Source organism: Aquarana catesbeiana, linkage group LG04 (genome assembly GCF_042186555.1).
Source record: "Aquarana catesbeiana isolate 2022-GZ linkage group LG04, ASM4218655v1, whole genome shotgun sequence".
Lineage (NCBI taxonomy): Eukaryota > Metazoa > Chordata > Amphibia > Anura > Ranidae > Aquarana > Aquarana catesbeiana.
In genome coordinates this window covers 1049935-1164144 of record NC_133327.1, presented here as the reverse complement: position 1 = coordinate 1164144, position 114210 = coordinate 1049935, and the positions used below count along the sequence as shown (strand labels likewise).

The 114210-nt window shown below is 44.5% G+C and overlaps 1 protein-coding gene across 3 annotated transcripts; it reads right to left on the bottom strand.

The window, feature by feature from the left end:
* Positions 1-8142: 8142 nt before the first annotated feature.
* Positions 8143-97936, bottom strand: FNDC4 (fibronectin type III domain containing 4). 3 transcript variants are annotated; one of them, XM_073624711.1, is made up of 7 exons: positions 97814-97936; positions 39787-40091; positions 35484-35599; positions 19698-19902; positions 18284-18376; positions 14734-14864; positions 8143-14539 (listed from the first exon to the last, which is right to left on the bottom strand). In XM_073624711.1, the coding sequence occupies exons 2-7, from the start codon at positions 39926-39928 to the stop codon at positions 14504-14506; spliced, it is 723 nt and encodes a 240-aa protein (XP_073480812.1). In that variant the 5' UTR covers positions 39929-40091; positions 97814-97936; the 3' UTR covers positions 8143-14503. The 3 variants fall into 3 exon arrangements, with proteins under 3 accessions (XP_073480812.1, XP_073480811.1, XP_073480814.1); XM_073624710.1 differs by lacking the exon at positions 97814-97936 and adding an exon at positions 57749-58023; XM_073624713.1 differs by lacking the exon at positions 97814-97936 and adding an exon at positions 57749-58022 and having other exon boundaries at positions 18284-18373.
* Positions 97937-114210: the final 16274 nt, after the last annotated feature.

Below are 114210 nucleotides of genomic sequence, written 5' to 3'. Positions count from 1 at the left end.
CTTAAAGGTATTTCAGGGGTTCTTCTATATTAAAAAAGTTGAGAAAGGCTGCCCTAGATTAAATGAGCATTGAACCTATAGGGAGAGGGGGGCATCCCAATGTTACTTTTATAAGATGACTGGAGTTACTATACTTTCTGGATCTCCAGTCTTTCCTCCATAGACTCATTGATCCAGTGATCCTGCACCATTCCTCTTCATCATTCCAGCTACTTCCTGTGAACCCAGGATGTCATGGCTCCACTCCCACTCTAGACTCACCGGAGGACGCTACAGAAAACGGTACCACATTAATAAGGGCCAGCTCATACCTTTACAGTTTAGGTGCATTTTACAGGCATTACTATTGAGGGTTGCCCCTCTTTGCAGTATTTAGGATCCCTCCACCACCGGAGGAGGAAAACACCTGTGACATCACCGAACCAAAGACATCTAAAAGAAAACTATGTCTAGAGTATGTCTAGAGTAGGTCTTCAAAATAGACCTTTACTAAGTAGAATGTAATTGACTTACTGTGTACAACTTTTGTAGCACCCATGTGGGCCTCTTTGGGGAGTAGACAGCCACCCATATTCCACCACTGCTTGGAACCTGATTTGGCAATGGGCATACATTCAGAGGGTAAGTCACACAACACAGATTTAGGAAGTTGTGCCAGATTTCACGACCTAATAATACACTTAGCTTGAATAAGAAGTATGAACTTTTAACTTGCATCTTTCTTCTCCCAGGTCTATCACTCACTAGCTAGTGAGAAATGATGGGAGTGAAGGCTCTGGAACTGCACCTTTAAAAAGTCAGCACTGGCATGTTTCAAGGTTGACCTAGTGAACGGTTGGCTTTAGCATGCCTGCAGTGCTTCTGAATTTCACACTGAACAATGGCTTTGTTTTTAAAACCTTTCTATGTGTACGCCATTCATCCATTCACCAAGTTACACCATTCTCCTCTACACACCAGCTGATATTCAATGTGGACTACAGCATGGTAGGGGTGAAAGCAGGCTACTATGCATGGGAAGGTGGAACCCTGAAGCTGGAGCTATGGACAATGGGAAGGTTGAAGCCTAGCATGGAACTATGGATGGTCATCCATAGTTCCATACTAAACTTCCATGTTCCCATCATCACTAGTTCCATATTAAGCCTTCAAATTCCCATCATCAATAGTTCCATACTAAGCTTCCAACTTCCCATCATCCAAAGTTTCATACCAAGCTTCCACCTTCCTATCCCCCTTAGTTTCGGGCTAAGCTTCCAGCTTCCCATTAGACATGTACACAGCCAAAAAATTTGTTCATTTTCGTTTTCGTTTCATTAGTTTATTGTTTTTTCCGTTTTTCAGGTCATTCGTTATGATCGCAATTCGTAAATTCGTACATTCGAAAATTTGTTCATTCGTACATTTGTAAATTCGTTCATTCCTACATTCGTGAATTCGTACATTCTTACATTCATACATTTGTAAATTTGTAAAATCGTACATTTGTAAATTAGAAAATTCGGAAATTTGTAAATTCGAAATTTGAAAATCCAAAAACCTGAAAATTCGAAAATCTGAAATAGTAACTAACCATTAAATTGTAGGTATTGTAATTTCCTTTCAAATTTCACTGTCAGTGAACGTAACAAATACGAATTCTTCCGAAGTTACGAATTATCCAAAATGAATGCTGCATCTAAACAAATGGAACGGAACAAATTAATAATAAATAATAATAATAAAACGTTTTTATTACTATTATTGTTATTTATTATTATTACTTCATTACGTTCCACTCGTTTGGATACGGCATTCGTTATTTTGGATCATTCAAAAACTTCGGATAAATTTGTATGTGTTACGTTCACTAATAGCCAAATTTGAAAGGAAATTACAATACCTATAATTTAATAGTTACTAGTAAAAGTTAAATTATTATTAGTCAATTATTATTTCAGATTTCCAAATTTACAAATTTACAAATTCACTAATTTACTAATGTATGAATGTACATAGTTACATAGTTACATAGTAGGTGAGGTTGAAAAAAGACACAAGTCCATCAAGTCCAACCTATGTGTGTGATTATGTGTCAGTATTACATTGTATATCCCTGTATGTTGCGGTCATTCAGGTGATTATCTAATAGTTTCTTGAAGCTATCAATGCTCCCCGCTGAGACCACCGCCTGTGGAAGGGAATTCCACACCCTTGCCGCTCTTACAGTAAAGAACACTCTACGTAGTTTAAGGTTAAACCTCTTTTCTTCTAATTTTAATGAGCGGCCGCGAGTCTTGTTAAACTCTCTTCTGCGAAAAAGCTTTATTTCTATTGTGGGGTCACCAGTACGGTATTTGTATAATGAAATCCTATCCCCTCAAAAGCGTCTCTTCTCCAGAGAGAATAAGTTCAGTGCTCGCAACCTTTCCTCATAACTAAGATCCTCCAGACCCTTTATTTGCTTTGTTGCCCTTCTTTGTACTCGCTCCATTTCCAGTACATCCTTCCTGAGGACTGGTGCCCAGAACTGGACAGCATACTCCAGGTGCGGCCGGACCAGAGTCTTGTAGAGCGGGAGAATTATCGTTTTATCTCTGGAGTTGATCCCCTTTTTAATGCATGCCAATATTCTGTTTGCTTTGTTAGCAGCAGCTTGGAATTGCATGCCATTGCTGAGCCTATCATCTACTAGGACCCCCAGGTCCTTTTCCATCCTAGATACCCCCCGAGGTTCTCCCCCCAGTGTATAGATTGCATTCATATTTTTGCCAACCAAATGCATTATTTTACATTTTTCTACATTGAACCTCATTTGCCATGTAGTTGCCCACCCCATTAATTTGTTCAGATCTTTTTGCAAGGTTTCCACATCCTGCGGAGAAGTTATTGCCCTGCTTAGCTTAGTATCATCTGCAAATAAAGAGATTGAACTGTTTATCCCATCCTCCAGGTCGTTTATGAACAAATTAAATAGGATTGGTCCCAGCACAGAACCCTGGGGAACCCCACTACCCACCCCTGACCATTCCGAGTACTCCCCATTTATCACCACCCTCTGAACTTGCCCTTGTAGCCAGTTTTCAATCCATGTACTCACCCTATGGTCCATGCCAACGGACCTTATTTTGTACAGTAAACGTTTATTGGGAACTGTGTCAAATGCTTTTGCAAAATCCAGATACACCATGTCTACGGGCCTTCCTTTATCTAGATGGCAACTCACCTCCTCATAGAAGGTTAATAGCTTGGTTTGGCAAGAGCGATTCTTCATGAATCCATGCCGATTACTGCTAATGATACCGTTCTTATTACTAAAATCTTGTATATAGTCCTTTATCATCCCCTCCAAGAGTTTACATACTATTGATGTTAGGCTAACTGGTCTGTAATTCCTAGGGATGTATTTTGGGCCCTTTTTAAATATTGGTGCTACATTGGCTTTTCTCCAATCAGCTGGTACCATTCCAGTCAGTAGACTATCTGTAAAAATTAGGAACAACGATCTGGCAATCACTTGACTGAGATCCCTAAGTACCCTCGGATGCAAGCCATCTGGTCCCGGTGATTTATTAATGTTAAGTTTCTCAAGTCTAATTTTAATTCCGTCCTCTGTTAACCATGGAGGTGCTTCCTGTGTTGTGTCATGAGGATAAACACTGCAGTTTTGGCTACTGAAGCCCCCCGATTCACTCGTGAAGACTGAGGAGAAGAATAAATTCAATACCTTCGCCATCTCCCCATCCTTTGTAACCAGATGTCCTTCCTCATTCGTTATGGGGCCAATATGGTCTGTCCTCCCTTTTTTACTGTTTACATACTTTCTTGGGATTTTTTTTGTTCTCCGCTATGTGTCTTCCGCTATGTGTCTTTTATGTTCTATCTTAGCTGTCCTAATTGCACCCTTACATTTCTTGTTGCATTCTATATAAAGTCTGAATGCTGAGGATGATCCCTCAACCTTGTATTTTTTGAAGGCCTTCTCCTTTGCTTTTATATGCATTTTTACATTGGAGTTAAGCCATCCAGGACTTTTGTTCGCTCTTTTAAATTTATTACCCAATGGGATACATTGGCTAATGCCCTTATTTAATATGCTCTTAAAGCAAACCCATCTCTCCTCTGTATTCTTTGTTCCTAATATTTTATCCCAATTTATGCCTTTTAGCAAGGTTTGTAGTTTCGGGAAGTTGGCTCTTTTGAAATTCGGTGTCTTTGTATTCCCTTTATGTTTCCTATTTGTGTGATTTATACTGAAACTAATTGACCTGTGATCGCTGTTACCTAAATTGCCCCGTATTTCCACATCCGTGATCAGGTCTGTATTGTTGGTAATCAGTAGATCCAGTAATGTTTTATTTCTAGTTGGTGCGTCTACCATCTGACCCATAAAATTGTCCTGCAAGACATTAAGGAACTGGCGAGCCTTAAATGAATACGCAGTACCCTCCGCCCAGTCTATGTCTGGATAATTAAAATCCCCCATTATGATAACACTTCCCATCCTTGCTGCTAATCCAAATTGTGATAGGAGATCTGTCTCCACTTCCTCCCTCAGGTTAGGGGGCCTATAGCATACTCCCAGTATTATTTTCCCCTTAGCTTCATCCCTTTGGAGCTCTACCCATAAGCATTCCACCTCCTCTCTAGCTCCCTCAGTGATGTCATCTCTCACATTCACTTGTACATTATTCTTGAAATATAGGCATACCCCTCCCCCTTTTTTGACCCTCTCTATCCTTGCGGTATAGGGTATACCCTTGAATGTTTGCCAGCCAATCATGAGAGCTGTTGAACCAGGTCTCTGAAATTCCCACAAAATCCAAATCCTCCTCGTACAACAGTATCTCTAGTTCACCCATCTTGTCCGCCATGCTCCTGGCATTGGTGAACATGCCACATAGTTTAGACCGGTCGCATATTGTCCTCGTATTGGGTGTTTTGAGATTGCAACTAGGACTTGCTACTATACTCACCTTGTGTTTTTGTGCTTTGGTTAACCTACCACTAATGCCCCCAATACTACCCTCTGGAATATCTTCCGCGCTGGACCCCCCCCCATTGCCTAGTTTAAAAAACCCTCTAACTTTTTGGCCATCTTCATTCCCAGCAGATCTGCACCCTCCTCATTTAGGTGCAGTCTGTCCCTTCTATAGTACCGGTTACCGACTGAGAAGTCGGCCCAGTCCTCCAGGAACCCAAACCCCTCCTTACTACACCAGCTCTTCAGCCACTTGTTTACTTCCCTAATCTCCCTCTGCCTTTCTGGTGTGGCTCGATATACCGGTAGTATTCCTGAGAATATTACCTTGGAGGTCCTTTTCCTCAATTTAGCTCCTAAATCCCTAAAATCGTTCTTTAGGACACTCCATCTGCCTCTGACTTTGTCATTGGTGCCAACGTGCACCATGACAGCCGGGTCTTCCCCAGCCCCTCCCAGTAATCTGTCCACAAGATCCGTGATGTGCCGAACCCGAGCGCCCGGTAGACAACATACTGTTCGGCGCTTCAGGTCTTGGTTACAGATTGTCCTCTCTGTCCTTCTAAGAATTGAGTCCCCTACCACCAGAATCTGTCTTTCCTTTCCCTTCGCTTCCCCCCCACTCTCACTGGAGGAGTTCTTCCCCCGGCAGCTAGGAGAGTCCTTCAGCTCCAGCAGTGCTGGTCCGTGACTGGTTTCACCAATGTCACTCAATGGAGTGTACTCATTGGGATGCTCCAGTCCTGGATCGGCCTCTCTGGCACTTTCCCCTCTACCCTTCCTGACTGTCACCCATCTACTCTTTGCTAGTGCCTGCACCTCTTTGTCTCCACCCGCATCTGTGCCGACCCCTGCCGGCACCTGCCGTGTACGTTCCTGGCTCTCCTTCAGTATGGAGGGACTTCTCAGTGCTGACAGTTGCTTCCCCAGATTCAGAACCTGGGCTTCCAGGGAAACAATGTGCTTACATTTTGCACAGCAGTATTCGCCCTCGATCAGATGATCAAGGAACGCATACATGCAGATGTACAAAGAGTCGCCTCTCCACACCCGCCGGGCATCGTACCTATTAAATTTAGTGAGGATTGGGGATTTTACCCTGTCCAAATTACCTAACAGCTAGCTTCCTGGCACTAATACTCAAGACAAATACACAGGTACACAAGTACACAAAAAGACAATACACAGGTACTCGCAGACCTACGTGCACTCGCAATACTCAAGTATACAGTACACAATACACAAGTACTAACGATCCACACACACTACTCAGACAACACTCAGGTACTCACACTACACAGGTACTATGACCCCTGTTATAACCTCCTGTTTTAAACTCTGGTTTTAACTCACCACTTAGACCAGTTCCACTTGGACTAAGTTCCAACAGCCTCACAATGAGCAGGCTCAGGATGAGTCCTACACAAAGTTATATAGGTCCCAAGCACCTGTGAGCAATTAACCACTCCCCTAAATTACGAATGTACAAATTTACGAATGTATGAATTTACGAATGTACAAATTTTTTGAATTTACGAATATTAGTTAAAAATTAGTTAAACGGGTTTTCGTTAATTCGGATATTTCCGAATTAATAAATTTGTCGAAATTCGTTAAAAAACAAATTCAGAACTAAACGAATTGCACATGCCTTCTTCCCATCATACATAGTTTCATACCAAGCTTCCACCTTCCCCTCCATAGTATCATTCCAAGCTTTCACCTTCCCATCATCCATAGTTTCAAACCAAGCTTCCACCTTCCCATCATCAATAGTTTCATACCAAGTTTCCACCTTCTCATTATCCGCAGTTCCATACCAAGCTCCTATCTGTGACATTTCAGTTCCTCCTGGTTCTATAAAGGTTTGGTGTGTCGGCACATTGTTCTCCTTTCATGGACCAACAAGATTCCAGGACAGTGCTGATATTGCACTTTAATGTTGGAGGACAGCCAGCACCTCCTACAGGTGTGATGAAGAGACCCTGAAATAACTGCTGCCTTATCCTAACATCCAGTAACAGTAATAGTTCCCAGACAGCCATACCTGTGTTACACTGCAGAGATGGGCTCTGTCCTGGACCTCTTCCTGGAGTCAGCCGCCAGTGCTAGGTGGAAGCCCTGACTACATGTAATGGCTTTTCTGACAAGTACCCTTTAAAGCCTTCTGACATATCAGGCTGAGTGGGTGTGTCTGGTGGAATGACAGAGGAGGAGGAAAAAAAGAGTGATACAGACCCCTACCTTTAGCTGTAACAGCAACATATTTCATGAACTGGGTGTCACAAGAAGGGTAGCAATTCTAGTGGCAGTGTTGTGACTTGCAGAAAAAGAAGTACAAATTCAGAAAATGGAAGTCTCATATATCAGTGCACAGAAGGAGAAAGCTGGTTAGAGGCATGGAGGTATTGCCATAACTGTTTAATATTTTATTGTAATGTTTTTCTAAAGTGAACCTGTCTCTAGGAAGTGTTGTATAAATGAGCAATTGTAGGCTAACAGCTGGATCTGCATTGTGATGGCACACCCCTTTGTTCTGCGGAAACTCCATCATGAGGAGACACCTTGGCTTGGTATGCAAATACTGACTTGCTTCCATGCAACCCACAATGCAGTGCAGATCCCTCAACCACAAATTCAGAGGCACCCTTGTTGCTTTTGGGCCACGCCAATGTGGAACATCCATTCAATAGAATCTTATGATGCTTCTTTATACAACATTGTCTAATGACAGATCCACTTTAATGTGATTTTTGTTGTTAAAAACCAGATCTCCCAGCAATCAGCCAGTTTTTGGTTCTGGAAGATATGGTGGTTGAACAGTAAACAGCATGTGTGGTCATCACAAGGTTCCTTTTATGTCCCCATGATGTGGTCTATCTGGTGTGGTCAATTCTTCTGTGAACACTCTCACAGAACCATTCTTTGGTGTGTGTGTAATGGCATTTATTCATACTCTTGCTTCGTTATGCCAAAATAAGGCATAATGGTCGCTTAAGATAAGATTACAGCCAACCTGTTGTGTGGAACATGGCATCCCTGGACACATCATTCAGTTCACTGCACTAGGAGTTCCAGCTATAGTGAGACATGTGGAGGGAAGCCAGGAGGGTGCAGTGTTTAGAAGCAATGTGTGTGTGACTAGTGTATGACAGGACAACAAATTCTACACACAAGCTATGTAAAATGTTGTTCGATTTATAAGACAACAGTCTGACATTATTGTATCATAGAGCATAACAAAGAGGCAAAAGTAACACAGAAAAGGGCAAAGTTTCAACATCGGACATTTGGCCGTTCCATTAAAAACATAAAGGCAGAAGAACAGACACAAAGAAAGCGACTGAAGATGGCATGAACAGAATGGAGACAAAAAATAAAGAACAATCAGAATAAACTGACAAGGAAGAAATAGATGAATAAGACTGAAAAAACAAAAGTTATGTGGCCCATTATAGGATGAATGGGGAGAAAACCAGAGGTAGAATTTATCGACAGGAAGAGTACAGTGGTTGGGATTGAGTTTCAGATTACAATGAGTAACACTGGTATGGATTTAAGGGAGATCAGACAAGGGAAGAAAGCTTGATATGGTGGGACAGATTGGGAGAATATTGAAGTGCAGTATGAACTAAAGATGGTGGAAAGATGGACGTTTAATATGGAACTACACATGATAAGAAGGTGGGAGTTTGGTATTGAACTAAGGATGATGGTAAGGTGAGGTATTAGTATGGAATTACAGATGATGGGACGGTGTGAGCTTGGTAATGAACTAGGTTGAACTGGATGGACTGGTGTCTTTATTCAGCCTTACCAACTATGTAGCTACAAATGATGAGAAAATGAGTGCTTGTTATGAAACTACAGATGATAGGAAGGTGGAAACTTGATATGGAACTACAAATGATGGGAGTTTGGTATGGAACCATTGATGATGGGAACATGAAAACCTGAAATGGAACTATGGATGCTCATGCATAGTTCCATACCAAGTTTCAACCTTTCCATCGTCCCTAGCTCCATTTCAAGTTTCCGCCTTCCCATCATCCGTAGTTTTATACCAAACTATGGATACTTGAAGCTTGGTATGGATCTATGGATGATCATCCATAGTTCCATTTCAGGTTTCCCTGTTCCCATCATCAAAAGTTCCACACCAAGTTCCCATCATTTGTAGTTCTATTGGTGATGGAAAGGCAGAAACTTGGAATGAAACTATAAATGATGAGAAAGTAGAAGTTTGATTGGAAAGTGCAAGCTTTGCATGGGACTACAGATGATGTGAACATTGAACTATGAATGATGGGAGGGTGGAGGTTTGGTGTGAAAGGGAAGGTGGAAGCTTAGAATGCTGCTATAGATGATAGGAAGGTGGAAGCTTGGAGTGGAACTTTGAGTGATTGTGAATCGGAAAGCTTGGTATGGAACCATGGATGATGACAAAATGTAAAGCTTGGTATGGAACTATGGTCAATGGCAACATAAATGCTTGAAGTGGAACTATGGATGATGGGAATGTGCAAGCTTGGTATGGAACTATGAATGGTGGGAATGAGGAGGATTACAGTGGAACTATAAATGGTAGGAATGTGTAAGCTTGAAATTAACCTATGGATTATGGGATTGTTGATGGCTGGTATTGAAATATAGATGATGAGAATCTAGAAGCTTGTGATGGTTCCATTGATACTAGGAACATTGAAGGGTTTAGGTTTAGTCAAACTTATGAATTTAGAAGGATGGCCTGGTACCCTTCGTGATGATGAAGACAATGAATAGATGAAGAAAGTGTATCTACCTAAAGTTTATTTTGGAATTGGAGGGAATGTAGGAGGATTGATTTGGAACAAAACGTTGAGTAAATAAAGACTATAATGAAATTACAGGTGATGGGTCTTTGAAGGTATGTACAGGGTCATTATATCAACACTGAAGAGTGGCAGGGAAGAGCAGATTATTATTTGTATGGATATGTAAAAATAATTCTCTGCATCTCTTTTTGAAACATATAAGGACCTTTTAGAGGCAAAAGAGATGAAAAAAATAACAAAATGACACAACTGCTGATAACAGGATTGCGGTTCTTTGGAATGAAGTGGCATGTAGGTGATGAGATGGCGGAATGGCATGGAAGGACATGACTGATGAATAAAGATGGCAGGGGGAAGGCGGTATTTAAGTAAAAGGTTAAAATGTAGAATATAAACAGAATTTGAGTTCATTAGTTAATGAAAAATGGAGATGGGAACACACTGAAGGTTACAGAGATGTTTGATACATTTCTACATCAAGAAAAAAGTCATAATACAGAACATGGCCAACAAAAACATTCCCAATGCCATACAGACAAAGTGAATAAACAACATACATTAGAACATCTGCATATCTCACTGGAACATGTGACGTTTTCAGCGTCATGCTTAGAGCATGTGTCCGCCATGAAGGGTGTCAGTACAAATGCTCTGTTGCTTCATTACTGGAAGACTTGCGATTGTTATGGTGCAATAATATAGGATTAAATGGCATCTATATACAGTATAATGCACAGCTATACAGCTTTATACAAATCATATACAGGACACAGCAACAACATGCTACTCGTATGTACAGGGACAGGACAAGGAGATGCTGTCAGATGCTGGAACATGCAGTGATGGGTCACAGGCTCTCCCGTATGTCCACTGACATGGCACAGTACACAGGTAAAAGGAAGAGGCTCTCCCCATTCGTTAGATGATAATACTGTTTATTAATGGCAGCCTGGCACAGCATTGTGGACATACACAGGAGCACCAGCTTTACAATGCCCAGGGCCGATTCTGGTCAGTGTGAAGCGCTACACATAACCTGTAAAATCTTCACGACACCCAAATTCCAACAGTTACTAGACTGTGGCCCCCGAAATGCCACTAGGATCCCCTTTCCTGTAAAACCATTTGCTGGGATGTTCTGTGCTGGGTATCCTGGAGGGGCGTCAAAGGAAAGAGGGTAAATGTGGGCATGGAACATGAGAGATTAAACATACTCAGGAGTCTTCCTGTGATTTTAGTCATACATTCTTCATGCATCTCAGTCTGTGAGCGAAACATGCCGTGAATGACATCACTAACTGATGACATTTTTTGTGTGACTTTGTGGACAGTGTGCCTGAAGAAGGTGGAAAAATTTCCCTTGTTTATTTCCCTCATTTTGCACCCCAATGCCTCTGACAGTAACATGTTATCCCTCGTCCTTTCAAGCGGCAGTCACCTCCCCACCAATCAGGTACAGCTGATCCAGCCAGGTGATGGGAAACCTAGGCCCAAGAGTATTCTCTGTACGCCATTTCACTCAAGGCTGGAGCTTCTGTGGCTGGTTGGCAAGGAAGGACCGTTTTGAAGGCACAGACACAACCATTCTAACAAAGGAGCCGTTGGTTACGCTAGTTATTGAGTTAAGGCAATGTAATAACAAAAACATATAAAAATAGATTTTGGTCCTGAAAACAGATCTGACTTGAATTACGAGAAAGTTGCCTACCAGCTCTATGGGACCTTCCATACCGCAGATCCAGGCTCTCCAGTGTTTTGATCTATCACCTTGATCAGGGCTTAAAACTGACCGTGAGTGGGGTCTAATGACCCTTCTAGAGTATCTAGAGCCCTCTCCATCGTGGAGACCCCAGGCAAAGGACCTAGGGGTTCTAGAAGAGAACCAGTTAGTCCATACTGGTAGACCTGAAGAACATCCAGCACAAGATACTGTGGACTTTTAATAAAGGTGCTATTTTGTTGGGAAATGTAAATGGTTTCTACCAGTTTATTAAGAATTTCTGACTCGATTCCTCATTAGTACATTTAAGGAATTGAGATTACCAGTATATTTGTTTTTTATCTGGGAGTGACTGTAGGTCAAGTTTGTGATTGGTGTGAGGATTATCATTGTTCCTGTGAACGTAGTTATTTATAGCTTCTGAAATTTTAAGACCCCCCCCCAAATTCTGGTGTAATCCATTACTGTCAGCAGAGGGCGCTGAATGAATCAACCTCAAATTTTTACTACTTTGTGGCATCCAGCAACTGGTGCCAAATTTGAAACAATTATTTAGTCTTTTAAAATAAAAAAAGTCCTCAGATCTCTTCTGTAGGGTGAAACCAGTTGGGCCAATGCTTCTAAGACTATGGTGGTCAGAAAACTTTAGTAAAGTACTTTAGCGTGTAAATTCCACTCCGGCTACAACCCAGGACTGCATTTTGTGTAAGATGGCAGTGTCATTCAAGTGGATTGCTAGCTCTTTGGGCCAGATGTTAGATGGCAGTGTTTTTCCTATAATTTGAAAACAGCAGAGAGGTCCCTTTATTGGAGATTGCGGCATTGTTTTTACCATCTTTCTTCATGATATATACACAGAGATTAAGTGTACATATTTGCTTCTCTGGTCAATCTTCAGAAGAGAACATTACTGACCTTAAATGAACCACCATACTGAGAGAATGAACTTCTCCCTTCTATGTTCCACAAAGATTATAATAACAGACCATCTCCAACTGGAACTGGATCTCATAGGTGGCAGGACCTGAGCTCGACTGTAAGCACAGATAAACGGCACAGTAAAATTACGATAGGCTGACTGCCGAGGAGCCCCGGGAGATACTGATCAGCCCAGGCTACATCATCCCTACCACCACTGCGTATATCAAATTATCGGTTCCCATCATCTGGTAGAGATCAGACTATCCTGCTGCACATCAAGTCATAGATGTCCAAGACATGCAACACCACCCATCTGTGCTCAGACACAGATTAATGCTATCCCATATTCCTTCCACCCATAATTATCATAATGCTTAGCCTCCATCCAGAAATTAGGTGATTGCTGGAGCAGCCAGCCAACCCAGAGGGATCCAATTTACAAAAGCTGGAACAAAGGTGTAGCTGCTGACCATATCAACCAAGTCTGCGTAATATACAAGGTTAAATCCAACTTGGCTTCTTTGGCGACTGCTGGACCTTCTCTCTCTCTCTTTCTTTGCTCCAACCTGATTGAATTGGCCCCAAACTGGGGGCTTCTGATCCCTCAGGCATATTCTATGTCTGCCCCAGCTCTTCCCCACCTTCTAGGCTCCAGTATCTCCTGTATAGCTCAGTTTAAGGGGAATAATCCAGGATAATACTTTACAGAAAACATATCTTAACTGCACTCAAAGCACATTGAATCATCCCCATCACTGTGTAATCTGTCTCACAAAAACAGTATGAGAACTTAAAAAGGCACTGAAAACGAATTAAGCACTAAAGCGGCAGGTAGCCAGGGGCCCATTGCTAGTCTAACTCTGGCCTTGCTGGCCATTGCAGTGCAGCCCTGTACTGTACAAATAATGAGCACTGGCAGTAAGATAACTAGACTATATGAAGCATCTAGACCTTGTTACGGGTACAAAACGACACCGCTGATGAAAGACAAAGTGCTGCAACACTACTGCCAGTGATCCAACATTAATGCCCAATCAAACCTTCTATTTACTCTAGTGGAAACTCACCCAATATTATATTCTACTGTGGATGAGAATGAATCATTTTTTAAAATTTTTAACCATGTGTGAATTTAACTAAAGTCCTCATTGATAGTAGAGGAAATTAAATTCAACCTCACTTTACAATAAACTGCAGACTGAAGACTTGGCCACCATCCAATCTCATCATAGGCGCTCCTCCCCATTCTTCAGAAAGATGTTAGCCTCATGCTATCAAGGAGGCAACCCATCTAAGAGGAAAGTGGATTCATCCTCATCCAGAGAAAGTAATTCTTAACCTTCCAGGGCCAGGACCCTGACGAAGTCTAGGAGTCTTTTTTGGTCTATGGGTTAGGTTGGACCGGATAACCTGTTCCCTTTGGATAAGTTTACCACCATTACCTAATAAATGCTAATAAAACATGAAAGTACATAAACAATGCAATACTTTTTAGAAAATAACATACAGTAATAATTTCATGATAGTTGAATATTTGGCACTAAGTGTTGTTAAGAATGTGAACAAAGGTGCACCATAAAGATCATGATGTCCCAATGTTTCAGATCAGGACCAACAGGTTAAGAACCGCTATTCCAGCCTAAAAGGTAAAGAGAGAACCAAAGACACTCTCCATTATCTTGAATGTTGGGTGGTAGAATGGCTAAAGATCCGAGAATTATCTCCCCACTCATTGTCTTGTGGTCAGTGAATGAGCTCCAACCATGATGCGTGGTTTCAAATCATGCCATGATAGAGTACATATATGACCAATGCATGTGCCCGCACTGACCATCTGCTGGTACATCCTGTCTGATATGGTGAAGGTGGACATCTCTAGGTCTTTAGGCCAGGGCAGAAATTTGTCCCATGGCTGGTGAGATGATACAGTGGACGAGATGAGCCCTTGAGAATCTCCGCAGGTGCAGAGTTCCAGTGGTATTGCTTAAAAGAAGTCTACAGTCCTTTATCTGGCTTTGTGCATTTCATCCAAAAGGCCCAAGATGCTCTGTGCAGAACCTGGGTCATGGACAGGCCACTGGATGAGCACTATACCTCAATAATGTTGACAGACGGAGCCTTCTTCTAAAAGAAACACATAAACCAGTGTAAATACAGACAAAATGCATTGCAATCAATCTGCTGGTCTAGTAACCAATAATATTCCCAAATTTTTTCTATAATCTGCATTAGACACTTACAAATGAAGAATCTGGTTGCATCAAAGAGACAACGCAGAAAATTCTTCCATTATGTCAACCATACTGTGAAGAACCTACCTTCCGCAGTAACCCTCCCGTCTGCCGCTCAGGGGTGCTCTGCTCCGAGGATGGTTTGGCCTTTTCCTTGTTATTGTTGGAGTCGTTGTCTTTAATGATGTCATACTGGCGGCAGAACAGAGCGATGACCGCTATACAACAAGACAGAGAGTGTTAGGAAAGGTAGCAGACCATGGCCAATAAAGCCTATACTATTCGGAATTAAATAAAATCACAAACTCATGGAGATCTAGAGAAAGGAAAAACCCTTGCTTTAGCAGGAAGAGGATTTTTACTGATACCCAATGATCAATACTCCAAAGCAACATTTCCTTTTGTAATTTATCATTGTGCATACATTTTGTTCTTTGAGGAAAGCCCGAAGGTATGTGCTTTTATTTCACCTGTTAGAAATTGAATGTGGAAGCCTATTTGAGTCTCTTTTCTTCCAGCTGCAAGGGGGTGTCTTTTGTGGTCACCATAAAGTTAATATAGTTCCACCTAATCTTCAGTATGAACCATTTATATTCCCATATATTTCCCATACTGCCTCTTCTCAGAGGTGAATACTGTATATCCAGTACAGTTAGTCATTACTCATCTATGCTCTAATATTTATTTAGTCTCTGCACCATTTTCAGTTCCAAAAAATCATTTCTGTGAATCAGTGCCCAAAACTGAATATTTAAGATGAGGTCATACTAATGGTTTGTATATGTGATATACGTCTTTTAGTTTATGCTTCTTTAATGAAAGAGAGTATCTTGTTGGCTGCAGAATGCGCAGATTGGCACTCAAGCTAGTATTGCGTCTTTGGGCTGCAAGGACACTCAAATCCTCAAATCGTTAATGGGCCCAGTATTAATCCCCTTCTGACTGATACTTTACTAAAAGCCCCGGGATGAACCATTGTAATAGTGAAGGGCTCACCTCTCATTCAGCACAGAATCTGGACTGTGCAGAGACCATGTGATAAGGATCTGACCTGTGAGGTGTAATTTCTACAAGCAAAAAATCCCACATTCAAAAGTCTACAGGCCAAGAATCCAATTTGCTAGAATCTACAGACCAAAAAAAAAAAAAAATCACATATTCATGAGTCTGCATTCCAAAAATTCCACATTCAAGAGTCTACAGATCAAAATTCCCACATTCAGGTGTCTACAGGCCAAAATCCCATATTCAAGTATCTGCAGGCCAAAAATCCTACATTCAAGAGTCTACAAGCCAAAATTCTACATTCAAGAGTCTACAAGCCGAAAATCCAACATTCAAGAGTCTACAGGCCTCAAATCTCATATTCAAGAGTTTACAAGCCAAGGATCCCATGTTCAAAAGTCTACAGGCTCCAAATCCCACATGCAGGAGGCTACAGGTGAAACAAAACCCATATTCATGATTTTATGGGCCAAAAAAAAAACCCATATTCAAGAGTCTACAGGCCAAAAATCCCACATTTAAAGCTGATGTCAAGGAATTCAGCTACTTTGTAAAATGTGCTGGCATGTTATGAGTTAAGTCCATAATGGTGCATGCCACCTCAAGGACCTATCTCTTTTATTTACTTTTGACAGTTTTACTGAGATCTGGGAGTACAGCTATCACTACACTCCCAGAGCTATAGCAGAAGAGATGCTGTCTTTTTTCCTACTCATAGCATCTTTGCTTGCCCCTTCTGTGTTCATTCACAAAAGCCTTTGTATTTTGTGAATGAGTTCACTTAATACAGAGTGCTCTGTGATTGAACAGGAGGAGGGGATCAATGGGCACAGAGGCTGCATGCAACTCAGCAGCCTCAGGAGCTGAAACCAGAGGGCCCAGCTTTGGAGAGCTGTAAGCATAGCAACAATTAAAAATGTAAACTAAATTAAAAAGATAAGTCCATGGGGTGGCATGCACCTTGTTCTGCTTAACCCCTAGTAATCCAGCACATTTTACAAAGTAGCTGAATTTCTGGAGTTCAGTTTCACGTATCTGCGGGCCAAAAATCCCACATTCAAGAGTCTACATGCCAACAAACCCCATATTCACCAGTCTACAAGCCATAATAATCCCATATGAAAACACAAAAAGAGGGCACACCAGCCTCGTACAATACCATAAAACAATTTTAGTCCAAATGTTACGTAAAATATTATATACTCACAATCCTAAGTATAATAAGGCACATCAATATTCCAGCAAACATAATCCAAGTGAGGTAGGCAGGGAGTGCACATACGCATGGAGCACAGCTTTCCTGTTTCCAGGGCAGAACCCTCCTTATCAGCGCTAACAGAGGTACACTAGATTGTACAAATAAATAGCACCCACATTGGCTGGGGCTAGGGACAAAACATAGTAGAATTTCAAACCGAGGGATCAAATGGTAAATTGACAGGGTGACCCAAAATCCTGTTTACTATACAAAAAATCCCACATTCAAAAGAGTTTACAGGTCAAAAATCCCACATTCGAGAGTCTACAGGTCAAAAATCCCACATTCAAGAGTTTACTAGACAAAAATCTCACTTCCAAGAGTCTACAAGCCCCAAATGCTATCCATCATTTCAAGAGTCTACAGGCCCCCAAGTTCCAAGAGTTTCCTAGTTTTACTAGTTTACTATACAAAAATCCCACATTCAAGAGTCTACTAGTCAAAAATCCCACATTCAAGAGTCTACTGGACAAAAATCTCACATTTAAGAGTCTACTAGTCAAAAATCCCACATTCAAGAGTCTACTAGTCAAAAATCCCACATTCAAGAGTCTACTGGACAAAAATCTCACATTTAAGAGTACTAGCAAGAAATCCCACATTCAAGAGTCTACAGGGCAAAAAAAAAAAATCCCACATTTAAGAGTCTACTAGTCCAAAATTTCACATTCAAGACGAGTCTACTAGTCAAAAATCCCACATGCATGAGTCTACTAGACAAAAATCTCACATTTAAGAGTCTACAGGCCCCAAATGTTACGTTCAATGGTCTACAGCTCAAAAATCCATAATTTCAAGAGTCTACAGGCCCCCAAGTTCCAAGAGTTTCCTAAGTTTGGTGCTGTGACCAGAAGTAGTCAGGAGAAGAGGCCATCAAACCTTATATAATCTTTATTGGATTGGGGAAAGACATACTCCCCATGTACTGTAGTTTACAGGTGATACATGGAAGACATAACTAGTACGTATTGTTTGGGTGAATTGGAGATATCACTTATTATGTACAAATAACTAGAGAGGGGAAGGGCCAGCATTTAATTCTTAGAAGATTCTTGGGAAGACATACCCAGTACATAAAATATAGGTGATTATTATAATCTTCAGGTAAATCGGTGGGAATTCATCATATGATCTACAGGTGATGTGATGGTGGGACACAAAAAATAGACTATATAGGTTAGCAGACAAGTGCTTGTCGTGTGTAATCTTGAAGTGATAAAGGGGATACAGAATCAGCATATTGTCTATAGGTGATCCAGAATGCATATGCAATACATAATCTTTATGTGATGTAAGAGGAAACACACTCATCATATCATCCATAGATGATGGGGGACATGTTCAGCATGGTATCTATAGGTAATGGTGGCTCACCTGCCCACATGAGCAGAACGGCCACAATAATGATGATCTCGCCAGTCTCTAGCTGCCGCTCCTTGTCCACTCCTTGCACAGTGATGTCTCCTGCTTGGACACAGATAGACATGTTACACATACAGTGATTATTAGACAAGTCACTGTTCATAGAAGTGAAAATATGTAAACTACAGAATTCTACAGTATATCACTTATTGTACCAAGGTCACCTTTAAAAAAGGCACTTAGAGATACCATTGAAGGTTCCTGGCCAGGTTTGATGGCCAGGAACCTTCATGCATGCTCAGAATAAATTCCGAGGTGAAAGCCTTCCTAAGCTGCTGGAATATCCATGGCAGATTGTGAAGGTGGGCCATGGCAGGGTCAGGGGTCAGTGCTGCATATCCTTTAAAATGGACAGCCCTAGTATTTCACAGCAGACAGAGAACATTCAAACACTCATCCCTCTTGGAGCAGCAAGTAGTGCATATATAGGACCTAATTATGTAACTGAAGAGGCCATAATAAAAATGCAATTATACAGATAAAAGAGGATGTTCCATGAGTAACCTGTGAAGGAGTGAAAGGCACAGGAGGAGATTTCCCAGAGGAAAACACAAGTAACAATTAAGGTGGGGAAGGGGCTCCTGAAGAACAGCAGAATAGTTCTGTTTTCCATCTTCTAAGTGCTTCAACTGCCATAGGTGATAGAAAGGGGGGTGGGCAGTAGGTAGGAGAGGTGATGTGGGAAGGTGGTAGGAGAAGTGGTGTGGACAGTAGGTGATAGAGAGTGGAGGGAAGTAGGTAGAGACGGGTTTGGGCAGTAGATAATAGAGGTGATGTGGGAGGTGCTAGGAGAAGTGGTGTGGACAGTAGGTCATAGAGAGGGGTGTGAGCAGTAGGTAGGAGAGGTGATATGAGCAGGTAGTAGAAGTGGTGTGGGCAGTAGGTAGGGGGAACCAGAATGAAGAATAGATAGGAGAAGTGGTGTGATCAAGTGCAGAGATTGGCAGGAGCAGTAGGCAGGAGAAGTGGTATGTGTGGGAGATGATAGAGAGATGTAGGCTGTAGATAGGAGAAGCGGTATAGGCAGTAGGTAGGTGAAGTGGTGTGAGCAGGAGGTTAAAGAAATGGTGTTACTAGGGGGTAGAAATGGACATGGCCAAGACGTGATAGAGATGTGGGCAGCAGATAGTAGAAGCAGTACAGGGCAGTACATACAGTAGGTGAAGTAGTGTAGGCAGGAAGGTAGAGTAGGCCATGTGGCCCCCCTAAGAAAATATGATACAGCAGCCATTCTCAGCCGGGTTTTCATGGAACCCAAGGGAATTCCTCTGGGGTAAAAAAGGTTTGGAAAGGCTGTAATATATTAATGAGGCCGATATAACAGTAATAAGTTAAGTTAGTCCAGTAGAAAAAGACCTTCACATACCTTGGTTAGAGCTGTTTGATGGCAGTCGATCTGTTTCTTTCAGGGTTCGGAAATGAACTCGCTTACTGGCTTGGCTCTCACTGTACAAACCGATGGACTGCACCTGGATTATATAATCTGTGTCTTCCTCCAGGTCCCACAAGACACAGGCCCGATTTGTTGTGTTCACTTCTCTTATAAACCGGTGGATTTGGCCATCCTGCCTCTGGGGAGAAGGACAGCATTGTGTAGTTATAGATAAAATTAGCATCGGCGAATGGCTAACACTACAGACTCAAAGAATGGGAAATTTAGTGTTGGCAGTTGTGGTTTTGGTGTTGATGGTGATGGGACTGTTGATGGCAATGCTGGGTTTGATATTGGTGCTGGGTATGATGTTGTTGCTAGGTTTGGGGTAGTCCGTGGGGAGTTTGGTGTTGGCAGTGCTGGAATTAGTGTTGATGGTGGGTTTGGTGTCAGCAGTGGTGGGTTTGATGATGGTGGTGGGTTTGATGTTGGCAGTGGTGAGTTTGGTGTAGTCAGTGCTGGGTTTAATGTTGGTTGTGGTGGGTTTGGTGTAGTCAGTAGTGAGTTTGCTGTTGGCAGGGGTGAGTATGATAATGGTGTGGAGTTTGATTTTTTTGGTTGGTTTGGTCTCGTCAGTGGTGGGTTTGGTATTGGCGATGATGGGTTTGGTGTAGTCACTGCTGTGTTTAATGTTGGCGGTGGTAAGTTTGCTGTTGGCAGGGGTGCGTATGATGATGGTGGTAGTTTTTTTTTTTGTTGTTATTTGGTTTGGTCTCATCAGTGGTGGGTTTGGTGTTGGTGATGATGGGTTTGGTGTAGTCAGTGCTGGGTTTACTGTTGGCAGTGGTGGGTTTGGCGTTGGCAATGGTGGGTTTGATTATGGTGGTGGGTTTGTTGTTATTGGGTTTGGTGTTGGCAATGGTGGGTCTAGTGTTGGCAGTGATGGGTTTGATGTTGGTGGTGGAGGGTTTGATGTTGTTGGATTTGGTGTTGGTGATGGTGGGTTTGGTGATAGTAGTGGTGGATTGATGGATAGTTTGGTTTGAAGTTGTTGGTTTTGGTATATTCTATGGGGAGTTAGGTGTCGACAGTGGTGAGTTTGTTGTTGGTAGTGGTGGGTTTGGTGTTGGCAGTGGTGGATTTTAAGATGGTGGTGGATTTGATATTGGCACTGATGGATTTGGTTTTGTTGGTTTCGGTATTGGCAGTGGCGGGTTTGATGTTGGTGGTGGGTTTGATGTTGTCATTGGCTTTGGTGTAGTTTGTGGTGAGTTTGGTGCTGGTAGTGGTGAATTTGTTGCTGGTATTGGTGGGTTTGGTGTAGTTGGTGGTTATTGACCGTTTTGTAACTAGAAGCTCTTGGTAGTGTTGCTTAGTAAGGAGGGTGTCTGGGTTTATTCCGTGATGTCAGATTTGTGGATTATCCATGTCAACCTTTCTAGACTTGCAGTCTACAATGAAATGAGGAAATAGATTGCCAGTTCTTGTACCCAGTCTGGTATAGCCAGAGAAACCTTATTAAAAAAAATAAGTTTAAGGCTGACTCTGGAACTGGTTTGAAAACTACGGTTAGTAAAAAAAAGCAAAAAATTCTGGGAAAAGATTGTCAATCCTAACCAAACGAATGAAGTAGTGCATCAAAAATGTATCTTTTTTATTTCAAATAAATGAAACTTTCCAGTACATTGTCTCCGGTAAGAGATTGCTAGCTCCTGGGACTAAAATGCAATGCATTATGTGTAATTGCAGCTCTGTAATAAATGTAACTTTAAATACATTGAGTGTGGAAAGAGATAATCTGTGATTAATGAATTCCATGATTGTCTGCAGACTGTCGCACATAGATTTAGAAAAATGTTCAATTCTCAGATTCCCAGATCCATCTGGTTTTTCAGAATTATTTTGCACATCACTAATCAGACTTCAGGTTTTCCAGACGATGCTGGTCTCTGCAGTATACAGCGCGGTGTGCTCAGGGGACTGTCTGGGCAATAAAAACACCCGCTGATTTGTGTTAAGCACTTTGGAATGGTGTCTCCGCAGAGAACTGTTTATTTCTGTGGTGATCGCAGATGTCAATACAGATTATTAACATTTGTGCTTTTACTAAAATTGCATTAAGCACCTGCGCAACCGATGGTGACCCCGGTCCCCTGCATGTTTTATCTTCTAATACTATGCTCTCCGATCCCTGCCAGACATAATGTAGCTGTAAAAGACCCCTTCCACCAAAAGAAAGCTTTTACTGTAAAGAATCCTTTCATTTACTAATGGGAAATCTTTTTTTCATACATAATTAATAATCCCCTTTCCTCTGTAAGGTTTCTGAGATAAATAGTAATTTTTCTAAATCAAAGAAAATGTGTATATATATATATATTTATATATTTATATTATCTCACAAAAGTGAGTACACCCCTCACATTGTTGTAAATATTTTATTATATCTTTTCATGTGACAACACTGAAGAAGACACTTTTCTACAATGTAAAGTAGTGAGTGTACAGCTTGTATAACAGTGTAAATTTGCTGTCCCCTCAAAATAACTCAACACACGGCCATTAATGGCTAAACCGCTGGCAACAAAAGAGAGTACACCCCTAAGTGGAAATGTCCAAATTGGGCCCATTTTCCCTCCCTGGTGTCATGTGACTCGTTAGTGTTACAAGGTCTCAGGTGTGAATGGGGAGCAGGTGTGTTAAATTTGGTGTTATCGCTCTCACTCTCTCATACTGGTCACTGGAAGTTCAACATGGCACCTCATGGCAAACAAACTCTGAGGATCTGAAAAAAAGAATTGTTGCTCTACATAAAGATGGCCTAGGTTATAAGAAGATTGCCAAGACCCTGAAACTGAGCTGCAGCACAGTGGCTAAGACCATACAGCGGTTTACCAGGACAGGTTCCACTCAGAACAGGCCTCGCCATGGTCGACCAAAGAGGTTGAGTGCGCGTGCTCAGCGTCTTATATCCAGAGGTTGTCTTTGGGAAATAGATGTATGTGTCCTGCCAGCATTGCTGCAGAGGTTGAAGGGATGTGGGGGGGGTCAGACTGTCAGTGCTCAGGCCATACTCTGCACACACTGCATCAAATTGGTCTGCATAGCTGTCACCCCAAAAGGAAGCCTCTTCTAAAGATGATGCACAAGAAAGCCTGCAGTCTGCTGAAGACAAGCAGACTAAGGACATGGATTACTGGAACCATGTCCTGTGGTCTGATGAGACCAAGATAAACTTATTTGGTTCAGATGGTGTCAAGCGTGTGTGGTGGCGATCAGGTGAGGAGTACAAAGACAGGTGTGTCTTGCCTACAGTGAAGCATGGGGGTGGGAGTGTCATGGTCTGGGGCTGCATGAATGCTGCCAGCACTGGGGAACTACAGTTCACTGAGGGAACCATGAATGCCAGCATGTACTGTTAGATACTGAAGCAGAGCATGATCCCTCCCTTCGGAGACTGGGCCACAGGGCAGTATTCCAACATGATAACGACCCCAAACACACCTCCAAGATGACCACTGCCTTGCTAAAGAATCTGAGGGTAAAGGTGATGGACTGGCCAAGCATGTCTCCAGACCTAAACCCTATTGAGCATCTGTGGGGCATCCTCAACTAAAAGGTGGAGGAGCGCAAGGTCTCTAACATCCACCAGATCCGTGATGTCATCATAGAGGAGTGGAAGAGAATCCAGTGGCAACCTGTGAAGCTCTGGTGAACTCCATGCCCAAGAGGGTTAAGGCAGTGCTGGAAAATAATGGTGGCCACACAAAATATTGACACTTTGGACCCAATTTGGACATTTTCACTTAGGGGTGTACTCACTTTTGTTGCCAGCGGTTTAGACATTACCGTATTTATCGGCGTATAACACGCACTTTTTTCCCCTTAAAATAAGGGGAAAATCGTGGGTGCGTGTTATACGCCGATCCCCGCTATTTTGTGATCTGTCGGAGCGATCGCCGCGATCGCCGCCGACATTCACATAGCTTGTATTTTTAAACATGGCGCCGCGGAGTTCGGAGGAACTCGGCGGCGCTCGTTCAGCTGAACGAGCGCCGCCAAGGACACAGTGACTGGGCGGAGCCGAGATACACATAGCCGAGGCTTCTCGGCTATTCTCGGCGCCGTTCACAGTCACGCCCAGTCCCGCCATTGGACCTTTGTTATGTCCATCATAGGGACTGGGCGTGACTGTGAACGGCGCCGAGAATAGCTGAGAAGCCTTGGCTATGTGTATCTCGGCTCCGCCCAGTCACTGTGTCCTCGGCGGCGCTCGTTCAGCTGAACGAGCGCCCCCGAGTCCCTCCGAACTCCGCGGCGCCATGTTTAAAAATACAAACTAAACGTTTGTATGTCGGCGGTGACATGGCTGCACGGACCACTGGGGACAAGGCTGCACTGGGGCAAAGCTGCACTGGGGACAAGGCTGCACTGGGGCAAAGCTGCACTGGGGACAAGGTTGCACTGGGGCAAAGCTGCACTGGGGACAAGGCTGCACTGGGGACAAGGCTGCACTGGGGCAAAGCTGCACTGGGGACAAGGCTGCACTGGGGCAAAGCTGCACTGGGGACAAGGCTGCACTGGGGCAAAGCTGCACTGGGGACAAGGCTGCACTGGGGACAAGGCTGCACTGGGGACAAGGCTGCACTGGGGACAAGGCTGCACTGGGGCAAAGCTGCACTGGGGCAAAGCTGCACTGGGGACAAGGCTGCACTGGGGACAAGGCTGCACTGGGGACAAGGCTGCACTGGGGACAAGGCTGCACTGGGGCAAAGCTGCACTGGGGACAAGGCTGCACTGGGGCAAAGCTGCACTGGGGCAAAGCTGCACTGGGGACAAGGCTGCACTGGGGCAAAGCTGCACTGGGGACAAGGCTGCACTGGGGCAAAGCTGCACTGGGGACAAGGCTGGGGCAAAGCTGCACTGGGGACAAGGCTGCACTGGGGCAAAGCTGCACTGACAAGGCTGCACTGGGGCAAAGCTGCACTGACAAGGCTGCACTGGACACTGGGGAAAGGCTGCAGATGGACACGATAATGCTGCATTGATGGGCATTTAAATGTAAGTTTTTTTTCCTTAAACTTCCCTCCTAAAAGTTTTTTTCCTTAAAATTCCCTCCTAAACTTGGGGTGTGTGTTATACGCCGGCGCGTGTTATACGCCGATAAATACGGTAATGGCTGTGTGTTGAGTTATTTTGAGGGGACAGCACATTTACACTGTTATACAAGCTGTACACTCACTACTTTACATTGTAGCAAAGTGTCATTTCTTCAGTGTTGTCACATGAAAAGATATAATACAATATTTTAAAATGTGAGGGGTGTACTCACTTTTGTGAGAAAAGAAAGAAAGAGAAAGAGAGAGGCACACAGGCACAATTTTAGTTTTTTCAGGTATTTACCAAAACATATTCAAGCTATAATTATATAATGGATGGCTGAAAGTGCAGTGCACACTTTCAGGTTTGATTTGAGGGTATGTACATCCAAATCGGAGGAAGGGTTTAGGAATTACAGCTCTTAAGAATAGCCAGCCCCCCTTTTTCAAGGGACCAAAAGTAATTGGACAATTGAACAAAAGCTGTTTAATGGCCAGGTGTGGGCTACTACTTTCTTATTTCTTCATCAATTAAGCAGATAAAAGGTCTGGAGGTGATTCTAAGCCTCGTACACACGATCGGATTGTTGGACGACCGATTGTCAGACTTTTGTCCAAAGGTCGTGTGCCTGGATTTTTTCTTGCATACTAATGGCACACAATTGTCGGCCAACAAACACGAATGTAGTGACGTACTAGACGTACTACGAGCCGATAAAGAGGAAGTTCAATTGTCGGGCTCCACCCTTTGGGCTCCTTCTGCTAATTTCGTATTAGTAGAAGTTTGGTGAGTGTTGATTTGCGCTTTTCATTTCGCGCTTTTCATTTCATGCTTTTCAGTTCATTTCTGAACGGCCGATTGTCAACCAGCCATGTTGCGGAATCGGAGGAGAGAATGTGCTATTATTGGCTTTGGGGTTATTGCTTTGACCTAGGTCCAGTCCAGGAACAGGAGGAGGAGGCTTTCTTGGACCAAAAATTGGTTGCTTAATCGTGACCAATTATGTCATATGCCTTTGCTGTGGGAGCTCCAGGAGAATAATCCGGATGATTTTCAAAATTATCTTCAGATGACGGGCCCCTGCTTTCACCAACTCTTGGCATTGGTGACCCCCTATATTAAGAAGCAGGACACATGCATGTGTTATATTTTCTATATTTTTGGATGCATAGAATGCACTTTTTGGTTAAAGGGGTTGTATAGGTTCGTTTTTTTTTTTGTTTTTTTTTTAATAACAAACATGTCATAGGATGTATTAAGGTGAAAAAACATGAAGCTTTACAACCCCTTTAAGTTCTATTGGCAGATAGCATGTCTTTTTTTTTGTTTTCTTTTTTTAATGCACAAAAAAATTGTGTAGAATAATACTTGGCTGTGTGTTTTACTTCAAATGACAGTTTGGGAGTAGCAGTGACATTTTCAAAAATACAATATAAAATTAACAAGGGACACCAACATAGTTGTATCTTTGAGATTAAAAACTACGGGATAATGGTGTTGTGGTAACTTGCCCAAAAAAAAACAAAAAAAACAAGCATAATAATATTATTCTTGACATCACTAGAAAACAAAAGAATTTTCAAATACGTTTGCCATAACTCCATCAGTATCACCAGCAAAGCAGCTTCATTATTATCCCATTAACCACTTCCCGCCCGCCCACCGTCATATGACGTCCTGGGCTTTGAGCGGGTATATCTGAATGATGCCTGTAGTTACAGACATCATTCAGATATTGCCGGTTTCAGCCGGCGAATCTCTACACCATAGAAATGATCATAGCGGCCGTTCCACCGCTTGATCGTTCCTATGGGAGGCGAGAGGGGAGGTCCCCCCCTCCCGCCGCCCTCTGGTGCTTGTTCCGACTCACCGTTACAATTGGTGAGGTGGAGAAGAATCTGCCGGCGCCGGATGTAGATCATAGAGATTTCCGACGGACCAGATGGTCGCCGGAGTCTCTATGATCATCAGAGGCCGGGCGCGTTGTTATGACATCACGCTCGGCCTCTCCATTCAAAAAAACGGCGCCGCTTTGGCTGGGAAGCGGTGATCATTTTATTTTTTTTTATTTCAGGCTTCCCAGCCTAGTGGTGAGATATGGGGTCTTATTGACCCCATATCTCACTATTAAGAGGACCTGTCATGTCATATTCCTATTACAAGGGATGTTTACATTTCTTGTAATAGGAATAAAAGTGATCAAAATTTTTTTTTTCAAAAAAGTGTCACAATAAAAAAAAAAGAAAATATAATTAACAATAAAAAAGAAAAACTTTTTTTTAAAGCTCCACTGTCCCCGTGTGCTCGCACGCAGAAGCAAACGCATACGTAAGTCTCGCCCACATATGAAAACGGTGTTCAAACCACACATGTGAGGTATCGCCGCGAACGTTGGAGTGAGAGCAATCATTTTGTCCCTAGACCTCCTCTGTAACTCAAAACATGTAACCAGTAAAAAAATTTCAAGCGTCGCCTATGGGGATCTTTTAGTACCAAACATTGGCGCCATTCCACAAGCGTGTGCAATTTTGAAGCGTGACATGTTAGGTATCTATTTACTCGGCGTAACTTCATCTTTCACAAAGTGCAAAAACATTGGGCTAACTTTACTGTTTTGTTTTTTTTTTAAAACACAAAACTGTTTTTTTCCCAATAAAAATGCGTTTGAAAAATTCCTGCGCAAATACCGTGTGAGATAAAAAGTTGCAATAACCGCCATTGTATTCTCTAGGGTCTTTGCTAAAAAAACATATATAATGTTTGGGGGTTCTATGTAATTTTCTAGCAAAAAAATTATGATTTTTACATGTAGGAGAGAAATGTCAGAATTGGCCCGGTAGGGAAGAAAAGAATGTGCGCTGCATTTCGCCAATTCATAATTTGTCGCGTCATGAATGTTAATTCTCCATTACCAATGCTAGTTTACAAGACCGACCGCTTCCAGCTCGTCCTTGCTTCCGAGCATGCGTGTTTGTACTTTGGACTTTTGTGTGATGGACTTGCGTACACACGATAGGAAAATCTGACAACAGACCGTTGTTGAAAATTTACTAGCCTGCCATCCAACATTTGTTGGCCGAAAGTTGGACAACAATTGTCTGATGGAGTGTACCAATGGTCGGATTTTAGGCAAACAGCCTGTCATCACGCAATTCCCAGCTGAAAATCCGATCGTGTGTACGAGGCTTAAGTGAGGTATTTGCATTTGGAATCTATTGCCGTGAACCTACAACATGCCTTCAAAGGAGCTGTCCATGCAAGTGAAACAGGCCATTGTAAGGCTTCAAAAATGAAACAAATCCATCAGAGAGATAGCAGCAACATTAGGAGTGGCCAAATCAACAGTTTGATACATTCTGAGGAAAGAAGAACGCACTGGTGAGCTCAGCAACATAAAATGACCTGGATGTCCACAGAAGAGAACAGTGGTGGATGAGCGCAGGATATTCTCTACGGTAAAGAAAAACCCATTCACAACATCCAGACAAGTGAGGGACACTCTCCAGAAGGTGGGCGTGTCATTGTCAAAGTCTACAATCAATAGAAGACTTCACAAGAGCAAATACAGAGGGTTCACCACAAGGTGCAAACCATTCATAAGCCTGATGAATAGAAAAGCCAGATTAGACTTTGCCAAAAAACATCTAAAAAAGCCAGACTAGTTCTGGAAAAGCATTCTTTGGACGGATGAAACTAAGATGAATCTGTACCAGAATGACGGGAAGAAAAAATTGTGAAAGAGACTTGGAACAGCTCATGATCCAAAGCACGCAACGTCATCTGTGGTCACATGGTGGAGCTCGCAGTGTGATGGCTTCCAGTGGCACTGGATCATTGGTGTTTATTGATGATGTGACAGAAGACAGAAACAGCCGGATGAATTCTGCGGTGTTTAGAGATATACTGTCAGCCCAGATTTAGCCAAATGCAGCAAAGCCGATTGGACGGCGCTTCACAGTCAGGGCCGTGGCTACCAATAGGCAAGGTAGGCGCCGGCCTAGAGCGCACACCACTAGAGAGCGCTGTTTGTCTTCCGGGCAAGGCCGCTGATAAGCAGCAGCTTCAAGCTGCATGTAGTACATGTTACTTCCAGTCCCTGCTGCCGCTGGCGGAGTAATGTCGGCTTTCTCACTGCCTGCCCCCTTCAGCAAGCAAGTGCCGAGGAGAGTGCGGACTCCAGCTGAGAAAATCAGCGGCAGAAGAACAGTGGCAGGCTGGAAACGATCAGTGCAGCAGGCAGAGAAGCTGCAAGTCTATGTCCTGGCTGTTGCCTATGATGCAGGAAAAGGCTATTGTGTTATGCCCGCCCCATCCCCCCCACCTGGAACATACCAATGCCGATCGGCTGCTGGTTTTCCGCATTTGGCCAACTTCTGATATTCATCCAGTTGCTGTACACACTGGCTGAATATCAACTGGTTTCTGTTTAACCGGCTGATACTCAGCCTATGTGTATCAGTCTTTAGGCCAGTGGAGGTGCGTCCATAAGGACGCAGGGCACCGCCCCCTCTCTTCTGCCACCCCCTCTATCACCAATAGATATATTTATGCATTGCATGAATCTATCTATGGCCGCTGCTGCCACCCCCTGTTCAGGCGCCCGGCCCCTCTTTGGGCGCTGGGCGCCTGAATTACAGTGGCGGGGTATTTTTTTTTGAAGCACCTGATTAAAGCCATAGGCTCTAATAGGCGTCAAAAAAGGTAAACAGTGAGCGCCATGCTTGGTGCTCGCAGTTCACTCAGCTGTGTTAGGAAAGCGAATGAATATTCGCTTTCTTAACACTGAACCGCCTCTTTGCCAATTAGGTGCTCGGGTCTGTTACTCGTCACCTCATTGGCTGAAACGACAGGTGCTGTGATTGGACGCCTATCAGGCATCCAATCATAGCAGAGGATGGGAAGAGAGGACAGGAGAAGACATCGAGGAGACCGCTCACCGCCGCCACCCGCTGCCCCAGTGAGAGACAGGGTAAGTGCCCGGCAGATGGCAGGCAGGCGGGGGGGCACACTGGCAGCATTTGATATGGCACAGTGGCAGCATTTGATGGACACAGTGGCTGCATTTGATGGACACAGTGGCGGCAATTGATGGGCACAGTGGCTGCGTTTGATGACAGTGGCAACATTTGATGGCACAGTGGCTGCATTTGATGGCCCAGTGGCGGCAAATGATGGGCACAGTGGCAGCGATTGACGGGCACAGTGGCGGCAATTGACGGGCACAGTGGCGGCAATTGACGGGCACAGTGGCAGCATTTGATGGCACAGTGGCTGCGTTTGATGGGCACAGTGGCGGCAAATGATGGGCACAGTGGCGGAAAATGATGGGCACAGTGGCGGAAAATGATGGGCACAGTGGCGGAAAATGATGGGCACAGTGGCGGAAAATGATGGGCACAGTGGCGGAAAATGATGGGCACAGTGGATGTGATTGATGGCAGTGGCAGCATTTGATGGCACAGTGGCTGCGTGTGATGGCACAGTGGTGGCAAATGATGGGCACAGTGGCGGCAATTGATGGGCACAGTGGCGGCAATTGATGGGCACAGTGGCGGCATTTGATGGGCACAGTGGCGGAGTTTGAAGGCACAGTGGCGGAGTTTGAAGGCACAGTGGCGGAGTTTGAAGGCACAGTGGCGGCATTTAAAGGCACAGTGGCGGCAATTGATGGGCACAGTGGCAGCATTTGATGGGCACAGTGGCAGCATTTGATGGGCACAGTGGCTGCATTTGATGGGCACAGTGGCTGCATTTGATGGCCCAGTGGCGGCAATTGATGGCCCAGTGGCATTATTTGATGGCAGTGGCAGCATTTGATGGCACAGTGGCTGCGATTGATGGCACAGTGGTGGCAAATGATGGGCACAGTGGCGTCGATTGATGGGCACAGTGGCTGCATTTGATGGCACAGTGGCGGAGTTTGAAGGCATAGTAGCGGCATTTAAAGGCACAGTGGCGGCAATTGATGGGCACAGTGGCTGCGTTTGATGGGCACAGTGGTTGCATTTGATGGCCCAGTGACGGCAATTGATGGCCCAGTGGCAGCATTTGATGGCACAGTGGCTGCGATTGATGGCACAGTGGCTGCGATTGATGGCACAGTGGCTGCGATTGATGGCACAGTGGCTGCGATTGATGGCACAGTGGCTGCGATTGATGGCACAGTGGCGGCAAATGATGGCACAGTGGTGGAAAATGATGGGCACAGTGGCGGCGATTGATGGGCACAGTGGCTGCATTTGATAGCACAGTGGCGGCATTTGAAGGCACAGTGGTGGTGTTTGAAGGCACAGTGGCGGCAATTGATAGGGTTTTTTTTCTGAATTTTTCAGTTTGTTTTCGCCCCCCCAAAAAATTTTGAGCACCAGCCGCCACCGCTTTAGGCCCCTATCACACAGAGCGGGCTCCACTTTGCTCAGCGGGGGATCTGTCCACTGTTCCCTGCTGAGCAGAGCAGGAGGATGACAGGTTAGTGTCCACTCAGTTTGTGCAGAGCAGATACAGACCAAGCCCACTCTGCTCTATGGGCAGTCAGGTGTAAATGGACTTCTCTGTCCGTTTACATCCGACTGCCATCCGATCAGCCTAAATGAAAGGGATAAATATGCCTTGATAGCAAAGCTGCATTTTTTTCTTAGATGGGTGGGCAGTAGTGGGGTCAGGAGCAGTTGGGTGCCCCGTCAGGTAGGCTGTACGGGGCCCCATGATTTCTAACAGAAGCCTTGCTTCCTGTTTTTCCAGCCAGGTCCAGAGGCGCAGGTTTGGGCCTGGCAGCAAAGTGCAGTGCTGGAACCTGTTCCGGCACTGGACTCCACTATTCCCCCTGTCTGATGCATGCCATGCTGAACCTCTCTCTGTGCCAAGTAATGCAGTTCCCCTACCTCCACCGCTCGCTCACCCACCCGGGTCACCCACCGCTCGCCTGCTGCACATCCCCTGCCCACTGTATATATCCCATAAGAGGAGGGAGAAGGGGGTAGGCTAGGTCTGAGGTAGGCTAGGTACAAGGAAGCCCAAGTTTTGTTTTAACCATGGCCCTTAGGCCCCTCCTATGATCTTGTTTGTCCACACCCACTTAGTTAGCGTGCCGCAGGTCACTTTCTCCCTTAAGTGTCTCTCATTCTCAAGTTCAAAAGTTGGGAGGTATGCGTATACATGGGCAGGGCAAAGGGGGTGGGGTCAAGAGGCGGAGCCAAGGGGACGGCAAAAATGAGGTTTCGCCTAGGGTGTCATAAATCCTTGCACCAGCCCTGTTCACAGTACAGATGGACAATGATCCAAAACACACTACAAAAGCAACCCAGGAGCTTTGGAAGGAAAAGAAGTTGAATATTCTGCAATGACTGAGTCAATCACCTGATCTCAACCCAAATTGAGCATGCATCTCACTTGCTGAAGGCAGAAAGACCCACAAACAAAGAACAACTGAAGACAGCTGCCGTTAGAGCCTGACAAAGCATCAGAAAGGAGGACACCCAGTCCTTGGTTATGTCCATGGGTTCCAGACTTCAGGCAGTCATTGCCAGTAGGATTCTCAACAAAATATTAAAAATAAACAGTTTATGATGATATTCATTTGTCCAATTACATTTGAGCCCCTGAAAATGGGGGTACTGTGTATAAAAATGGTTGCAGTTCCTAAAAATTTGTACTTGATATACATATACATATATATTGATATGTACTTGTGCTAGACCAACACAAAGTGGCACATAATTGTGAAGTGGTAGGAAAATAGCAAAATGGTTTTCACATTTTTTTACAAATAAATATGTGAAAAGTGTGGCGTGCATTTGTATTCAGCCCCCTTTACTCTGATACCCCTAACTAAAATCTAGTGGAATCAATTGCCTTCAGATGTCACCTAAATAGTAAATAGAGTCCACCTGTGTGTAATTTAATCTCTGTATAAATACAGCTGTTCTGTGAAGTTCTCATAGGTTTGTTAGAGAACCTTAGTGAACAAACAGCATAATGAAGGCCAAGGAACACACCAGACAGGTCAGGGATAAAGATGTGGAGAAGTTTAAAGCAGGGTTATGTCATAAAAAATATCCCAAGCTTTGAACATCTCATGGAGCTCTGTTCAATCCATCATCTAAAAATGGAAAGAGTATGGCCCAACTGCAAACCTACCAAGACATGGCCGTCCACCTAAACTGACAAGCCGGGCAAGGAGAGCATTAATCAGAGAAGCAGCCAAGAAGCCCATGATAACTCTGGAGGAGCTGCAGAGATCCACAGCTCAGATGAGAGAATCTATCCACAGTACAACTATTAGTTGTGCACTCCACAAATCTGGCCTTTATGGAAGAGTGGCAAGAAGAAAGAGTGTGTACGCTCCATCGGACAATTGTTGTCGGACTTTCCACCAACAAATGTTGGCTAGCACGTTCTCAAATTTTCCGCCAACAAATGTGTTTTGTCGGACTTTCCGATTGTGTGTACACAAGTTCGTCAGACAAAAGTCCAAAGTACAAACACGCATGCTCGTAATCAAGGACAAACCGGAAGTGCTCAGTCTTGTAAAACTAGCGTTTGCAATGGAGATATCACATGACTATTGAACTTCCTTTTTATCGGCTCGCCGTACGTGTTGAACGTCACTACGTTCGTAATTGTTGGCCAACGTTTGTGTGACCGTGTGTATGCAAGACAAGTTGGAGCCAACAACCTTCGAACAAAAATCCACGGTTTTGTTTTTGGAAAGTCCGATGGTGTGTACGGGGCTTTAGAGTCTACAAAAGACTTGAGACTGGGGCGGAGGTTCACCTTCCAGCAGGACAACGACCCTAAACATACAGCCAGAGCTACAATGGAATGGTTTAGATCAAAGCATATTCATGTGTTAGAATGGCCCAGTCAAAGTCCAGACCTAAATATGAGGAAAGACTGGAAAATTGCTGTTCACAGACGCTCTCCATCCAATCTGACAGAACTTGAGATATTTTGCAGAGAAGAATGGGCAAAAATGTCCCTCACTAGATGTGCAAAGCTGGTAGAGACATCCCCAAAAAGACTTGCAGCTGTAATTGTAGAGAAAGGAGGTTCTACAAAGTATTGACTCCGGGGGGCGCCATACAAATGTACCCCACACTTTTCACATATTTATTTGTAAAAAAATTTGAAAACCATTTATCATTTTCCTTCCACTTCACAATTATGTCCCACTTTGTGTTGGTCTATCACATAAAATCCCAATTAAAATACATTTACACTTTTGGTCGTAACATGACATTTTTTTACGTTTCCTTAAAAATAACTTCCTATTTAAATTATTATATTAACTGAGTGTCCAACTCTGAACCCTCTCCGAATATACTTTTTATACTGTGACCCCCCCCCCCCTCAGATTGCAGTTGTGGCATTATCACATTACATTCTCAGAAAAGCTCCACCTTCTATCATTAAAAAGATGTCCTTGAACTCCTGTTAGTGACTTTGCCTAGGCTGAGATGATGTCATCAGTCTGCTGCAGACAGGAGGATACATTTCCTTTGTCTCCCCTCCCCCCACTGACTTTGCTTAGGTGGAGATGATGTTGCCGATCTACTGCAAGCAGGAGGAAGCATAACTTAAGTCTCCCCTCCCCCAGCGACTTTGCCTAAGTTGAGAGGATGTCATCAGTCTGCTGCAGACAGGAGGATAAATTTCCTCTGTCTCCCCTCCCCCAGTGACTTTGCCTAGGCTCAGAAGATGTTGACAGTCTGCTGCAAGCAGGAGGAAGCATTTCTTCAGTCTGCCCTCCCTCAGTGACCTTTCTTAAGTTGAGAGGATATCATCAGTCTGCTGCATGAAGGAGGATACATTTCCTCAGTCTCCCCAACCCTAGTAACTTTGCCTATGCTGACATAACAATCCCAGTCTGCTGCAAGCAGGAGGAAGCATTTCCTCAGTCTTCCCTCTACCAATGACTTTGACTACCCTGTTTCCCCGAAAATAAGACCTAGCGTGATTGTCGGTGATGGCTGCAATATAAACCCTACCCCCCAAATAAGCCCTAGTTAAAGTCCTTGTAGGTCTTATTTTCGGGGAAAAAGGGTAGGGCTTATATTGCAGCCATCACCGACAATCACGCTAGGTCTTATTTTCAGGGAAACAGTGTAGTCTAAGATAATGTCATTAGTCTGCTGCAGGCAGAAGAAAACATTTCCTCAGTCTCCCCTCCCTCAGATAATGTAATCAGTCTGCTGCAGGCAGGAGGAAGCATTTTCTCAGTCTCCCCTCCTCCAGTGATTTGTAACAAGTCACAAGATAAGAGGCTGCAGTAGGGACCAATCTGTGTCAGACATTGTGAACACAGCAGGCACCAGGATTTTGATGATTGTGTCATCCCTGAGCTGGTAATTGGTTAGATGGTGATCCGGGATGAAGCCTGAACAAAAATGGCGCTGTCCTTCTGGAGAGAAAAGCAGATGCCAGGGGTAGGATTGTGATCTGCGTGAGAGATAATAAATAATTGGAGCCTTACACTGGCACGCTGCTTGCTGATAATATATGTGTGTGTATATATATATATATATATATATATATATATATATATATATATATATATATATATATATATATATATATATATATATATATATATATATATATATATAGATAGACAGGTCCACTTGAACATTATTGTGAGGTGGTACAAATATCATGTGATGACAGCTGCAGCTGTCCTCCTACCTGCTGAGATATGGCATAGCCAATGATGATGTCACCCTCGGGGACATCCCACGAGACGGTGGCGGAGTTGGCCTTCAGCTGTGTGACCGTGACGTTGACCGGAGAAGGAGGTCGATCTGGAAGGAGACACAAAGGGACAATGAGCGAAGGTTACAAGCTGCCTCCTCACCCTCCAACTTGGCGGTGACATGGCGCCCTATGCCTGCCAAGTGACACCATCCTGCGGCCGAGTCAGCGCGGGGAATATCGGTGACAGATGGGACACCTCTCTGTGGAGGACACCCAAGAGGGAGAGGTGTCAGAGTCTGGCAGGAGGAGACGGCCATCTGTCACCCAGTTCTGTACATACAATGCGTTCCAGGAACACCGAGTGTCACCAGAGATGCGGCTCGCCGATCTCACCGCTTGGAAAACACGGAAAATATAACTCATCCGCCTTTCCTTGGGTTTGATGCAACATTCTGCACAGTTTATAAAACCGTGAAAACGCAGACAGATGGCGAAAAAAAAACAATGACGCGGCTACGAGAGAAGATCCCTCTCCGCATGATAGTGATAGGGAAAGTGACACGCTTGGTTCACAGTAGATACAAAGTAAAATAAAAAGGACAGAAAGCAGAACAATGTGGAGAGCCTTGAGCGAGTGAAGCAAGACGGAAGCCATGTAGGACCACCCCAAACAAACATTTTATATATTAAATCGTTCTCTGAAGTCAGAATTTGTACAATAATTTACAAGAGACATCAATTTCTGTTATTTTGGAACACCATATCAGCTTGACTCAGACCCAGACTCTTAAACACCTTGCTGTAGAACATGGAGACTCAGGGCTCTATCACACAGGTGGCGAGGGGGGGGGGGGTTCAGTAAAAACAAGAGGCTAAGCCATGGTTTTACTGCCCCTCCCAGACATTCACCTGAATCCTACCAATAGAGCTGGGCAGGGCCATGCCCAATGCTGTGGCCACTGTATTTTTAACTCAAGCACTGCCTGTCAAACTTGGTTACTGACTTTAATGGGGCCAAAATTTCACAGTTGTGGCATGGTCCTTAAAAGAAGAAAAAACAAAACAGGCATTAAAAGGCAGCAGTAGCGCCTCCTGAACACCTGTTAACTGTTGCTGTGCTGCAACCCCCCCCCCCCCATTGCACAAAAAGACATTCCAAAGGATCATAGAAAATAATTTGATCCAACAATATCTTTCTGCAAAGTCATTCTAGGAAGCAAATCTGTTATTATATAAAGAACCGAACATTAGCATATAAGCACTTAGTAATGTAAGTTACATTTTAATAAAGCATAAAATATAAAGAACAGAACATTAGCACATAAGTACTTTAAAACTTTCATGAAGCATATTATATAAAAAAAAAAAAAAAATAAAATTAGCATATAAGCACTTAGTAATGCCTTGGTACACGAGGTCACCCAACATATCAGTGTCACCTGCAAGGTAATGATGAGATGCCTAGGCACACATGAGGACATTCGACATACCAGTGTCATTCACAGGGTAATGATGAGATGCCTAGGCACACATGAGGACATTCGACATACCAGTGTCATTCACAGGGTAATGATGAGATGCCTAGGCACACATGAGGACATTCGACATACCAGTGTCATTCACAGGGTAATGATGAGATGCCTAGGCACACATGAGTTTACCCAACATATCAGTGTCACCCACAAGATGAGGATGATACCTCTAGGCACACACGAGGTCACTCAATTTATTAGTGTTGCCCACAAGATAATAATGGGATAACCAGGCACACATGAGGTCATCCAACATGTCTGTGTCATTCACAAGGTAATGATGAAATGCCTAGGCACACACGAGGTCACCCCACATATCCATTTTGCCCAGAAGGCGATGATGAGATGTCTAGGCACACATGAGGTCACCCAACATATCAGTATTGATCAGAAGGTGATGATGAGATGTCTAGGCACACATGAAGTCACCCAACATATCAGTGTCCTTTACAAGGTATTCATAATAAGATTCCTAGGCACACATGAGCTTCAATGTCACCCACTAGGTAATGGTGAGAGATGCCTAGGCATACAAGAGTTCATCCAACATCTCAGTATCACTTAGAAGGTAATGATGAGACGACTAGGCATACATGGGGTCACCCAACATACCAGTGTAATCCATAAGGTAATGATGAGATACCTAGTCACACATAAGGTCTCCCAGCATATCGGTGTCACCCACAAAGTAATTGAGAGATGCCCATGCACACATGAGTTCATCCAACATGTCATTGTCACCCACAAGGTAATGGTGAGATGCCTAGGCACACCTGAGGTCATCCAACATGTCAGCATCTTTCACAAGGTAATAATGAAATCCCAAGGCAAAAAAGATCACCCAACATATCAATGTCCCCCACAAGGTATTTATGAGATGCATAGGCACACATGAGGTCATTCAACATACTAGTGTCATCCACAGGGTAATGATGAAAGACATACGCACCATCAGTGTCCCTCATGAGGTGATGATGAGATGCCTAGGCACACATGAGATCACCCAATATATTAGTTACATAGGTAAAGTTGAATAAAGGCACTAGTCCGTCCAGTTTGACCTGTGTAGGTGTATGGGTATTCATGTCGATGACCACACATAGTTTGTGCCCACAAAATAGTAATGGCATGCCCAGGCACACATGAGGTCATCCGCTATCTCTGTGTCATTCACAGGGTAATGATGGGATGCCTAGGCACACATGGGGGTCACCCAACATATCAATGCTGCCCAAAAGGTAAATATGAGATGCCCAGGCACACATGAGGTCATCCGACATCTCAGTGCCATTCACAAGGTAATGATGAGATACCTAAGCACACATGAGGACACCCAACATATCTGTGTCACCCACAAAGTGATTATGAGATGCCTACACACATATGAGGTCATCCAACATACCATTGTGATCCATAAAGTAATGATGAGATCTCTAGCCATACATGAGGTCATCCGACATCTCAGTGCCATTCACAAGGTAACGATGAGATACCTAAGCACACATGAGGTCACCCATCATATCTGTGTCACCCACAAAGTGATGATGAGATGCCCACACAAATGAGGTCATCCAACTTATCGTCATCCATAAGGTAATGATGAGATACCTAGCCATACATGAGGTCATCCAACATGTCACACACACACGGTCATCCAACATATCATTGCCATCCATGAGATGCCTAGCCATACATAAGGTCATCTAACATGTCATTGTCATCCATAAGGTAATGATGAGATGCCTAGCCATACATAAGGTCATCCAACATGTCATTGTCATCCATAAGGTAATGATGAGATGCCTAACCACACATGAGGTCACCCAACATATCTGTGTCACCCACAAAGTGATGATGAGATGCCTACACACACGGTCTTCCAACATATCATTGCCATCCATAAAGGTAATGATGAGATGCCTAACCATACATAAGGTCATCCAACATATCATTGCCATCCATAAAGGTAATGATGAGATACCTAGCCATACATGAGGTCATCCAACATGTCAGCATCATTCACAAGGTATTTATGAGATGCCTAGGAACACAAGGTCATTTAACATACCAGTGTCATCCCCAAGGTAATGATGAGAGACATACAGATCATGAGGTTACTCTACATATCAGTGTCCCCCACAAGGTGATGATGAAATACTCAGACACACATGAGATCACCCAACATATTAGTGTTGTCCACAAAATATTAATGAGATGATCATCTACACATGAGGTCATCCAACATCTCTGTGTCATTTACAAGGCAATGATGAGATGTCTAGGCACACATGAGGTCATCCAACATAATAGTGTCTTCCATAAGGTATTGATGGTATGGCTAGGCATGCATAAAGACAATATAAAACAAATAGAAAGCAGACTGTCAGTTTATATACATGCATTCCTATCTCCTCTCCCCCAGCCTGTTTTTGCCCTTTTTTTGGTGGTACCTGCTCACACTTGTTCCTCGTTGAGGTGAGAATGACATTGCCTTTTAGTCCACCAATGGATGATGTTACATGATGAGCATCAAGTTTGTTTACTTTTTAAAGACAGGAAACATCAGGACACCATTTTCTATTTATCTTGTAGTGATTAGAAGAACTGCAAAACCTTGATAACCAGTTCTTTCCATAAGATAGAGAACATTTCCACCAAGAATCAAGAACAAGTTTCCTTGTAGCAGAATTGTATCCATTGTCTTGGATTGTCATCATTTTGTTATATTGATGAAGATACATTGTATACTCAGAGATACTTACTTGCTCTCACCAAGCAAAGGTCACAGCTGAACAGAACCAGCACGGCTGGGCTCAGATAAACAGGGATATGAGCCATCTCCACCACACTCCTGCCCAACACACTGCCCTTGTATTGCAGGCTCAGGAGGGAGACACAAGTCATTGGAACTTCAGGTCTGGACAGTCAGCTCCAGATATTCCCTACACGGTATAGGAGGGGACACAGCGGACATCTGCACGGGGCCCCATCCACGGTTGGGGGAGATGAAGGCTTCACACATAGGATCTTGATGAAGCCCTCCTGGGATCCCGGTCTCCGAGGGGCCCTAAGGATAAAATACATAGAGTTATTAGTTATTGTTCTCGGGTCACAGATTTCAGACACGCAGCGTAAAATAAGTGTGAAATGATCCATTTTGATCAAATCACTGTGAACTTCCCAATCTTCCTCCATTAAGGATCCCATAGCAGAACAGCGCTAATCTAATCAACACCGCCATTGCCTTCATATCTGCTTCATATAAAATAATAAAAAATTGCACAACAGGGAGCTCTCTCTTATTTAACCACTTGTCGAAATTTTTAACATTTTTTAAATTTTTTGCTAGAAAATTACTTTAACCCCCCCCCCAAACAATTATATATTTTCTGAGCCCCTGTAAAATAATATGGTGGCAGGTGTAATTTATTTACATATTTTTAGATAAAAATGCACTAAAATTAATTTTGGTACACACAAACACAATATTATACTCATTTTGTGGTAAGATAATAAAGAGGAGGTTGTGTTGTGATACCAAACATGTCAAGCTTTAAAACTGAAATGTTAAAAAAAAATACAATACCCAAAATTGTCCATAGGAGACAATTTAATAACCTTTGACAGGTCATCAGTTTAGAGATTACCGGAATTTTTGCTCTCAGTCTGATTTCTGAGGCAATACCTCACATGTGTACTTGCATTCACATATATGTGCGGGATGGTGAGGGTACTTTTAAATTTTTTAAAGTTTATTTTATGACAATTTTTTTTTTCTTTTTTTTTTTTCTTTAACTTTTTGCTATTACAAGGAGACTAGCAAACCCCCTATGTAATAACATGGGAAGGTGACAGGTCCTCTTTATGGAGATACAAGGGTCCAATGTCTCCCCTGACCGCTACTGCAGATAAAAGAGTACAAATGATGTTTCCCCAGCTACAGTAGCCACTTAATGGCAGCTGGGAACCCGGAAGTGATGTAACCCATCTCGCTTCAGGGTTCATTAGTTACAGGAGGAAATGGGGATTTGAGGTTCCTCTATCTCCTCCTGAACAATAGGAACATTTTACTGTGGCCTGCTTGGGGAAAGCGCAGAACAATGTGGCCAGTTGTGTTGCTATGGCTATTTTAGTGATTTTTATAGCATAAATATGGAATAACATATTAGGCTCATGTGCCAGGGATCTCGTAGAGCAGATGCTTATTTCTGTGCAGTAGGTGCTCATTCTTATGCGCATGTGCAGGATCGGGAGCATAGAAGCCTAACCAAACAGGAAAAATGAGCATGCGTAGGAGCATTGGTGCGTACATGCAGGCAAGTGTGTGTACACAAAGGTGTGCTCGTACACACACAACCACAGATCGTGGTGCCCCACAGCCTATTTAAAGCGAGAGTCTGCCTGGCCTCAGTGTTGGATTGTCTTCAGCTCTGGTTCTTGTGTCTCTGGTTCTAGAATGTCTGCTAACCTTGTTCCTGACCAGGCTATGTCTGTCACCTCTCTCGGATCACCCCTGCCTGTTATATCTGCTTGCTTGTGTTACGGATCTTGGCTTGGATTTCTGACATCGCTTCCCGACTTGGTGCCTCGCTGCCAACACATTACTGACTTCTGCCTGTTCCTGACCTTGATCTTGACCCTACACCTGTCTGCCTGGCTGCTGAACAAGTCTTGTGACCAGACTCCATACTACCACTGGAAGGACTCCTATGTTTCCAAGCTTCGGTTCACTACAACAGTTTCCTGGCACCTGCACCCTTCCACTGCCCTAGCAGTCCCTGTGTCCACTACCTGGGGTGCTTGGGCAGGAATTGCAGAAGAGGCCACCCTCATCATTTTGGACTCCACAATCAGGTACTTGATAACATGCATTGTATTTAGAATCTAGGCTTCCCCGACTCATATGCTAATATGCTAATTAACTGGTTGGACTGGTTCAAGAGCTCAGGGCAGGAACCAAAGGATAAGGAGGGGCAGCACCTTTCTGGTGCTGTAAAAGTGATTGGGTGTTTCCCAGATCAATCTCACATAAAGGTTAAGAAACAATACCACCGCAGTTGGTTTGAACTGGCTTTAATCCCCTGAATGCCAGGACATTTATACACATACTTTGGTAGACAAGAGGTTAAGGAAGAAAGAGAGGAAAGCTCTAAAAGAGAAAAAAAGAAACTTAAGCTATATGTGAACCCCAAATCTATTACAGACATTTGGCTTCATGTCAATTGTTTTATGTGAATCGGTTGCATTGTTCCTTCCCTGGAGATCATGCCAGTAACTGTATTTCCTGTTGCAGGCTGATAACACTAAGCCACTACAACATGGAGCACCATGTGGGATCCTTCAGTTGATCATTGGTCTACAGATAGGTGGTCCAATGGCCAAAGCAAAAAATGGGAACAGTCAGTTTTGGTTGCAATACTCCTAGCTCCTCACTGAAGCTAATTAGCCAATGGACATTAAATTTAAATTTAATGTCCATTGGCTAATTAGGAAGGAGGGGTATATTTTAGCTTGGTTGCTGTACTGCGTCGCCACCCCCTGTGATGAAGTTGGAAGTGAAGAAACGCGTGGGAGCGTGGCTACAAGGCAACTGTATGCTGAGGCTGGGAAGGCGATCTGAAGCTCAGCGAGTGAAGGAGTGGTGAGATCCTAGCACAGTGCCTCCTGGCATCTCCTGTACCATGTAACATGAAGGCTTGTTTTACTTGTATTTGATGTATGTGCAATATATTTTTAATACATCCATCATCTTAAGGGATTTTACACTATTGGAGGCATTTTTTTCCTACATATAGAGACCTCAGTCAGGCATTTGAAAAAGGAGGGTGGCGTTTACAGCAGCTCTTCAATACTATCTCTGAGCTTATTTGCCAAACACGAGAGTGAATGGCAACAACATTTGGTAAACCTGTTTCCTAAGGGAGTTAAACTCCCATTTTCACTGTGGAGGAATTGGTGTGAATATAATTTTTGCACATGTTTTTCATTTTTTAAGAGGACTGTCGTTAATGTGGAATTGCAAGATATTTTCACATTTTCTTTATGGACATTTATTTATGAATAGATGTGTTTAAATACATTTTTGTTAACCTACTTTTTAGCAAACTTTTTATGAGCGCTACTGTGCAATAGTAATTTATGTGCACTTCACTTATTTACATTTTCACCTGTTGGTTTAAAAAAAAAAAAAAATGTATATAATGTTTGCGGCTCTAAGTAATTTTCTAGCAAAAAATTTGCTTCTGCACGCGAGCACAGAGGGATAGGGGTGCTTTACATTTTTTTCCCTTATTTTTAATTTTTCCAATGTCCCTTTTATTTTTTTATTTTTTTGATCATTTAAACATCCCTTGTAATAGAAATAAGTATGACAGGTCCTCTTTATGGAGAGATCTGGTGTCAAAAAGACCCTAAATCTCTCCTTTACCTTTAAAAGTAAAAGATATACACAGAAGCCCAGGGGTCACTAAAGATGCTGAGGTCACTGGAGACTCTGGGTTTACTAGAGACACGGAAGACGCTGGGGTCACTGGAGACACAAGATTAAATGGAGACACTGGGGTCACTATAGACACGTGAGCTTGGGGGTACCGGAGACACTGGGGTCATTAGAAACACAGGGGAGGTTGGGGTCACTGGAAACTTTAAGGTCACTAGAGACACAGGAGTCACTGGAGACACTGGGGTCATTGGAAACACAGGATAGACTGGGGTCACTGGAAACTCTATGGTCACTAGAGACACAAGAGTTACTGGAGACACTGGGGTTGGTATAGACTTAAGAGCTTGGGGGTACTGGAGATACTGGGGTCACTAGAGACACAGGAGCTTGGGGGTAGTAGAGGTACTGGGGTCATTAGAGTCACTGGAGTCATTAGAGACACAGGGGATGCTGGGGTCATTGGAGACACTAGGGTCATTAGAGACACAGGAGAAGCTGGAGTCACTGGAGACTTTTGGGTCACTAGAGACACAGCAGTAAATGAAGACATGGAAGTCACTAAAGAAACATGATCTTGAGGGTACTGGAGACACTGAGGTCATTAGAGACCCTGGGATCACTAGAGACACAGGAGGTGTTGGGGTCACTGGAAACTCTAAGGTCACTAGAGACACAGGAGTCACTGGAGATACTGAGGTCACTATAGACACAAGAGCTTGAAGGTACTGGCAATACTGGGGTCATTAGAGACCATGGGATCACTAGAGACACAGGAGCTTAGGGATACTGGAGATACTGGGGTCTTTAGAGACACAGGGGATGCTGGGATCATTGGAGACTCTGGGGTTACTAGAGACACAGGAGTCACTGGAGATACTGGGTTCACTAGAAACACAGGAGCTTGTGGTGTACTGGAGACACTGGGTTCATTGAGACACTGATGTGTCATTAGAGACATGGGAGAGGCTAGGGTCAATGTCAATGTATTCTAAGTAGAAACACAAGAACTTGGGGTACTAGAGACACAGGAGTCACTGGAGACTCTGGGGTCACTAGAGATACAGGAGTCACTGGAGACTCTGGGGTCACTGGAGACACTGGGGATATTAGAGACGCAGGAGATGCTGGGGTGACTGGAGACTCTGGGATCACTAGAGGCACAGGAATCACTGGAGACATTGGGTTCACTAGAAACACAAGAGCTTGGGGGTGCTGGAGACACTGAGATCACTGAAGACACTGGGGTCATTAGAGACACAAAAGAGGCTGGTGTCACTGGAGACTCTGGGGTCACTAGAGATACAGGAGTCCCTGGAGATATTGGAGTCACTAGAGATACAGGAGCTTGGGGGTACTGGAGACACTGGGGTCATTAGTAACAAGAGAGGTTGTGGTCACTGGAGACTATAAGGTCAGTAGAGACACAGGAGTCACTGGAGATACTGGGGTCTCTAGAGACACAGGAGTGTGGAGGTAGGTACTGGAGATACTGGGATCACTGGAGACTCTGGGGTCATTAGAGACGCAGGAGAGGCTGGGGACACTGGAGATTAAAAGGTCAGTAGAGGTGCAGGAATCCCTTGAGTCACCAGAGACACAGGAGCTTGGGGGTACTGGAGACACTGGGGTCATTAGTAACAAGAGAGGCTGGGGTCACTGGAGACTATTTATTCAGCCATTAAAGTGTTAACCTTTCAATTATAAAACTGTACAAATTGGCCTGCTACTGAAAATATTGGAGACCCCCAAGGTAACATACAACTTACATCCCCCTTATAAAATAGTGCAAGGTATGTGTTAACAAATACCCCATTTTATCAGATAGTATTATAAATCTCGAAGAGTTTGCATTCATCCTATAACACAAGCACACCCTATTTCTTCTGCTATATTCTCCACCCTGGTGTATGAGCAGTACTGAACCAAACAAATATAAATGTAAGCGTAACAATTGTGGAACGCTCCACAATGAGCCCACTTTCCGCTCATCAACATCAACAAGAGACCAAGAAGACCAGGACATTACCTCAAACTAGCAGGAGGAAAGTTCAAAACTGACCTTATGCATTTGCATTTGCTTTTCACACATTTTTTTGTGTGTTTTTGTAACACGTACTTAATGCGTTTTCATGCTGTTTTTGGTTTTTCTGGTCAATACCTTCCCGGGGGATACAATGAACCTGTTACTGATGCCTGTTAGAATACACCGTTGGAGCTTATATAGCCACACTTACTTGGGATAGATATAGGAGAGACCGATAATGTCAGTTTTAAAGGGATATATATATGTCCATGAGGATGAATATTGAGATCCCTGATATTGCGGACTAAATCAAGTCGAAAAGGCTCTATTTTTACCTTTTTTCTTCCTCTTCCTTCTCCCCCCCAATGATTCCGGTTTTCACGGTTTACCCCCGGTGAAGTGTATGAGGTGATATTTATGTCTATATTTCTGTGCTACCAGCCCAATATACGGTTGCTAGCATTGGTAGAATCTGCCTCCCCATCTACACGGTGATTCTTTGGTGATCATCTGGGAGATCTCCATGTGGGGATACTCTTATGCCGACAAGATAGTGAGACCTGTTCCTTTCAACTACCCCCAAGTGTGTCCTGATGAAGCAAAATAGCAAAACGCGTTGACGCATAGGGGTTCACTGCTGTCTACTTGGTGTCAACCTTCTGTACACATCATAGATTTATGACTATTATGTGTTTATAGTATTTTTTTTTATCTTTTTCTACTTGACTTGTCTAATATGATTCATTGTTAAATACAGTATCAATTTTACTATACTCTCCTCCATCGTGCCCATAAAGTTCGAATGAGAGCCTTCATTGGCTCTCTACCTTTCTTCCCTAAATTCAAGTTTATACGGATGTGGCTTATATTAGTGTTATTCCAATTTTTGCATGCTGTTTTTTTTTGTAGGAGTAGACTGGTTGTTAAACACAAAATCATACCAAAGACGCACTAAAAATGCTTATACATACATTTTCCATGCGTTTTTTTATGTGCTTCCATTGAATTGCCTGCACCTTTTCCATACTGCATAGATGTGAACGGGACCAATAGCAAATGAGGTTAAATGGATTTGTATGTGTTTCTGCACTTTTTTTTACCCAAAGATTAGTTGATGCTTGGAACAGACTTCCAGCAGAGGTAGTGAGACAGTCAACAGTAAGTGGCTCCCAACATGTTTGAGACAAATGTAAAACAATACTCAAACAAAAGGTTAAAAAAAAGAGATACAAATAAATACAGTAAATAAATACCCACACTCAAAAGGACCCCACGGTCTTTGTTTGCTGTTACTCCTCTAGGTTTTTATGTTTAATGAGAATTCTAAAAGTGCTAAAAACACCCAAAACATCATGTGAAAGGTTGTGCCAACCATAAGGCTTATCCACATGTGCTCATGCTTACGTGCTTAAGAACATTCACACAAGGTATTGGTTCTGTATCTTGCTGCCCACACATTGCCAACCTCTGCTCAAGTGTCTTGCACAGAACCCTGACCTCAACCCTACTGAACACCTTCGGATCTCAGCCCTGCTAAACACCTTCGGATCTCAGCCCTGCTAAACACCTTCGGATCTCAGCCCTGCTAAACACCTTCGGATCTCAGCCCTGCTAAACACCTTCGGATCTCAGCCCTGCTAAACACCTTCGGATCTCAGCCCTGCTAAACACCTTCGGATCTCAGCCCTGCTAAACACCTTCGGATCTCAGCCCTGCTAAACACCTTCGGATCTCAGCCCTGCTAAACACCTTCGGATCTCAGCCCTGCTAAACACCTTCGGATCTCAGCCCTGCTAAACACCTTCGGATCTCAGCCCTGCTAAACACCTTCGGATCTCAGCCCTGCTAAACACCTTCGGATCTCAGCCCTGCTAAACACCTTCGGATCTCAGCCCTGCTAAACACCTTCGGATCTCAGCCCTGCTAATCACCTTCAGATCTCAGCCCTGCTAAACACCTTCAGATCTCAGTCCTACTAAACACCTTTGGACTTCAATCCTGCTAAACGTCTTCAGACCTCAATCCTGCTAAACACCTTCGGACCTCAATCCTGGTAAACAGCTTTGGATCTCAGCCCTGCTAAACAGCTTTGGATCTCAGCCCTGCTAAACACCTTCAGATCTCAGCCCTGCTAAACACCTTCAGATCTCAGCCCTGCTAAACACCTTCAGATCTCAGCCCTGCTAAACACCTTCAGATCTCAGTCCTACTAAACACCTTTGGACTTCAATCCTGCTAAACGTCTTCAGACCTCAATCCTGCTAAACACCTTCGGACCTCAATCCTGGTAAACAGCTTTGGATCTCAGCCCTGCTAAACAGCTTTGGATCTCAGCCCTGCTGAACACCTTCAGACCTCAGCCCTGCTGAACACCTTCAGACCTCAGCCCTGCTGAACACCTTCAGACCTCAGCCCTGCTGAACACCTTCAGACCTCACTCAGCCCTGCTGAACGCCTTCAGTCCTCAGCCATGCTGAACGCCTTCAGTCCTCAGCCATGCTGAACGCCTTCAGTCCTCAGCCATGCTGAACGCCTTCAGTCCTCAGCCATGCTGAACACCTTCAGTCCTCAGCCATGCTGAACACCTTCAGTCCTCAGCCATGCTGAACACCTTCAGTCCTCAGCCATGCTGAACACCTTCAGACCTAAACCGTTCTGAACACCTTCGGACCTAAACCGTTCTGAACACCTTCGGACCTCAACCCTGTTGAACACCTTTGGACCTCCACCCTACTGAACACCTCTGGAATGAATTGGAATGCTGATTGTGAGTCAGATCATCTCATCCAACATCAGTACCCGACCTCACCAACAGGCGCAAATTCTCACAGACACACTCCAACATCTTGTGGAAAGCCTTCCCAGAAAAATGGAGAATGTTATAGCCATAAAGACAGGTCACCTCCATTTTAATACCCAGTTTTTGGAAAAGGGTGTCCATAATCAACAAGCTCATGTAGCTGTGATGGTCAGGGGTCTACAAAATTTTGGTTATATAGTGTAGCAATAACCAGGTCAATGGGAAAGGTCCCAGACAAGCAGATAACATTTGCTACGCATATTTTTAAACAGAAACTCTGTTAATAGTTATAGAGTCAGTTATCTCTGGAATTTTCCAAAGCAGCTGTAACTGGATAGTGTGACAGATGGCAATAGGGCCTCATGCAGATAAATACAGTCCCAAGATGTGAAGATAATTAGCACTACCTCTCCAACATTCTGAGATCAACACCAGCAACGCTCACATCACAAGATGGGGCCCATCACTACAGTGAGCCGTATCTCTGCCATGACTTTGTAGCCATGTCAGGAACATCATGTGAAAGGTCACGCCAGTCATAAGGCTCATGGACATGTGTTCACACATACATGCATAGGAACGTGCACATAGCAGTGAGCAGCTGGATGCACAGGCACATCCCCCACAGATACTGGCACTTACAGGGATATTTAAAAATGAGTTCTGCATGAGATCATTGCTAAATAGTCATTCGGCTCGAGTTTCTATTAACCCTGATCTTGACCCTGCTTGATTTATTGACCCGGCTTTCGTCTAACCTGCCTCTGGATATTCCTCACCTGTCTATGTTTGTTACCAACCTCAGCCTGGACTCTTGACCAAGATATTACCTACTGATTCTACACCAAGCTGCCCACATGTTGCCAACCTCTGCTCGTCCTTGACCTTAATTCTGCTCATGATTTGGTGCCTTTCTGCTCAACTGTTATCAAACTCAACTTGTGACCCGGCTCTATGCTCTGCTGGACTTGGTGAACTTTGGGTGCACCAAAGTGGTGCACCAAAATGGTGTCAAATAAGCATCACCTGTGCTTAGTTGACAGTAGCGCTCCCAAGTTCAAGTCCGAGTTCTGATTTCTTGGCACCTGTGCCGTTCCATTGCTCTAGCTATTGCAGTCCCTGTTCCGACTTTCAGGGAACTTTGGAGAGGAACTGTGTGTGAGGTAACCCTCATTATCTCAAGCTCCTTATACAGATGTGTGCATCATTCCATTGCTCTTGGCATTGCAGTCCCTGTTTCAACTTTCAGGGACTCTTAGACAGGAACTGTATAAAAGGTCACCCTCATCATTTCAAGCTCTTTGTACAGATACAGTCCTTACCTATCCATTACACCCAGGACTGCAGAGACGGCATTCTCTCCTATGGATAGGCTATCTCCCTCTGGCGTCTATTGTTGCCATGGAAACTACTACAGCGTCGGTGTTATTGGTTGCTTTTCATGGTCTTATTCTTTTCAGGCCAGTGTGCTTTGTCAGATAACGTGTTCTATTATGTTACAAAATGAAAAACACTTGCCAAACACATTGCCAAGGATACAGTAGATGTGCCATGGCTACAGGTATCTTTGAAAGATCAACAGCTCTATTTACAGGAAAATATGAAATATGAAGAAGAGAGGGAAGGAGGGGTAATGGAGAGGTACTACCTAAGAAGAGAACCTTTATAAAAAAAAACATGAATTTTGTATTTTCTGTCCCCCCCCATCTGAAAATGCAGATTTGTGTCATGGTGATCCTGTGGGTTGCCTTGATCAGCAATAAAAGAGTTCGGATTACCCCAATAATCCACACAATATATGACTTTATTTCCTATGTTCAGCATATACTATATGCCTAGACATATGTGAACCCCTCTAAATGATGGAGCGTCCCTTTATTTTCACCTGATGATCCTGCCAGTAACACACTTCCAGTCCTAAGTTTTTCTTACTCTGGATGGAGGAGCAATGAAGACACACTTGGACAACAGCATTGTCAATCTGAAGAGAGGGTAGTGATAGCTGTTCTTGAAGATTTAGGTGGACTTGACTAACAAATGAGAGTTAACACTTTGGAAGCAGTTACAGAAACAATCTTTTTTTCCCCCTATTGGGATAAAGGTTTTAGATTATTGAATAAAAGCTGACCATTGTAAGCACCCTGTCAGTTGTAAATGGGTTGCCTCAACCCTCTCACACTTTCACCGGACAGCTTGATCTGTTAAAGGAAGTTGAAAAATAACAGACTTACTTGCAGGATCACTGGGGAAAATAGATTAAAAATAAACTAAAAAGGAAAACGAATGCAGCTACCACACCTAAAAACAGGTAAGCTGCAATATATTACATTTTTGGTTTTGAGTATAGATACAGTTTAATACTGCAGCATAAAAAGACACTGTAGAGAATTGTGTTCTTCCAACATTATGGTAACAGCTTGGGGAAAACCCTTTTCTCTTCCAGCATGACTGTGCCCCTGTGTACAAAGCTATAAAGACATATTATAAACAGTTTGGTGTGGATGAACTTGTGTCCTGCACTGAGCCCTGACCTCAACCCTACTAAACACCTTTGGGCCTCAACCCTACTCAACGTCTTTGGGCCTCAACCCTACTCAACGTCTTTGGGCCTCAACCCTACTCAACGTCTTTGGGCCTCAACCCTACTCAACGTCTTTGGGCCTCAACCCTACTCAACGTCTTTGGGCCTCAACCCTACTCAACGTCTTTGGGCCTCAACCCTACTCAACGTCTTTGGGCCTCAACCCTACTCAACGTCTTTGGGCCTCAACCCTACTCAACGTCTTTGGGCCTCAACCCTACTCAACATCTTTGGGCCTCAACCCTACTCAACATCTTTGGGCCTCAACCCTAACAATGCCTTTGGACCTCAACCCTAATCAAGGCCTTTGGACCCCACTCCTTTTAAACACCTTTGGGTCCCACTAAACACCTTTGGACATCGCGCCTACTAAACACCTTTGGACCCCACTCCTACTAAACACCTTTGGACCCCACTCCTACTAAACATCTTTGGACACCACTCCTACCAAACACCTTTGGACACCACTCCTACTAAACATCTTTGGACCTCAACCCTACCAAATACCTTTGGACCCTAACCCTACTGAACACCTGGGGACCTTAACCCTACTGAAAACCTTTAGACCTCAACTCTAATGAACACCTTTGGATCTCAACCCCACTCAGAATCTCTGGACCTCAACCCTACCGAACACCTTTGGGATGAATTGAATTGCAGTTTGTGAGCCAGGTCTTCTCATTCAACATCAGTACCTGACCTCACAAATGGGTACAAATTCCCACAGACCCACTCCAAAATCTTCCGAAAAACCTCCCCAAAAGAGTGGAGAATGTTATAGCCATAAATATGGGTCAGCCCCATTTTAATACCCATTTTTTTGGAATGAGTTGTCCAACACCAACAAGTTTATGTAGATTTGATGGTCAAGAGGGTTATATAGAGTAGCAATAACCAGGATTGAGGTGAAATGTCCTGGAAAACCCATATAACATTTGCAGAAACTCTGTTAATAGTTATACAGTCAGCTATCTCTGGAATTTTCCAAAGCAGCTGTGGCTGAATTGTGTGACAGATGGAGGAAGGGCCGCATATAGATAAATAAAGTCCCAAGATGTGAAGATAATCAGAAGAAGATAGCAGCAGAAGAGATAAGCAACACTGACACGTCTTCCTCTGGGACAGGAAGGTCTCCCTGATGACACACTGCTAATTTCCATCTTGTTACCAGAAAATAGAGCACTGAAAAGATTTGGGAATTTGGTTAGAAGCAAGCCAAGCCAAGGCACTCAATGCCAAGCGATGTATGGAAAAGAAAATAGAATCCTGGGATGTAAAACATGACACGAATATACTATAAACCAGAATTTTTCAACTTCTTTTTTTTAACATGAAGGAACCTTTGCATTAACTTGCTGGGCTCAGGGTGAAAGTTGAACAGATGAAAAGTTGTAGGGCCACATCTTTAGTATAGGCTCACATTTTGGTGCCATGAAGTAAAAAAAGATTACAGGAGATTTAGAGGTGGTTCAAATGGCAAGCAACTAAATAATAAAAAAAAAAAAAGTAAAAATATTTGCAGGTCCACTTAGCCTGTAGAACAACGGATATATATGAAGGAAAGGAAATGTTCTGAACAGTATAGGAAGTGTTCTTTATGGTCAAATTTAAGAGAATTGAAAAAATTACCAGCTAAAAGTATCCACAGTTATAAATACTAAAGGACAGTGCTGGGATATTTTCTGATAGACTCAGGACTGAGCTTTGGGGGTCAAGAAGGGATCCCCCGGGTGAGGCAAATGGCCACAGTTTCCACGAGGAAAGGTTTTTTTTATACAAAAATTACTACAATGCTGGAGCGTATGGAATTCAGCCCCACAGACTAAAATGCTGGAGCGTATGGAAGGCTAGCCTCTAGACTAAAATGCTGGAGCGCATGGAAGGCTAGCCTCTAGACTAAAATGCTGGAGCGCATGGAAGGCTAGCCTCTAAACTAAAATGCTGGAGTGTATGGAAGGCTAGCCTCTAGACTAAAATGCTGGAGTGTATGGAAGGCTAGCCTCTAGACTAAAATGCTGGAGTGTATGGAAAGATAGCCTCCAGACTAAAATGCTTGAGCGTATGGAAGGCTAGCCTCTAGACTAAAATGCTGGAGCGTATGTAAGGCTAGCCTCTAGAATAAAATGCTTGAGCGTATGGAAAGCTAGCCTCTAGACTAAAATGCTGGAGAGTATGGAAGGCTAGCCTCTAGACTAAAATGTTGAAGCGTATGGAAGGCTAGCCTCTAGACTAAAATGCTTGAGCGTATGGAAAGCTAGTCTCTAGACTAAAATGCTGGAGAACATGGAAGGCTAGCCTCTAGACTAAAATGCTGGAACATATGGAAGGCTAGCCTCTAGACTAAAATGCTGGAGCGTATGGAAAGCTAGCCTCTAGACTAAAATGCTGCAGTATATTGAAGGCTAGCCTCTAGACTACAATGCTGGAGAGTATGGAAGGCTAGCACACCTCAGATCAGCACTGGACAGCTCCCTGTATTGTTACATTGTATCCACACACTTCACATAGTATCAGACCTCAGATCAGCACTGGACAGCTCCCAGTATTATTACATTATATCTACAGTCCCTTGAAAAAGTATTCATACCCCTTGAAATTTTCCACATTTTGTCATGTTACAACCAAAAACGTAACTGTATTTTATTGGGATTTTATGGGATTGACCAACACAAAGTGGCACATAATTGTGAAGTGGAAGGAAAATGATAAATGGTTTTCAACATTTTTTTTACAAATAAATATGTGAAAGTGTGGTGTGCATTTGTATTCAGCCCCCTTTACTCTGATACCCCTAGCTAAAATCTAGTGGAACCAATTGTCTTCAGAAGTCACCTAATTAGTAAATAGAGTCCACCTGTGTGTAATTTAATCTCAGTATAAATACTGCTGTTCTGTGAAGCCCTCATAGATTTGTTAGAGAGCCTTAGTGAACAAACAGCATCACGAAGGCCAAGGAACACAGGTCAGGTCAATAGACAGGTCAGGGATAAAGTTGTGGAGAAGTTTAAAGCAGGGTTAGGTTATAAAAAAAAATATCCCAAGCTTTGAACATCTCACGGAGCACTGTTCAATCCATCATCCAAAAATGAAAAGATTATGGGACAACTGCAAACCTACCAAGACATGGCTGTCCACCTAAACTGACAGGCCGGGCAAGGAGAACATTCATCAGAGAAGCAGCCAAGAGGCCCATGGTAACTCTGGAGGAGCTGCAGAGATCCACAGCTCAGGTGGGAGAATCTGTCCACAGGACAACTATTAGTCGTGCTCTCCACAAATCTGACCTTTATGGAAGAGTGGAAGAAGAAAGTCATTGTTGGTAGAAAGCCATAAGAAGTCCCGTTTGCAGTTTGTGAGAAGCCATGTGGGGGACACAGCAAACATGTGGAAGAAGTTGCTCTGGTCAGATGAGACCAAAATTGAACTTTTTGGCCTAAAAGCAAAACGATATATGTGTCGGAAAACTAACACTGCACATCACCCTGAACACACCATCCTCACCGTGAAACATGGTGGTGGCAGCATCATGTTGTGGGGATGCTTTTCTTTAGCAGGGACAGGGAAGCTGGTCAGAGTTGATGGGAAGATGGATGGAGCCAAATACAGGGCAATCTTAGAAGAAAACCTGTTATGCCACGTACACTAGACCGGTTTTCCCGTCGGAATAAACTCTGAAGGTTTTTCCGACGAAGTTCCAACGGAATTCCGCTGAAACTGTCTTTTGTACACACGATCACACCAAAGTCCGATCGTCAAGAACGCGGTGACGTACGACGGGACTAGAAAAAGGAAGTTCAATGGCCAGTAGCCAATAGCTTCCGTCTCGTACTTGCTTCAGAGCATGCGTCGTTTTTGGTCTGTCGGAACAGCATACAGACGATCGGTTTTCCCGATAGGAATTGGTTCCGTCGGAAATATTTAGAACATGTTCTCTTTCTAGGTCCGTCAGAATTTTCAAAAAAAAAAAGTCTGATGAGGCCTACACACGATCGGAATATACGATGAAAAGCTTCCGTCTGGCTTTTTCTGTCGGACATTCCGCTCGTGTGTACGTGGCATTAGAGTCTGCAAAAGAATTGAGACTGGGATGGAGGCTCACCTTCCAGCAGGACAACAACCCTAAACATACAGCCAGAGCTACAATGGAATGGTTTAGATCAAAGCATATTCATATGTTAGAATGGCCCAGTCAAAGTCCAGACCTAAATCTAATTGAGAATCTGTGGCAAGACTTGAAAATTGCTGTTCACAGACGCTCTCCATCCAATCCGACAGAGCTTGAGATATTTTGTAGAATGGGCAAAAATGTCCCTCTCTCCGATGTGCAAAGCTGATAGAGACGTATCCAAAAAGACTTGCAGCTGTAATTGCAGTGAAAGGAGGTTCTACAAAGTATTGACTCCGGGGGGCTGAATACAAATACACTCCACACTTTTCATGTATTTATTTGTAAAAAATGTTGAAAACCATTTATCATTTTCCTTCCACTTCACCATTATGTGCCACTTTGTGTTGGTCCATCACATAAAATCCCAATACAATACATTTACGTTTTTGGTTGTAACATGACAAAATGTGGAAAATATCCAGGGGTGTGAATACTTTTTCAAGGCACTGTACACACTGTCATATTGTATCAGACCTCAGATCAGCACTGGACAGCTACTTGTATTGTTACATTGTATCCACACACTTCACATAGTATCACACCACAGATCAGTATGGAGCAGTTGAGAAGTATTAGATACAACCACAAACATGCCCGGGTACAGCCGTTTTCAGATGATGGTACATGATGTACCCCTAGAGTCACTTCTTCAAATGTTGGCAAACAACATTTTACAAAACATTTCAATACTGGATTTACTAATCCTGTACAATGTACAAAGACCAAGAAACAAAGCATAGAGATCAGAGACATCTGTCCACTGTTCAAGTCGGGGTGATGGTTCCTCTTCTTTTATTTCTACAATCAGGAGAGCGATCAGTGATCTGTGACCCTGGATAAAACCACACACACACACACACACACACACATATAGACATACTGTACACATAATACACATACACACAGCATATGCAATCATGTACACACACACACACACAATGAGACACACACACATAATGAGAGACACACACACACACACACACACAATGAGAGACACACACACACACACACATAATGAGAGACACACACACACACACACACACACACACACACACATAATGAGAGACACACACACACAAAATGAGACACACACACAGACACACATACACACACAGACAGACACACATACACACACACACACACAGACACACACACAATGAGACACACACACAATGAGACACACACACAATGAGACACACAATGAGACACACACACACACTCCATAGCTACAACTCTTCCACACCCTGTCCTGATAGATGAATCCCCCAAATAGAAGACACAACAATTTCCAGGGATCTCCCCGCCACTCATCCTGGAAACGAGGAGATTGTACGGGGATGAGCGGGATATTATCTGCAGGTCTGATCTGGGATTATCCTGACATAGAGCAGATTGTTGTGTATATGTTTATTGTATGATAATGAGGAACGATTGTATCCTCTGCTACTACTATCCCAATGAAGTGTCATCTCTTCATCACATACACACCCCTTACAGAATTCACACATATGTAATGGAATTTACACACATAATGGAATGCACACTAAGAATAGAATACACACACACATAATGGAATATACATACACACACTCACACACACATTGTAATAGGCATACACACACACACGTCATGGAATACACACACACACACACACTTGTAATGGAATACACACACAGACACACTGGAATACACGTAATGGAATACACACACTGCAATAGACATACACACACTGGAATACACACACACTGGAATACACACACACACACACACACACTGGAATACACACACACACACACGTCATGGAATACACACACAAAGACAGACACACGCACAATGGAATACACATAATGGAACACGCACACACACACACACGTCATGGAATACACACACACACACACACAGGTCTCAGAATACACACAAACACAGGAATACACACATAATGGAACATGCACAGACACACACGTAATGGCACACACACATTTGAATATACACATATTCACTGCAATAGACACACACATAATTTATTACACACACACACACATAATGTAACACACACACACAAGTAAGTTAATACACACAAACACATAATTTATTACACACATGTAATGGAACACACACACACATAATTTATTACACACACACACTGTAATACACACAATTTAATACACACAAACACATAATTTATTACACACATGTAACGTAACACACACACACACACACACACACACACACACACTGGAAGTGATGGGTGTCCAGGCAGTGTGGAGCCTGCTTCCATATAGCGGGAGGTGTACAAGGATGTACAGAGGGGTGTACAGAGGCATGTACGGAGGGATGTACAGAGGGGTGTACGGAGGGATGTACAGAGGGATGTACGGAGGGATGTACAGAGGGGTGTACAGAGGGGTGTACAGAGGGGTGTACAGATGTTTGCTGGGCAGTACAACCGCAGGCCTGGAGATCAAATGCAAATCCCCTACAGCTGTGTATACATCCTGCACTGTGCACAACAAGACCATCCGATCATACACAAGCAGACAATATACAATACACCAACCTCTATGCCGGCCCCTTCTATACAGCCTGTGATGTATGTACATTCCTATAGAATATATAGATCCATGTCCAGAGGGGGATGCAGTAAATTCACACATCATTGTCTATAGATTGTATATACAGAGGATGGAGGGTCTCCAGTAGCTGTACTCACCCTGTGATGTTGCAGTGATTTCACCTTTTGGGGGTCACACCACCCCCAGATTCTGCATCACCGGTGAGGATCAGACAGCTGACATGCTGAGTGGAGGGGGAGGGGGCTGCAGAGATCCCAGGTGCAGTGATGCAGTGTGAGGAGGAGGATGAGGATGATGAGGATGAGGATGATGGTGCAATGATGGAGAGAGATCAGTCTGCAGTGTACTGTGTATGATCATCTCTGTATGTGTGATGTCACTACCTGAGGGGGTGGGGCCAACCCAAATCCTACAACCCTTCAACTACCAGACCCCTCATCAACATGTAACCCTTCAACTGCCAGACCCCTCATCAACACGTAACCCTTCAACTGCCAGACACCTCATCAACACGTAACCCTTCAACTACCAGACCCCTCATCAACATGTAACCCTTCAACTGCCAGATCCCTCATCAACACGTAACCCTTCAACTGCCAGATCCCTCATCAACACGTAACCCTTCAACTGCCAGATCCCTCATCAACACGTAACCCTTCAACTGCCAGACCCCTAATCAACATGTAACCCTTCAACTGCCAGACCCTTTATCAACACGTAACCCTTCAACTGCCAGATCCCTCATCAACACGTAACCCTTCAACTGCCAGACCCCTAATCAACACGTAACCCTTCAACTGCCAGACCCCTAATCAACATGTAACCCTTCAACTGCCAGACTCCTCATCAACATGTAACCCTTCAACTACCAGACCCCTCATCAACATGTAACCCTTCAACTGCCAGACCCTTTATCAACACGTAACCCTTCAACTGCCAGATCCCTCATCAACACGTAACCCTTCAACTGCCAGACCCCTCATCAACACGTAACCCTTCAACTGCCAGACCCCTCATCAACACGTAACCCTTCAACTGCCAGACCCCTAATCAACATGTAACCCTTCAACTGCCAGACTCCTCATCAACATGTAACCCTTCAACTACCAGACCCCTCATCAACATGTAACCCTTCATCTGCCAGACCCTTCATCAACATGTAACCCTTCAACTACCAGACCCCTCATTGACCTGCAACCCCTCAATTGCCAGACCCCTCATCAACATGTAACCCCTCAACGACCAGACCCTTCATTCTTTAACCCTTCAACTGCCATACTATCATAAACATGAAACCCTTCAACTGCTAGACCCCTCATCAACATGTAACCCTTCATCTGCCAGACCCCTGACTATCCTGTAACTGTTCAACTGCTAGTATTCTGTGATCCTTTAACTGCCAGACCCCTTGTTATTCTGTAAACCCCTCAGCTGCCACATCCTTCATAATCCTGTAATGCTTCAACAGCTGGATGCCTCATTTTCCTGCAACCCATCAATTGCTGGATACCTCTTTATCATGTAACCCCCTAACTACCATATCTCTCATCTTGTTAACCTTCAACTGCCAAATTCCTGGTTATCCTTCTACAAATTGATCCCTCATTATAATTGTAACCCTTCAAATGCCGGATCCTTCATTTACTTTCCACCAATCAACTGACAGTTTTCTCATAGTCTTCCTGCCAATTTCCTAATTATCCTGTAACCCTCAAATTGCCAGATCGTTCATAATACTGTAACCCATTAACTGCCAGATCCTTCATAATACTGTAACCCTTCATAGTTACATAGTTAGTGAGGTTGAAAAAAGACACATCTAGTGCAACCAAAAAGAAAAAAAAAATACAATCCCATATACACAATCCTTCACCCACAGTTGATCCAGGGGAAGGTGAAAAAACCCAGCAAAGCATGATCCAATTTGCTACAGCAGGGGAAAAATTCCTTCCTGATCCCCTGAGAGGCAATCAGATTTTTTCTGGATCAACTTTACCTACAAAATATTAGTACCTAGTTATATTATGTACATGTAGGAAAGAATCCAGGCCTTTTTAAAGCAATCTACTGAGGTGGCCAGAACCACCTCTGGAGGGAGTATATTCCACATGTTCACAGCTCTTACTGTAAAGAAACCTTTCCGTATTTGGAGATGAAATCTTTTTTCCTCTAGATGTAAAGAGTGCCCCCTTGTCCTCTGTAATGACCTTAAAGTGAATAACTCAACACCAAGTTCACTATATATGGACCCCTTATGTATTTATAGATGTTGATCATATTCCCCTTTAATCTCCTCTTCTCAAGAGAGAATAAATTCAGCTCCTGTAATCTTTCCTCATAGCTGATCTCCTCCATGCCTCTTATCAGTTTGGTTGCCCTTCTCTGTACTTTCTCCACTTCCCTGATATCCTTTTTGTGAACTAGTGTCCAAAACTGAACTGCATATTCCAGATGAGGTCTTGCTAATGATCTTTCATAATATTGCAACCCATCAACTACCAGATCCTTCATATCATTGTAACCCATCAACTACCAGATCCTTCATAATACTGTAACCCTTCAACTAACGGGTTACAATATCCTGAAAGATCAGTTAGTTGATGGGTTACAGTATTATGAAGGATCTGGTAGTTGATGGGTTATGTTATTATGAAAGATCTGATAGTTGGGTTACAATATCATGAAAGATCTAACTACCAGATCTTTCATAATACTGTAACCCATCAATTACCAGATCCTTCATAATAATGTAACCCATCAACTACCAGAATCTTCATAATACTGTAACCCATCAACTACCATAATCTTCATAATACTGTAACCCATCAACTACCATAATCTTCATAATACTGTAACCCATCAACTACCAGATCCTTCATAATATTGTAATCCATCAACTACCAGATCCTTCATAATACTGTAACCCATCAACTACCAGATCCTTCATAAAACTGTAACCCATCAACTACCAGATCCTTCATAATACTGTAACCCATCAACTACCAGATCCTTCATAATACTGTAACCCATCAATTACCAGAACCTTCATAGTAATGTAACCCATCAATGACCAGATCCTTCATAATACTGTAACCCTTCAACTGACAGATCTATTATGATATTGTAACCCATCAACTATCAGATCCTTCATAATACTGTAACCCATCAACTACCAGATCCTTCATAATACTGTAACCCATCAACTACCAGATCCTTCATAATACTGTAACCCATCAACTACCAGATCCTTCATAATACTGTAACCCATCAATTACCAGAACCTTCATAGTAATGTAACCCATCAACTACCAGATCCTTCATAATACTGCAACCCATCAACTACCAGATCCTTCATAATACTGTAACCCTTCAACTGCCAGAACCTTCATAATACTGTAACCCATCAACTAACAGATCTTTCATGATATTGCAACCCATCAACTACCAGATCTTTAATAATACTGTAACCCATCAACTACCAGATCCTTCATGATACTGTAACCCATCAACTACCAGAACCTTCATAATACTATAACCCATCAACTACCAGATCCTTCATAATACTGTAACCCTTCAACTGACAGATCTTTCATGATATTGTAACCCACAATCCTATAACCAGTCAAGCATTGGATCCTTCATTATCCTACAACCCCTCATCTGTTGGACTGTGCCTGATTCTGTAACCCCCCCCCCCAAACTTCTGGATCCCTCATAATGATTGAGCCCAGAATCTTATTTAGTCCTGTAACCCTTCGATTGTTGGATCCCTAACAATACTGTAATCACTGCTGGATCCCCAATAATCCTGTAATCCCTTAATAGGTGAATCTTTCATAATTCTGTAACTCATCACTTAATGGATTTTCCATACTTCTGTTTTTCTTTGACTTTTGGATCAACAGGATTTACAATCCTGTGACCCTTCATCCGCTGGATCCATCATGATCCTATAAATTCTCATTTGGTGGATCCCCTATAATGCGGTAATCCCCTACTTTCCTCTAGACTTTGTTTTTGTCTTTATTACGTCTCTGTGACCTGACCAGATCACAGATCCCCAGATCCTTTTCTATTATAGGCTCCTCTGGTTTATGTGTTTTATTGCGCTGACCTGAGGCAACGTCTACCAGTCAGGACAGAAATGTTTGGCTGATGCACCATTATCCTCCAGACCAGCAGGACACAGTGGCCTATAGGTGTGTATATATAGAGTGTGTGGGATGAATGTGTGCAATGTCACCGTCCGTCCGATCACAGATGATAAATGATCTCACCCAATAGAGTTATTGATCTGCTGGGAGTATTAAATGAATTCTCACACCAATCATTGTAAATATTGAGCTGTAATTATGGCCCAGTGAAGGTCTGGTAGAAGAATTAATAGGGGAACACTGGCAGCCCTAGGAGGGCTGAGGGGGTTCTATTGGTTGCTGGTCCCTGCAGGGAAGAAAGCATGAAACCATTAATATTATTATTATTGGAGGAGGAATACAATCGTAACAATGTAATACAGAGATAATCATCAGGATGTGAGCGGGTCATATCACCTCAAGGATTTTTTTCTAAATTTATTTTTTGTCTCAGTATAGATCTTATTTTGAATTCACTTACTGTTGACTGACTCACTACCTCTGCTGGAAGTCTGTTTCAAGCATCAACTACTCTTTCCATAAAAAAAAAATATAAATTTTTTAATGTTAGTAAGAATATTTTAGAGGAATATTTAGGTGTTTATTTTATGATTTTCCTCATTTTACATCCTATTGTGTGTGTAGAATAATGCTGAATATAGATAGTTTCCCAGCAGTCCATTCACTCTGTACACATGGCCTGTAAATCCCAAAATATTCTTATTAAAAGGGCCACTCCACCTAGAAATGATATCTCGGTGTCTGGTAGGTGATCAAACCTATTGGTGAGTTACTGTACACTTGCTGTGACCATTATGAAGAGTTCCCAACATCCCCGTGCTGAGTTCCCAGGTCTGTACACCTGCTGTGCCCATTATGAGGAGTTCCCACCATCCCTGTGTTGAGTTCCTGGGTCTGTACAACTGCTGTGTCCATTATGAGGGGTTCCCACCATCCCTGTGCTGAGTTCCCGGGTCTGTACACCTGCTGTGCCCATTATGAGGAGTTCCCACCATCCCTGTGCTGAGTTCCCGGGTCTGTACACCTGCTGTGCCCATTATGAGGAGTTCCCACCATCCCTGTGCTGAGTTCCCGGGTCTGTACACCTGCTGTGACCATTACGAAGAGTTCCCAACATTCCTGTGCTGAGTTCCCAGGTCTGTACACCTGCTGTGCCCATTATGAGGAGTTCCCACCATCCCTGTGTTGAGTTCCTGGGTCTGTACAACTGCTGTGTCCATTATGAGGGGTTCCCACCACCCCTGTGCTGAGTTCCCGGGTCTGTACACCTGCTGTGCCCATTATGAGGAGTTCCCACCATCCCTGTGCTGAGTTCCCGGGTCTGTACACCTGCTGTGCCCATTATGAGGGGTTCCCACCATCCCTGTGTTGAGTTTCCGGGTCTGTACACCTGCTGTGCCCATTATGTGTGGTTCACACCATCCCTGTGCTGATTTACCGGGTCTGTATACCTGCTGAGTACATTATGAGTGATTCCCACCATCCCTGTGCTGAGTTTTCCGGTCTGTACACCTGGTGTGCCCATTATGAGGAGCTCCCACTATCCCTGTGTTGAGTTCCCAGGTCTGTATACCTGCTGTGCCCATTATGAGTGATTCCCACCATCCCTGTGCTGAGTTTTCCAGTCTGTACTCCTGGTGTGCCCATTATGAGGAGCTCCCACCATCCCTGTGTTGAGTTCCCAGGTCTGTACACCTGCTGTGCCCATTAAGAGGGGTTTCCATCATCCCTGTGCTGAGTTTTCCGGACTGCACACCTGCTGTGCCCATTATGAGGGGTTCCCACCATCCCTGTCTTGAGTTCCCAGGTCTGTACACCTGCTGTGTCCATTATGAGGGGTTCCCACCACCCCTGTGCTGAGTTCCCGGGTCTGTACACCTGCTGTGCCCATTATGAGGAGTTCCCACCATCCCTGTGCTGAGTTCCCGGGTCTGTACACCTGCTGTGCCCATTATGAGGAGTTCCCACCATCCCTGTGCTGAGTTCCCGGGTCTGTACACCTGCTGTGACCATTACGAAGAGTTCCCAACATTCCTGTGCTGAGTTCCCAGGTCTGTACACCTGCTGTGCCCATTATGAGGAGTTCCCACCATCCCTGTGTTGAGTTCCTGGGTCTGTACAACTGCTGTGTCCATTATGAGGGGTTCCCACCACCCCTGTGCTGAGTTCCCGGGTCTGTACACCTGCTGTGCCCATTATGAGGAGTTCCCACCATCCCTGTGCTGAGTTCCCGGGTCTGTACACCTGCTGTGCCCATTATGAGGGGTTCCCACCATCCCTGTGTTGAGTTCCCGGGTCTGTACACCTGCTGTGCCCATTATGAGGAGTTCCCACCATCTCTGTGCTGTTTTTCTGGGTCTGTACACCTGCTGTGCCCATTATGTGTGGTTCACACCATCCCTGTGCTGATTTACCGGGTCTGTATACCTGCTGAGTACATTATGAGTGATTCCCACCATCCCTGTGCTGAGTTTTCCGGTCTGTACACCTGGTGTGCCCATTATGAGGAGCTCCCACTATCCCTGTGTTGAGTTCCCAGGTCTGTATACCTGCTGTGCCCATTATGAGTGATTCCCACCATCCCTGTGCTGAGTTTTCCAGTCTGTACTCCTGGTGTGCCCATTAAGAGGAGCTCCCACCATCCCTGTGTTGAGTTCCCAGGTCTGTACACCTGCTGTGCCCATTAAGAGGGGTTTCCATCATCCCTGTGCTGAGTTTTCCGGACTGCACACCTGCTGTGCCCATTATGAGGGGTTCCCACCATCCCTGTCTTGAGTTCCCAGGTCTGTACACCTTCTGTGCCCATTATGAGGGGTTCCCACCATCCTTGTGCTGATTTCCTGGGTCTGTACACCTGATGTGCCCATTATGAGGGGTTAATTTTGTTTATTGAAAAATCTTACAAACAACAACTTATATGCAATAAAACCATAATAAATAAATAAAACATATTTACAAAATAATTGAATATGATTATACAAAACAAGAACATAATAAATGGTACAAACCAAATTGCGCACAACACAATCCCTACGGGAGAGAGCCAGACTAAGGAACATCACCGTCACCATGCATGTAGCCTTTTATCAAAAATAGATTTGATCTTGAAAATCTAGGGGAGTGAATCAAGAATACAAAGAAAAGCCGCACACCCCGAGATCAACAGGCAGCAGCTACAGAGTCCTGATATTCCTCCACACCCTTATCCAGGCCTCCTGCTGCCACCTGCCTTTCTCAAGACCCTGAATCTTCCCAACCTCACCCAGAATGTCCTGCACCACCACTTCGACAGGGAGGATTTTACACCGTAAGGATACCTGACACAGTGCACTCCACGTGAAATAACGGACTACTAGACTAACTAAAAAAAGTGTTTCCAAATCATAATCCCGATGAGTCTGGAATGCCCCATACACCCACTCTGCATAACTCACATGGGGGAGGAAGGGTATACTCAAAGCCCTCCCCACCCTCTTGTACACCTCTATATTAAAAGGGCACTGAAGTAGAAAGTGATCCATGGACTTCACCACTCCTCCACACTCTCGGGTAGCCCCGATCACTCATGGAAAATACTTCAAGTTGCCCTTCACATATAGTTTTCCATGAAAGGCAAGCCAAGCCTGATCCCTAAACTTCATTGGGATTCTCGCAAAACCCACCCCCAAAACCAGGCTTGGGCAATCCTTCAAGGTCAGTGGCTCGTGAAAAGCAGAGCTCATGATCCGGTTCTCAAGAAGTTTCCTTGGAAGAGATCTTATTTCTCCTGCTGATACCTGCCACTGCCAAAGCATTTTCAAACACGGGGCAACATAAGCTGGGAGCTTATCATGCTTGACCCTCAGGCTTTTCACTGGCCCACCATTTTCCCAGTCTCGCAGAAAGGGCCTAAACCAGGACTGGAAAATACCAACCCACCCAGGCGGTCTCTCTGCTAACATGTTACCAAGATTGTACTTCGCAAGCATCAGAGAGAAAAAGACTACAGGGTTGATCATCCCTAGACCACCCTCCCACCTAGGAAGGTAAGTCATATTCCTTTTGACAAGGTTTATTCTGTTCCCCCATAACAGCTGGAAGAAACAACTATAGACCCTGGTATAGAGAGAAACTGGCAAAACGCAAAAAAAACTTACATACAGAAAAATCGGAATCAGGTATGTCTTGATCAGATCAACCTTTTCCCTGAAGGAAAGCTGCCAACCTTTCCAGCTTGCCACCTTGACATCGGCATTCTTCAGCCTGTTCCCCCAATTTGCATGACCATAGTCACCTGGGCCGAAATCAATGCCTAGAACTCAAATTTTTAGTTGGGGCTCCGGGAAGTCGTCCGGGAGAACAAAGCTCTCACCTTCCACGCCCACCCAGAAAGCTTCACACTTGTCCTGGTTGACCTTTGAACCTGATGCCTCTGCATACTTCCTTATCACTGAGACCACCTCCTGCGCCTCCGCAGTCCCAGAGATAAAAACAGAAACATCATCAGCATAGGCCACAACCTTCAAAGGAGGCTCACCAGCGATGCCCAAAGGTACCCCACACAATGGTCCACTCTCTAGTCTTCTAATGAAGGGGTCGATTGCAAACACATATAACAGTGGACTCAATGGACACCCCTGAGGCACACCTGAACCGACCGCATAGGGCTGCCCGACCCAACCATTAACCAGAGGAAAGCTTTCAGCTCCTTTGTACAAAATCTTGAGCCAATCAATGAAACCCCCCTCCAGGCAATATTTGCCAAGAAGGAGCCATAAGTACTTATGATTAACCCAATCAAAGGCCTTAGCCTGATCCAATGTCAGCAAAAATTTACCCCAACCAGCAGCCCTACAGCGATCCAAGGCCTTCCAGACAGCTAACACTGCTGAGAAAGTGCTTCTACCTTGGACCGAACAGTGCTGGCGGTGGGATAACAAACTGCCTGCCACTGGTGATAAACACCAGAAAAAAATCTTTGCCAGTAGCTTTCTATCGACATCATTGAAAGATCTTTACCCTTTGACAGAAGGATCACTGCAGATTGCCTCATGGTGGGAGAGAACCCTCATTCAAACAGCCATTAAAAACCTCCGCAAGGTAGGGAGCCAGGATCGTCTTAAAACATTTATAAAATTCGGCTGTCAAACCATCTGGCCCTGGCGTTTTCTTGATGGCTAGTTTATCAAAAGCCTGTATTACCTCATCAGTAGTGATTTCATCTGTCAAATTCATCAAAGGAGCATTACTTTCCAGTCCTGGTGTAGAGTCCAAAAATTCCAACATCCTTGTCCGATCAAGGTTCCTTCCTCCCAGGAGATCAGCATAGTATGACCTGACAACCTCCAGGATCCCTGACCTAGACTTCGTCAGAGAGCCCGTACTGTCCTTCAGGCCATTGACTGTCTTAACTGCTACGCTCTGTTTACAGTTCTGGTAAGGGTCAGACGAATGGCATTTCCCGTAATCCTTCTCCTGACCCAAAGAGGCGTGCCGGTCATATTGATGTCTCCTAAGGAGGAGCTTCACCTCAGAGATCGCCCCAGAATCTCCTCCATTTGAAACAAGGCGGTCAAGTTTCCTCTGCAAACGCTGGTAGGTGATATACTTATCTTGCTGTTTCCTTCTTCCTATGGCCTTGAAAAGCCCAACAGTTCACTGTTTTACAAGCTCCCACCATTCTGACTTGCTGTTGCAAAAGTCTAGGATTGTTACCTGTGCTTGAAAAAAATCCTCAAAGGATTGTCTTACTTTCTTGTCTTCCAGGAGGGCCAAATTCAATCTCCAGATACCCCTCCCTCTAGGTGGCATTTCTGAGGCATTCAGAGTCACAGATAGAATACAGTGATCAGAAAACTCCACTGCCCGACACACAGGTGACGAAAAAGCAGAGTCTTCCTTTAAAAAAAAAAACTATCTATCCTACTCTGACTACTACCTCACTGAAAAGTGAACCCTGTGCTGTCTGGGCGCTTAATGTGCACATCCACCAGACCTGCTTCCCTAACTATCGCATTGAGAAAAAGGGTGTCATAGCCCAGCTTATCTCTGAAACCTCTCCTGTCTTTAGACCTAGTAATGGTGTTGAAATCACCTCCAAAGATAACCTGCTGGGCCGTAAAAAGAAAAGGCTTAATCTTTGCAAAGAGGAATTTCCTGTCCCACTTCGTCTGGGGACCATAGAAGTTAATCAGGCGCAGGTCCTGCCCCCTCACATAGACGTCCAAGACCATGCATCTCCCAATCTCTACCTCAATTACCCGCCGACACATTACCATACCAGAAAAAAGGACTGCAACCCCGCTGTAAGCTTGGCCGCAAGAGACCAAAATGAGGGACCACGTCTCCACTCCTTCTTTGCCAGATGTATATCGGCCAGACTACTCAGATGGGTTTCTTGCAAAAACAAAATGTCAGCATCAAACTCGCTGAGCAAAAATAAGGCCATATGACGAGCACTTACTGATCTTAAGCAGGCAAGATTAATGGTTGCCACTTTTTTGGGAACTACCATTAGGGTAGTTGAGGCAGTTGTTTCTTAGCCTGACTACTCCCTCTTCCTGGAGAACCAACGCGAGTCCCATTCATCATCATCACCATCATCTGACAGAACCTTAAATTTATTTGCCAAAGGCAAAACCTTAGGACTTAAGGTAGCTGTACCTCTTTTTTTTCCCTTCCTTTTGTCCCTCCTCCTTTTATCCCCTAACCACTCCATATCATCCTTGGACAAATCAGAGTCAACAGCCCCCCCACACCTATCCACCCCTTCATCCCCCTCCCCCCCCACTCTCCCTTCCCTTATCTACCACCAGGCCAGCCTCTTCACTATCCTCCCCACTCCTCTGCACCCCACGATCCTTAACAGGACCCCTGCAGCCTCGAGGGAGAGGGACTGGCACCGCACCTGACGTACCAGCCTCAGCACCTCTTGCTCCCTCTGCAATTTTAGAAGACATAGACACAGAAGGATAGGACACATTCTCAGTAACTGATACCTTACCTACCAACTGGGAAGACACGGGCACACTAGGTAAATGCACAGACTGGGAAGACATGGGCACACTAGGTAAACGCACAGACTGCAGCACCACAGACTAGGAAGACACAGACACATTGGGTATTGGCACAGACTCAGATGGACTCACAGGCACTCCAGCTGCTGAGCTCTGAGCATCCTCCATGTCCAGGTGGAAGAACTCTCTCATGAGCTCAGGCTTGTTGTGCATTGCCTCAGGACATTGACTATAAGGATGTCCCACTGCATTGCACAGATTGCACCTTATAGTGTTACAATCCTTTGCCAAATGTCCTATACCGTGATACAGAGAGCACTTCATCACTGGACAGGAGGATGCAAGATGCCCTTTGTCTCCACACTTGTTGCATAGCTTTGGCTGGCCCGGGTAGAAGATGGTCAGCCTGTACCTCCCCAGGAAAGCTGAGGATGGCAGATGTTGGACAACATTGTCAATTACTTTTAATTTTAACTGTACAGACCCCCCCTTACATATTCCCCGATCGTCCAAAATCTTCTTTAGTGGGCTCAGGACGTCTCCATACCTCCTCAACCATACAAATAAATCCCCTTGTGGTATGGATTCATTGCGGACAAGAATTGTCACCATTTTAATGAGTGGCTGGCGTGATATAAGCTTTGGGATGGGCCCTTTCCAGTCCGGCAGGCCCCTACACACGTGCTCAAATTTCTCCCAAAATATGTCCAAAGACTCCGGATGAATAAATGACAAATCGTATTCATAGGAACCTGCCGGACTGATCAGGGCGCAGATATCTGTGGGCGTAAACCCCATCTGCAGAATCTTATCCACTTCTGCCCTCCTATGTGGGGGGATTCCACCGCCTTCCCATTTTAATTGAATGACATTCCTCCTGTTAAACAGGGAGGAAGATAAAACATTCCCATATTCCTTCCCTGCTTGCTCCCCCTTCCCAGATCCCGTAGCAGCAACATAAGTTTTTCTTGCATCACCAGCATTTGCAGTCTTGTCCTTAGACACATTCAAACCTGCTGGTAGAGAGTCTGAATCAGCTGGGATAGCAGTCTTCTGATTAGCAGAGGCAGGACCCTCCCTCTCCCCCTGCTCTGAACACTCAGCTTCTTTCCTGGGATCAATCACAGTCTTAATTACTGCAGACTCCTGGAGAGTTGTAGCACTACTGCATCCAGCATCTCCTCCACCATTCACAGGAACAGCCGCTGTGTCTGGTCCAGGCAAAGTCAGTGTATTGTCCATGGCAATCCTCTCTGCAGACTCTTCCCCCAGAAGCTGACAATTACTCTCACCAGTTTCATCTGAAGTTTTGTTTCCAGCAGGTAAATAAAACTGCATTGTATGCTGTACATTGTCTATGGGTCTGGGCTGACTGCCTGTAGCACTACAACCCCCAGCAAGCCCATTGTCATTAAAGTTCACACCACCATCCTGAACACACACTGTACCTGCTTGCTGTGTTGTTACTTTTGCATGGCAGGGGTGCACTGTCATGGCTGACGGTGGGATCAGACGTCCTCCCAGTTGTTGCAGACTTCATGGTGGATCTTGCTCTCCCCATAGGTTTGTCTTTCACAGGGTGAGGAACGTTGTCCATCTCCTCATCATCCGATGAATCTGCACCTGGAGGGGATTCCAGCTTAGAGATGAATGAATGAATGAATGACTTGTATAGCGCTACCCATGCAAACTGAATTGCCTCAGGGTGCTTTTGCTGCCGGTGTCCATCTGCGGTATAGCGTGGTCCTCTACCCCATGGGGTCCTGACACGCTTACAAACACATACACATACAACATACACATATTTGGCCAATTTTTTCGACAGGATCTAATTTGGCCAATTTTTCCTCCGGGCCCACTTTCTCACTCTCTGCTGAGTCTGTCGGTACCTGCATTTCCTCACTGGTAGGGTCACCACTTCCATGCAGGAAGCGGCTCCTCTTAAATCGCTCCTCATTCCTATATTTTTCTTTAAAAATTCCACTATTCTTCCTTCAGAGAACTCACCAGTACCTTCTGCTTCCTCAAAGCTTGCTCCAAGTCCTTCAACTCAGGCTTCAGAGCCGGTCTCTTCTTATTGTACACTTTGGCACAAATCAGTTTTTTCTTCCTGAGTTCAGCCATCAAAACTACCAATTTCTCCTCTTCTTTCTCAATTAGTTTCAGCTTACCGACAATCCTCTGTCTAAAGGCAGACAGGGACTCGTCTCTCCTTTGGCCAGGCCCAGAATTTTCCACAGGCCTATCCAGGGGGCCCCCGCCAGGATCCAGCATCCTTCCTGGGGCAGAGAAGCAACTCTAGCCCCTGGTCTCTGGAAGCACAGGAGCTAAAGAACCACCAACCTCACACCTCACTGTCAAGGAGCAGAATGGCAGTTTCCCACCATCTCTGTGCTGATTTCCTGGGTCGGTACACCTACTGTGCCCATTATGAGGAGTTCCCACCATCTCTGTGCTGATTTCCTGGGTGTGTACACCTGCTGTGCCCATTATGAGGAGTTCCCACCATCCCTGTGCTGAGTTCTCAGGTCTGTACACTTGCTGTGCCCATTATGAAGGGTCCCCACCATCTCTGTGCTTATTTCCCGGTTCTGTACACCTGCTGAGCCCATTATGAGGGGTTGCCACCATCCATGAGTTGAGCTTCCAGGTCTGCATCCCTGCTATTCGCATTACGAATGGTTCCCACCATCCCTACGCTGAATTCCTGGATCTGTACATTTGCTGTGCACGTTATGAGGGGTTCCCACCATCCCCGAATTGAGCTCCTGAGTCTGCACCCCTGTTGTTAGGATAGCAGGGGTGCATTTTTGAAAGATAAAGCATGTGCTATGTAGTACGTCTTAGACTCGGTTTCCTATGGTAACTGCATCCACCTAGAAAAAAGGTATTTAAATGTCTTCTACCCACCACTAAGCTAGGAATATGCAGAAGGCCGAAATTATACAAATTTCCTCTGTTGCTATGATATCTGTCCTGGCATATGCAGTTATACTGTTTGATTTTAATGACTTTTTACTCTCTGCTAAGTTCGTAAAGGTTCCAGCTGTATAATGTGGAACGGTGCATGACAGACATTTTAATAATACATGTTCAACACACATCAGTACAAAATGAAATAACAGTCAGTCTAATGTGCAGAAGGTACTTAATGGCTTCATTACAGCTCTGTGGAAAACAATGCATATTTCTTATGTTTTCTACATTTTACTGCCTTTCCTTTTTTTTTTTTTTAAATTAAAAAAACCCACAAAAAACACTTATAAGTTGCCACAGAATGATATGCAATGATCCATGCTCTCTTAAAATAGGAGTCCTCATATTCATATCCTGTTCTCCCACATTCCTATCCCCCCTCCACGTACTCTGAGATCTGTGTCTTTGTAGATCTATATTTCTATATAATCTTTATGCTTTGTTTTATTTTTGTGCTTTCTTCTTATTTCACTTTCACATTTTTTTTTTTCATCCTAAATTTTCTTTTGGAATCCTATAACATCAATCTCTGTACTCGTGGTGGCCATACACAAAGGGGTGAATTGATATAAAAATGTTATTAGGATTATTATAGTATAAACATTATTATTATAATTACTACTTTATTATTATATATACATACATGTATGTATATATGTATAATCACATATATATATATATATATATATATATATATATATATATATATATATATATATACACATACATACATACACACACAACACACTAAATATATATATATATATATATATAAATTATATATATATATACATATACATACACACACACGCGCGCACACATGCACATATAATAAATATATACATAAAATAATGTATGTATTTAAAAAAAAATTATATATATATATACATATATATATATATATATATATATATATATATATATATATATATATATATATATATATATATATATATATATATATATATATATATATATATATATATATATATATATTCATATATATATATATATATGTACATATACGCACACACACGCACGCGCACACACACACATAATAATAAATATATATATAAAATAATGTATATATTTAAAAAAAAAAAATATATATATATATATATATATATATATATATATATATATATATATATATATATATATATATATATATATATATATATATGGAATCTTATAACATCAATCTCCATCAGTGTTAATTTTGGCAGCAAATTTTGATTTAGTTTTAGTCTTAGGACTAAAATGGCATTTTAGTCTTAGTCCCATTTTAGTCTTCTGCAATTGTTTTAGTTTTAGTCGTATTTAGTTGACTAAATCTCCAGGACATTTTAGTCGACTAAATGGTCGTACGTTTTAGTCGACTAAAACTAATTTTAGTCGTCTAAAATCTAATGGGTGTAATTAAATTGTAATGCATTAGTGAACATTTCTCTACAATTTCCAAACTCATTATATACTGCTGGAGTGAAAAATCTCATATGTTATTATTTATGGTATTGAGGTATGAACATGCACTACAGACCAGTGTTCATTTCTAAGTCAAATTTCAATTTAGTTTTAGTCTTAGTCTTTTGACTAAAATAGCGTTTTAGTTTTAGTCCCCATTTTAGTCTTTTGACTAAAATGCCATTTTAGTTTTAGTCCTATTTTAGTCATCTCAATTGTTTTAGTTTTAGTCGCATTTTTGATCGACTAAAATAGTATTTATTTAGTCGACTAAAATGTTTTAGTCGTTTTAGTCCACGAAATTAACACTGATCTCCATACTGCACTTTATACTGAGCAGCCGGGGGCGGCGTTCGCGGGGTTGGTTGATGACGGGATGTGGGGTTCCAGGATGTGTGGATTTGATTAATATAACGCAGGTTTTGATGGTGGAGTTCTGAAAATAGTATGAAGCAGCACAAGATGAGGGTTGCTCTGATGCAGGGGCAACCTTTTGGGCATAGTGTGCCGAAAAATGTTTTCAAAGAAATTGAGAGTGCCAGATACATAAAAAAACAACAACAAAAAACCTGTCAACTGCACACGGAAAGGAATCTTTATAAAGTAAATGCTGTAAACCACTTGAATAATAGTAAGAAATCAACTGAGCTTTGCACCTTCACACATCAGTAGGAATCAGCAGATACCTGCCCCTGCCATTTGCATTGTGCCTAAACACGTGTGCAAATGTAGCCTAATGTCCTGTACACACGACCGGACATTCTGGCAGACTGGGTCCAACGGTCTTCCCGACGGACTTCTGGTGGACTTTCCGAACAAACTGACTCACCTACACATGACCAGACTTTCCGGCAGACTAGGTCCGCCGGTCTTCCCAACGGACTTTCGAAGGAGTTACGGCGGACTTCTGAATAAACAGACTTGCCCACACACGGACTAAAGTTTGTTCATTTTGAACGTGATGAGGTACGTCGGGACTAGAAAAGGAAGTCAATCTCGCCACTTTTATTGGCAAGATTGACACCTTGCGAGCCCTGTCGCAGAGCATAGGTCTGGTATGGATTTTGGGGGGACCCCTACGCCGAAAAAAATGTGTTTTTCCTATTACAGCGAGCGTGAGATGTATAGCATCCTGTCGACGAGAACCAGCGCGATGGGATCGCGCTGGAAACATTCTCGCGGGCAGGTGCTGTAGCTGCCGCGTCATATTTGGTCCGTCAGACCAGCATACAGATGAACGGGCTTTCCAATGGGAACTGGGTCCGGCAGAGTTCTGGCGGGAAGATTTGAAACATTTTTCAAATCTAAAGTCCGTCGGATTTTCGACCAAAAAGGTCCGTCGGAGATCCGATAAAGCCCACACACGGTCGGATTGTCCGCCGGACTCGGTCCGGAGAAGTCCTCTCATGTGTACGCGGCATAAGAACAGGGTTAGGAACTACTACTTTAAAGTGCAGTTCCCTTTTAAAACTTTCAAAGTAGTGGTTACAAAGCCAGTTATAAAGCATGACTCACAAAGCCAGATATAATGGAGTACTCACAAAGCCAGATATAATGGAGTACTCACAAAGCCAGATATAATGGAGTACTCACAAAGCCAGATATAATGGAGTACTCACAAAGCCAGATATAATGGAGTACTCACAAAGCCAGATATAATGAAGTACTCACAAAGCCAGATATAATGGAGTACTCACAAAGCCAGATATAATGGAGTACTCACAAAGCCAGATATAATGGAGTACTCACAAAGCCAGATATAATGAAGTACTCACAAAGCCAGATATAATGGAGTACTCACAAAGTCAGATATAATGGAGTACTCACAAAGTCAGATATAATGGAGTACTCACAAAGCCAGATATAATAATGGAGTACTCACAAAGTCAGATATAATGGAGTACTCACAAAACCAGATATAATGGAGTACTCACAAAGTCAGATATAATGGAGTACTCACAAAACCAGATATAATGGAGTACTCACAAAGTCAGATATAATGGAGTACTCACAAAGCCAGATATAATGGAGTACTCAAAAAGCCAGATATAATGGAGTACTCACAAAGCCAGATATAATGAAGTACTCACAAAGCCAGATATAATGGAGTACTCACAAAGTCAGATATAATGGAGTACTCACAAAGCCAGATATAATGGAGTACTCACAAAGTCAGATATAATGGAGTACTCACAAACTCAGATATAATGGAGTACTCACAAACTCAGATATAATGGAGTACTCACAAAACCAGATATAATGGAGTACTCACAAAGTCAGATATAATGGAGTACTCACAAAGTCAGATATAATGGAGTACTCACAAAACCAGATATAATGGAGTACTCACAAAGTCAGATATAATGGAGTACTCACAAAGTCAGATATAATGGAGTACTCACAAAGTCAGATATAATGGAGTACTCACAAAGCCAGATATAATAATGGAGTACTCACAAAGTTAGATATAATGGAGTACTCACAAAGTTAGATATAATGGAGTACTCACAAAGCCAGATATAATGGAGTACTCACAAAGCCAGATATAATGGACCAGCCAGTATTATGACTGGTACTTAGGCATTTGTTAGAGCTGAAGTTTAATCTGCTTTTTGCCCCCCACCCCTACTGACATAGTAATAGAATTTTTATATAAAACGTTTCCATTGTCATTATATACCTTATTTTAGTCCTAGTGACATCATCACTGGGTCTCTGTGCTCTTCTTTGCAATGCAGGCAGAACATGGCTGGTAGGAGGGGCCGGCAGGGTGCTGTGCATGGCTTCCTGAAAACATCACAGCACCCTGACTCAGTACTCTTAGTCCTGATGTAAGCTTGAAAGAACTAAAATCCAATGAATAAAAGGGATGGGTCAACGATAGTTAGGCTGGGCAGGAAAGCATTGCAATGATCCTCAAGCCATGAACTGAGGCAGGCTGTATCTGAATTGCGGAAGTTTCTGTTGCACATTGTGGGAAGCTCACAGTGTGCAGTGAAATCAGAGGAAGCCATTTCAGTCCAGTTGAGGAGCCTGTACAGCTGTGCAAGACTGAAGGGAAGTCTAGAGATCGGATTTAAGGTAAACGAAGGGAACATTTTTTTTTTTTTAACTTTAGCACAGTGGCAGTGATTACTGGATTACAATGGTGGTTACCTGACTGGTTTCTCTTGTTGCATTGCATGGCTCATATGAAATATTAAATGTCCTTGTCCTCCCATGAATGAACGCGTTCTTATGAATTGGCTGAGACTCACATTATACTTATTCATGCATTTAATGAACATGGACTGCTCAGGAGAGTGGCCTGCAGCCTCATTACAGATCTCCCTGAGGAGGGACAGAGATATATACATGCCATCAGTCCCAGAAGTCTGCCAGTCTGGGGTCTTCGGAGAAGAAGAGGGACCGTCCTGTCACTGAGGATGGATCACGTGGGGGAATACAATGGTCATGTCTCCAATACTTCAATCATGCTTAAGAAAATGTTATCATAAATAATCATACCACTGCTCTCCCTGTAACTCATCAACCTGCAACCTAAACTGACTAAAAAAGTCATAAATGTGGGCTGGATTCATTACAAATCCCCAAATCCTTTCTATATACTAGCTCTTTTTGTGGGCAGAATTCTGGGCTGGGGGGTGTAGGTGGGGGGCAGTGACCTCATTCCCTCCCTCCCCTGAGCAATAACACATCCCCATCCTCCCCTTCCTGAGCACTGATACTTCCTCTCCCTTCCCCTCCTGATCACTAACACCTCCTCTCCCTTCCCCTCCTTATCACTAACACCTCCCCTCCCTTCCCCTCCTGATCATTAACATTCCCCTCCCTTCCCCTCCTGATCACTAACACCTCCCCTCCCTTCCCCTCCTGATCACTAACACCTCCCCTCCATCCTGATCACTAACACCTCCCCTCCTTTCCCCACCTGATCCCTAACACCTCCCCTCCCTCCTGATCACTAACACCTCCCCTCCTTCCCCCTCCTGATCACTAACACCTCCCCTCCTTCCCCCTCCTGATCACTAACACCTCCCCTCCCTCCCCTCCTGATAACTAACACCTCCCCTCCCTCCTGATCACTAACACCTCCCCTCCTTTCCCCACCTGATCCCTAACACCTCCCCTCCCTCCCCATCCTGATTACTAAAACATCCCCTCCTTCCCCCTCCTGCTCCCGAACACCTCCGCTCCCTTTCCCTCCTGATCACTAACACCTCCCCTCCTTTCCCCACCTGATCACTAACACCTCCCCTTCCTTTCCCTCCTGATCACTAACACCTCCCCTCCCTTCCCCTCCTGATCACTAACACCTCCCCTCCCTCCCCCTCCTGATCACTAACACCTCCCCTCCCTCCCCCTCCTGATCACCAACACCTCCCCTCCCTCCCCTCCTGATCCCTAACACCTCCCTTCCCTTCCTCTCCTGATCCCTAACACCTCCCCTCCCTTTACCTCCTGATCCCTAACACCTCCCCTCCCTTTCCCTCCTGATCACTAACACCTCCCCTCCTTTCCCCACCTGATCACTAACACCTCCCCTCCTTTCCCCTCCTGACCACTAACACCTCCCCTTCCTCCCCCTCCTGATCACCAACACCTCCCCTTCCTCCCCCTCCTGATCCCTAACACCTCCCCTCCCTCCCCTCCTGATCCCTAACACCTCCCCTCCCTCCCCCTCCTGATCCCTAACACCTCCCTTCCTTTCCCTCCTGATCACTAACACCTCCCCTCCTTTCCCCACCTGATCAATAACATCTCCCCTCCCTCCCCATCCTGATTACTAACACATCCCCTCCTTCCCCCTCCTGATCCCTAACACCTCCCCTCCCTTTCCCTCCTGATCACTAACACCTCCCCTCCTTTCCCCACCTGATCACTAACACCTCCCCTCCTTCCCCCTCCTGATCACTAACACCTCCCCTTCTTTCCCCCCTATCACTAACACCTCCCCTTCCTTTCCCTCCTGATCACTAACACCTCCCCTCTCTTCCCCTCCGGATCACTAACACCTCCCCTCCCTCCCCCTTCTGATCACTAACATCTCCCCTTCCTTCCCCTCCTGATCACTAACACCTCCCCTCTCCTCTCTTCCCCTCCTGATCACTATCACCTCCCCTCCCTTCCCCTCCTGATCACTAACACCTCCCCTCCCTTCCTCTCCTGATCACTAACACCTCCCCTCCCTTCCCCTCCTGATCACTAACACCTCTCCTCTCCTCTCTTCCTCTCCTGATCACTAACACCTCCCCTCCCTTCCTCTCCTGATCACTAACACCTCCCCTCCCTTCCTCTCCTGATCACTAACACCTCCCCTCCCTTCCCCACCTGATCACTAACACCTCCCCTCCCTCCCCCTCCTGATCACTAACACCTCCCCTCCCCTTCCTGAGCGCTGACACCTTCCATCCCTCCTCCTGAGCACTGACACTTCCCCTCCCTTAGCCTTTTAAGCACTGACACCTCCCTTCTCCCCCCTTCCTGAGCACTGACACTTCCCTTCCCTCCTCCTCCTGTGCACTCACACCTCCCTTCTCTCCCCTTCCTGAGCACTGACTCCTCTCCCTTCACCCTGGAGCAGTGACTTCCCCTTAATCCTACTCCAAAACAGTGACTCCTCCCCTCCCTCTGCCTCCAGAGGAGTGAATCCTCCCCTCCCTCCCACTCCAGAGCAATGGCTCCTGCTCTCTTCCCACTCCAAGTGCAATAAATTCTCACTTCCCACCCCTGCCAGAACAGTGACCCCTCCCCTCCTTCCCCTTCAAAAGCAGTGACTTCTCATCTTACTCTCACATTATAGCAGTGACACCTTGCCTTCCCCTCCAGCACAGAGACTCCTCCCCTTCATCTTACTTGAAGCGACTTCTCTCCTCCCTTCCCATCTGAGCTGTGACTCCTCCCCTCTCTCTCTCTCTCTTCCTTTCCCCTCCAACACAGTGAATCTTCCCCTAATCCAGAACAGTGACTCCTCTCCTCTCTCTCTCTCCTTACTGAGCAGTAACTCCTCCCCCCCTCTAGACAGTAACACTGCCTCCTTCTGTATGGTTTCAATCACAGACAGAGAGTCTGAAAGGAGGCAACAACTGCCGTGCAGTCTTCAGAAAACCCACAGTGCTCTGGAAACTCAAATCTTGTACTGTATGTTAATTTGATAAACAAAGATTGTTTATACATCATTAAAAAAATATAACATCACTTTAAACTAAATTCCCCTGCAGAGCCCTTTAATGTTCTGTGACATTTTCAGGCATACACAGACTGAAGTCCACTACTTGGAGTTTTATCTGATCTGTATAAAGCCAAATTCTTCTTGAAATCTTCTAACAATCTGCTCTGTGTCACCCACCAGACTGCTGCAGATTAATCATCCCCAGTTCATGTGGTCAGCGGGAGATTAAATCAGAGGAGTCCCAGATCTTCAGAGGAACCAAACTACAGACAACTATCACTCCTTTATTCCGGACTGTACTAATCCCCGGAGATATCCACACAGCATGACTGCTATGATGGGAAGTTCGCACTATGGAACGTGGGGCCACATGGCACTCTGCTCACAAAACAGTGCACACCATTTTGCATTTATATAGCTCTGACATATATAACGCAGTGCTGTACAGAGAACACTGAGCCACTCACATCAGTCTCTGTCAGTGGCGTCTCCAGCTTTCATATTTAGGGGGGGCACATGGGGGGGCAGGGCCAAAAGTATGGGGGCAACTATAAAATGCAATTATATATATATATATACTGGGGCCCTTTACTACGATCCCACAACGGCCCTTTCACATGTTCTGCAGTGAGCTCCCTTCCTACTGTATTGGGCCCCCCCAGGGTGGCAGAAAACAAGAGTTATATGTCACCAGCATACCAAGAAAATATAAGGGTCCAAATCAGTGGGAGAACTATCAGGGTTGCAAAGGTTGTCTTGCCTCCGGGCTCTGGTGTTCTGCCACTGTGGGGTTCCCCAGCCTCCTCTTGCTGTCCTGCCCCTGCTATTGACAGCGCTGGTCTGGCATCTCTTGGAATTTACAGGCTGGTTCTCCTGTCCTAAGGACGGTAGAAATCAGTCTGTTTTTTCAGTAACTGAGAGTCCTGGTGGAGTCCTTCCTGCAACTCGCTCTTCTCCCTGCCAGTGAAGATGCAGGGGAAGGAGCAGATCGGGCGGCCGTGGTTGTGTGAGCGCTCGCATTATGCAGTGTCAGTGAGCAGATGGAGGGGGGAGATATCACCCGCAGGAGCTGACTGGGCGGCACGCTCTCCTTCTTAGACATTGCCTTTTTGTAAAAAAAATATATTTTTTTTAATTGGGGGGGGCCCTGGTGGGGCACAGCATAATGTTGGGGGGGTCATGGCCCCCTCTGGCCCCCCCTAGGGGCGCCATTGGTCTCTGTACCAGAGGAGCTTACACTCTAATGTTTTCTGCGAAGCTGGGAGAATGGTAGCCAGTGAAAAGCCTGAGGGTCTGACATGGTAGGCTCTCGACTTATGTTGCCCCGTGCCTGAAGATGCTTCAGCAGTGGCGAGTGATGGCGGAATTAAGTCTATTCTTAGGAAGGACCTAGAGAGGAAGGTTGCTGAATCTGCCTTTAGCGAGCCACTGGCCTTGAGGCATTGCCCAGGCTCTGTTATGAGGAAGGGTCTGCATTTTCTCAATCTAGATAGAATCCCTTTAAAGTTTCGGGATTTGGCCTGGCGCTCGTTCCATGGCAGACTCTATGTGAAGGCCAACCTGAAGCATCGTTCTGCGGAGAACCGTAGTTGTCCAAGAGTGGACTGTGGTGGGGTGGAGGAGACAATGAACCATTTCTTGCTCCAGTGCCCCTTCAATGTAGAAGTCTATAAGCAGGTGGGTGGGGCTCTGGGTATCCCTTTCCCGCTTGAGTTATGCAGAGTGGTCGTACGGGGCCTTTGAGACACATCGGGATTTTGATTTTGAGACACTTTTACTAGTTAGCTTAGTAGTTCAATTCTTCACATGGAATGCACAGTGTCAGGTTTCCATTCGTAAAAAAATCCTTCCTGTTGAGGTGGTGGTGTAAGACATTCTGGGTGAGGTTGGGAAAATTAGGGGGCTTGAGAAGGACAGGTGGCGGCTGGGGGCCTGGACAAAGGCATGGAGGAATGTAAGATCTCCACAGCTACTTTCTGTCAGTCTGTGGGTGTGCGGCTTTTCTTTTTGTCCTTTCACGTTCCCTAGATTTTTATATAAGATCAGATTTTTTTAAAAAAGGCTGCATGCATGGGTTAAGTGTGTAATCGTTTCTTAGCCTGAGGGTGTGTTTAGGTGGAGGTTGGGGCTTTGTCTAGTTGAATCGTGATAATAATACTATGGAAATGCGTCTTGGTTGGTATACTTAGCTTTCTTTATGGGTTTTTTTTTCTGGAAAAAAAAGGCCATTTTCTGTTTCTATGCTGATGTGAGCTATTTTTGTTTATATATTTTTATTTATTTTGTATATATGTAAACATGTTTTTATTGTGTTTGCAAGATTTTTAATAAACAAAACTTTACGATCTAATATCCCCCCACAGATACACACTATTATTATACATTTATAGCTCTGACATATACCACTTTGCTGTACAGAGAACACTGAGCCAGTCATATTTGTCTCTGCACCAGAGGAGCTTAGACTCTAATGACCTCCTGCAGTCACACACTATTATTATACATTGTTATAGCTCTGACATATACCACAGTGCTGTACAGAGGACCCTGAGCCAGTCACATCAGTCTCTGCACCAGAGGAGATTGCAGTTTAATGTTCCCCCACAGTCACACACTATTATTATTATACATTTATATAGCTCTGACATATTCCATAGTGCTGTACAGAGAATACTGAGCCAGTCTCATCTGTCTCTGCACCATAGGAGCTTACATTCCAATATAAATGTGAAAATAAAGGCGAAGAAACCTAAAAAGATAAAATGAATTCAGTATCCACATCTAAGGATTGGGAAACTGCATTATATGACATTGTTGTGGGGTCAAGATACACTTTATAATGAATCTAAAGCCTCCTATAGGAAAGTGGACATTGAACAATCACACCTTAGTGGACACCACCACTGTGGTTTATGACAGAAGTGCAGCAGTGGTAGTGAATCTCTGGAACTTAAAGGACACACGGTCGGACTTTTCGTCTACAAAAGTCCAACGGACGCTGACGGACTAAAGCTGGCTGGTAATCCGATCGTGTGTGGGCTTCTCCGGACTTTCAACTGACTTTTTCAGCCTCAAATCCGACGGACTTTAGATTTGAAACATGCTTCAAATCTTTCCGACGGACTCGAGTCCGGTCGAAAAATCCGCTCGTCTGTATGCTAGTCTGACGGACAAAAACCCACGCTAGGGCAGCTATTGGCTACTGGCTATCAACTTCCTTATTTTAGTCCGGTGTACGTCATCACGTAAGAATTCGACGGACTTTTGTGTGATCGTGTGTAGGCAAGTCTGTTCGTTAGAAAGTCCGCCGCAAGTCCGCCGCAAGTCCGTCGAAAGTCCGTCGAAAGTCTGTCGGACAGGCTGTCGGACTTTTGTAGCTGAAAAGTCCGACCGTGTGTACGCGGCATTACCCTTTATATGCATATTCAGATCCATTTAATTGGAAGCTCAAGGGCGCCAGTATGTACATGTGCTAGCGGCCATGCACGCAGGCTCCACGATGGGTGCATTTATTAAGCATGGACCATGAATTGTCCCTTATGACTGAAGCTGGTGGTTGCCACCAAACAAGAAATTAAGCTCAGTTTTGTCTGAGTTTAGTGGTGAATGAGCTCCAGTAATAATCTGTGACCTGCAAACTGTTTGCTGATCTCCTGTAGGATGGAGGTTAATGTTTGCAGTTACCAAGGGGAATCCCAGAGATTTGAAAAGTTCAAGAGGTGCCAACTTTTGCCTGGAGGATTTCACCACCAGAAATATGGAACAACTTATAATAAAGCGCATAGCCTTTGCCCTTTGTCAGCGAGTCACAAGAGCCAATATCCTGAAGGACTCAATACCCAAGTGAACCTCGTAGTCTTGAATGGAGTTCACCGGAAAGGTCACAAACTTCAAGAAAGATTCCTGAAACTGTTTGTGAACCAATCCCATGGAGGTTAACTCATCAGAATTTTTCCTTGTCCCCCATTATTCACCCAGCTTTCCCCAATTACTAACCTGCTTCTGCATGCTCCACTTTTTTCAGTCTGGACCTCAGCCTTGTTGCTATTGAACATAGCCTGTTCTCCTGACCCTGCTCCTGTTTCTGTACTTTACTGATGACAGACTATTTCTGTTCTCAACCTGTCCTTTGACCTCACACTTGGTGCTGATTCGGTAACCCACTGGCCAACTTCTGCTGGCCCTGTTCCATATCTTCACCACGTGGCACTTCCATGTCCTGGTTGCTGTTTGTGTCTTTCCTGCACCAGTGCTCCCAAATTGTGGAGCGGAAACTGCGAGCCAGGCCTTCTCGCCCAAAATCAGTTCCTGACCTCACAAATGCGCTTCCGGAAGAATGGTCAAACATTCCCATAGACATACTCCTAAACCTTGTGAACAGCCTTCCCAGAAGAGTTGAAGCTGTTATAGCTGCAAAGCGTGAGGCCACGCACCTCGGTTCATACCAGACACTGAGAAATGCTCTACATATAGGTGTTAGGGCCCCCTCTCCTCTCACACTCTTCATGAAGGCGGTGATCAGGGCTTGGCAACTAGTGGTATGTAAACTACAAGGAGACCCTCACACTAGATCTCCGGACACCCCCCTGTGGCTTAACCCACATTTGTCAGAGTTTCAGTCTGTCCTGGACCCAGGGTTCTGGGCTACCAGAGGTATCAAAAAACTGGAACATATCTGTACTAGTGGCTCCCTGCATTCCTTTGATACCTTTAAGGAGAAATTTGGGATTACTAATCGACAATTCTTTAGATTTCTTCAAATTCGCCACGCCTTCACTACCCAATTTGGATCCACCCCAGTGCTTCTGCTACCGTCCAACCTTGAGTCCACATTGGGGGAAGTCCCTCTGCTCAAACCCACCTCTACCATTTACAAGGCCTTATTACCCTCAGTCCACAAAATTCATAGAAACTCTGCTCATGATCCATGTTCCCCTGAAGGTGTCGATCTGCTTGCTGGGTTTGGTCGGCCCCCTGGCCCGCCGCCGAGCAACCAGAACCCTAATAAGACTCCTATTATTTTATGCTAGGAAGGCTTTACTCATAAAGTGGAAATAACCAGAGGTACCCACCTTGAATTCATGGAAATCGTTGATCAACTCAGTGGTGCCAGTGATGATACGCCTAGGTGCGTTTCTCCCAGCCTAAGCACCTCTCCCTGAGGTGGTCACCTACAGTACATGGCCCATTATCCTTCCTAATATTCCTTCAAATTGATAGCACGAGTAGTTTAAGTTGTAGCTGTTACATTAGATATATTAAAATTTATAGGATTGTTATATTGTGTATTTTTTAACCACCTGACATCCGGCCGCAGCCGAATGACGGCTTCAGCGTGGATGTCAATTCCCGGGAGGCCGTCATATGACGGCCTCCCCTTTCCTCGCTCCCCGTGCGCGCTCACGAGCGCGCAACGGGGAAATTCTGTGTTGGCCATGTCCCTTGGACACAGCCAATCACAGATCGCTGTAAACGGCCAATCACAGCGGCCGTTTACAGCGCGATCGCTGCCTCCAATGAGAGATGATCTGAAATGTAAACAATTGAGATCATCTCTCATTGCCGGCTCTCTCTCCTCACACAGAGACAGCGTGTGAGGAGAGAGAGATCTGTCAGCGATCTGTGAGTGTACCTGTGCATTTTACTGTGCCTACAGTGCCCACAGTGCCCATCATTACAGTGCCCATCATTACAGTGCCCCATCATTACAGTGCCCCATCAGTACAGTGCACCATCAGTACAGTGCACCATCAGTACAGTGCCAGTATACTCCAAGGTAATGCCCAGAAACAGATACCTCATGATATTGAGGTTTCTTCATTTCAACGACAATACCCAGTGTGCTCCCCGAAATGACCCAAACTATGACAGACTTTTCAAAATTCGGCCACTTTTAAATTATTTTTCTGCACTATTCCCCCTGCTGTTTACCCCAGACAAAAACATATGTGTGGATGAGTCCCTTGTTAAGTTTAGTGGCAGGCTTAAAATAAAGCAATATATTCCCAGTAAAAGGGCCCGCTATGGGGTGAAGGTATACAAATTATGTGACCGAGTCACAGGTTACTTGTATGCCTTCAAAGTGTACGAAGGGAAGGACACCCGGCTGCAACCCCCTAATTGCCCAGACTACTTGGGATCAAGCGAGAAAATTGTTTGGGACCTCACATACCCCCTACTGGAGAAAGGCTACCACCTGTACGTAGATAACTTCTACACATCTCTGCCCCTGTTCCACAACCTGCATCGGAAGAAGACGCCTGCATGTGGCACCATTAAAAAGAACCGGAAGGGCTTTCCTCAAAGTCTGGTCAATAAAAAATTGAGAAAAGGAGAAACGGCGAGTCTACGTAACAACGAGATTTTGGCAGTGAAGTGGAGAGACAAAAGAGATGTGTATATGGTGTCTTCAATCCACGATGATACCTTCATGGAAATCCCCAGAAGAAATGGCCCCATACAGAAACCTAAATGCATCTTTGATTATAATTTGTTTATGGGGGGAGTCGACTTGAATGACCAGATGCTGGAACCGTACCTTGCTACAAGACGGACATACCATTGGTATAAGAAAGTCGCAATTTATTTTTTTCATTTGGCCATCTACAATTCATATGTCATTTATCGTGACTCCACCCAAAACCCCAAACGCTTCCTTGGCTACCAGGAGGAAGTTTTCACTGCCCTTACATTCCCGAACGGCCCCCCAGAAAATATCCGATCAGATGTTCTAAGTCGACTCTCCGAACGCCACTTTCCCGATAAGATCCCTCCCAAACCAACAGGCCAACGACGGCAAAAAAAAATGTAAGGTGTGTACCAGAGCAGGATTCAGAAGAGACACATCTTATTATTGTGCACAATGTCCTTCTGAACCAGGCCTCTGCGTAGGTGAATGTTTTCGTCAGTACCATACTTCGCTAAATTATTAGTGAAGTATGGTAAACGTAAGTCTCCGTTCCTGCAATTTACCCTCACACCCCTTATGCCACTGTCTCCTCTGTAACTGACCCTGGCTTGTTATTTGACCACGCTTCTGCCTAACGATTATGTACATACCTCTGCCTGATCTGGAACTGACCCTGGACTGTTATTCGACCATGCTTCTGCCTAACGATTCTGCACATACCTCTGCCTGATCTGGAACTGACCCTGGACTGTTATTCGACCATGCTTCTGCCTAACGATTCTGTACATACATCTGCCTGATCTGGAACTGACCTTAGACTGTTTGACTATGATATTTGCCTGTCTCTTGGACTGATCTTGTACCCTGATACTGGACTAGTGGGATTCAACACAGGGGTCTCACATATGTGAGGGGCTCTTGAATTGTTTTTCTGGATGAAGAAAACAATTTTTTTTGTTTTCTCAATCCTAGATTAGGGTCTGGAGACTCGGAGGCTTCAAAGAGATTTGGGTGGGAGAAGCCTCTACCCCTGTCCCCATTCTATCCTGAATGAGGCCCTACTTCTGCCTGTAGGACTTACTGCCGTCATGCCTCTGCCTGTCGCACTGGCCACACCACATGGACCTGCCTACTACCAGGACCAATATTTTTGGCACTGCGGACAATATCTCTGCCTGCACTGACCCTGGACTTTATATGGACAGTAACCCTGCCTGCTGCCTGGACAATTGTGTTCGCCGCTGCTGACCAAGTCCCTGCCTGCTGCCTGGACCAGTTCTATCCTCCTGTGTACAACTGCGCTACTACAACCACAGGTAATCTTTTTTGTTTACACTTTGCTCAGCATAATGTATTTTGGGGTGTAATTCTTGGTATGTGCATGCTATGTGTCCCTGGAACACCTGACGGTGTTCCTTGCATGTTGGATCTCTGTATGTGGCCAGGCTGTGTAGAAGTCTCACACATGTGGTATCGCCATACTCAGGAGGAGTAGCAGAATGTATTTTGGGGTGTCATTTTTGCTATCCAAATGCTATGTGTTGGAAATATCTTATAAACCGACAACTTTGTGTAAAAAAAATGCGTTTTCATTTTTTTTCCACATTTTTCAAAAACTTCTGGAAAAAAATGAACCGTTCAAAAGACTCATTATGCCTCATAGATTATACGTTGGGGTGTTAGCTTTCCAAAATGGGGTCATTTTGTGGGTGTTTCCATTGTCCTGGTGCTCCAGGGGCTACAAAATTGTAATAGGTGGTTGAGAAATGTGATGTGTAATTTATGCTCCTAGAACACCTGATGGTGCTCCATGCATGTTGGGCCTCTGTATGTGGCCAGGCAGTGAAAGAGTCCCACACATGTGGTATCTTAATACTCAGGAGGAGTAGCAGAATGTATTTTGGGGTGTCATTTTTGCTATCTAAATACTATGTGTTGGAAATATCTTATAAACGGACAACTTTGTGTAAAAAAAAATGCGTTTTCATTTTTTTCCACATTTTCCAAAAACTTCTGGAAAAAATTAACCATTCAAAAGACTCCTTAGGCTTCATAGATTATACGTTGGGGTGTTATACACATGCCATGTGAGAGAAATAAGCTATTACAATGACAATTTTGTGGGGAAAAAACAAAAATCTCAATTTTGCAAAGAATTGTGGGAAAAAAATACTTCAAATAACTCACGATGCCTCTAACTAAATACATTGAAATGTCTACTTTCCAAAAAGGGGTTATTTGGGGGGCATTTGTACTTTCCTGGCTTGTTAGGGTCTCAGGAAATGAGATAGGCCTCAGTACATCAGATGTGATAATTTTTTTATGATTTGCACCATAGCTTGTAGACTCTAAAACTTTCACACAGACCAAATAATTTCCACAAATTTTTGGTTATTTTTACCAAAGATATGTAGCAGTATAAATTGTGGCCAAAATTTATGAAGAAAAATTACGAATTTGCAAAATTTTATCACAGAAATTAGGAAAAATTCGTTTTTTTCAAAATTTTCGGTCTTTTTTCATTTATAGCGCAAAAAATAAAAAACCCAGAGGTGATAGAATACCACCAAAATAAAGCTCTATTTGTATGAAAAAAAGGACAAAAAAATAATTTGGGTACAGTGTTGCATGACTGAGTAATTGTCATTCAAAGTGTGAGAGCACTGAAAGCTGAAAATTGGTCTGGATAGGAGGGGGGTTTAAGTGCCTAGTAAGCAAGTGGTTAAGCCGGGGTATGCCCAGAGGCTTTATTCAGTAATTTTCTTCTTTTTTTTTTCTCCTTCTTTTATTTTCTTTCCACACAAAACTAAAAAAAAAATATTTAAAAAAAAAAAGATCTCAAGGCAGCTGGGACCATACTCACCAAGAAACAATTGTTTTGTGCATGCAGAGTCCCCCTGCTCAAGAAAGCACATGTACAGGCCCGTCTGAAGTTTGCTAATGAACATCTGAATAATTCAGTGGAGAACTGAGTGAAAGTGTTGTGGTCAGATGAGACCAAAATCAAGCTCTTTGGCATCAACTCAGCTCGCCGTGCTTGGAGGGGGAGTAATGTTGCCTATGACCCCAAGAAACAATTGTTTTGTGCATGCAGAGTCCCCCTGCTCAAGAAAGCACATGTACAGGCCCGTCTGAAGTTTGCTAATGAACATCTGAATAATTCAGTGGAGAACTGAGTGAAAGTGTTGTGGTCAGATGAGACCAAAATCAAGCTCTTTGGCATCAACTCAGCTCGCCGTGCTTGGAGGGGGAGTAATGTTGCCTATGACCCCAAAAACACCATCCTCACCCTCAAACATGAAGGTGGAAACATTATGATTTGGGGGTGTTTTTCTGCTAAGGGGACAGGACAACTTCACCGCATCAAAGGGACGATGAACGGGAACATGTACCATCAAATCTTGGGTGAGAATCTCCTTCCCTCAGCCTTGAAAATCGGTTGTGGATGGGTTTTCCAGCATGACAATGACCCAAAACACACAGCCAAGGGGACAAAGGAGTGGCTCAATAAGAAGCACATTAAGGTCCAGGAGTGGCCTAGCCAGTATCCAGACCTCATTCCCATAGAATAATATGTGGAGGGAGTTGAAGGTTCGAGTTACCAAACATCAGCCTCAAAACCTTAATGACTTGGAGAGGATTTGCAAAGAGGAGTGGGACAAAATCCCTCCTGAGGTGCTGGGGGTGGGAAGGGGGGTTAGTTGGAGGCAATTTTTGCACCCCACCCTTGACATTTAGGCTGGCCGGGCTATCCTAGCTCTAGCTACTAGGCTTTCTTGTCAAGACTTTTTTTCTTTTATATATATATATATATATACACAAGTTGGTGATGGTACCATAGGGGCTACCCCCAATTCGAAAAGCCCTAGTGTTACTCTGTTATACAATCGTTGTTCCTCCTTTTTATTCCCTTGTTTATTACTTGTACTTCACATTTTATACATGTCCTTTTAAGCTTTTGGTTTTGTTCTACTGGAAATGTTCGATATGACATGTTGACTTGTCTTAAATAAAGATTATATAAAAAAATAAAATAAAATTCCTCCTGAGATGTGTGCAAACCTGGTGGCCAACTACAAGAAATGTCTGACCTCTGTGACCACCAACAAGACTTTTGCCACCAAGTACCAAGTCATGTTTTGCAAAGGTATCAAATACTTATTTCATGCATTCAAATACAAATGAATTTATAACTTGTTTGAAATGTGTTTTTCTGGATATTTTTGTTATTCTGTCTCTCACTGTTAAAAAAAACCTACCATTAAAATCATAGACTGATCATTTCTTGGTCAATGGGCAAACGTAGAAAATCAGCAAATCCTTTTTTCCCTTCACTGTATATACTGGGCCTGGTCTCTATTGGATGTCCATATACTGGACCTGGTTTCCATTAGCTATCTGTATATTGGGCCTATCCTCTACTGGACATCTATATACTGGACCTGCTGTTCTTTGATGTTGTGTGCTTTCATCAGCCGCTCTTGCAGATAAAGGCGGGATTTGTGCCTTGAGGTTCATTCACAAAATTCCTGCCACCCCTGTGTCTGAATCTATTTTATCTCTGCAGTCCACAATACAGACACTGTGGAGAGGATTGGCTAGCAATGAGTATCCAGTTCATGTGAGTTGCGTGCCGAATGCTGTGAATGACTTAATTACATTTGCAGGAAGCATTAAGAGACTCCATAATTCAGCACTAACAGAGAGGAGTATGGGTAGTTATGTGAATTGGCGGCTGCTGGCGCACTGATGTTAAGGGTCACTCCACCTGCAAAGGATTCTTTAATAGTTTAGAACAGCAGAAGGACGCTGGCTCCCAGGAGGTTACATTCTATACTTTGCCTGCCTAGTTTGCATACCAAGCTGTATGACTCTAAAAGACTAGGGTTTTATGAGCATATTATTCTTTATATACCATCATTGTATACAACACTGTATTGTTTTCCATCTCTCAGCCTTTTTCTCCAGTATATTTGAGGACGTTTTTCTGCATGTTTTCTCATGGTGGACCCATTTTACTGAGTGGACCTCTTGACTTGGTGGTCAGTCATTATCCCCCAACTAAACTCAAATTAATATTTGTCTCTGCCGTTTCAAGGGTTTTGGGGGGCTCTTTCCTGGGGGACTCTAATCTCTTTTTAAGGTGATCCTTCCTGCGGTACCCTGAGCTCTTTAAGGGGGATTTTTCCTGGTGGAGTCTACTTCCTAGGGAACGCTGAGCTCCTTCTAGGATTCTACTTCCTGGGCAACTCTGAGCTCTTTCTGGGGTGCATTTTCTATGGGGGCTCTGAGCTCCCGTTTGAGGGGCTCCTTCCTGGGGGATACTGAGCTTTTTCCGGCAGAATTTTTTCTTCCCTTTCTTGGGAACTCTGTGATCTTTCTGGGGTTTTTTCCTAGTGGACTCTGAGCTCCTTTTGGGGGGTAACTTCTTATGGAACTTTGATCTCATTTAGGGGTTCTACTTCCTGGGGAACGCTGAGATATTTCTGGAGTGCTCTTTCTATGGAGACTCTGAGCTCCTTTTTGAGGGGCTCCTTCCTGGGGGACCCTGAGCTTTTTCTGGCAGAAGTTTTTTTTCTGGTGGACTATGAGCTTCCTTTGGGTTGCTACTTGCTGGGGAATTCTGAGCTTCTTCTGGGGTACTAATTCCTAGGAACTGTGAGCTTCTTCTGGGGTTCTACTTCCTGAACTCTGAGCTCCTTCTGCAGTGTTCCTTCTGTGGGGACCTCTGAGCTTCTTCTGGGGTACTACTTCCTGGGAATTCTAAGTTCCTTCTGGGGTGCTCCTTCTATGGGTAACTCTGAACTTCCTTTGAGGTTCTACTTCCTGGGGAACTCTGAGCTCCTTCTGGAGTGGTCTTCTATGGGGAACTCTGAGCTCCTTCTGGAGTGTTACTTCTTTGGGGAACTCTGAGCTCCTTCTGGAGTGCTCCATCTATGAGGAACTCCGAGCTTCTTCTGCAGTTCTACTTCCTGGGGAATTCTGAGCACCTCCTGGAGTGTTCCTTTTATGGGGAACTCTGAGCTTATTCTGGGGTTCTACTTCCTGGAGGACTTTGAGCTCATTCTGGGGTGCTCCTTCTATGGGAAACTCTGAACTCCTTATGCAGTGTTCCTTCTATGGGGAACCCTGTGCATCTTCTGTGGTTCTACTTCCTGGGAATGCTGAGCTGCTTCTGGGGTGCTTCTTCTATGGGTAACTCTGAGCTTCTTCTGGGGTTCTATTTCCTGGGAAGCTCTGATCTCCTTCTGGGGTGCTGTGTCTGTAGGGACTCTGAGCTACTTTTGGGGAGCTCCTTCCTGAGTTCTTTTTGGAGGTTTTTTTTTTTTTTTGGTGGGGTCTGAGCTCCTTCCTGGGAACTCTGAACTCTTTCTGGGGTTTATAGAGGGCTCTAAACTTCCCTTAGGAGTGACGCACAGCGATATCTGCCTCTTCTGTATACGGTGAGTATCTGGTGGTTCTCTGAACTTTTTCAGGCCCCTGGAGTGAATTCTAGAGGACACGTCTGCAGTGTTTCTATACAAAGAGATGCTCTCTGATGCAATTGCTGAAAAGCTGGTGGTGCCAGCAGATAATTCCAGTAGCTGATCTCATAATGCGGAGAAGTTAAATCTGGTGACACCCGACCTCCTTCCTGGCAGTGCCAGCTGTAAACAGCCAAGATACAGCCGTCATTTCTAACCATCATCCTCCAACCAGAATGACTACCTTCCCCCCACCCTCAACACCCCATCACATCTCTATACACCACCTCATCCTCTGCATCGGGTTGACTGGCAGTAAAGTGTTAATATTAGACCAATAGCACTATGCTAAGTGAGGGACCACTGGGAGCTAATATAAATGCATAAATAATGTGCATGGCGTATCATTCTATAGGTATGGGGGCTGGAGCCATGTATAATCATCATTAGTGCTGCAAAGTGATTGTACTTTATTGCACCTCCTGCAATGTAAATCTACCAGACAAGACCTGTCAGACTAAGAACAATGGTGGACCTTCTTGCATTAGATATAATAGATAGAACCAGGTTAAAGGTGAAGTTGTAGTTCGCTGTAGGAAGTCTTTATGGATTGGTGACATTGATCTGAAGATGGGATTATTGTTACCTCGGTGGAGATAATGAGCAATTTATAAATAGGAGAAGAAATACAGATTTCCGGGTCACAGAGAGACTCTGAGACCCATCACCACAATGCGATACGGCGTTTCCGTACAGATCTGAGACCCCCGACACTCAGATAATGAGCGGAGGATCCTCTGTAATTAGAAGGAAGTTCTCGTATCTTTCAGTGTATAATCAACCCATCAGACGGGATTTACCGCCAACGCCTCCCAACGCCTCATAATGCCTCCCAACGCCCTCCACACTGCATATGATCCTCATCCAAGATATTAACCCTTTACAAGCCCCACCATTCTTCCACTATTGTGTGACTTACCAGCCTTGCAAATGTTATTAACCCTTTACTGGCCTCTCTTCTCCTCCTCTACATGATGTCTCACCATCCCGTCCACTCTTATTAACCCTTTACTGGCCCCTCTTCTCCTCCTCTACAACTGGCCCCTCTTCTCCTCCTAAGTCACACTACTGTGTGACTTACCAGCCTTGCAAATGTTATTAACCCTTTACTGGCCCGTCCTCCCCTCCTCTACATGACGTCTCGCCATCCCGGCCGCTGTTATTAACCCTTTACTGGCCCCTCTTCTCCTCCTCTATATGACTTCTCACCATCCGGGCCACTGTTATTAACCCTTTCCTGGCCCATCTACTCCCCCTATGCATGACATCTCACCATCCGGTCCACTGTTATTAACCCTTTACTGGCCCCTCTACTCCCCCTATGCATGACATCTCACCATCCAGGCCATTGTTATTAACCCTTTACTGGCCCCTCCCCCCCTCCTCTACATGGCGTCTCACCACCCGGGCCACTGTTATTAACCCTTTACTGGCCCCTCTTCTCCTCCTCTACATGACGTCTCACCATCTGGTCCAATGTTATTAACTCTTTACTGGCCCCTCTTCTCCTCCTATACATGACTTCTCACCATCCGGTCCACTGTTATTAACCCTTTACTGGCCCCTCTACTCCCCCTATGCATGACATCTCACCATCCAGGCCATTGTTATTAACCCTTTACTGGCCCCTCCCCCCCTCCTCTACATGGCGTCTCACCACCCGGGCCACTGTTATTAACCCTTTACTGGCCCCTCTTCTCCTCCTCTACATGACGTCTCACCATCTGGTCCAATGTTATTAACTCTTTACTGGCCCCTCTTCTCCTCCTATACATGACTTCTCACCATCCGGGCCACTGTTATTAACCCTTTACTGGCCCCTCTACTCATCCTATACATGACTTCTCACCATCCAGGCCACTGTTATTAACCCTTTACTGGCCCCTCTTCTCCTCCTCTACATGACGTCTCACCATCTGGTCCAATGTTATTAACCCTTTACTGGCCCCTCTACTCCCCCTATGCATGACATCTCACCAGCCCGGCCATTGTTATTAACCCTTTACTGGCCCCTCCTCCCCCTCTACATGACGTATCACCATCCGGGCCACTGTTATTAACCCTTTACTGGCCCCTCCTCCCCTCCTCTACATGACATCTCACCATCCCGGCCACTGTTATTAACTCTTTACTGGACCCTCTTCTCCTCCTCTACATGACATCTCACCATCCGGGCCACTGTAATTAACCCTTTACTGGCCCCTCTTCTCCTCCTCTACGTGACATCTCACCATCCGGGCCACTGTAATTAACCCTTTACTGGCCCCTCTTCTCCTCCTCTACATGACTTCTCACCATCCTGGCCACTGTTATTAACCCTTTACTGCCCCCTCTACTCCTCCTATACATGACTTCTCACCATCCGGGCCACTGTTATTAACCCTTTACTGGACCCTCTTCTCCTCCTCTATATGACTTCTCACCATCCGGGCCACTGTTATTAACCCTTTACTGGCCCCTCTTCTCCTCCTATACATGACTTCTCACCATCCTGGCCTCTGTTATTAACCCTTTACTGGCCCCTCTTCTCCTCCTCTACGTGACATCTCACCATCCGGGCCACTCTTATTAACCCTTTACTGGCCCCCGCGTTTTAGAAATTCCCTGCATCATTTGCACCAAAGATCACAGTTAAACTACAGTAAAGCCCAAACTTTTTTTATTTATTTATTTAATTTTGGAAAATGTAAGAAATGTAAGGGGGTGCTATAACCCGTCATTTTTTTTTTCTCCCATTGGGGAGATTTCCCTTGACTTACTGTCTCATAGCCACAACAAGAAGTGAGAGAAAATCCCTGTCCCGGGGTCACGAGAACTAGTGTCCTCATTGGAGGAAAGGGTTAACTGGTGCTGAGGTGTGTCAGACCAGATTATTATTTAAAATGTATCAATTTCTGGAGTTTCCATATCAGTGGGTGTGTATATATATATATATAGTATATATTGTGTTGCATTCTCTTATGTGTTCATGTTTCAAGCTGTATTATGTATGATTGCTCCTCCAGGATAGGGGAGGGGAACACTGACTTGGGCTGCAGTTTTAGCTCATGATGGTTTGCTTGTTGTTTTGCAAGATAAAAGAACCTAATGGAAGTTTCTGCTTCAGCTTGCATCCATTTAAAGGATCCTTTCACAGCACCCCAGCGCACCTGCCTTGTAACATGCAGCAACGCGCAGCAATGCATTACAGTGCATTGCCATGCATGTTATTGCAAAAAACAAAGGGCCGTTGTGATTTTAGGCACATTAGGGTTCTTTGGTAGTCCATTCATTTTGAATGTGTTCCCTTAACACAAAACATATAACATACCGCAAAAAAAGTACATGTGCCCTGTGTTAAAAGCTACACTGGCCCTTCAAATCCTAGTGCTCTGTTTCAAATGCCACTGACCACCTTAGGCCCAGTCTGTCAGGACAGTATGGGTCATCTGCTGACTTGGCACCTTCCACAGGCGTCCCTAGGGGGGGCCAGAGGGGGCCCTGACCCCCCCAACATTATGCTGTGCCCCACCATGTCGTCCCCCTCCCCCCCCAATTAAAAAAATTTTTTTTTTTACAAAAAGGCAATGTCTAAGAGGGAGAGCGTCCCCAGTCAGCTCCTGCGGGTGATCCCTCCTCCTACCTCTGCTCACTGACACTGCATAATGCGAGCGCTCACACAACCACGGCCGCCCGATCTGCTCCTTCCCCTGCATCCTCATTGGCAGGGAGAAGAGCGAGTTGCAGGAAGGACTCCACCAGGACTCTCAGTTACTGAAAAAACTCCTTAGGACAGGAGAAGCAGCCTGTAAATTCCAAGAGATGCCAGACCAGCGCTGTCAATAGCAGGGGCAGGACAGCAAGAGGAGGCTGGGGAACCCCACAGTGGCAGAACACCAGGGCCTGGTGCCAAGACAACCTTTGGAACCCTGATAGTTCTCCCACTGCTTTGGATCCTTATATTTTCTTGGTATGCTGGTGACATATATCTCTTGTTTTCTGCCACCCTGGGGGACCCCAATACAGTAGGAAGGGAGCTCACTGCAGAACATGTGAAAGGGCCGTTGTGGGATCGTAGTAAAGGGCCCCAGGATATATATATATTTGCATTTTATAGTTGCCCCCCTACTTTTGTCCCTGTCCCCCCATGTGCCTCCCCTAAATATGAAAGCTGGGGACGCCACTGCAGGCAGCTCTTCCATAAGACACAGAAGTTGAATCTAACACAATATTTTTTTCAGATAACTGCAGTGCAGAGGTTGTTTTTTGTAGTGTAGGAAGACAATGACTTTCCCAAACCCTGTTTCTGTGAAAAACATGGAAGAAATTAGGCGGATCTAGCTGGGGCTAGCATTAAACCAGAGGGGAGGACAGCTGGAGATACCAAATCACATTAGAACACAGGTTCCAATTGCCTAAAGCCACCACTAGATGTCAGCATATTAAAGAAAAATGATAACCTAATGCAACAGATCTGCTAACTCATTGCCATGGTGCTGCATCAATTTTAAGGGACCACACGGGACACCTGTATGGATGTGAGGATGTGACGGGTCCTCTTTGCAGAGTCAGGGATGTGGGGTGGGGGGGAGAAGAGACCAGGATGTGGATGATGACTGGTCTGAGGAGGTTGAGTGAGACTCTGGGCTCAGTAGGTCTGGGAAAGGTTGACTCAGGACTGAGACCCAGCAGATGCTGGAGAAGGTGGAGCAATGCAGGAACTGCTCCTGGGGGGATGGAGTTTTGGAAGGAGCAGTGGTGGGTCCAGGTGGAGTAACCTGCATCCACCCAGTAGAAGAGTGTGGTGGATACTGCAATGTTAAATCATCTGACAGGCTCTCAGGGAATCTACTGGTGAGATCTCTGGATTGAGATCCCGGATCTGCATGCTGGCTGTTCTTAATATAAGGGGTTTCCACCATCCCTGTGCTGAGTTCCTGTGTCTTTATACCTGCTGTGCCCATTATGAGGGGTTTCCACCATCCCTGTGCTGAGTTTCCGGGTCTGTACACCTGCTGTGCCCATTATGAGGGGTTTCCACCATCCCTGTGCTGAGTTTCCGGGTCTGTACACCTGCTGTGCTCCTTATGAGGGGTTCCCACCATCCCTTAGCTGAGTTCTTGGGTCTGTACACCTGCTGTGCCTATTATGAGGGGTTCCCACCATCCCTGTGCTGAGTTCCCAGGTCTGTACACCTGTTATGCCCATTATGAGGGGTTCCCACCATCCCTGTGCTGAGTTCCTGGGTCTGTACACCTGCTGTGTCCATTATGAGGGGTTCCCACCATCCCTTAGCTGAGTTCTTGGGTCTGTACACCTGCTGTGCCTATTATGAAGGGTTCCCACCATCCCTAAGCTGAGTTCCTGGGTCTGTACACCTGCTGTGTCCATTATGAGGGGTTCCCACCATCCCTGTGCTGACTTTTATGTCAGGGAGATCTCAGTATTGGAGATCTCAGCACACAGAAGACTCAGCCACCTAGGCTCCACCTATACTAAAATATGATTTTCCGGTGAAGTGACACTTACGATAAGAAGACAGAAGGAAATCTTCCATTCTTCATCGTTCTCTTCGATGACGCACATCGGCAGACATGTGATTGTGACACACGTGCGCTCCAATATTTCTGTATGATGTTTTGTGCAGCGTGTCCCCGGAGCCCCCCGATGATGTTCTTGGCTGTGAATAGTTCTAGAGGCCCCCCACAGGTTGTAAGCCGGGGCCAGGAGCCCAGGCGCCTATTTTGTGTTTTCTTTCCTCCCACACTCCCTCGCTCTTTCCATCTGCGTCCTGCCGGGTTTTTATTCCAGCTAATTGTTGGCTGTATTTGTCTGCCGCCCACTCTAATCAGAGCTCTTATTTCTCAAAGTGCCTGCCGAGCAAATTCTGAATTATCAACAATTTCACTTTTCTTTACCTCGCCGCAACCCAACGTCAACGTCCCACCGACTTCACCGCCAAGTCATCTGTCTATTCACTGTTTCACCAAATTCATTGCCATCTCATCTGTATATTCACCGCCTCACTGACTTCATCGCCATCTCATCTGTATATTTACCATCTCACCGACTTCATCGCCATCTCATCTATATATTCACCGCCTCACTGACTTCACCGCCATCTCATCTATATATTCACTAACATCTCAATGACTTCACTGTCATCTCATCTGTCCATTCACCAATGCCACACCGACTTCATCTCCATCTCATATGTCTATTGACCAAACTGACTTCATCGACATTTCATCTGTCTATTCACCAATGTCTCACTGACTTAACATCCATCTCATCTGTCTATTCACCAATGTCACGCCGACTTCACCTCCATATGATCTGCTTATTCACCAACATCTCAATGACTTCACCGCCATCTCATATGTGTCTATTGACCAACGTCTCACCAACTTCACCACCATCTCATTTGTCTATTCACCAATGTCACACCGACTTCACCACCATCTCATATGTCTATTCACCAATGTCACACCGACTTCACCGCCATCTCATCTGTGTCTATTCACCAATGTCACACCGACTTCACCACCATCTCATATGTCTATTCACCAATGTCACACCGACTTCATCTCCATCTCATATGTCTATTGACCAAAGTCTCACTGACTTCATCGACATCTCATCTGTCTATTCACCAATGTCACACCGACTTCACCACCATCTCATCTGTCCATTCACCAATGCCACACCGACTTCATCTCCATCTCATATGTCTATTGACCAAAGTCTCACTGACTTCATCGACATCTCATCTGTCTATTCACCAATGTCACACCGACTTCACCGTCATATGATCTGCCTAAACACCAGTGTCTCACCGGCTTCACCGCCATCTCGTATGCCTATTCATCAACCTCTCACTGACTTCACCGCCATCTCATTTGTCTATTCACCAATGTCACACTGACTTCATCGTCATCTCACCTGTGTTTTTACCAATGTCTCATTGACTTCACCACCATTTCATTTGTCTTTTCTCCAATGTATTACCGACTTCACCACCATCTCATATGTCTATTCACCAATGTCACATGACTTCACCGCCATCTCATCTGTGTCTATTCACCAATGTCACACGACTTCACCGCCATCTCATTTGTGTCTATTCACCAATGTCACACTGACTTCATCGCCATCTCATTTGTATCGTCACCAATGTCTCACCGACTTCACCGCCATTTCATATGCCTATTCACCAACCTCTCACTGACTTCATCTCCATCTCATATGTCTATTGACCAAACTGACTTCATCGACATTTCATCTGTCTATTCACCAATGTCACACTGACTTCATCGCCATCTCATTTGTATCGTCACCAATGTCTCACCGACTTCACCGCCATCTCATATGCCTATTCACCAACCTCTCACTGACTTCACCGCCATCTCCTATGTCTATTGACCAACCTCTCACTGACTTCACCGCCATCTCATATGTCTATTGACCAACGTCTCACCGACTTCACCGCCATCTCCTCTGCCTATTCACCAATGTCACACTGACTTCACCGTCATCTCGCCTGTGTTTTTACCAATGTCTCATTGACTTCACTGCCATTTCATTTGTCTTTTCACTAATGTCTCACTGACTTCACCGCCATCTCATCTGCCTATTCACCAATGTCACACTGAATTCACCGTCATCTCACCTGTGTTTTTACCAATGTCTCATTGACTTCACCGCCATTTCATTTGTGTTTTCACTAATGTCTCACCGACTTCACTGCCATCTCATCTGTCTATTCATCAATGTCACACGACTTCACCGGCTGTGTGACCCAGGACAGACTACTATTTTACAGCAGAGCTCAGAGCAGGGGAGGGAGAAGCCGCACAATGAGCCAAACAAGAGTTTGGCAGTGCAAGGGACGTGCTGATAGGAGCAGAGAGATGGGTTCACCATTCTACTGCTTCTCCTTTCACTGTCCAATCACAGGCTGATTCAACGAATGTCTCTTGAAATGAAGGATGTGCTGCTTGTGCAAATTCCTAAATGTTTGATTTAATATAGAAAAGTTTTATGTTTGGGATGGTCTTATATGACTGCTGTCCAGGATTGGAAATGAAAAGCCTCCCATTTTTATTATGAGGTTAGATCCCAGGGACACTGTCTAAGGATCCCCAAGCACAGTAATCTCTCTGCTTTTTAAAGTAGCTGTAAACCCTTACATATACCCACTGAAGAGACTGGCCTCAGGTGATACACAGAGAAGAAAATAAAATCATCCTACATAAGTTGTACCTGTTTATATGTAGCCATCTCTTCTCTACATCCATTCAAAGTGCAGAATATATACAGCTTGTCTGAGGTTTTAGAAAGCAGAGGGCGGGAAGATGAAATTACACTCTGCAGAGCTCAGTGAGAAGAGCTCTGAGGCCTAATTAGAGGGAAGGCATACACCCACTTCAGGAACAGAGCTGAGGTTGTCAATCACAGGCTGTGTGATGGAGCTCCCTCCCCTGTCACCTTTTTTCTCTTGGTGTCAGGCAAACTCAGAAGCGACTCATGCTGATAGCAGAGGAATGAAGCTGCAGAGAAAAATGACACTTAGTTCTCTGGACTGAGACAAGTACACACTATAGCGGGATATGCTTTGTTCATATTTCATTTTCGAGGTTTACAACCACTTTTATCTCTTCTCTTCTTTTTTTTTTTGTTTTCTATTTCCTCCTCTCCCCTTTTCTCTTCTTCCCCCATCTTTTTCCTTTTTGCTTTCCTCTGCTCTCCCCTTCCCGTTCTGTAATTGCCTCTCATCTACCCTTACCTTCTCTTTTCTTTTTCTTTTCTAGTTCCCCTTCCCTTCTCTCCTCTCAAAGGATGACCAAATCTGTCCCAAACTCAACTCTTCGCTTCTCTTCTTCCATCTCTTCTCTCCTCTTCCCCTCTTTTCTTTTCTTTTTTCTTCCCTTTTCTCCTCTCCTCTTCCCTTTTCTCTTCTTTCCCCATCACTTTCCTTTTTTCCTTTTCTCTGCTTTCCCCTTCCCGTTCTTTCCTTTCCTCTGATCTACCCTTACCTTCTCTCCTCTCGAAGGGATGACCAAATCTGCCTGGGTGTGATTCAAGGGGGGAATTCATTGAATCCCTAGTGGTGCACCTTGAAATTTGTGAAACCCTAACTCTCTTCTCTTCTATTCTCTTTTCCCCTCCCTTCCCCTCCCCTCCCCTCTCCTCCACTCTCTTCTATTCTCTTCTCTTCTCTTCTCTTCTCTTCTCTTCTCTTCTCTTCTTCTCTCCTCCCTTCTCTCCTGTCCTCTCCTCCCTTCTCTCCTCTCCTCCCTTCTCTCCCCTCTTCTCTCCTCCCTTCTCTCCCCTCTTTTCTTCTCCCTTCTCTCTCCTCTTCTCTCCTCCCTTCTCTCTCCTCTTCTCTCTTCCCTTCTCTCTCCTCTCCTCTCCTCCCTTCTCTCCTCTTCTCTCCTCCCTCCCTTCTCTCCTCCCTTCTCCCCTCTCCTCCCTTCTCTTCTCTTCTTGAGTCTTCTCTTATCTCCTCCCTTGCCCTCTTCTTGTCTCTTCTCTCCTCCCTTCCCCTCCCCTCTTCTTGTCTCTTCTCTCCTCCCTTCCCCTCCCCTCTTCTTGTCTCTTCTCTCCTCCCTTCCCCTCCCCTCTCCTCTCCTCTTCTCTTCCTCTCTTTTCGTCTCTTCTCTTCCCCGGGTTGTTGTTATCCTTCAATAGTCAATAGTAACATTTCGGCATCTCTCCAACCAGCAGCTCTTCCAGATTTCCTATTAACTAAATAAGGTTATTTTGGTGCCAGTCGGGTGACTTCAGGGGCCCCTCTGGCCGCATTCCATCACTCATCCTTTCAGGGGACACAACATGTATTTTCCTGCCGATTTCAGATCCCTTGTTTCACATGGAATGGAAACTGCTGAGCAATGACATTGGGAGGCTCATTAAGAAATTAGACGGCGGAACGAGGTTCTAATTAATGGAAGTGGTGGCGGAAGGAGACGTAAATACCGAGCGGGGAAAGTGCTGGATCAATAACAGCGGCAATGAAGGACATCAATCTCGTGTCTGCTTCCACCGGTGCATGGAAACAAATCTAGCCCATTTTTCTTTACCATTCCCCCCCACCCTTTCTCCGTATACCTCCAATTCTTCAATAGACCTTTACAATGCAACAACGGGGGGGGGGGGGGGGGGGGGTCAGCTTATGTTCAAATCCAATTACTAGTCTGCCATAGTTACATAGTAACCCAGGATCGGAAGAGCCCAACGTTCGCCAAGTTCACCCTCCTACACATGGTACTGAGTGAGCAAAACCAACTGGATTCCAATTCACCACCCCCATCCCCCCCCACCCCCGTACACCCCCTATGGGACCAATTATTCAGGCAAAACATTGTCATTATTTAAGATATACTTTATCTTTTATTTGGTGATATTGTTTTGAAAAAATGATAATATTTTTATGCAGTCCATGTACACCTTGATCAGTGTTAGTGTAAAAAATATTGTTACCATGGATTTTGATACAAAGCATGCTAAAGGTATTTACAAAGGAAATAGACTTTTTTTTTTTAATTTTGTGTATTTTTTTTTATGTGACGCTATTAAAAAAACAATGAAGAAAAAAAATAAAAATAGAAAAAAAAAGTTTAAATATTGATGGTTAGAACAGTAGAAATGGAAAAAAAAAATCAGTAGGAAAAAAATAGTCATGGGGAGAAGGGGAAAAAGGAATTCATTAGTCCTGATGTATGGCGTAAGGTAAGGATTAATAAAGGGTTAAATGGAAATATATTTTATTTAAAAAAACAGGTCAAAGCTGCTTTCGCTGACATCACATACAGATAGAAGCTCATCCCTTTAGCCTGTAGATAATTTCAAAAGTAACAATGTTACTTTGTATCTCTCTATCTCCTGTCTGATCAATGTTTATAAACAATGTTACTTTGTGTCTCGCTATCTCCCATCTGATCAATGTTTATAAACAATGTTACTTTGTATCTCTCTATCTCCTGTCTGATCAATGTTTATAAACAATGTTACTTTGTATCTCTCTATCTCCTGTCTGATCAATGTTTATAAACAATGTTATTTTGTATCTCTCTATCTCCCGTCTGATCAATGTTTATAAACAATGTTATTTTGTATCTCTCTATCTCCCGTCTGATCAATGTTTATAAACAATGTTACTTTGTATCTCTCTATCTCCCATCTGATCAATGTTTATAAACAATGTTACTTTGCATCTTTTTATCTCCTGTCTGATCAATGTTTATAAACAATGTTTCTTTGTATCTCTCTATCTCCTGTCTGATCAATGTTTATAAACAATGTTTCTTTGTATCTCTCTATCTGCTGTCTAAACAGTGTTATAAACAATGTTACTAATCCTTTTACACTCAATTCAACAATATTTTGCGCTTGACATACAGTTTAAAGTACAACTCGAGGACGGATTTCCTCTCACTCCCTGTTTTAACTATTAGATAGGAAGTGAAGGGAAATCTCCCCAATGAGAAACAGATAGTAAAAAATATGACAAGGGTTACAACAACCATCCAAAAAAAAAAAAAAAGCTTAGCCTATTAAACCCAAAAGCAAATTTTTATTCTATTGCAGCTTACCAATTCTTAAATGTGACGGCTGCATTCATTTTCTCTTTTAGGCTTTCTTTCTTCTGTTTTCATCTGGTGATCCAGCCAGTAAGTCCGTTGTTTTTCAAAAGAACAAGCTGTCCGGGCAGAATGTATCAGTTACAGATATGAGACAAACCATTTACTACTGACTCCAATGACCAGCTTTTATTTGTTGAAGTAAAACCTTTCTCCTAAAAGGAACAAAACTGTTATTGCAACTGCTTATAAAGCTTGGCTTCAGTTTGTTAGTGTATCTAAATCTACCAGTACATCTAATACTCCCCCCCCCAGACTGACAATGCTGCTGTCCAAAGATGTCTCTGTTGCTCCTTCATCCAGAGTGGGGGGCGCTCTACTACAGGAGGTGTGTTACTGGTCAGATGACCCGGTGTAAACAGAGGGGAAAAAAGCCTAAAAAAGAGAAAGCTAATGCAGCCACCACATCTAATGATTGGTATTCTGCAATATATTACATTTTTGGTTTTCGGGTTTAATATAATACTGCTTCAATCTGGGGGTGCAAAATTAAAAGAAACAAAATGAAACACACACAACCAGTGCCAGGGCAAGGTCACTCAGTTCCTCAGTTCCCGGAGTGAAGAATATATATATATATATATATATATATATATATATATATATATATATATATATATATATATATCTCACAGTTTTCTATGCTTAATGTATGTATGAACACAGTGAGTGATTGGTCTTCATTCACAACAGCAAGGGACCAATAAATGACACTTGCTTTTGATGAAAGCCTAAGGCCGAAACGCGTCAGTATTTTTGGATGACGTTATTGCTGTAATGCTTAAATAAATATTTTCTATGGAGAAACTGTCGAGTTGCCCGCCTGTACTTTCTATGGATCTTTTGTGAGTTTAATTAGCCAGAGCACCGACTACTCTACACACCAAGCGGTTGAGCCTGGTGAGTTTTTCTCTAGCAGGGGGAATCTGTGCCACATTGGCTTGTTTAGGGTGTGCCCGGGCACTCTCGGCACACCCTCTCCGCATGCCTATGGTGGGAGGGAAGTCCTCAGGGGTAAAGGGTGAGTAGAATGGGGGTGGTATGAGGAGCAGAAGAGGTTTGAGATCAGAAGGTGCTGTGATCTGGTAGGTAAGGTGCTTGGCAGGTATTTACAATGACCAGACAGGTAGGTGGGTGGGAGATCTGTGACTGGAGGAGAGAAGGTAAGGAGGTATGGTTGGGGGGGGGGGTGGACTGCAATGAAAGGGGGGTTGGGTGGAGGTGTTGTGGCAGGGGTCATGTTGTTATTAGCTTCCAGCATTCTGGCACTAGGAGCTCCTCCCCTGGATCCAACGTTGGCTTCTCACAGACTAGCAGGGGTCTCCAAACTACGACCCTCCAGTTGTTCAGGAACTACAATTCTCATCATGCCTAGTCATGTCTGTGAATGTCAGAGTTTTGCAATGCCACATGGGACGTGTAGTTCCGCAACAGCTGGAGGGCCGTAATTTGGATCCCTTAAGCCAGCAAAGCCACCACCTTCTGCTGCTGGGCAGCCTAAAGAAGCATCTCACTAATGTCCCACCTGGTCCTGCTAGTAAAATACCAGAAAGTAATGAGGGCACAGCTTGCCACAGTAACCCCCCCACAACGAAACACTGTTCCAGTACCTCCTGCTCCCCCCTTGTCCGGCCCCTACACACAACTTACATAATGAATTTTGAAATAATTTACTGAATATTACCACTTCCCGCCCAGCCTATAGCAGAATGACGGCCGGGAAGTGGTTCAGTTATCCTGAATGGGCGTCGTATAACGTCCAGCAGGATAAGCCGCAATCGAGCACCCGCAGCTCGGCGATTGGTGGTGTGGTGTCTCAGTCTGACACACCCCACCTCTGATCTAGGTAAAGAACCCCTGAAGGAGGCTCTTTACCACATGATCAGCCGTATCCAATCACAGCTGATCACAGTGTAAACAGTAAAAAACGTATATCGGCTTTTCGGCTTTTCCTCTACTCGCGCTGACACTGATTGATTATCAGTGCAGCCCCCCCCAAGGATGCCCACCCAGGACCACCAGGGATGCCCACCCATGGCCAGCAAGGATATCCATATGGCCACCAGGGATGCCCACCCCTGACCACCAGGTAAGCCCACTAGAGCCCACCAGGGATGGCAAGCATTGTCCATTAGGGATGACCCACCCATGGCCAGCAAGGATGTCCACCCATGGCCACCAGGGATGCCAACCCATGGCCAGCAAGGATGTCCACCCATGGCCACCAGGGATGCCCACCCATGGCCAGCAAGGGATGTACACCCATGGTCACCAGGGATGCCCACCCATGGCCAACAAGGATGTCCAGCCATGGCCACCAGGGATGTCCACCCGTGGCCAGCAAGGATGTCCACCCATGGCCACCAGGGATGCCAACCCATGGCCAGCAAGGATGTCCACCTATGGCCAGCAAGGATGTCCACCCATGGCCCTTATGTCATCTTCTTCCAGCATGCCCCCTTTTGTCTGTCTTCTTTCAGAGTGCCCCCTTGTTTAAGTCTTCTTCCAGAGTGCCCCTTATGTCTGTCTTCTTTCAGACTGCCCCTTATGTCTGTCTTCTTCCAGAGTGCCCCTTATGTCTGTCTTCTTTCAGAGTGCCCCCTTGTGTAAGTCTTCTTCCAGAGTGCCCCTTTTGTCTGTCTTCTTTCAGAGTGCCCCTTATGTCTGTCTTCTTCCAGAGTGCCCCTTATGTCCGTCTTCTTTCAGAATGCCCCTTATGTCCGTCTTCTTCCTGAGTGCCCCTTATGTCCGTCTTCTTTCAAAGTATCCCCCTTTTGTCCGTCTTCTTCCAGAGTGCCCCCTTGTGTCCGTCTTCTTTCAGAGTGCCCCCTTATGTCTGTCTTCTTCCAGAGTGCCCCTTATGTCCGTCTTCTTTCAAAGTATCCCCCTTTTGTCCGTCTTCTTCCAGAGTGCTCCCTTGTGTCCGTCTTCTTTCAGAGTGCCCTCTTATGTCTGTCTTCTTCCAGAGTGCCCCTTATGTCCGTCTTCTTCCAGAGTGCCCTTTATGTCCGTCTCCTTCCAGAGTGCCCCCTTATGTCGTCTCCTTCCAGAACGCCCCCTTATGTCCATCTTCTTACAGTGTGCCCCCTTATGTCCATCTTCTTACAGCGTGCCTCCTTATGTCCATCTTCTTGCAGCGTGCCTCCTTATGTCCATCTTCTTGCAGCATGCCCCCTTGTGTCTATCTTCTTCCACAGTGGGCCCTTGTGTCCATCTTCTTCCAGAGTGCCCCCTTGTGTCCGTCTTCTTCCAGAGTGCCCCTTATGTCTGTCTTCTTTCAGAGTGCCCCCTTGTGTCCGTCTTCTTCCAGAGTGCCCCTTATGTGTGTCTTCTTTCAGAGTGCTCCCTTGTGTCCGTCTTCTTCCAGAGTGCCTCTTATGTCGTCTCCTTCCAGAGTGCCCCCTTATGTCCATCTTCTTCCAGAGTGCCCCTTATGTTCGTCTTCTTCCAGAGTGCCCCCTTATGTCGTCCCCTTCCAGAGTGCCCCCTTATGTCCGTCTTCTTACAGTGTGCCCCCTTATGTCCATCTTCTTGCAGCGTGCCCCCTTGTGTCCCTCTTCTTTCAGAGTGCCCCTTATGTCTGTCTTCTTCCAGAGTGCCCCTTATGTCCGTCTTCTTTCAAAGTATCCCCCTTTTGTCCGTCTTCTTCCAGAGTGCCCCCTTGTGTCCGTCTTCTTTCAGAGTGCCCCCTAATGTCTGTCTTCTTCCAGAGTGCCCCTTATGTCCGTCTTCTTTGAAAGTATCCCCCTTTTGTCCGTCTTCTTCCAGAGTGCCCCCTTATGTCTGTCTTCTTCCAGAGTGCCCCTTATGTCCGTCTTCTTCCAGAGTGCCCCTTATGTCCGTCTCCTTCCAGAGCGCCCCCTTATGTCGTCTCCTTCCAGAGCGCCCCCTTATGTCCATCTTCTTACAGTGTGCCCCCTTATGTCCATCTTCTTACAGCGTGCCTCCTTCTGTCCATCTTCTTGCAGCGTGCCTCCTTATGTCCATCTTCTTGCAGCATGCCCCCTTGTGTCTATCTTCTTCCAGAGTGGGCCCTTGTGTCCATCTTCTTCCAGAGTGCCCCCTTGTGTCCGTCTTCTTCCAGAGTGCCCCTTATGTCCGTCTTCTTCCAGAGTGCCCCTTATGTCTGTCTTCTTTCAGAGTGCTCCCTTGTGTCCGTCTTCTTCCAGAGTGCCTCTTATGTCGTCTCCTTCCAGAGTGCCCCCTTATGTCCATCTTCTTCCAGAGTGCCCCTTATGTTCGTCTTCTTCCAGAGTGCCCCCTTATGTCGTCCCCTTCCAGAGTGCCCCCTTATGTCCGTCTTCTTACAGTGTGCCCCCTTATGTCCATCTTCTTGCAGAGTGCCCCCTTGTGTCCGTCTTCTTGCAGAGTGCCCCCTTGTGTCCGTCTTCTTCCAGAGTGCCCCTTATGTCCGTCTTCTTCCAGAGTGCCCCTTATGTCTGTCTTCTTTCAGAGTGCTCCCTTGTGTCCGTCTTCTTCCAGAGTGCCTCTTATGTCGTCTCCTTCCAGAGTGCCCCCTTATGTCCATCTTCTTCCAGAGTGCCCCTTATGTTCGTCTTCTTCCAGAGTGCCCCCTTATGTCGTCCCCTTCCAGAGTGCCTCCTTATATCCGTCTTCTTACAGTGTGCCCCCTTATGTCCATCTTCTTGCAGCGTGCCCCCTTGTGTCCGTCTTCTTTCAGAGTGCCCCCTCGTGTCTGTCTTCTTCCAGAGTGCCTCTTATGTCGTCTCCTTCCAGAGTGCCTCCTTATGTCCATCTTCTTCCAGAGTGCTCCCTTGTGTCCGTCTTCTTCCAGAGTGCTCCTTCTGTCTGTCTTCTTTCAGAGTGCCCCCTTGTGTCATCTTCTTTCAGAGTGCCCTCTTGTGTCCGTCTTCTTCCAGAGTGCCCCTTATGTCTGTCTTATTCCAGAGTGCCCCCTTATGTTGTCTCCTTCCAGAGTGTCCCCTTATGTCATCTCCTTCCAGCATGCCCCCTTGTGTAAGTCCTCTTCCAGAGTGCCCCTTATGTCCGTCTTCTTTCAGCGTATCCCCCTTTTGTCCGTCTTCTTTCAGAGTGCTCCCTTGTGTCCATCTTCTTTCAGAGTGGCCCCTTGTGTCCGTCTTCTTTCAGAGTGCTCCCTTGTGTCCGTCTTCTTTCAGATTGCCCCCTTGTGTCCGTCTTCTTACAGATTGCACTTGTACACTTATGTGAGCACAATAATGAGTGTTTATCGATTATTTGACCAATATTGCACTATGATTGTTCTCTTCTGCTTTCTATACACTTATGGGAGAAGTGAAGGACTCTGGATGCTTTGGTGAAGAAGAGGGAAAGTGACTCCTGGTGGCCGGTTGTATAATTACACTTGCCTGACATGACCCATTTACTTCTGACGGTCTAGTAAGCTTTTATTTTTTTATTTTTTCAAGCACTACAAGGATGATAATTTGAAGATTGATTCTTATTGGCATTAAATATTATTATTGGCACAGATGGTATTTTGAGTTAACAGACAGTGATTCTAAGTGCTGGGAGCATATTATTTATATTTGTGTAACATATCTTGGGGGGGGGGTATAGGGTTATTCCAGCTGCTGGATGGATTTTTTTTCTTTGGGGAATATACTATGTGCTGATTCAATATCTACTTTCTTTTTACCAGTTCAGTGGAGTGAAGGTACCTCTCTACCAGGTCAGTGGAGTGAGGGTACCCTTTTACCAGTTCAGCGGAGAGAATTAACCCCTCTACTAGTTTAGTGGAGTGAAGGTACTCCTCTACCAATTCAGTGGAGTGAAGGTTCCCCTCTATTAGTTCAGTTAAGTGAAGGTACCCCTCTACCAGTTCAGTGGAGTGAAGGTACCCCTCTACTAGTTTAGGGGAGTGAAGGTACACCTCTACCAGGTCAGTGGAGTGAAGGTACCCCTCTACCAGTTCAGTGGAGTGAGGGTACCCTTTTACCAGTTCAGTGGAGAGAATTAACCCCTCTACTAGTTTAGTGAAGTGAAGGTACTCCTCTACCAATTCAGTGGAGTGAAGGTTCCCCTCTATTAGCTCAGTTAAGTGAAGGTACCCCTCTACCAGTTCAGTGGAGTGAAGGTACCCCTCTACTAGTTTAGGGGAGTGAAGGTACACCTCTACCAGTTCAGTGGAGTGAAGGAACCCTTCTACCAGTTCAGTGGAGTGAAGGAACCTGTCTTCCAGTTCAGTGAAGTGAAGGAACCCCTCTACCAGTTCAGTGGAGTGCAGGAACCCCTCTACCAATTCAGTGGACTGAAGGAACCTCTCCACCAGTCTATTGGAGTGAAGGTAACCCTCTACCAGTTCAGTGAAGTTAAGATACCTCTCTACCAGTTCAGTGGAGTGACAGTACCTCTCTACCAGCTTAGTGGAGTGAAGATACCCCTCTATCAGTTCTTTGGAGTAATGGCACCCCTCGTCCAGTTCAGTTGAGTGTAGGAACCCGTCTACCAGTTCAGTTGAGTGTAGGAACCTATCTACTAGTCCATTAGAGTGAAGGCAACCCTCTGCCAGTTCAGTGAAGTTAAGATACCTCTCTACCAGTATAGTGGAGTAAAGGTACCCCTCTACCAGCTCAGTAGAATAAACATACCCCTCTACAAGTTCATTGGAGTAATGGCACCCCTCTAACAGTTCAGTGGAGGGAAGGCACACCTCTGCCAGTTCAGTGGAGTTAAGATACCCCTCAACCAGTTCAGCGAGGTGAAGTAACCACTCTACCAGTTCAGTAGAGCGAAGGAACCCCTCTACCAGTTCATTAGAGTAAAAGTACTCCTCAACCAGTTCAGTGGAGTGAATTAACCCCTCTACCATTTCATTGGAGTGAAGGAACCCCTCTACCAGTTCATTGGAGTGAAGGAAACCCTCTACCAGTTCATTGGAGTGAGGGAACCCCTCTACCAGTTAAGTGGAGAGAATTAACCCCTCTACATGTTCAGTGGAGTGAAGGTAACCCTCTACCAGTTTAGTGGATTGAAGGAACCCCTCTACCATTTCAATGGAGTGAAGGTACCCCTCTACTGGCTCAGTGGAGTAATGGTACCCCTCTACCATTTCATTGGAGTGAAGGAACCCCTCTACTAGTTCAGCGGAGTGAAGCAACCCATCTACCAGTTCATTGGAGTAAAGGTACCCCTACAGTAGTTCAATTGGGTGAAGGGACCCCTCTACCAGTTCAATGGAGTGGAGTACCCCCTTTACCAGTTCAGAGGTGTGAAGAAAACCCTCTACCAGTTCAGTGGAGTGAAGGAATCCCTCTATCAGTTCAATGGAGTGAAGGAACCCCTCTATCAGCTATCAGTTCAGTGGAGTGAAGGAACCCCTCTACCAGTTCAGTGGAGTGAAGGTCCTCCTCTACCAGTTTAGTGGAGTGAAGGTACCCCTCTACTAGTTCAGTGGAGTGAAGGTACCCCTCTACTAGTTCAGTGGAGTGAAGGTCCTCCTCTACCTGTTTAGTGGAGTGAAGGGCCTCCTCTACCAGTTCAGTGGAGTGAAGGTCCTTCTCTACCAGTTTAGTGGAGTGACGGTACCCCTCTACTAGTTCTGTGGAGTGAAGGCACCCCTCTTCAGGTTCAGTGGAGTGAAGGTACTCCTCTACCAGTTCAGCAGAATTCTGGATGGACCTATACTGATACTACTGGATAAATAACTTAGAGCCCCTCACACCCGAGGACTGGGTGGAGAGTGCCCTCTTTCTTTGAGCAACCTACAAGTTTGTCAAGACAATGGGTTATCAAGTGTTAAAGATTGTTATCAAATTAAAATGAAAATTTCAACATGTTTATCTTGGTAAATGTGCTTGGTGCGGTATAATTTTCACTGCGGCTTTTCCCACACAGTACATTCATACAGAGGCAGTAAACAGAATGTTGAACACAGGACAGACACACTGGAGATGTCCCACATTGAAAGCAAGCTTATAAATGGTCATTAAAAATGGATGTGTTCTCCAGCACAGACATGTGACCGGCTCCAGGGAACTGGTGCTTTGTTCACTACATTCCTCTATGATGTCCTTCGTATGTACAGTTTTATCTCAGCATTGCCAGCAATTATTAATTTAGCATCTTCTCTTCCATTACCCTTGAACACCACCTGGTTCATTTTGTCATCGCCCTTTCATATAAAAATCTGATCTGAAACATGTGACTACGCCAATGAATCAGGATGAGAATCCATAATAATGTAATACCTAATTCAGAATTCCATTTTGTCAATGGGGGTAATGGCTTTTTGGTGCTTCCCCAGTGACATCACACCTCCAGCACATAGATTGGTTCTTTCCCACTGACATCACACCTCCAGCACACAGATTGGTCCTTTCCCAGTGACATCTCACCTCCAGCACACAGATTGGTCCATCCCCAGTGACCTCTCAACTCCAGCACACAGATTGGTCCTTCCCCAGTGACGTCACACCTCTAGCACACAGATTGGTCCTTCCCCAGTGACATCACACCTTTAGCACACAGATTGGCCATTCACAGTGAGATCCCACTCCCAGCACACAGATTGGTCTTTTCCCAGTGACATCACACCCCCAGAATACACATATTGGTCATAGTGAGATCCCACCTAGCACATGCACATTGGTCTTTCCCCAGTGAGCTCTCACTTCTAGCACACAGATTGGTCCTTCCCCAGTGAAAGCCCACCCCCACCACACAGATTGGTCCTTCCCCAGTGAGATCCCACCCCGACACACACATTGGTCCTTCCCCAGTGAGATCTCACCCCCAGCACACAGATTGGTCTTTCCCCAATGATATCCCACCCCCAGCACACAGATTGTCATTTATTGGGACTTTGTAAATACCAGGAACACTGGGAAAGCACCAATCTATCTACAGGATATATTTTTCCTCTCTGGGTAGTGAAAAACAATTACACAGCAAAAAGGTTAATGCGTTAAAAAGCTTTATTGCCCATGCATTGTATTCAATCCCACCAACAAATCTTGGAGGATACATTATATACAATGCACATTGGGGTTGATTTACTAAAGGCAAATAGACTGTGCACTTTGCAAAGTGCAGTTGCACTCTGGAAGAGCAGTTGCTCCAGAGATTAGTAAATGAGCAGAAGCTCTGCTGACTTCCATCATCCAATCATGTGCAAGCAAAAATGCTGTTTTTTGTATTGTGAAGGAATGTGATGTAGATAATAATAATAGTAATCTGAAAATGTCTATTTTCTTATGTGCATACATATTTTTCTCCTTACTCATTATATAAGTATACAGATTTGCTCTGTTCCTATATTTTCTCAAAATGGCGTGTACCCCCTACCTCCCACACACAGAAGAACGCGGAACTGGAGATAAGAACAAAGAGAGCCAAACCTCGTTATGAAAATTATCCATCTTCTTTTCTATCTTGACCAATGAGATGTACCTATTAGACTGACATAGCAATGACGTATTTGTGTGTATAAAACATTAACACCGCCTTGAATAAATTAGAAGTGTAACAGTAACGAAACTGAGCGTGTCTCAGTGTGTTTACTTTTATATGCATGCATATCAACACTTTTCAAATTAGAGACAGCAGCAGATAACCTTGAGCTCGATTGGAGCTCTTAATCATTTCCTTAACAGATGGTGCCGAAACCCGGGATCTCAGGCTACGGTCGAAGTTATACCGCGACAAGCATTCGGGCGTTAACTGATTAATGAGAGTGGGGTTTGCGCAGCCCTAACAGTACCGGTGAGTTGATTGATATTCTTACCACTGTACGACTCTCTTATCTTTCGGTTGACGGCTGGATTCTGTCGGTATGCTGAGACTGTTTTAGAGGCAGGTATTTCCTCGCCTGAGGTTGTTTTAACGAACCTGCCGATGGGTTTCTGCTGACTGTATTTGTTCACTGTCTGCCATTCTTTGGGCTACGAAACTCAGCAGTCTAAAAGTGCTACATGCGTGAATGTATGGTCTCATCTCCAGACGAGCTGTCGGCCTCTGGGATGAGATAGTTTCCTTGTAGCAGTCGTTTATAAACGGGTGTACTCTAGGTTCAAGGAACCTTTGAGGGTTATCTCAGCTGCTGGCTTTGCAGTCTGAAAGCGTTACAGAGGACTCACCCCAAGAAGAGTTGTCGGCCTCTTGGTGTAGAGCTGTAGAAAAAACGTCTATAAACGGGTTTATTTTTTGCAGGGTGGTCTGCCCTTACGGTTATCTTAGCCTGCTGAGGCTTTACGGTTCAGAGAGTGGCAGGTGTAATGTCCTGTCCTGAGTGTATCTGTGGTCTATTGTTTGCTATACATGAGAGGGGGTGGGGACTGGTGAAAG

Coding starts and splice junctions, on each gene's coding strand:
- FNDC4 (XM_073624711.1), bottom strand. CDS start 39,928: ATGACTTGTGTCTCCCTCCTGAGCCTGCAATACAAGGGCAGTGTGTTG. Junction 35,600..39,786: donor CCTTTGCTTGGTGAGAGCAA/GTAAGTATCTCT, acceptor GTCTCCTTCCAG/ATCGACCTCCTTCTCCGGTC. Junction 14,540..14,733: donor CGGGAGGGTTACTGCGGAAG/GTAGGTTCTTCA, acceptor TGTTTCTTTTAG/AAGAAGGCTCCGTCTGTCAA.